Raw genomic sequence first — 138,258 nt, forward strand, 5'->3', positions numbered from 1 at the left:
AGAAATGAATTATGAGAAGAAAATAATTTCAGCTGAAACAAGAGGAGTTAGATGGACGAAGAAGAAGACTCTTCCAGGCAGATGTATTGGTAAAAGTACTTCAAGTTATGCTGAGAAAACAAAAAAGATCTCCAACACTTACAGGTTTACAACTATGAAGGTTTATTTTGCTTTCATTCTATGTGTCCATCATAGGTTGTTTGGCAGCTTTTGCTCCATGTCTTTTCTCTAGGACACAAGTTGATGAATCATCCTCCAGCTGAGACACTGCCTGTCTGTGGCAGAAGACAGATGTCCTTTTTAAGCACACAATGGCTCTTAGAGTTATCATCCAAAAGTGACACATACCACTTCTGCTTACATTTCACTGGAAAAAGCAAATTGTATGGCCAAATCCACAGGGCAACGATGTGTAATCTCCCAATGGGCAAGGAGGAAAACCACATTGAGAACTAGACTTAATGACAGAAGAATTAAAACATTTACCAATGGTATAAACAAGGTGATAGATCCAATACAGAATTTGGTATAGCTTAAGACTTAAATCAATTTCAATTAGCTTGAGCTTAGATGATGAAAGTGTGGGCCTTAATCCATGTGAAAAATCATGAGACCTGAATAAAGGCAGAAAGGATGGAAAAAGCCACTAAGATTTATGGGGATGTTTGAAAAACTGCCTTAGCAATGGTTGGAGAACACTTGGATATGAGACATTATCAAGGAAAGAAGTAAAGATGCAGTCCAAGTTTTGTTTCATTTGGTGTAGTAGTAACAGTCCTAGCACAGAAAACACAGAGAGGGATCGGGTGTGGGAACAAGATGGGAAAATCTGTTTGGAATATTTTGACTGTGGGTCTCCTAGAAGACATTCCACTGGAAATATCCAGTAGGCAGGTACAATTTAGATCTAAAGTTATACAGGAAGGAAAGCCAAGCCAGAGAGATAAACATGGTAGTCATCAGGACTACCATGTAAGCTAGGGAATGACTGGTGTCATCCAGGCTGATGGTATGAGAAAAGAGAGGATTAAAAGTTAATGCAGCACAACACAAACATTTTTCTTGTGGAGAGATTTTCTATGGCCTTCATTAAAAACATGCTCCCCATCCCTTTATCAGCCTGCCGCTAGAGGAAGGGCCTTCGCTCTTGAAGAAAGGCCATAGGTGCTTCCTTAGGCTCGCCCACAGCACTCAACATACAGTGATCAGAAGAACAATTCAGTAGTGAGTCACACAGTTTGGGTTTTATTTCCCTGCTTTGCTCATGGCAACCATGTGCCCTTGGAAAACCCTTTAATCAGCCCTGTCTTAATTCCCTCATTCGCAACACAGGGGTGCTGACACCTCTACTCCACACTGAGCTACATTGTCAGGACTGGCAAAGCTGAATAATATAGGCAAAAGCTCTTTGGAAGCTGGACTGTATTTTCCAAATGCGAGTTGGTATTCTAATGTGCACTCTCGAAGGGGAAATGCCTAAATCTATTTCGAGGTCTAATAAAATACGAAGAAAATAGAAAGTTCTTTGCCAGTCCTCATAAAAGAAAAATTGACAACATTTCTGACATGACTCATTCTTCCTTTGAAAACCAACTATCAGATAAGGGTCAGCTCCTTTTAAATAGAAACTTAAGGAAAACAAAACTTTCAAGAAGTCTTTTCTGTGTGAAGGCTGTTGTTTTTGACATTGCTCATTTTGGAGGTGCCTATCACTTATATATGAGTTGACCTCTGGCCCTAACCCCAGCTCCAATCTTTGTCTTTTTTCCCCCACCTCAGGCAGATGCATTTGAATGGTAATAAAATAGTTAGATTTTCCAATTATGTTATCAAATCTTCAGCAATCTTTCCTGTGGAGATCTCAGTATTAACCAAAAACTTGGAACATCATGATATTTATAAAAGATTAATTCCAGAAGGCTTGTCTAGAGATAAGAAACCAGAATTTGAGGGTTTGAACCACCAATGGCCCATTGGTGAATGTGTTTTCTAAAACTTACATTTTCAGACAGTAATTACAACTTTTTTTCAACAATTTTTATTTATTTAGATTCGAGCCAGCTTTCACTGTCATTGTTTATGTGTTTTGTTCTTGTAAATACCATTGTAAAAACTCTTTAATACCCACTATCCAAGCAGTTTATAAGAAAGTTTAGAGTCTTGGTTGCATGTCATTATTTTTAAAGCACTATTTTATTAATTTTTAATTTTTAAAGATTTTATTTCTATTTATTTATTTATTTATGTATGTATTTATTTATTTATTTATTTATTTATGGGAGCAGATTCCCTGTGGGGAGCCTGATGCAGGACTCAATACCAGGACCTGAGCTTCGGCTCAGGCAGATGCTCAACCACTGAGTCACCCAAGTGTCCCAAGCATTATTTAAATACTCTGTCAAGAGAAGGACTTACACTTTCAAGCAAAAATTGCCCCAAACATGAAAGCAAATGAAAGTCAGTATATACCTCATAAAATACTGATTTAGAGAAAGAAATAGACACTATACATCTCATTAAATTTGAGTTTTGTGGAATAAAATGTTATCTATCTGTCTATGTATCTATCTATCTATCTATTCAGGGATATATTGATAGAAATTTTGGTCTTTGCAGTTAATTTCTTTTTTTTTTTTAAGTTTTTGTTTACTTGACAGAGAGGATGAGAGGAAGAGCAGCGGGGTGGGGCAGAGGGTGAGGGAGGGGCAGAGGTGATGAGCAGGGAGTCAGATGCAGGACCCAATCCCAGGATTCTGGGATCATGGCCTGAGCCAAAGGCAGACACTTACCCGACTGAGCCACCTAGGCACACTTTGCGGTTAATTTCTAAGCTATATTAGCTCTAGAGATAATGCATATTAGGTATATGGGCCATCATTCACCACCCCACCTCCAAAATCACTAACTTGTCATTATATATTTTCTCAATGAGTCCTCAGAATCTTTCTCAACACAATGTCCCAAGCAACCACTTCCAATCACTTAGGACTGGCAAAGAAGGTAGAAATTATTTCCCATTCTGAGAACAACAGTCTAGAAAGGTGATAAATACCAATACCCAAATGTTTTTCATCCTACTTTAGAGTAGATATATCTTGTATGTAGATATGATCTTTGGTGTAAAAAAAAATTGCTATAAACATGAAACTTTTCTATGACTATTTTTTACATGTATTAACAGTATCTATGGTATAATCAATTACTACTCTTTTACCAGTATCCCCTCTGTCACCCTCATACCATCCAAAAATAATAAAGTGTTTGCTAATTGTTAATCCCTAAATGCTCGTGTAGCAATTATCACTACACTCATTTCAAATAAACTGTTAATTTAGGAAAGAGAGAACATGTTGATTTTAAATCTTATGCAGACTTTTGTCACTTCCATGACTACAGACTATTTTTCATATTTCAGCTAATCTTTTCATTACCATTTGTAAAGCAATAACAAAATGGACATTTATTATACACTAATGTGGAAAGTTATCATTATTCTTCTGGAATACATCCTTTTGCCTCTTACTAAAAGGCGTTTCCCTCTTTTTTACATTCTTTTGGATGCTTCCAAATGAAACTCCACTAATTGCATTGTAAAGTCGTACTAGGTAGCTTTGGAGATCATGCAGATGTGTGTTGAGAAAATAGCTATTTCAAACTATGTACATTGCCTGAAAAAATGTTTTAATGATGGGAAAAACACTTGTTAAAGAAAATGAGTTGACTGAAGGTAAACAGCTGTTTCTGTTTTAAATATCCCACCTGTTGGACTACATTTTATATCTGTCCCCCTTTCAATTCAAATCTTCAACAGATTCATCTTTTAGTTATTATTTATTTAACAACAGATGTCTGATATTTGTAGTTTTGATATATGCAACAAGCCGTTTGGTGTTATATTGCTCTTGGCCAAAGCCTTTGGGAACTTTATTATAATGCACAGTTCTTGGTTGACAGCATGAAACACATTTCCAACTGGTATGAAAAAAAAATACAATAATGTCTCATTGTCTACAGCATTATGATGTGAAATCTTAGAAATGTAGTTCACATCTTAATATATCAGCTTTGTACCAAGACTTGATATATCTCTTCGTAGAGAGTCCTCATTTAAAATTCACTTTGAATCAACTTAATAAATCCTGTTATAAAAATCTTTTATGGCTGCTTATCAAAGAATAGTTATATAAAAATTATTATTATATAATTATCATAAATTGATACTTGATTTTTTATCATGCATATGGTATAATTGTGGTAGTATAGTCATTAAAGTACATTTAGATTATTTATATAAATCATGACTTAAGTATCTTGAATAGTTGGACTGATATATCAACTCACTCAATATTAAGTAATTTTTATTAGCAATATTTCTTGAAAATATGTATGCCTATTCTCACATATACTCAAAACTTCAAACACCTAACACATATCTCTTCTTCCACCAGATTTAGAGATACAAAGATAGTAAGATACAGTTCCTGTTTTCAAGGAGCAAACAGTTTTGTGGAACTGCAAGTCAAATAATCAGACTGTTCAAAAAAAAACTTGAGCAGGATTGATCCATCCACTTGTTTGTTGACAAAATTAGTTGAATAAGTCACCTGTTATAAAGCAATTGAGTAGAAAGAATCTTATAGATTCTATTAGAGAAAAGATTTTGCCATCCTAGAAAATTCACAATTCATGGGCTGGATCATAGCATTTTCAATGTCTCTTGAATAACCACATACCTCAAATGAGAATTAAAATGACATACGCTAAACTTGTGTGACATTGATAAGCCCAGAAAACCTAACAGGTCCAATTTCCATGATTCAAACATACTGGCCAGAGAAAATGTATATTCCCTCTCTCAGAACCAGAAAACAATAATTTGAGATATTCTAAACTAACCATGACATGCTGTAAAGATTTTATTAGATAACAATAGAACTAGCAAAATGTCAGTATATGGCAATCATTTGAACAAAGAACTATTTGAAATTTAAGTCAAGAGTTTAATATGTTCACAGATATATTTGAGTAGATCATAGTCAATAATCTGATTTCTTCTCAAATGATATTCTTATCGATAAATTATAGGAAACTAATCTAATAAATGGGCTTGGAACCTTCTGGAATCCAATATTGGCAAATCAGGAATTTGGGAATGACATATCACATAACACCCTGGGAAGGCCTACAGAAACTATATGAGTTAAACTGCACATTTGAATGGTATGTGTGACTGGTGCTCCCAAAGCTCTGCAGTATACAACTTAGACAGTCTTCGGCAGCCCTGTGAGCCTGCAAATGTCTTGATAGTAATGTTTTGATTAATGGTTTTGTTGTTATGATTCTCACCTTTATGTCAAGATTAGTCCTAAGTTTGCTAAGAGGAAATTCACTCTGTTCCATTCAAAGCATCTGAATTAAATGAATTAGAAGTTCTAAATTATGGTTTGTTAAGATCAGTAGGGAATTGTATTCAAAATTCTACTAATTTCAGCAAAATCCTCAAGTTATGTGCAAGATTTGCTTGAAAAATAAAGTAGATTCAAGTTTATCCCTACAACAATGGCACTGTCATTTGCATCTCAAAGTGTTTTCTGGAGTAGCAGGTGAGGAATGACATCATAGTAAGCACCCCTACACTCCATCTAACCAGTGCCCCCCTCCTGTCTGTAAAATAGTCCTTAAGAGAGGCTGACCAATGGGAATGTGGGGCACGGTGCATGTCATTGTTTGTGTTGGGGAGACTAAGAGGAGGTCCACTCTGAAAAATGAATTGGACTCACAAATACAGACTAGTCAAGGGAAGTTCGGACTTTTGTTTGAGAATAAGAAAGTTAAAAAAAGAAAGAAAAAAAAAAACCCCACAGAACAAAACCTAAAAAAAAAAAAAAAAAAAAAAAAAAAGTTAAGATCCAGAGTCAAGAGCATCAGATTTGCATTGGCAGCTGTTTCTGATCTGACCCAATGCCCCTTTTGACCACCTTTCCATGATTATTGCAAGGGAAGACTCCCTGCTAACTAGGCCATTCATCCTAAGTAGAGCTTTAAAGCGAATGAATTCAAAGTCAAAATTCTAATTCTTTAGTAACTACATAAGCTTTATTTTACTCATCTCTTGAATTAATAGATATTAGTTTTGGGGGATCCCTGGGTGGCGCAGCGGTTTGGCGCCTGCCTTTGGCCCAGGGTGCGATCCTGGAGACCCGGGATCGAGTCCCACATCGGGCTCCCGGTGCATGGAGCCTGCTTCTCCCTCTGCCTATGTCTCTGCCTCTCTCTCTCTCTCTCTCTGTGTGACTATCATAAATAAATAAAAATTTAAAAATATATATATATTAGTTTTTAATAAATATGACATAGTCCTCTTTCAAACAGTTCATAGTCAAGTAATGCAGTCAAATGTAAACAAAATACTGCACTATGGTATCCTGAATCCTAAATACATAAATGAGCAAAACAGAAAAGAAGCATGCTCAACTTTTATTTATAGTTTGGACGTAGAAAGGGAGACTTCACACATGAGAGGAAGTTAGAACAGCAAAGAGGGGCAGAGTAAAGACCCATAAGATTGCCAATACCACTCTTGGCTTCTCTCATCTCTGGAATATAAGGAGAAATCTCCGTGGAACAGTCTACAAGGGGCTGAGGTTGGGGCTTCCTTGCAACAGAGTCAAATTTACCTGCATCCTGCAGGTGGTGATACTTTCTGGGAAGAAATACAAATTTATAAAAGACTAGAGAGCAGCATGGGTCCAAAGTGGATATGGAGATAAGGGAATGTGATCTCTAACTCCTCCCTGGAACACCACATTTTTATTTATATATTTTTATTTTATATTTATATTTTTTTAAAGATTTGTTTCTTTATGTGTAAAAGAGAGAGTGATGGGGAGGGGGAGAGAGAGAATTTCCAGCAGACGCCCTGCTGAGCACAGAGCCTGACAAGGGCTTGATGTCTTGACCCTGAGATCATGACCTGAGCCAAAACCAATGTCAGACCCTTAACCCACTGAGCCACCCAGGCACCCCTGGACCACTGTGCTTTTAAACTCAAATCAAAGTCAGAAGTTGTTTTTACACATAGCCAAAGCCATGATTTCTTTCTTCTGCTGTTTCCACGCCAGCTACACTCATCTCCCTTTCATTCTTCCAACGAGTTACATTTCCTATCCTAAGGGCTCTTGCATATCCTGCTCCTTCTGCCGGGAACACTATTCCTTCGCCAACACTTGACTATATTCCCAAACACACTTTATATCTCATCTTCAACTACACTCCCTCTGGGAGGTTCCCTGACCGTATCTCTACTTCCCATCTGAGAAAATCAGATTCCCCCTTCCCTGTTCTTTTTTTTTTTTTTTTTTTCATAGCTTTTAGGTTGTTTTTAATGATATATTTGGCTATTGTTTCCCATCTCACTAAGTATGGAGCAGTAGAAAAATATTAAACTGCTTTGCTCACCACTGTACTTTGTTAATGTGCATTTAGTCTAGGCTTTATTTAATAAATAAGAATATATCCTTAAACCAATTTGAAAATGTTATCTTTGATACACTCCTTTGTTGTGGCTGCTTCTGTGGTATCCTTCATTTCTGGATGTCAACATAGACTACTCAAATCAGATGTTTTAGTTATATTCTATAGTACTTCTAGCATAGTTTTGAATATCGAAAGGAAAATTATCTTTGCTTTTTCAGGAGTAAGGCTTAAGGGAAAAATCTTTAGTGTCCACTTTTTCATCTTTGCTTTTCTTTTGATGCATCTAACTTGGCAGTTATAAAAATTTTCTTCTGAGAAAGAGAAAAACCTCTGAGCCACAGGCTTTTCTAATGTGAGGCATAGGAAATTTCTGTTATAAACAGAGGAAGTCGGATGTTTCCTTTTCCATAACTTCTAAGAAAGTTATTATTGCTAACATCTATTCCCACCTCTGAATAAAAGTAACTTAATAACAAGTCCAAGAAAATCCCTCATCACAGAAATAAATTTGCTCCATCTAAAGAAATAGATGTTAAACATTCTTAGCAACTCGATGAGAGTATTTGCTGTTTGTACGTAATGTAGATATTTTAGTTATTGACAAGTCTACACCATGTTCTGCTAATGCAGGGCGATTTTATGTTTACCAAATATTTAAATCTGGTAATGAGTCTTCGTAGACAAAATGAAAGGCATTATAGTCAAACACTTGTACAGGACTTTATAACTGTAGGTGCTCGAACATCCCCACATAATTCATACTCCAAATCAAATATTTTTGAGTGTGCAAGAAGATGCTAAAAGTAATTAACATTATATAACTTTTGAAATGTTTATTCTTTAGCTTTAGGACAGTGTTAGTATATTGTGGATATATATAATTTTAATTATGTCCATTTTCAAAATTATTGATTACTTTGAATATAATATAAGCTAAAATTTCAGTTTCAGCTCTGACATGTAGAGCTAGGAAGTTGTCACCCTCATTTTTACAAAAAAAAAAAACAAAAAAAAACTGAACATCAAGTACTTTTTTAGACCTACCAGAACACTGAGGTGGTAAGTCAAACCACAGTCCCAAAATCTGAAGAGATAGGAAAATCAAGAGGACCACAGCTCAGATCTGCTTACCAACAGCAGAAGACACTAGAGATATAACTGGGAGGAATATCAAAATGATTTTTTGATTAATTACTGAAGGTTGAGAATAGTCTGGCATGAGAATGAGAAAATCCTGGAGGCCACAGTCTTAGAAGGGTCCCTTACTTGTGGATTTTACCTCCATAAATCTCTCTAGGTTCTCATAGTGAAAATTGAAGAAAAATGGTAGAAGGAAAAGACAGCAGTCATTGTGAAATATGCCCACTGCCTTTTCCATTAAAAAAGCCCATTCTCTAAGGAAAAGGTTTTACAAAACCATGTCTTAACTGGGAGAAGAGAATTCTTCACATCCCAACCTTCTGCATTACCTAAGGAAGGAGCACATGCAACCCTCTGGGGAAACTTCCTAAAGACTGGGATTCAATCATAAGATTATAGAGAATTTTCCATTTTCCATATCTCACCACCAAAACGACAGAGCTTTTGTACAATAGTGGTTCATAGCTGAAATTGCGAAGGAGGTATACTTAGGGAAGCCCAGAGTCAAGAGGGAAGATCAAAAACAATTAAACTAAAGGAATTTGAAGTCTCTGGCATCCAGAGCTAAAGCAAACATCAATCAGAGTCCAGTGCCTATCATGACATAAATTTTCACACTAAAGACCTATTTTCTTCAATTACTATTACCCAATATATTATGCACAGATTTTTCCAAGAATTACAAGTCATGTCAAAAGGCAAAGAAAACAACAACAATAAAAGCAAACCAATGAAAAACCCTACAGTCTAAAAAAACAAGTCAAGTATCAGAAGTAGACTTAGATGTGACACCGATGTTGGAATCATTAGAACAGGAATTTAAAATAATCAAAATTAATATGTTAGGGGCCCTAATAGAAAAAGTGGACAATATGCAAGAATAGATGAGTAATATAAACAGAGATGGAAACTCTTAATAAAAAAATCAAAAGAAAATAATACAAATAAAAAATAGGATAACGCAAATGAAGAACGACTTGCACTGATTATAGAATAGGACTGAGACAAGAAAGAATCAGGGAACTTGAAGATAGGTTAATGGAATCTTTACAAACTGAAATGCAAAAATAAAAAGAATGAAAATGTGAACAGACAATTCAGGACAATGGGAAAACTTCCAAAGATACAACATAATTGGAATACTGGAAGGGGAAGAAAGAGAGAACAGGAGAAACATTTGAAATAATAATCGTTGAGAACTTTCTAAAACTAAGGACAGCAAACCATGGATGCAGGAATTTTAGAGAACATCAAGCAGGATAAATACCAAAATACTGACACCAGTGCATACAATATTCAAGCTACAAAACACAAAAACAAAGAGAAAATCTTCAAAGAAACTGGAGAGAGGTTGGGGGGGATATTAACTGTAAAAGAATAAAGATAAGAATCATACTGAACTTCTCATCAGAAACACACAAGAAGAAAGTAGAGTCAAATATTTACAGTATTAAGTGAAAAATATTCACCCACCTGGAATTATATATCCAGCAAAATTATAAGTGAAAGAGAAATAAAGACTTTCTCAAACAAACAAAAACTGAAGACACTTCTTGTCAACAGACCTGTATAAGAAATGTGTAAAGTTCTTCAGAGAGAAAGAGAATGATACAGGTCAGAAACCTGGATGCACACAAATAAAGTGTTGGGAAAAGAATAATGGTATTTTTTTCTTTTTCTTAGTTCAATTTATTTAAAAGATGATGGTTTCTTTAAAGTAACAATTGTAAAAGTATATTGAGTAGTTATAGCATACGGATAAATGCTATGAATGACATCAACGTCATAGGGATGGGAGCAGGAATTGGGAATATCCTGTTATAAATTACCTACACTACATGTGGAGCAGTCTAGTATTAGCTGAAGGATGACTTAGAGTAGTTAAAAAATATATATTGGAAAGTCTAGATCAATCCTTAATTTTTTTTAAATGAGTGTAACTGATATGCTAAGGTAGATAAAACAGAATCATGTAAAATGCTCTTTAAAAACAGAGAACAGGGGATCCCTGGGTGGCTCAGCGGGTTAGTGCCTGCCTTCAGCCCAGGGCGTGATCCTGGAGTCCTGGGATCGAGTCCCACGTCGGCCTCCCTGCATGGAGCCTGCTTCTGCTTCTCCTTCCGCCTGTGTCTCTGCCCCCTCCCCCGTCTCTTTCTATGTCTATCATGAATAAATAAATAAAATCTTAAAAAATAAATAAAATAGATAAAAACAGAGAACACAGAAAGCAGGAAGGGAAGAGAAACAATGAACAAATGTAATGAATAGAAAACAACTGCAGACATGATGGATGGATGGCAACTATACCAATAAACATGTCAAATTGTATAAATACAGTAATTAAAAGACAGTAATTTTATGAATAGATCTCTTAAAAAACTCAATTTTATGTTCTCTACAAAAAACCCACTTTAAATATAAACAGAAAAGCTAAAACTATAGCAATGGAGAAAAATATGGCATTTTAACACTAATCAAAAGGAAGCTATAGTAGCTGTGTGAATGAATCTCAGACCAGGTGGACTTCAGCATAAGAAAAATTATCAGGGATCTAGAGTGATTTTTGACAATAATTCTCCAAGAAAGCATAGCAATCCTAAAGGTGAATGTACAAAAAATCAGAGCATCAAAATAGGTAAAACTGATGGAACCAAAAAGATAAATGGACTAGTCCACTACTATTGTTAGAGAGTTTGACATCTCTCACCTATTAATCAATAGATTAAGCAGGCAGAAAATCAATAAGGTTAAGACTGACCTAAGTAGTACCACTAACTAATTTGATCTTATTTACGTTTGTGAATAATTCATCCAACAATAACAGATGACACATTCTTCTTAAGCCCATGTGGACCATTTGCCAAGATAAGCCACATTCTTGGCCACAGAACACATATTAACAAATTTAAAAGAATACAAGTCATATGATATATTTTCTCAGATCACAAAAAAATTGAACTAAAAATCATTAACGGACAGATAGCTGGAGATTCCCCAATGTTTGGAAATTAAACAACACATTTCTGAACAGGATGGGTCAAAGAAGTCTCAAGTAACATTTGAAAATATTTTGAGTTAAATGAAAGTGAAAATTCAACTATCAAAATTTGTAGAAGCAGTGAAAACATACTTAGAGGGGAATTTAAAGTACAAGATTCATGTATTAGAAAAGAAGAATGATGTAAAATAACTAACTCTCTACCTTAGAAACTAGTGAAAGAAGGGCAATTTTAGTCTAAAATCAAGTTGTGGAAAAAAGATATCAAAAATTAGTGTAAATAACAATGAACTTGAAAGTAGGAAACAGGGCAGCCCAGGTGGCCCAGTGGTTTAGCACCTCCTTCAGCCCAGGGCATGATCCTGGAGAGCCCGGATTGAGTCCCAACTCGGGCTCCCTGCATGGAGCCTGCTTCTCCCTCTGCCTGTGTCTCTGCCTCTCTCTGTGTCTGAATAAATAAATAAAATCTTAAAAAAAAAAAAGATAAATAAAATGGATATATCTCTCTCTCAGCCAGGCAAATGAAGGAAAAAATAGAGAAGACATAAATGAATAATACCAGAAATAAGAGAAAGGTTATTGTCACCGATCACATGGACATTAAAGAATGAAAAAGGAATATTATGAACAACTCTATGCTCACAGATCTGATAACTTAGATGAAATGGACCAATTCCTTGAAAGACACAAAACACCAAAACTCGCACAAAGAAAAATGAACAGCCCTGTATCTACTAAAGAAATTGAGTAAAAAATTAATAACCTTCCGGAAAAGAATTCACCAGGTCCAGACAGTTTCACTGGTGAATTTGAGCAGACCTTAAAGTAATAAATGATAACAATTTTCAACTATCTCTTTTGGAAAAAAAAAAAAAAAAAGCAGAAGAAATAGCCCCTAACTCATTCTATGAGGCCAGTGTTACCCTAATATCAAAGCCAGATAGAGATGCCAGAGTGGCTCAGCGGCTGAGATTCTGCCTTTGCCTCAGGGTGTGATCCTGGGATTCAGGATCGAGTCCCACATCGGGCTCCCTGCATGGAGCCTGCTTCTCCCTCTGCCTGTGCCTCTGCCTCTCTCTGTGTGTCTCTCATGAATAAATAAATAAATAAAATCTTAAAAAAAAAAGGCTAGATAGATGTTACAAGAGAGAAAAAGACATAGTAGTGTATAATATGGAAACGGAGCATGCTGGAGGGGATTCGGGAAGCGGGGGAGGGGGCAGGGAACAAAAGCAGACTATCACATAAAAACTGATGCATATACTATGAAATTTAGTTAATAATAATTTATCATTGTTGGCTTATTAATTGTACCAAAAGTACCATATTAATGTAAGATGTCAATAATAAAGGACACTGAATGTAGGGTATATGGGAACTAACTTCTGAAGTTTTCTATAAATATGAAACTTTTAAATAAAGTCCATTTAGGAAAATGTTTTTGCTCTTTGAAAAATACTATGAAAAGATGAATCATAAACCAGAAGAAAATTTTTGCAAATCACATATCTGATAAAAGATTATGCCTGAGTCTACAAGAACTCTTAAAACTCAATAGTAAAAAAACAACCAAATTTTTAAATGAGTAAAATGTCCGTATTGACACCTTACCAAAGAAGATATGCAGGAGGCAAATAATAACATGAAAAAGTGCTAAATATTATTTGTTATGAGGGAATTGCAAGTTAAATCAACAGGATACTATGAAACACATTATGATGACTAAAATCCAAAAATCTGACAATACCAGTTGCTGGTGAGAATGAAGAGCTAGCTGGAATTCCTAATGGGACAGCCTCTTTAGAAGGCAGTTGAGCAGTGTCTTACAGAGGTAAGCAGTCTCACCATGGGCTCTAGTAATTGTTTTCCTAGGTTTTTACTCAACTGAAATGAAAACTTATCCTCTCCCAAAGAACTTCATATGAATGTTCATAGCTACTTTTATGATTACTAAAAACTGGAAACAATCAAAATGGACAGACTGTCCATTCACATAATGGAACGTTATTCAGAAATAAAATTGATGATTATCAAGCCAAAAAAGGAATGGATAAATCTTAAGTGCATACAGCTAAATTAAACAAGTCAGTCTGAAAAGGCTACATATTGTACGATTCTAATTACATGACATTCTACACAGAGTAAAATTCTAGAAATGATAAAAACACAGTAGTTTCCAGGGGAGGGTTGAATAGGTAAAGTATAGGGGAATTTTTTAGAGTTATTCTGTATGATATGGTAATGGTAAATACATGACATTATGCATTTTCAAATTTGCATTTCAAATTTTCCCGTGTATTTGGAAATGTACAGCAAAAAAGTGAACCTTAATGCATGAAAAGTATAACAAATTCATTTAGGAGGATGAGGAATCCCAGGATGGACTGCACAAAGTGACTAAATAATTTAACCATGTTACAAATATATGAAAAGACCTCACTGAATGGACTCAAGGAAACAGCCACTGACCTAAGTAAATCTGGAAACGAGTGGAGACTGTAAGAAGAGGCAAAAGAAACTACACACATTATATTCTAGTTGGAAAAGTTGTTTGCTATTGGGATGAAGTTTAAGAATTCTGATTCTGCTATATACCTATAGTGGAACTAAGCAATAAAACAAATGGATGGGCAGATGCAGGAAGCCAGCTTTCTCACTATTAAGTGGAAAGTTACAGCTAAACCAGGGCAAGAGACGAGAACAATCCACATGGTAACTGATGAGTCAGAGATATCAATATGAATTTACATTTAGCTTAATATGGATACAGATGGTTACATATGGAAATATTAATAAATATGACTACAGACAGTGGTTAGTATGCACACACATATTTCCATGCTATGTAAGCTGAGAAGTCTAAAAACAGTTAACACCCTATGATCAATGAGCAGACCTAATACCAGATCTTGGTTCTTAATATCATTAAAATCATATCAGAAATCAAATTTCCTTGGGGATGACCAAATCTAGGACTGGGGCACGAAATATATAGCATTACAGCATTAGCTTGTAGCATCTTGTACTGTCAGAAAATTTAAAAAAGGAACTCAGAAAACAAAACAATAGATGTATGTCAGAAGACAAAGGAGTCTTCTGAAAGAGTTCCCGATGGCCAAAGCCAGAAAAACTTGAGAAATTAAATAAAGCAGCATTGGATTACAACTCTAAATATAACTTAGATATCTGAGTCCACATTGATATTCACAATCGACTGAATGAATGAATACATGGAGAAGAGATAAATCTGTCCTATAGAAAAATTTCAAGTAACCTATGTGGACACTCCAGCCTCAAAAATTTCAGCATAATTCTCCACTACCTTAAGTGTGAGCAGCAATGTTCCTTCCACACTCTCTGGCAAGAGAGGGTGTAAAATGAGTAACTTCAAATGGAGAAACCTGACAAACTCTACCTCAACCAGGTGATCAAGATTATTATCAACAGTGACATCATGTTGACAGTATGTACACTTGGTATAATGTGATGACAAAGGCACTCTGCCCCTGGGATTTTTCCTTCCAAAAACATATAACCCCAATCTAACCATGAGAAACACATCAGACAAATCCCACCTGAGGAGCATCCTACAAATTACCCAGCCAGTACTTGTCAAAACTGTCAAGGTCATTAAAAAAAAAAAAAAAAGAAAGAAAGTGAGAAATGGTCACAGCCAAGAAGAACCTAAGGAGACATTATTAAATATAATGTAGTATGCTGGAACAGTAAAAAAAAAGACAGCTAAAAGCCAAGAAATGTTTAATAATTTACAAGTCTTAGATAAGAATCTATGAATCATAGATGATAGATGATATATATGATAGATGTATATATATATACCTTTTTAAGAGGGACGGAGGAGGTGGATGGAGGCAGAGGGAGAGGGAGAGAATCTTAAGCAGGCTCCATGCCCCTTACAGAGTCCCACACAGGACTCCATCTGACAACCCTGAGATCATGACTGAGTCCAAATCAAGAGTTGGATATTTTACTTATTGAACCACCCAGATGTCCCAAGAATGTATCAATATTAATCAACTATATCAAATGTATCATATTGATATGGGATTTAATAATAGGGAAAATTTGATGTGAGTGTACCAGGACTCTATACTATTTTTGCTATTTTTCTTATAAATCTAAAACTGCCCTCAAATAAAAAGTTTACATAAGGAAAAGCATAATCAATATAAGATATAAGTATGATTGTTATATTTTATATTTATATATATATAATTGTTATATATTCACAAAGTTTAGTCAATTTCGTGTCCAACTCTGCTTCTATTATCGTGTTCCTGGGTAATTTTTAAAGAATTTAGCTATTCAATATATTGAATACTACATTCAGTTCCTTACAAAATTACTATATTTAGTTCCTTATAAAATTACCTTCAATCCTTTTCAAAGTAGCAATTTCTAGTCTGGGCATGAGTCTTTACCAGCTGGTGCCCTTTATGTGTTCTTTAATACAAAAATGCCAGTTATATTGCATCTGAAAAGGAAGATGGATTATCACTGTCTTTTTGATTACCACCTGTTAAAGTGAAAAGTCTTTCTATTGCAGCAGAGCACTCAATACTATATAGGGCGCATAGCAGGAGTTGTAAGCCCAAAAGAAAGTCTGTAAAATCTATTCCTGATTATTGTAATGCAACTATTAATAATAGTACTGCACTTTTAAAAATGAGAAATCTATACTGATGCTAATCCAGTTGTGACAAAGGGATTATAAGTATAAACAAAATCAGCCACAAGTCAAGTGGGACACTCCTGAATAAACTTGTACTTGTGGTCTTCCTACTTCCTAGGTCCTGCTTTTCAGGTAGGAAGTAATGCTAGAAATGGATTTTCATTGTCAAAGTCAGTAATATGCAAGATAAGTGAACTGCCTGAAATATTATATAGACATTTTCCACTCTTGTCTGAGCAAACCCTGGATTCTCCTAGGCTTGATTTCTAAATAACTTTATGTCTATTATGAGTAGTGTTCTGGTTGCCTGATGCCAACTATAAGAGTAAGAGAATTCTACGTATAGAATATTTCTACAAATGCCCCTAGGGAAGCATTTGTGAAACTAATGAAACTATCATGCAAGGTAGTATATCCTAGGAAAAAAGAATATTGGGATCAATCAAGCTTATATGCCAGTTGATGATATTGTTTTTGTGCTTGTTAGCTAATAAATGTTTTTTTGCTGTTGTTTTTTTGTTTTTGTTTGTTTGTTTTTTATGATAGTCACAGAGAGAGAGAGAGAGAGGCAGAGACACAGGCAGAGGGAGAAGCGGCTCCATGCACCGGGAGCCCGATGTGGGATTCGATCCCGGGTCTCCAGGATCGCGCCCTGGGCCAAAGGCAGGCGCCAAACCGCTGCGCCACCCAGGGATCCCTAATAAATGTTTTTAAATAAATATTTGTGTAGCAGAATTTTTATGATATTTCTTTAAAGATTTGTTATTTATTTATTCATGAGAGACACAGAGAGAGAGAGGTGGAAACATAGGCAGAAGGAGAAGTAGATTTCCTGTGGGGAGCCTGATGGGGGTGGTGGCGATAGATCCCAGGACCCCAGGGGATCACAACCTAGGCAGAAGGCAGATGGTCAACCACTGAGCCACCCAGGTGGCCTGAGATTTGTTTTCATTATGACCTGTGATATGGTCGTGAAAAAATGGCTAATCTCCACCTACTGCAAAAAAAAAAAGAGTCTGCAAGTTGTGCATGATCAAGATACCTTGTACCGTTTGCAACAATGATGTTTAATTACATTTCCCATTCGAATAAATAACATGACAATAAATTTGAATATAGGATTTATTCATCCAGTTTAACCTTAGAGATTGTGCTGTTAAAATGCCTCATACAGAGTTTCAGGAATAGAATTTAAAAGATCATTGGAATAAAATCTCACCTACGCATAATGCAGTGCCTCAAATCTTGTGTATAATTAAGCTCAGTAAAATCCTTATGATCTATTTACAACATATGTGCGCAACTTATTTTTTACATTAACCTAGTAGAATACACTTGGATATTCTTGGATTTTTAGTGAGAGCTGTTATGAACCAATTTTTACACTTTCCAAATATGAACAGGTATATGAAAAGTGCAAAAGGGTATAGAATTTTTAAGTGCTTAAAATTTTAGTTCTTCTTGCTTCAAAACTCTATTATTCCATTCTCAACAATAGCTGTTGGAAACTGACATGATGCATTTTCAGATGTCAAACAAAAGAATGGTACTGATGGGCTTTTTTTTTTTTTTTTTTTTTTTTAGAAATAGAGAGGGAAGGAGAGGCAGAAGAAGAAAGAGAGAGACTCTCAAACAGGTTCCACACCCAGCCTGATACCGGGCACAAACTCAGGACCCCAAGATTATGACCTGAGCTGAAATCAGTAATCTGACACCCAACTGACTGAGTCACCCAGGCATCCCTGATGTATCTCTTTAAAATAACTGTCCAATAATTTAAATTATCTATCAAGGCATAGCAAAGAGGCAGTGAAAATACCCTGTATGATACTATAATAACAAAAACATGTCATTACATATGTGTCCAAATCCATGGAATATGCAACACCAAGAGTGAACCCCAGTAAAACTGTGGACTTTGCAGATTGTGTGTCAGTATTGGTTGATCAGTTATAACAAATGTACCACCGTGGTGGAGGATGCTGATAATGGGGAGGCTATGCATCTGTAGGCCCAAAGGGTATATGAAAATCTCTGGGGGTGCCCGGGCGCTTCAGTCAGCTAAGCATTGGACTCTTGATTTTGGCTCAGGTCATGATCCCAGGGTCCTGAATCAAGCCCCAGGTCAGGTTCTGCACACAGTGGGGAGTATGCTTGAGATTCTCTTCCTCCTACTCTGTCCCTTCCCCTGCTTGCTCACTCTCTCAGATAAATAAATAAATCATTTTTTTAAAAAAAGATAAAATCTCTGTACCTTCTTTTCAACTTTTCTGTGAGCCTAAACCTGTTCTGAAAAAATTCTTTAAAAAATTATCACATTCAAATTCTAAAATGTTAAAATTTTCATAAAAGATCACAATGCTTAGCTGAACAAGTATGGATTAGATAATGTTGCTAAACATAAATGTCTTCTTTGTTTAAGTCTTCAGTAAAAATTAAATATATGAGATAAAGGCATTTATTACTCTGAAAACAAAATTACTTACTTTTTAAAAACTGAATTTGAGAGGGTCTGTGGAAGACACTATTTGGATCTAGTAATATATATAATCTCTGAAGTTATTCTTTTGCAATAGTGATATTCCCTTTACATAAAAAATGCCAGCTTTCATATATCAATATGACTACCAATTTGTCATAAATCCAATTCAAAATTCTTCCAATAGCATAAAACCGGTCAACTTTAGATTGCTTAAGCCAACTGAGGACAACCTATTTGGAACAAAGCTATTCTTGGAAAATAAGGTTTTTATGGGATTCATTTTTTTTCCATTTAAAATTAAAATAATATTTTTGAATCTCATGGGAAAAATTACATTTTAATGGTACAGATTACTTGTACTCGATTATACAATAGCATGTCAGTGTGGAAATGTGTACTGCAATTTAGCCAGACTAATAAAATGTTAAGTTACTCTCTTTTTTGAGAAGTGGCCCCACTGGAAGCTGTTTTCTAATACATTCCTTATTCAGAGTTCTAAAGTTCACAAAAATATCTTTACCAGCATTATTTGATTTTATCCTTGAGGCAATCTTTTGAATCATGTTCTCTAGTTTATATATGGAGAAACAGAGGCTCGGTTCATGGAAACTGCAGAATTAAGTTATCTGACAGTTTATTGTCCTCTGCACCAGATTTACTGAGTTCTGATGGTGCACCCTTGCTGTGCCCCAGCCCTAGGGATAAACAAGACATGCTACTTGACCTTTTCACAGATCATGTCTCTCCATCCCATAATTAAGGATATTCTTTATACTGGGCTGGGACAAGCACAGGGGCAAGCCATTGTGCAAGTAGAAATAATACCAGTTCCTTTGGTGAAAATCAGGCCAGGCTTCCAGAGCCTGCTTGCTCCCTACTCACCCTCCCCTCGATGTATGGCATCCAGCAGTGCTGACATCGTGACCTCATCATCTCCATGTGGCCATGCTGTTCTAGTGCCTTAGTCCTGTGCTTGGATCACGCAGGCACTCGAATCTCGTAGGACAGCCTTTCCTCACCAGTATTCCGTGTAAGTAAGCCCAATTCTCCAATGAATGTTATATAACTAGTATCATTCTAGATGCCTAGGAGAGATCATCCATTACATACAATGGAAAATTTAAGGCCTTACAGCTTAATTCTGTCCTAGCTCCAACTGACAAAAGCCAGTGTAGATTCACTATTTTTTAGGCAAAATGGTGTCAAGACAACCCTGGGCTTATCTTTTACTTTTTTTTTTTTTTTTTTTTGATTTGTACATGTCAGGAAAGTCAAAACGAAATAAAGATTACAAATTTTTAGAAAACTAGACATGGTTTTAAAATGGCACGATTCAGATTAAGGAAATGAGTATGTCCAGAGAGTTTTCCAAATCTGCTTTATTTCTTTTTTAGTTATCATATGTCATCTTATAAGTGTTCCAAGAGCATTGCACAGACTATATTTTGTTCCAAGAATACTGAAACCCCATAGGCCTTGAACTTGTTCCATTCCCTGTGCCTTCTGATGGCATACGCAGAAACATATTGTGGCACTTTACACAGCATGGGTCCTGAACAAGAGTTGTCCAGAGACTTCTTGCTTTGGTTTTATTCCAAAATTTTGCCTCAATAATAAATTATATACTTATAATGGCAACATTAAGTATACATAATAATTGTGCTTCAAATGCCCTATGAAGACTATTGCTGATGCTACAAAAAAAATCGTTCTTTCAAAATGTGTAAGTTGTTTAAAAAACAACTGTGGCTAAAAACAGTAACAATCTTTGATCTAACAGTTATATTTCTGGGAATTTATCCACAGGAATTACTCATGAATGTTTAGAAATATTTAGAGAAATTAATAGTAAGAAGAATATAATCTCATTTTAAGAAGGAAAATATGGTTTGATTTCCACATTATTTGAAGTTTTATGGTAGGCATATGAATGAATAACATAGTGAGAATATATCTGCCAAAATATTACACAGGTTTGTTCTGAATGGTGAATGTTACATGAGATTTTAATTTTTAAGTTTCTCTATATTGATCGTTTTTTCTCCAATAAATTTATGTTGCATTATTATTAAATAATAAATAAATGAATGTTCTATTGAATCTCAAGGTGATATTGAAACGCTGACATAGCCAAAATATATTATCACAGCTACAGAATCTCAGAGATGGATGGGGTACAATTAGATGTCACCTTTCCTAAGTACCTTTCCAGCACAACCCAGCACCCCTGACAGAGGGCGAGCCAGCATCTATTGGTATTACTTCCAATAAAAAAGTTCACAGGCTCTGTGCTCTTGGATGATGATTTTGGATTATGGTTTACTGCATGAGAGAATTTTCGCTTTAGTAGAAAGCGCTCTTGTCTAGAGACGCCCTTGAAAACTAATTATCCCTATAAAGATAATTAGAATTTAAGTTGAAATGCTTTCATATATAACAAAAGATATTAAAACAATCAAAAGCAATGTGTAGCCAGCTTTTGACTTTTTCATCAAATTTAATGTTTCATTAGCATATAAAGTTGCCCAATATTTAAAAGGGTTAATATAAGTACTTAAAAGTTGAACAAGAGAAGGTTCAAAAATTCACTTTCACACAAATGACCACTTTACCACAACTCAGATTATAAAATCAACTATTCTGACCATGACTGCTATTTAAGTGCACAGAAAAATGCTAGCAGCCTAAGAAAAAACAATGTGAAAGAAATAAATCATTAATCTGACTCTCTGGTAATACATTAAGGGAATATGCTTTTAAACAAGAACGATTAAGAAAACTACTGTAACCGGGGAAAAAATTAAAAGGTTACTTCAAAGATAATTGCAGAAATACACTTTAAGAAAAAAGTGGCTAAAAACCGTTCTGGCAAAGCTTTAGTGAAGTTTAATATTTTATTGGAGAAAATGTTAATTAGTCACACAAACATATATATGTATATGTATGTACATAGTTAATGGAGTTATATTAGCATAGAAAGTCATCTATATCAACATACTGAATTACATAATTACATGCAATAAGTTTTATATATAGTGTATGGAGATGATTAGGGGTGGGAAGCCAGCGAGAGACAGACAGGCAGAGACACACACACAAGAGTGAGCTGTGAGTCCAGAAAGGAGATTTATAACAAGTGTTTTTTCTGTTTTTGTTTTTGGTTTTTTTTTTTGTATAACAAGTGGTTCGAATAAGAAATATCAATCAGTCTATGGTGAGCACAGCATCAGTAGTTGATTTGTTTATACTATTTAAAGATCAGCAAATGTGGCAAAAATATATATTAATACATATTATAAATAGAGATAGATATGGACCTCTGTTGACACATGAGGAAACATATCAATATAAATGGAAGCTTTAGAATAAACTCAACTTTGCTCCAGATAAATTCCTTTGCCAAGATTTCCCTGGCTAATTAGAATTTTAGGGATTTTTAAAGTAATAATTTTATTCCCAAAAGAAATCTATAAGAAAATTATCTATTTTTAAATAATCCAAAAACCAAAATGTGCTGCAAAATAAAGCTCAGGCCTGAGATTTGACATCACCATAATTATTTTTTACAGTTTAATATAATTTCTTTAAAGTTATTACCCGTTTTTCACTTTGAGTATATATTTTATATGAAATATATTGTAATAATTAGTATATTGATTTTTGGTAAATATTGGTCTTTCCTCATTTTAAATGTTATGACCCTTGTTTATTCGAAGCTGATTAATTTCTTTAAAATTATGGTATTCTGTGAGAGTATCTCTTAGAATGACATTGATCTTTCCATTAGAATAATAAACTAAATCCACCGAAAAGGAAAAGATAAAGAGTAGATTTTATTTCTATTGTTTGTATACAGCACAAAATGAAGTGATAATTTTATAAGACCATCAATACTGCAAATGGCATAATGTAACTATTACCACAATTACAGAATCTTAGAGATGAATGGGGTACAGTTAGATGTCACATTTTTTTAATTCCTGGTTTCTTGTATTTATGACACGACAGTTCCAAAATCCCTCAACCAAAACTTCATGCAAACTAGAGTTTATATGAAAACTGTCCAATTGTTGATAACTCTGGCGTAGTGGGTTGAAGCATAGACCCCCAAAGACAGGTCTACCTGCAACCGCAGAATGTGACCTTATTTGGAATCAGGGTCTTTGCAGATGTAAATAAGATATGGATCTCAATATAAGAACTTCCTGAAGTAAGAAAAAATAAGTGGGAAATATCAGAAAGGGAGACAGAACATGGAAGACTCCTAACTCTGGAAAACGAAGTAGGGGTGGTAGAAGGGGAGGAGGGCGGGGAGTGGGGGTGACTGTGTGGCGGGCACTGAGGGGGGCACTTGATGGGATGAGCACTGGGTGTTATTCTGTATGTTGGCAAATTGAACACCAATAAAAAATAAATTTATTATTAAAAAAAAAAAAAAGAATTTCCTGGAGTAGGATGAGCCCTAGATCCAAAGACAAATATCGTTATCAGTGACGGAAAAGAAGACATGGAGACACAGAGGGAGAAGTCATGAAGATGCAGACGGAGGTTGAAGGGATGCAGCAGCAAGCCAAGGAAAGTCAAGCATTGCTCCTTCTCAGTAAGGAGAAACTCAGAGGCATGAAAGGGGTTTTCCCTCAGAGCCTCCCCACCAACACTTTGACTTCAAACTCTTGGCCTCTTGAACAGTGGGAGAAGAAATTTCTGTTGTTATAAGCTTCCAGGTTTGTGATCCTGTGTTATAGTAGCTCAAGAAACTAATTCATGTGGTGATTCTCAGAAGATGGATGCAGGAAAAGATGGTCTACAGATTTAGGATTCTATAGCCCCATCTTTAGGTTGCAGGAATATGAATGTAGTTGAATAATAATAAAATGAATAATAAAAGAACTAACATCAATGATAGTTACCTTGTTCTCTTTTTAATATCTAAAACGGGAGTAAGTTCTTTAATAAATTTATTTTTTATTGGTGTTCAATTTGCCAACATATGGAATAACACCCAGTGCTCATCCCGTCAGTCAAGTGCCCACCTCAGTGCCCGCCACCCAGTCACCCCCACCCCCCGCCCACCTCCCCTTCCACCACCCCTAGTTCGTTTCCCAGAGTTAGGAGTCTTTCATGTTCTGTCTCCCTTTCTGACATTTCCCACTCATTTTTTCTCCTTTCCACTTTATTCCCTTTCACTATTTTTTATATTCCCCAAATGAATAAGACCATATAATGTTTGTCTTTCTCTGATTGACTTATTTCACTCAGCATAATACCCTCCAGTTCTAAAGGAGATTTCAAATTATCTTCAGGCGAATGCTCATTTGATGAAATTTATTTATTTTCACTTTTAAAATTTTTTAAGAATTTTAATTCTGGTATAGTTAATATGGAGTGTTATATTAGTTTTGTGTGTACAATATAGTGATTCAACACTGCTTAGTTGATTAAGATTAATGTTGGGGATTGGAGTGAATTAATTTTGTTTTCTAGATAGTCAAAGCTTCTGGATAATTGTGATATCTTCCTTCTTGTGTTATGATGAATAAACTTTGCCTCTCAATATGGTGAAATTCATGGCTTATGACCTAAGAAAAGAGTTAAAGCATCCCGATAATTGTTTTATTGTCACAAAAATACACTCTGCCAAGCACTCACTCAAAATGCCCACAATAAAAATAGACATTTATACAAATACTTTTATTTTTTTCACTGAATTTCTGTTAAGACAGGGGAAGGGGGCACCTTAGTGCTTTGTACAACTATTCAATTTACCAGGAAATTTAAATAATTTTTTAGAGAATCAGGTTTAGGAAATTGTATTGCCTTAGAATGTTTCATTCCACTTAGTTATGGAATAAAACCAAGATTAAATAAAGCAAGTTCTAAAAATAAAGTTTATAGTGGAAGACAGATGAGAAAATTTAGACTAAGAATCTGATGTTAATGTTTTACTAATTCAGGGTGATGTTTACTGCAGTTTTGCATTGTTATAGAAAGTTTAAAACATGCCTCTTCTTGAATTATCTAATGGTCATAATAATCACTGTTATTTGAACTGCTCCTTCCTCTCTGAAAGAGAATAGAGAAGGTGTACAAAGTGTTATCCTGGGGTGCCAGTTGGTTAAGCGTCTGCCTTCAGCTCCGGTCAGGTGCCCAGAGTCCTGAGATCAAGCCCCACATTGATTAGGAAAAAGGCTCAGCAGGCAGCCTGCTTCTCCAGTCTCCCTCTGCTGCTCCCGCTGCTTGTGCTCTCTGTCAAATAAATAAATGAAATCTTAAAGACAACCACAGAAAAACTCCCCGCCAAAACCTCAAAGTGTTATCCTGCCCTATTGAAAGAAAACCTGGTGGAGGAAGAATTATCTACACTTGAAAAAAAGATTGAATTACAAAGCAAGTTTTATTCCATCACCCTTAACTGTCCCCAAATCATGGTTCCAAAGTGTCATGGGAATTTGAGATCCCATACTCTGTTATAATATTCATCAAATAGCATCACATTTATTTTCTTCCAAAACTCACTTTTCACAAGGAGAATTACTGTTAAGTATTTCCTATTTGTAAAGGACACTGCACCACCTTTTATGTTGGTTGAGTTAATTAAAAGGAGTGATGAGTTAATAATCAGTATATAATTGTCATAGAGTTGGTGAGCGAAATGCCCTTCTTAAGACAAACATAGTTTACAGCTAAGTGAACAAGTAAAGTTTTCTACAGAAAAAATTCATATTCTCAAAATTATTTCTCAATTTTCTTGAAAGTATTAAAACAGATAGTTCATATAATAGCACTATTCTTCGCCTCTTTTAGGGAATACAATTAAAATAAAACAGCTTTCGGACATAAAATTCAGATAGACATAAATTATACTTGCTATATGAACACAGGTATATAAATATTTTCTAGCCAAAAAAAGGCCAAAACACAGGTATACAAATATTTTCTAGCCAAAAATATTTTCTAGACAATATTCATCCAGCACTTTGCTTTACATGTTCTCATAGAATTAGCATCAGTTACTATTTTACTTCTGTTAAAGATGTCTGTTTTTGAAGCTTTACCCTCTCTTGCCAACCTAATTTTACCCATGATTAAATTACATGCACTTGAAGTTCTGATGTTTATTTTCTGCTTAATGGAAGATGTCTTCTTTAGATTTTTGCACGCCTATTTCTAACACATATGAGAGAAATGAGAAAGAATGTAGTTTTTCTGATTTTTATCCCAACTCTTCAAATGTCTTCACAATACTCATACGACAAAAACCTTGTAACCAGAAGAAGCTACAGAGATGGCTCAACCACACCCTCATCTCACCCTGAAGGAAAATGAAAAACACTATGTGCTGAAAAGCTTATACTTTGCTAATAGTCTCATGAAAAAAATTGATGTTCCTGCCCTATGTCAAGTCGCTAACCATGAAATAGTTATAAATAAGAGCTCACAAGGATAATTTTAAATTTTTGAAAAGTTAACTGAGTGGCTCAATGTAAAACACCAATAACTTACTGGAAATTAATGAAAGTCGGAGACCAGCAGCATTCCAAATTACAGTATTCTTTTTACTGAAGTAACAGAAGATAAAAGTTACAATCAAATTAGTAAAATAATAATATTAATAATATGTCAACAGTTAATCTACTGCATTGTGATTTACCAAAACTGAAAGGAAGTCCTGGCATCAGATTAAATTACCTGTTTCATTTGCATAACCACAAAGCCATATTAGTTTTCACTTTCTCCTTTATTGTTTTTCTGGTATCTATAAAAGTAACTAATATTGATACCTTTTCTTCCTTAATATTACAAAAAATATTCCAAACTCCTTTCAATTTTTCTCACTCTCCCTGACCCACAACTGTGGGTCACAGAAAATCTCATTCTCCAGAGACCATTGTTCCTCTGTCTTCCTTTTCCTCAGATCCATTTACCACAATGCCCCAAATCTCTATGAGCCACATTTATGCAGTACATGTAGCTGCTGCTAATTTCCTTACTTCATCTGACGGCTAAAACCATAGGCAAGAATAATATGGCTAACTGGTACATGATGTTTGACATTGTCGAGATGGAGGAAGACATCTGAGTGGGATGGGAGATGAGAGAACCCTCCATAATAAGACCGGAGAGATGGAAAATGTTCCAAATTTCCAACATCTGTTGGAAAATGTTCCAAATTTGCAACATCTGAAAGTCTAGAAGAGCATATGAGTTGACATGAGCAGAGGGTTTGTGTTCAGTAAAATGTATCCTTGGATAATCCCATCATGTTGAAGGGGATGGGGGGGGCACATCAATAGGACACATCCTATTGATGGAGGAAGGAGATAGGGATAATTGGCCCAGGAAAATTCTTGTTTTGTGTCTACCATCTCAACATAATAATTGTTAGTACTCTTTTCATTCTCATAAATGCCTCTATTTAGACAAGTCATCCTGGCAACCTAAGGCCCATCACCAGTTCTGATTTTTGAATAATTTAATATAGCCAAGATTTTTTATTTGCTAATTATAACTGCCTATTTTACTCATTTTCCATACAGAAATGTCAGTCGAAGTTTATTACCAAATATGTCAAATTATCTTGCATTATAAGTTATTTCCACATTCCAGCTGATGGTTTTAATGATCTTAAAAATAATTCTATTGAATGCATCAATTTCACTTTACATTAAGAAGGGAAAATTAAGACATAACAATTTTACTACTACTATTATGTTTTTCTATCTAGCAACAATTGTTCTTTAACATATAAAATTTCTAGTTACTTTAACTTACCCATTTTTAACACCAAAAAGAAAATAGCCATTATTGGGACACTTAGGTAGCTCAGCAGTTGAGCGTCTGCCTTTGGCTCAGGGCATGATCCCAGGTCTGGGGATGGAGCCCCACATCGGGCTCCCCTCGAGGGACCTGCTTTTCCCTCTGCCTATGTCTCTGCCTCTTTCTCTCTCATGAATAAATAAATAAATCTTTTTAAAAAAGAAAATAGTCATTATTTGTAGAAGAAAAAGATATAGGCAATAGGATAAAAAATGCTCTTGCTGTTCCACTATGATTAAAATAATTAATTTTACTTGATAACTCATCAAAGTGCCCAGGCACCAGCTATCTCCTTTCCATGGCCAATAGGCTAAAATAATGATTCTGTAAAAGCAATAGTCTAAGTTGGTTCCTACCTATTCGATCTCTATCTTAGATTACAAATTTATGGGGAAAGTAGATAGAATGCATCTGGGATTATTAATAGTATTTGTTGAATTATATAAAACCATAATTAAATGTATATGAATATGGTTGTGAATTTTCTTAAAAGATTTTCCCTTGACCTCTTGATTTCCTTTGTTATGATCATTTAACATAATTACATATGCCCTTTAAGCAAGTTCAATTTCTTTGTTCTTTATCTTATTGTTGGTATCATTTGCTAGGTTATTGTCACATTAAGAATTTTGTCTTTTTTAAAAAAAAATACATCATGAATCTTTTGTTTTAAAGATTGTATTTATTTATTCATGAGCAACACGGAGAAAGAGGCAGAGACACAGGCAGAGGGAGAAGCAGGCTCCTCACAGGCAGAGGGATGTGGGACTTGATCCCAGGACCTAAGGATCAGGACTTGAGCCAAAGGCAGATGGGCAACCGCTGAGCCACCCAGGCATCCCCATCATGAATCTTTAAAAAAGAAACTGAATCAAGCTCTAAGCATTTTCTGAAATTTGAAAATATAAACCCTAGAAATCTTCAGTAAATACAATAATATCTGCATCCTCATTTTGCTGGACACTAAATCACCCTTCATCCTTCCATCCATTCAATGAATATTGATATTAGGAGTCCCTATTCTGTGTCAGACACTATGTTAGATACCGTATGACTTTACAAAGTTACTTAATCTCTCTGAGCTTCAATTTCTAGTCTGTATAATTAGAATAATAATTTACACTTCCACTAATCCTCTTAGAAAATTACTGGACAGCCCCAAATTCTAATTCAAACATAATCGACTCTTTGAAATGGTTCATGACCCTTCATGGGTTCTTAAAGTACCCTCTAAGCATTTCTATAATAGCATTTGTATTCCTGTAGTGCAATTATTTTTTAATTTTCCTTTATTTTTAAACTGTGAACTCCTGGAGGGCCACAATTAGATCCCTTTAAAAAATAATAATAATAATTCCCGGGGCAGATCAGGTTGCTCAGTGGTTTAGAGCCTGCCTTCGGCCCAGGGCGTGATCCTGGAGACCCGGGATCGAGTCCCACCTTGGTTCTCCCTCTGCCTGTGTCTCTGCCTCTCTCTCTCTCTCTCTCTCATGAATAAATAAATAGAATCTTTAAAAAAATGATAATTCCCAAGTTAGGTTAATAAACAACTATTGACATATTGTTGAATCAAGTGAAAGACTTAATTAATTAATTAATTATCTTTAATGGCATTAGTTTATCTCCTGAAATGGTAGAATGTTTCAATATGTGAAATTAATGAATATTGCCCTTGATGCTTTAAACTTTCTTGATACACCAAACATCTCATAAAGGACATGGCAATACAGTCATCTTTCCTCTCAGCCTCAACTCCACATCTCTACAATGTTCTCTGAGCTGCTCGCTCTTTCTTTCTTTCTTTCTTTCTTTCTTTCTTTCTTTCTTTCTTTCTTTTTCTTTCTTTCTTTCTTTCTTCTTCTTCTTCTTCTTCTTTCTTTCTTTTTCTTTCTTTCTTTCTTTCTTCTTTCTTTCTTTCTTTCTTTCTTTCTTTCTTTCTTTCTTTCTTCTGCTTTCTTTCTTCTTTCTTTCTTCTGCTTTCTTTCTTCTTTCTTTCTTTTTCTTCTTTCTTTCTTTCTTTCTTTCTTTCTTTCTTTCTTCTTTCTTTTTCTTCTTCTTCTTCTTCTTCTTCTTCTTCTTCTTCTTCTTCTTCTTCTTCTCGTTTTTCTTCTCTTCTTCTCTTTCCTCCCTTCCTCCCTCCCTCCCTTCCTTCCTTCCTTCCTTCCTTCCTTCCTGCCTTCCTTCCTTCCTGCCTTCCATGGTTGTACTGAGTCTATTACTTTTACTAAGCCATTTTATCTTCCTTACATTCAATACAGAGAGAGAAAACAATATAAAGAAAAATATGCCCTCATTATTGTTATTTGCAATAAGAAGGGTCTGCTTCCATTCCGCACTCCAGGGGATATTATATAATAAGGAGCATTTAAAGGCTCAAGTGGATCAAAGCACTATTTTGATTCTGACCCACTGAATAGAGTCTCATGCATATTTTGGCTAACTTCATGGTATCCGTAATGTACCATTTCTGTGGTATCCTCAGCTCTCTAAATAAGGAAAGACTCTATACAAGAAAAAATAACAATCTGTCTGTAAATTATATCTATAGATTCTTTAGTGTAAGGTGGAAAAGGGGCCCATTCTTGAATACATGGATACAAATATTATTGTGATCTAAAGATTATTGGATTGATATTGTGTCTGTTATACTGACAATAGGGTGTACATCAAAATCACTGTCAGATTAAGAAATTTCCACAACTTGTCTCAATTCTTCAAATAATGGAGCAAGTTCCTTTTCTAGACTGACAGTCCTGTACTGGCATTGCCGTTAGCTATGAAACTCCCCACCAAAGGTAAACAATCGAACTGAATCACCTGATAGGTGTTATAGTAGCAGATATTACTTTTATTTTTTTGAAAATTCAAGTTTGCTCCCCTGGTCTGATGCAAACGCAAAACTGATAAGAAACCAGGTTGCAAGGTGTGCTCTGGAGCATTATCATTGACCACTTTAATACTAGGCACTCTGCCTTTATCTGACACAATAGTGTGGCGCCCTTCAACCCCTGGCAACATTTTATGCAGGAATCAATTTAGGTCATTTGCCATGATGATCCCCTTTCTCCCCAGGTTCAGTTTCCACACCTGGTTTTCTGAGCTGTCATGTTCTCTAACCTGTAAATCCAGGGACATTTTCAAAGATAGTCTCCTCCGAAAGCCAACCTCACATGATTTGCATCTCCTCTGTGCTCCAGGAAGCACTTCCTATGCCTCTCAGGCCCAGTGACATGAGTCAGAGACTCTTTTTCTAATACTATCTCTGTGCTCTGAAATTCTGGCTAATTAACTCAAAATTGGTGGGCTTATTTACACCTTAGCATAGTAGATTCAATATCCTACAGCAAATATATTGTATGGGCTAATTGGACAAAAATACACTTATACAATATTTGCAAGAATTTATTTCAAACTCTGTTGTTATACCAGAGTCTTATCAATTGAGCATCAGCCCTGCCCCTTCATGTATTCTTGGAAAGCAAGTGGGAGCATGGAAACTATAGTTCCCAGAGTCCCTCACCAATAGGATTTAGTTTGAATTTGTGAGCTTTAGATAGCAGAGAAAAAGAGAAGTGCTATTTCCCTCTGGCAACAGCTGGCACCTGAACTGACAAAGTGACTCATGAGATTTGGCTCAGCCACCCGCACACTAAAGGCAGTTAACATCATCAGTGGTATCTTCCTCTGATCTGTACATTTCTCCTTGAGATATTCCAATATTTCTCTTAGCACCTCTCTGCTCGAAATGCAAAAAGTGATTTCTGTCTTCCTGAAGACAAAGATTTGGATATAGTGGTCATAATAGAACTTAAATATCTGATAGCTGAGATATAAAAGGAAAAAAAATCTTAGTGGTTGAATAAACAGTTGAACCTCCTCCTCACCACCTCACCTCCATCATCCTTCTCTGCTTAATTATACAAATCACCATCTGACACCCTAAATATATTTTTTTCTTTTCCTCTCTCCCTTTCTTGGGTGGGGAGGGGCAGTGGGAGAGGGAGAGAGAGAGAATCTTAAGCAGGCTCCATCCCCAGTGAGGAGCCCACTCCGTCTCACGACCCTGAGATCATGGCCTAAGCTGAAATCAAGAATTGGGCACTTAACCAACTGAGCCACCCCAATGCCTTAGTTAATCTTTTTAAATTGCCCATCATGGTAAAAGTGCCATGACAACAAGGATCCTTCTTTATCACACTGTCGAGTCTCCAGTTTTTAGAGCGGTACCTGTTGTGTGATTGCTACTCAATAAAAATATTTTAGTGAATGAATGAATCTGAGAAAATGTTTTTCATTTTTCCTGAGTGTCAGTAAACAGAGAAAAAAAGGCTGGCTCTAATTACAGTAAGAAGAAACAGAGCATGCATATTTAATTTTAAATAAGTCCTTGTCCTTTTTGACTAGTTTTCCAGCTGTGTTCTTCCTTCATTGTCCTACTATAGTCACCAGAAGTTTTATAACTAAGTTGAAAGGGGTAAAAAAAATCAGCCCAGTCCTGGACAACATTCTGTCTCTTGACTTATCATTAAATCCCCCATAGTTGCCTGTAATTTTAATCAAGAAGAATTCAATTTAAGGGTTGGTAATTCTGATATTTCAGAAGAATATTTTAATTTTTAAAGATTTTATTTATTTATTCATAAGAGACACAGAGAGAGGCAGAGACACGTGCAGAGGGAGAAGCAGGCTCCATGCAGGGAGTCCGATGTGAGACTCCATCCGGGATCTCCAGGATCACACCCTGGGCCGAAGGTGGTGCTAAACCACTGAGCCACCAAGGTATCCCTCAGATGAATATTTTAAATATATAAGCAACTCCTTCAAGTGAATTAGGGGAAAAAAAAGCACTAATACTTTAACCAAGGGCAAAGAGTATAAACTGACATTTCAAAAAATAAGAGATAGTGGTAGTGATAATGACCAAATAGGATAGATATTTAATATTAGATAGATAGGTAAGATATTTAAAAATAATTTATAAAGCTAATATAATTTGAAATTCGCTTTTCATGAAAATGTTTAACATAAATCTCTAATTAAAATAATAGCAAAACAATTTAAAATATTAAAATAAAATTAAAGCAAGCAGAGGAATATCCTTTATACAAATTTCATATTATAAATTTATTAAAACTTATGAAATGATCTGGCAAGTGACATTGCTAAGTATAAAGTAACTCATTTTCTAGGACCCAAATTCCTGAGAATGAATACAGAAAGATATAAGATATGTGAACAAATCCATCTATTTATAAAATTATTCATCCATTTTTAAGTATGTGTTGCAAATAACTTCAGTTTCTTTATATCTTGTCTCTTTACTCTCTTTATAGTGTCTTTGATAAAAGGAAGTTCTTAAAATAGAATTTAGCAATCAATTCCTTTGTTCATATACCTTAAACATATTTCATGTTTACTATTTTTCTTTTGCCCTTTCTTCTGTCTTCCTTTCAGATCATCTGACTGGAAATACTGTGTTTTCAAAAAAAAAAAATTCTATTAAAAACGGGGTATAACTGGGGCACCTGGGTGACAGTCAATTATAGTCTAGACCTCAGCTCAGGTCTTGATCTCAGGGTGGTGATTTCAAGCCCCCTGTTGGGTTCCATGCCTACCATAAAGCCTATTTAAAAGCAAACAAATAAATAAAGTTTTTAAATGGAGTACACCTTTAGAAATTCTTTCATTTATAAGACGATGGTTGTAAAATCACCCTCTTCTCACCCTGCCTGCCAGTTCTCCCAAGACAATTTTATTGAATATACAGTTCTAGTGCCTTGAAAGTAAGAGTCTATTTTCTTCTACCTTCAATTGTTTCTATTAAGAAGCTAGCACAATTGAGAGTCAAACTAATTGTCATTCCATTGTAGGTGATCTGAATTTTTCTTGTCACTTTGGAGATCTCTTTACCTTTGGTTTGGTTATTTCATCAATGTTTTATGAGCAGATTTTTTAAAAATTGCATTTATCCTTTTTGAATTGTACTAAGAAGAGTGTGGGTGATTGGATTACATTCTGGAAAACCTTAGCAGGTGTCCCTTTTAATATCCCCTTCCGGATCCCTGAGTGGTTCAGTGGTTTGGCGCCTGCCTTTGGCCCAGGGCGTGGTCCTGGGGTCCCAGAATCGAGTTCCACATCCGGCTCCCTGCGTGGAGCCTGCTTCTCCCTCTGCCTGTGTCTCTGCCTCTCTCTCTCTCTCTCTTTCTCTCTGTGTCTCTCATGAATAAATAAATAAAATCTTTAAAAAAAAAATCCCCTTCCTACTAATTCTCGACTCCTTCTTGGTAATATCCTTCATAAATCTTCACCTGTCTTTCATATTTTCATCCAACTCCCTTTCTAAATTGTGGTTATTTCTTTAGATCTATTTTTTAGCTTATTAATATTCTCTTCATTTTTATCTAATGTGCTATTTAACTCTTCCAACAGAACAGTTATTTTCAATCATTAGAGTTTTATTTCTGGAAGTTCCTTTTGGTTCTAATTTCAAACTGGTCAAGTTTTATATTCTGGTTCCTTTCTTATGCAATGAATGTCTTTTATTTTACAAAATATATTAAACATACTTATTTTATATTCTTTTTGAATAATTTCTATTGTTGTAGTCCTTGTAGGTCTGTCTGACTTCTAAGTTTTTGAGTTTTTTCTGTCATTTGTGGTTGCATTCTTCACGTATTTGGGGACTTCCTTATTATGTGCTCATTTTTCCTGGGACTTTATCTGTAGAAATTATCCGAAGACTCTCTTTAAGGGAATTCCACCAGTGAGGATAGACACTTGCTCCTGCCAGGCTCCTGCAGCATTCCCAATGTACGTCCACTTTAAAATAAATGGTCTGCCTGGAGATTTTCAAGCCATTTAGTTTGTATTAATTTCCAATCCCAAACTATAGAAGTTTCTGACACCAGGAATACTTAGGGGAGACCTGGTTTCTACCCCGTACTCCAATCTGAGTCAGTATCTAATGAGAGAATTTACCCTGTGAAAACACCGCCTCCAAGATTTCTATTTCCTGTGTTATCATTTCCTAGTTGTGTTTCATTTTGGGGTCTAGGTCCCCCAAACATGTTGCCCAATAACCCAAGCTCTGGCCCCACCGTGAGTAGGCACATGACCTCAAAGCAATTGCCAACTACTGTGCTTGCCTACTAGGGAAGTCTTTCTTTCTCACTGCGTCTGGTTTCAGCTTGTGTTACCCTTTCCAGACATCCAGCCTAGTTAAGCCTTAAAATCATGTTTAACTTTTTCGTGGGCATCGTCAAGTGTGCTGTCACGGGAAGGGTTTCTCTGTACATCTGCTATGGTGTAGGAAAGGGGAGGCCTCTTTTATTACTTGCATTACTTGTATAATCAGACCAAAATAGAATATTTTAAAAAGTGAGAAGAAAGAGATTTGGTAAGGCACGATTGCCCTTCGGTAATATCACCAACCATTTAAACAAATTATTTTATAATCATAAAAGCTGCCATAACTGTCACGTTCACAAAACGAGACTTTAACCAGTCTGCCTATGCATAGTTTGCCTATTTTTTAAATGTCAAAACAGAATTCTCTTTACTTTGAAACTTAAATCAGTTTCTTTTTTTTAACGCATGGCACAGGATATACCTTTTGGCCCTGTCTGGAGAGATTATCATTTGAGAGCAACTCAGTCTCTCTGGCTGCTTTTCCCAGTTTTGAAATCTATGTGCTTCAGTTCTCCCAGAAGGAGAAGCATACGTGAAACACTCTTAAAAGCAGAGCTTAAAGAAAATATCTTGGCTTCGGAAATAAATCGAAAATGAAAAGCAAAATTGATACCCATTCATTAGATGTTTCTGCTGCACACTCATTAGCTCATTAGTAGGCACACATCACCAGTTGGTGAGTGTCCTGTGTTAGACTAGGGAAAACCACCAGGCCATGCTCCCGCTGGGCTGCTTAGTGAGAGGCACATGATTATTCTCACACCATATTTTGCACCTTTAAGTTATGAAAGAGTAACAGAGGAAGCAGACAAGGTTTTCTGTGTTATGATATTTAAAGGGAGAGAGGATGCTTTACTGACTAAAGAATCCTCTTCATTTCATTGACCATTATTTGAAAAATTACAAACATGTCTTTGCGTGCAGAAGGCTCTCTTCTCTACAGATGAGTAGGTCATGTTGCCTGGGAATGCTCCTCTTAAAATGTAAGGGTAGCTAGATATTTTTATATTTATATTTGCATATAAAAATTATCATTTTGACTAAATGCTTTCCTTTACACGTAATATTCTGTTTAAACTGTGATACTTGCACACTCTTATTTTAACCCAGCTCTACAGGAACCCCCTGAAATAGTATTGTCCTCCTGTGGTGGAAGCTCCCAAGGAGGGAGCCCTGGGGTCTCTTATACATTTGATACCTAGAGATAAAAAGTGTTAAAGAATTTCCAACCCTTTGTATAAGGCATTTGTTTAATCAGTGGTTACTTTTCAACATGACCTGCCATGAAAGGAAGCAGGAACAACTCAACCTTTATGACGTTTGAAGAATTGGTAGAAAATGACTTGAGTGTATCTTCCTTAATAGTTTCTTCTGTAAATTGCTTTATTGAATATACTTCCAATGTTTTGCCTACCTCTTCAGTAATCTGCCTAGCTTTGTCCTTCCTTTCCTTCCTTCCTTCCTTCCTTCCTTCCTTCCTTCCTTCCTTCCTTCCTTCCCTCTCATCTCTCTTTTCCTTTCTATAAATACATAATTACATACTACTATTTAGTTAACCATTCTATTAAAAATAAAGCTATCCAAACTCATGCTCTCCGTTCCTTACTTGGCAGCTTAAACTAATGTCAAGCAAAGAATTTAAGAGAATATATAAACAGCTCGAAGGGCAAGTGTTGAAAACCCAAACCTATTACATAATTGTGTCAGGAATAGGTACCCGTCCAAGGAATTCACAGTAAGACAACTTTACTACCTTGAAATATTTGGTCTTCATAGTCAACCATCAGAATGGACTACAGGTACTTGTTAAAATGCAGGTTTCTGGGACCTACCAGTACTCAAACAGTCTGATTTAATGTGTCTGAACTAGGACTCTTTATTTCACATAATTAAGAAGCTCTTTTCAGGATAACCAGAGTGATTCATACCTCAGGCTTATGAGCCAGATGGCCCGAGTCTGAAACCTGCTTTTGCAACTTGTTAACTCTGTGCTTTTAGGAAAGTTATTTAATCTTTCTATGCCTCAATTTTTTCCTGTGTTAAGTAAATATAATAATAATGCTTACCTCAAAGGATTACTGGAAGGAAAGGATGACCTAATGCACGTAGTGGTTAGAACTGTGTTTGGCACATATTTAACATCCTACCATGCCAACTATTATGATTCTTCTTGACAATTAAAATGTTAGAATCCTGGAAGTCATTCATCCTTGTTTCAATGACTTTGGTTGTGGCCGATGTTGTTTTCAAATCAACTTCATTGAGATAAATTTAGATAGAATAAAAAACACTAATTTTAAGTGTGTAGTTCGATGAGTTTTGATACTTGTATATACCCTCATAACCACCACCACAATCACGATATAGAACATTTTTATCACCAAAACTTTACTTGAGCCCCTTTTGCTGGCGTGCTTCCACCCTGGCTCCAGGCAACTGCAAAGCTTCTCTCAGTCATTACAGACGAGCTTTGCCCTTTCTTGAATTGCATATAAATGGAATCATGCAATATGTACAATTTTATGTCTTCTTTCTCCCCCCCCAGCACAATGTTTTTGAGATTCGTCCTTGTGATTTCATGTATTAGCAGCTTCTTCTTTTCTATTGCTGAGTGGTATTCCATTATACAAATATACCATGATTTGCTCATCCACCCATCTGTTGCTGGATATTTGAGTTGTTTCCAATTTGGGGCTATTACAAACTCCAAATAACCTTTGTTGGAAGCTGGCATTAGTTTTCCTATTTAAAAAAAATAGAAAGATAAAATACTCAGAAAACAGAATCTGGCTTTATATGGTCAATTATTTTGGAAGGTCTTTAAAAATCTTGTAAAAGCAGGGTAGAGGGTAGGGACTAAGCTACAGTGGAAGTAGCAATATTGAAAACTAAGTGTGTTTTGAACTAAGTTGGAATGAGAGATTAACCTTAGCTGTGGACTTTTCCTGTTGTTTTTATAGACATCATATCTTTGTGTGGCTGAGCTGTTCCTTTTCAATGTGTCAGTTTTTACTCATAGGAAATATTTTTTTATTGGGTAGAGTTACACTCAATAAATATCTTTGAGTAAGTTTTGCAAGTCTCTTTTTTGCAGTATCCAGTAACCCATTCATCTTAGGGACTTCCACGTCAATGTCTCCACCCTATGTTTTCTTTTCAATTTTCTGAAGTCGACAGCAGTAAACATATCGAGGTCTACCACTACCGCTCTGGCCTCCTTTTGAAACACAATTCATGGAATACTACTGGTATTGTGTAATGATATAGAGGTAAAAGAGTCAATACGACTAGGACTTTAGGACATGAAATTAAAATAGGGGGATCTCCCCTATCGGTATGTTCAGCAGATTTTTCAAATATGAGAATCAATAAAGAAAACCTCTCTCCATGTCATCCAAGTATAGGGACATTACGTCTACCTGGAAAAGGGTGGCACAGCATCTTTCAAAGTCTTGATAAACTGAAGATTTCCTAAATCGCCAATCCTGGTTCCACTTTGTTTAATGGTTCTTTCTTTCCATTTCTCTTTCCTCTCACATTTTATAATAAGCAGCAAGGAAAACCCAAGCCATGCCTTCCAACACTTTGCTTAGAAATCTCCTCCACTAACCATCCAAATTCCTCCTTTCTGGTACCTGCAGACTGTAATTCAGCCAAATTCCCTTCCACATAGCTTTTCCTCCAGTTTCCTGTAACATATTCCTCATTTCCAGCTATGTCCTCACTGGCAGCATCTTCAACTTCCTAATTCAACCAGCAGTCAGATTATGATGTGTTCCGTATTCTCTAGAATGATACAGGATCTGTCTACCATGCTTCCACTTCTCTATCACATTGTGGAGTTCTCGCCTGCTGAGTTAACATACATCTGTTCACTAACAGCACATTCAAAGCAACCTAGGCTTTTGAAAAATCATGCCCCACAAAATTCTTCCAGGCTTTGCCACTGCCCCATTTCAAAGCTACTTTCACATTTCTAGGTATTTATTACACTAGCACCTCACGCTCCAGTACCAAAATCTGCATTCCTTTCCCATTGCTGCTGTTACAAACAACCACAAACCTAGCTACTTAACACAAATTGAGACTCTGAAGTGAGTCTCACCGGATTAAAATCAAAGCCTTGGCAGAGCTGCTTCTTTTCTGGAGGCTCTCAGGGAGCCTAGGTTTTGTAGCCTTACCCAGTTTCTAGAGGCTGCACTCATGCCTTGGTAATAACCCCTTTGCATCGTCCAAGCCAGCAACTGCTGGTCAAGGCTTTCTCACGTTGCATCACTCTGACCCTGACCCTGACTCTCTTGCCTCCAGTTTTCATTTATAACCAACCACCCTTGGGATTACAGTGCGCCCACGTGTATTATCGGGGATAACCTCCCTATCTCTAAGTCAGTTGATTACCAATCTTCATTCTCGGTGCAACCTTAATTTCCCCTAGCCATGTGCCTCGGAGCATAACAGTCATATTTTTTCAGGGCATCTGAAGGCAGGGAGGGCACATTATTCTGTATACTGCTCTATTTACTGATAACAAACACCACTGGTTTGAGAAAACAGAGTGAACATTTCTGTCATCATTAGAATCCTTAGAGTCCAAGCTGCTACCTGAAATTTAAGGACTCTAACCTTACATGGTCGGTCCTTCCTAACTGAAATTTCACACTCTAAAAGAGACAGTTTGGACCACGAAACACGGTCCCAGCAAGGACAAGTTAGCAATGTAAAGTTTATCTAACCAGCTGTATTTAAAACAAATTGAAAGTAAATCATCTTAAGAAGGAAAGGAGGGAAAAGGAGTCATAAAGAGGAAAAAGATAATGAAGTTATCTTTCTTGTGTTTGACAAGTTACCCTGCTTTGATAAACAGTAGAGTCAAGTGGTTTGTCCATTTGCTAAAAAATAAAGTGACGTTCTGTCCCCAACATATCAAGAGAGTACACAATAATGGTCAATGTTTCTCATGTCTTTCCTCCTGCTGCATTGCCCCCATCCGTATTTCTCTCTCCATTTCCTTCGGTTTATGAATTCATGTTTGGTTTATGAACTAGACCAAGAAGCCAGGAGAAATGAATCAGTTAGTCCCATGACTTTATATAAACTGATTTGGTGGTAATATCACAGAAAAAAAAAAAAGGATATGCTGGTTCTAAAAATCCCTAGGTTTAGACAGATTCATACAACCCGTTTCCACATCTAGTATACTTAATGCATTGATATTAGATCAGGGCTTCTCAAACTTTAACATACCTAGGAACCAACTGAAGATTTAATTAAAGGAATATTCTGATTGTGTAGGTTTGGAGTGAGGTTCATAACTCTTTATTTCCAGCAGGAAGACAGGTCACGATGATCCTGCTGATAAGCGGACCACACTCTGAGTAGCTAAGAGTCAGATCACTTCTCTGGTTGCCATTGTCATTTCTGAACGTGAGAAGAATACACATTTGAATGCTTTTGTGCTATTGCCAGTTGTAGACGCAGAAGAAGACAAGCATTTTGAGAAGAAAAATTTAAGCTTTTCTGCCAAAGTTGACAAGATCACCAAGGATCGCCTTAAACCAAATACTAGTCCATGTTAACATTTTTATTGAGTTGTCATGACAACTTTCCTGTTCTCAATAAAGTGGAGGCAAGTAGGTTTTAACATACACATTATCTATAAGACAGGATATGGATCCAGCAGATGACGAAATACTCATCTACTCATTAATCCACTCAACAGTAATTTTACTGAATCCCACTTAGGCTGCAAAGATTACTTCCCTAACATCAGGAACTCTTAGCACTTTTTCAGGGTGCAACAAACATCCACGTGCTTCAGAACACGTGTTTCACGATCACTAGTACCTGAGATTGGTTGCTTTGCCCACATACCGCATTGCCTGACCAACACAAAGGATGGGAGAAGGAGATTACACACACTCCTTAGCTGGGAGTTTACCCAGTAGCCCCTGGCAGAGATTCCTGAGGTTAAATGTAGTACTTGTGAAGGATTTGGGTGTGATATGGGCTATGAGGATGGTGAAGGCAGAAAGGAATGGGTTAAGCAAGTCATGTTCCAGGATGAAAGGAATACCGAGAGTAACGCTAGTAAACAAACAAACAAACAAACAAACAAACAAAAAAACACAACAAAACCACAGTTTTCATATAAGCCTACAGTGCATGCAACTGGAAGACAGGCCAATGGGGCCACTTGGCCCCAACTAATCTTTCCACTTTATCTTCCTAGACTTTCTTTGTTTCTCATTTAGTTCATATTTCTAATTCATGGCATCAGTCTGTTTCTTGAATATTGGTCTTCATGCCTTCTCAACGCCATGCCCTTGCTCACACATTTCCCTCTGCCTGAAAACAAAACCAAAGAAAAATCTCCTCTATTTCATCTTTTCATAATGACCACATTTTTAAGGCCTAACTCTAATGCTGCTCCATTATGAAGTATTTCCCCTATCAGAATGTATCTCTTCTTCCTCTGAGCTTTCATATCATTGAATTTATTTAAAAAAAAATAGTAGGAGATCCTCTCCTCTTTCAATTGTGATGTCCACTGAAAGAAGGCCAACCTCCTGGTAGGTTAGTCAACGCCTTATTCATGATCTCCCTGAGGACTGGGACATAGTATTTCACATTGCTCCACAGAACTGTTTCGAAGCTTGTGAGCTACAGGGGATTATAGATACAAAAGGGAAAGAGTACCTACATATGTGCTTACAAGTATTTCCCTAAATACTTGCCATCATATATATATATATATATATATATATATATATATATACAGGTGTAAAATGTAATATAGTTGTAAATATAGTACGTTGTAAAAATTATGGTTTTCTGCTTCCTACAGAAACACAAGAAAGGCCCTTAGGTCATCTTAACACATTATGTTCCTATCATATCTGATTGTTTAAAAATATTGCTTGCATGACTCTACTCACCTGGTTTTCCAGTGTTTCCTGTTCTTGATTCCTCCTCGAGGTCACTTGAGACAATCACACAAGGCTGACATAGTCACCTACTGCAATTTGACTGCACAGTGCAACACTGGGTAAGTATTTTTATTTTTTATTCTGTGTCTTAAGTTCTTTGAGCTCTGAGGACAAAAGCCCTCCTGATTAAGACATTATCATGGACTGGGAGTAGAGGAGAAGGTTTCAGAGAAGGTGGAACCAAAAAAAATGCATATGTATAGCTCTGAACTTTTGCCTGATAACTAAGGCCAAGTTCACTTAAATATACCTTTTTACATTTAAATGTATCCAACCCCCACCCCCACCCCCACCCCGTCCTTTGCTTATTTGCACAATGTTTGTCAAGAGGAGAACGCAGTAGGCAAGACTGGGAGAAAATTCTGCATATGTGGTGAGTCTAACATGGGACCAAATTATATGCTGGGTTGGGGAGAAATACAAGAACTGCAGATAATCATGAATGCTTGGCTTCAGAGTTCCCGGGTTTGAAGAAGGGTCACAGAATAATCAGGATTAATTATGAATTCAAAATGAAATAGCCTAATGGGTTTTTTTTTAAAATCGGAAAACTGACTCAAAATCAGAACTTATTTTTCTGTCCTAGAATACTCTCTCTCTCTCTCTCTCACACACACACACACACACACACACACACACACACATAACCAATATAATTAAATGCATTGAACCAAGCAGAGTGGGGACTTTACTGGGAAGACGGTATAAGCTCTGCAACCGAAGAATTGCATTTGCAAAGCCTTAGATTGGTTTTAAACCTATAAACCAGGACAAAAAAAACGGCTGTGCGGTATTAACTTCTTAGCAGAAATGTTGGAGGTTTTAACTACTGAAAACGACAGTTTTTCTGGACCAGTGCATAGCGGAGATTTTTTTTTTTTTTTTTTTTTAAGTGAGCCAAATTTTCCCTGAGTTCCCTCCCTTTTTTTTTTTTTTTTTTTGGTTTCTCTTCCTTTGTCCCTGTCCCTTCGTCTCGGTCTCCGCACAGTAACTGCTGGGCTGGCGACGGGGCGGCTGGGGAGGCCCGGACTCCGTCCCCTGCCCTAGTCTGGGCGTAGTGGGTGGGACTCCAACCCTGAGCTGATTTTCCGAAGCTGATTTTGCGGTTTTCCGACACTTGGGCTGCGCCAAACCGGAGGCAAAAGGCCGAGGAGCAGAGCGGGAGCCGCCGCCGGCCGCCGCCACCTGCGGGGGGCCCGGGGGCGGGGAGCGCGGCCAGCGTCGGCGGGACCGGAGCCGCGGGACCTCACCATGGTGCGTTCTGGTCTCCACTTTGTTTCTCCGTCCTTCGGTGCAGGGCAGGGGAGGGGCTCCGGGGCCTCGGGGGCCTCGGGGAGGGAGCCGCAGAGGGGCCGGGGCGCCGGCTCTCGGGGCGCGCGAGCCGAGCGGGGAGCCCGCTGCCCTGGGCACGTCGCGGCCGGGGCCGCCTGTGGAGCGTGGACGCGAGCGAGCCCGGGGCGGTGCCGCGGCGCCGGGGCCCGACAGGTGCGCCCCCCCCCCCCCCCCGCCTCGCGTCCCCCGCGCCCGCTCTCCCGCGTTCCCAGCGGGGGGTCGGGGGCGCCCCCAGGCCCGGAAACGCCGCCGCGGGGTGCGGGAGGCCGGCGAGGGAGCGGATCCTGCGCGCCCCGAGGGGCCGCCCCTGTCCCCGGGCGCCCGGCCTGGGCTCGTCCCCTTCCCCTCGCCGGGGCCTGCGGCGCTGCGGCTGCTCTGCCCCCGGGGCCCGGCCCGGTGCCCACGCGCGGAGGGACGGCGGAGCGCAGGACACGGCGCCCGGGGCCGACTCAGGGCGCAGGGGAGCGCGGGGCCCGAGGGGGGCGCCGACGGGGGGCGCTGCTCTCACGGCCCGGCGCCGGGGCCTCGGGGTGCACTCGGGGGGGCGCTGCTCTCCCACTGCCGGGCGCCGGGGCCTCGGGGCGCACGCGGGGGGGCACGGGGGGGCGCTGCTCTCCCACTGCGGGGCGCCGGGGCCTCGGGGTGCACTCGGGGGGCGCACGCGGGGGGGCGTTGCTCTCCCACGGCCCGGGCGCCGGGGCCTCCGGGTGCACGCGGGGGGGGGGGGGGCGCTGCTCTCCCACGGCCCGGGCGCCGGGGCCTCGGGGCGCACGCGGGGGGGTCGACACGCGGGGGGGGCTGCTCTCCCACGGCCGGGACCTCGGGGTGCACGGGGTGGGGCTGCTCTCCCCGGCCGGGACCTCGGGGTGCTCGGGGTGGGGCTGTTCTCCCCGGCCGGGACCTCGGGGTGCTCGGGGGGGGGCTGCTCTCCCCGGCCGGGGCCTCGGGGCGCAGGGGGGGCGCTGCTCTCCCACGGCCGGGGCGGCGGGGCGGCGGGGGCTCCAGGCCGCGCGGCGGCGTTGCGGCCGCTTCCCCCGCGGGCTGGTGCGCGGGGAGCCGCTCGGCTGGGAGGGAGCGCACAGCCGGGGCGGCGGCGGGGGCGGCGGCGGGGGCGGCGGGGGCAGCCAGCTAACTTCCAGCGGGGCTGCTCGGCGCTGGGGCGAAGAGTAAGTGTGCGCGCGTGTGCGTGTGCGTGTGCGTGTGCGTGTGCGTGTGCGCGCCTGGTCTGATCTGGCCGCCGAATTTCTGCCCGGGATGCCGGGGCACCGGGATCCGGGGGTCCGGGGAGACCGGGGGGGTGCAGAGGGGCGGCCGGGATGCGGGGGGCCCGGGATGCCGGGGGGGGGGGGGGATGCCGGGGGGGTTCGGGGGGACCGGGGGCGGTGATCGGGGGCCAGGGGAGACCGGGAGGGCGGGGAGCCGGGGGGTCCCGGGGAGGGGTCTGGGGCCCGGGAGGCCGGGGAGGGTGTCGGGGTCCGGGGTCACCCCGGTGGCCGCCGCGGCCTCGTGCCCCCGCGACCGCAGGCTGTGCGCGTCTGGCTGCTGCTCACGCAGCTTCCCCGAGGCTGCATTTGCATTGGCTGCAGCGGGTGCAGTTTGCACCGTTGAAGGAGGCCAGGCTGACCCTCTCCCTCAGTGGTAACCGGCCAGAGGCACCTGGTTATTGAAAACCCGTCTGAGTTTTAAATACAACAGGCCACACACAGATGTATTTTCAGTATTTGTCAGGAGCGGTGCCCCCCGCCGGTGGCCCCGGGTGCGCACCTCCTTGGCGACCTGGTCTTGGGGCCTCGCTCACCCTCCGGTAAGGGACACAAGGGTTGAGGGAGGCGCTTGGTGGTGGAGAGTTTTAGATCCCAGTCCACAGTGTGGAGGAAATCTGTTACTCTTCCTAAAACGGCTCTATTTTCTCCTCGGGAGTGGTCACTTCAGGTGTTAGGAAGAGTGTTAAAAATCAGTGACAGTAAAAATAGCACAACATGAAAATCTAAAATTCCAACGCAGGTTTTAAGTTGTCGAAAAGCTGACTAAGCTTTATTACTCTTAGCGTGAGATTGTCTGTGTTCTGCTCAGTTACTGGACAAGTGAGTGTGAATCTGCTGCAAGGGGCCATGAAGCCCCTGATGCTGTATTTAAACATTTGAGTCACTGCATTTTTGGGGCAATGGTCCAGAGTCCTCAGCTATCCAAAGGGACGTTTGACCCGAAAGAAGAATAACCACAGTTAAAATACTCAAGCTTTACTTTTTCTGGTCAAAACAATTTTTCTGGTCAAAACAATAGGCTTTCCACCTAAAGCCTGCAGACTTAAAATAGTAGGCAAGATTCTAGAGTAACTCATGTTACAATAATTAAACATTTCCTATAAAATAGGTCCACTTGAATGGTTTTAAATGTATCAGGAAACTTAGGTAGGTGAACTTTAGTTAGTAAAAATTTGTCATGAATAGGTAGGTATATTCTGTTTCTTCTAGTACTGTGAGATCTCTTTCTGGCATGACACAGAAAATTAAAAAAAAAAATCGTATTTTTCTCTACTTGAAACCTGATAGAAATATAAAGTACTTATACTTGTGGTGGTGTTTCAAAGTATATGGATATAAATAATCCCTTAAAAGCTCTCCTTTTAGATGTCCAGGTATAATATATCTAAGATAGTTTTCTGTCATTTAAAGAATATAGAAGAAAAAAATTAAAAATTAAAAAAAAATAAAGAATGTAGAAGATGTAAATGTATTTGACTTACATCTGGCAACACTGAAGGGGGAAAAAGTAGTAAACCTCAAAAACTTTATTCCTTGTATCTCTTATAACTATGGTTTATAAAACAATCTTATTTTAAGGCATTTCTTTTGTAAAACTTTTAAGATCGCACTAAAAACTAAAGGAGTCATAACTAAAATTAAGTTATTTCTATTATGAATATGCCAATAAAATACTCTTGTGCCTAAATGTCAACTGTTTTTGTCTAGATATTTTTCAAACAAAAAGACTTAAATCTTCAGTTAATATTACTTTTTTTTTTTTTTTAATAAATTAAGCCTGGATAACCTTGAATTTTGTCAGGAACCGTATCAGGGAAATTAAATCCCGCATTTACATTTGTAGATTACATTTGCTAAGAATTAATAAAAATTGTAAGAGGGAGAATATGGATTTTCTAAATAATAATATTGATACCCCCCAAAATTTCTAGCTAGAAATCAAATTAGCCTTAAGAATTAATTTCTCCAGGTAAAGAGAAGTAGAAAGCTAAAGCAGTATTTGAATAAACCAAAATGTATGTTTCTGATGGGGACGTTTTTTAGAGGAAATTAATCAGAATATTTTCTATTTGTCAAATTTGCCAGCAAGTTGCTTAGTTTTTCTTTGCTGTGATACATAACTTTTATGGCATTGATTTGTATACCATTTAGTTATAGGTATTCACTGAAGCTGCTTGTCTTACATACTACTAGTTACTTTTCTGCATATTTGTAGAAAGAGATACTATTCTTTGTAAAATATCAATAATTACAGTTTTAGTGTCTAGACCATCTGGATTTATTCAGTAAGTATTTACTAGGTGCCTATGGAATACTTTTGAGTATCTCTACCTTGACCCGATACAGGAAGCGCTTTTGACAATTTTTAGGTCTATATACGAACAAATTTGGTTGTCCATAGACTAGTGGACTTACTCGGGGCCAGAATAATATTTTGGCTGTCCTGAATCACATTTGCTTATTTTATTTCTCTCAAACAGTTTAGAAGTGTCTGACCTATTTCATATTTTTTTTTTTTTTCTCTCTCTCTCCTGGGTTCAGGACAACAGGTTTTGTCTTCCTATAGTCATGAGGGCTCTAGAGCATGAACAGAATTATTTGCAAGGAGTGAAGAGCTGTAGGTAAACTCCCTCCTCAGCCCAGACTAAGAAAGAATGATTACCATTTAAAACTTAAGGGAACTTATGGGTCTCTGGGGCATGATACCCCTTGCCACAAAAATGTGATTTTCACTGCTTGTAGTGACTCATATCACACCCGAAATGCTTTCTGGCAATTAATGCTTGTTTTATAAAATGAACCCTCCCTTTCAGAAAATCAAAGGCAACTCAGTTTAATTAACTCACATACCATCTCCTCCTACTCACCACAGTAGGAATTAGCAAAAAGCCAACCAAAGACAATAGCTTTGAGAGTGAACACCCTGGGGAAAGGAAGTTGGGCAGACCAAAAAAACAAAAAAACAAACCAAGACCTTCTTAATCTTGAATTATTTTCCAGGTCTGACCTATCTACATATCTCCTTTCTCTGTGTGGCATCACATTAAAAATACCCGTACAGCTGTCTGTGTTGTCTACTAAACTCAGATCTGTTTCAGGATAGTTGTCACTGGAATCACAGTGCCTGGCACATAGTAGGTGTCTAATAAGGTTAATTGTGCTGTCTTTGTAATTATTGAATTATGGGTTTTTTTAATGCTTTGATGCTGTAAATTGGTCTGTTCAAGAATACAATTTTTTAAAAAATATTTGTTTTGTACTGATGCTTTATGGAATATTACGATCTGGATCACCCAGAGACACTGCTGTGCTCTTCTCTCATGTGCCGTTCAGAACTGCTTGTAAACTGTTATTTCTTTCACCGTTGTCCAATTTCCCTTTGTCTTTTAAAATTTACAACCTTCACTTGTGTTACCCTGTCCCTGTTATCAGTGCTTTTTGACCTCCTGGACATTCTACTTTCCTTGGGAATCTAAAATAATGGAGGTTTTTCATTAGCTGTCACTGTTCAGGGCTTCATTCAACATCTGTGGGTTTGGCGGTCACAGGACCCTAACCTGCTTGACCTCCCTTTGGGAATCTGCTGGTATTTACCCACTTGGGCCTTCTCATCCCTCAGGATTGCCCCAGCAGAACAAAACGCTGTGAATTTTATACTCTTTCTTTCCACAGCCTCTTATCCCTCTGCTAGTTCCACTCACTACCCAACATCCTTCTTTCTCATTATTGTTCATTGGCCACCCTCAATTTTCTCATTTTTTCCTCTCTTTACTTACCACACTCATCTTGAACAGCAATGTCAGCTCTGCTCTAGACTTTGGATCTCTTGCCATTAGACCTACCAGAATCAGATTCATTCTGAGTTCAGCTTAAGAGATGGTTAATAGCACTAGGAAGTTATTTTATCCTCTCTTGGATAATTCCATATCAAATTCTCCATAGCCCTTGTTCCAGATTTATCCAGGTTTTTCAGCCCGTCCATATTATCTCTACTCTTTTCGTTCTTAGCAGATGACCTTACTTCCATATTCACAGAGAATATTAAGATCAGTTTAGGCAAACCATTTATCAAGATTCATCTGGAACTTAGGAGGCGTTTCTTTATTTGACCCATCCTGAGCATAAGTATTCTTTTCTTAGATTGAACGGTATTATTTACCTCTGTAATGTTCGTACCCTGATTATTACCTCTTGGGGTACTTATACAAAATGCTTTTATATATGACAACTCTGTGTCTCTATTGGTACTATCCAGTTCCTTCAACTCATCCTTAATTGGCATGCCTTGGAAGTCCCATTATCATGAGGGAATTTCTCTTTTGGATGCACTCCTGTTTTTCTTAAGGTGTGCTGCATAGAGCATAGATGAGTGGACTGATGCCATTGGTTATCTCCTCTGGATACTGTATAGTAAATCATCCTAAAATCTAACCCGGCTTTCCCCCACCTTTTCTGTGCAGCCACACTATACTGTTTAATCATGCATCCTTTTATCCATACTCTTCTGCAGGTATGCTTCTCCCCAGTTGTACATTTGACTGCTTAAGTTGGGGTTTTTAAAAATACTGCAGTTAAATTTAATCTTTACCTTTAGTTAGCCTATTGTTCCAGAAGGTCAAGGTATTTTTGGATTCTGATTCCTTGATAAAGATTAGCCATTCTTCCCGATTTGGCAGCATTAATAAATTTGGTTAGGATACAATTAATATCTTTATCCAAGTAACTGTAAAATGCTGAACTGGAAAGACGTCTGGCATGATCCTAGACACCTTCCTCTTGCTTTACATGACTCTACGAATTACTAGTCCTCTTTATTGGGGATGTCCAATCGGTTATAAATAACATCAAGTAACTCTCTTTCTTTGGAGTTTACATCCCCTTGTGTGGCCCAGGGGTATACTGTGACAGACTGCTCAGATTCCTTGCTAAAATGCATTTCCACTTTCTGCAGAATAGATACCAAGTTATTACTTTTAGATAATGATATGCTCCTTGACACCCTTCACTAGCTTATAGGTAACGCCTCACATTTTTGAATACTCACTTACCATAGTTTTAAGAATCTCTTGGGAATCATGCCTGGAATGACTATCATCACGCTCTTTGTTCTCTATCAACCCTTCTCTTCATTATAATATTTTAAAAGATGATTTTAACTATTCCCTTTTTTCATCTACAATTGCTTCCAGTACTTTGTAATGCAGTTTCTTTATATGAATGGATTAAAACTCATTTAGAATATTTAACACCATTTTATACCTTGGGCCTTAAATTTGTTACTTTGACTTTTGTCTTACTTGTGGCAGTGTGAATATTATTTTCTTGAGGAACGGATGTGAAACAAAACAAAAATAGAATAATTCTGCTTGACCAGTCCCGTGCCATCATCTGCATTTCGTCACCTCCCCTGCAAGTTCCTATACCCAATATAAATGCCATTGTCTCCACTTTATCTCAAAGATAAACTAGAAGAATTAAAAGAACTTTTTTTTTTAATTTGTAATTTTTGAAAGCTTCTGCTTGTTTTATATTTTACGGCACTCTTCTCAGAGGCTCAACTTTTTGTACTTCTCCCAGTAAGCTTTATTATGGATTATGCTTTATTATGGATTATGCTTGTCGCCGAGTGACATACAAGCAAAGTTTATGACACAGTCCCTGACTCGAGGGAATTTACAGTCTGCGTGTAGAGATAACAGAGCCCAGAAATAGTCTCAGCATTACACACATCAGCACTTAACAATGAGCTTAACATGAGTGGTGCCTTTCTAGTAAGGGCTGAAGAACCTAAAGGAGAGAGTTTTGCAGGATGGACATCCTGAAGGCTCTCTGGGGAAGACCTGACTCTTCGTTGAGATTTTAAAAGAGGACTGATGTGGGACTTTGCAGGACCTGTAGGATTTAAATATAGAGAAGAGTGGGAAGAGTGTTCTGGGCAGAAGATAGGAAAGGCACAGAGCAGGAAGCGGCTGAGTGGGGTAAGCGTGGGGGGTGCGTGTGTGGGTCCATGTGTTTGCATGCCCATGTGGAACTGGGCTGTGGAGGGAGAAGGAGTGACACCAGGTCTTCTCAAGCACAACCTTGAAGTATTCCTTTGTGGAAAATACTATGACCTCTCCCTCCATTTCCACATTTCTTTTCCATTTGCTCAATTTTTGAGAGACCAATAACTCCTCAACATTTAAATCTCAAACTAGGCTCTCCTTTTCAGAAACTTCTGGCCTTCCCAGTCTGCGTTGAGTGCTTTGTTATGATTCCATTCAATGCCCTGTGCTTCCCCGTCATATTCTTATATTACCCTATCATTGCTTGCTCAATTGTCTGTTTTCAGCATTCACTACACTCCTGTTCGGTGGCAGGAGGTACCATATCTGTCCAGCGCTCATTCCATTCACTGACACCTAATAGAAGTGTCCCATGGATCCCAAGCACTCAGTAAAAATGTGTGCTATGATACGGGCCTGCTTGGAGTGATGAGGCTATAATGGGGCATATTTATAAAAAGATTTAAGGTAAAGTGAGATTGGATTACAAAGGACTGGGATGCCAGGCTGAGTTTTGGCTTTATTAGGTAATGAAGAACCATCTTGATGTTTGAGTTTGGGGACAAGATACGGCACATGCGTGACTTTTACTTAGACCTTCGTAAATCAATTCAAACTATTCAAAACTTGATACGCATTTCTAAATTTAATGAGGGAGTGATTTGGCTCCTTACCGTGGATCAGGTGCTTCCCTCTGTGAGCTTGAGAAGTTCCTGTAACTTTAATGCTGTGTGTTTTATTAGAGAAGTTTTGTTATTTTACTAGCCTAATTTTATATGTAGGATATTGAGGTACTGTTCTCAAGTTTCAGTCATTTTGCAATTTCAGATACTCTCTTTTATAAGTATTTAAATGTTCCATGGTTTATATAATTAAGTTAATAACACATGGGGCAAGTGATTTCAATGTTCCATTGGTATCATATAAACTTTTATGTCGTATATTTGTGAGTATACAGTTTAATCAAGATAGCACAAAGAGGGGATCCCTGGGTGGCTCAGCGGTTTAGAGCCTGCCTTTGGCCCAGGGCGTGATCCTGGAGACCCGGGGATCAAGTCCCACATCGGGGTCCCTGCATGGAGCCTGCTTCTCCCTCTGCCTGTGTCTCTGCCTCTCTCTCTCTCTCTCTCTCTCTCTGTCGCTCATGAATAAAATCTTAAAAAAAAAAAAAACACAAAGAGTGGAGTATGTAGAGGATGACAACTGTAACATGGAAGAGGTTTGGATAAACACATTAACATTGTCAATACTTGATGTGTCAGTATTTAAAACAAGATATTCTTACAGTGGATTAGCATTCATTTGTAAATGTGATTAGTAACAGGCCCCTTTCCCAGTGAAGATTCTTCGGGTAAAATTCCTTTTTTTAAATGTTTTAAAATATTCACAGTCACTGATTGTAATTAACATTCCTCTTTGTCCATCTCTACCCCAAATAACAATTTAATCCGCCATGCATCTATCTTTGGTTCTCTTCTGTAGGGACTGGCTTCGAGTAATTCTTAAGCTCTTGTTGTGCTGTCTTAAACTTAAAAAAAAAATCAGCAGTGGAATATAGGAGAGCTGTGATATTTCTTGAGAGAATCTGTTCCTTGGGTAGCTAGCAAATTAGCCTAAGTGAATTTGCTATCTTTCTTCATTTTTTCTTTCTTTGCCACCCTTTGAAGCTATACGAATTTATCCCGATTTAGACTTGCAACTCATCTGATGGCTTAGCCAAGGGCAAGAAGGTTATATATGAAAGGTATCATAGGCCATCTACCACAAAAGTTTATTTTTTTCCCCCCACTGGTCCTATCCTGGGGATTGATGCAGTCCTTTGGATTTTATCTCTAGCGGGCCCTGGAATAACTGTTTAACTGAGAAGAGTAGTATAATCTTGTTCGCCCAGTAGCAAAAGTCACATTGATTATATTGACTTCTACCTTCAGGCAAGAGCATGGTTTCCTGGACTGCAGACTTTTAAAAGTTAAGAGAAAAAGAAAACTGAAAGACCTAGTGTGTGGACCATAAATGGGAAAGGTAGATACAAGTAGGGTACGTTGGGTGACACAATGGTGCTCACACAGGAAGAAGAAGGTTAAACACAGTAAAGAAGGCCTGAAAAAAAGTTGTTTCTTCATACTTTTGTTCCCTATCTTCACTGGGGGTGGTTAGAACATTTTCCTCACCAGCCTGTTGTGGCCTTGATGATCTATCTAAATCAAACCAGAGTAACACTGGCTTAATTATTTTTATCTTCGTGTTGGAACTGTTTCAGTAGGTAGTGGAAATTGATAGCTGTATGTTGTCATAGTCTATTTTACATGCTGTAAAATGGTGTTTGGCTATGTTTCTTTACATTGACTGTCCTTGATAAATAATCACTGGTCATTGTATGAATACAAGAATGTGCTGCATGCCATGTGCTAAAAACCAGTGTAAGTGGTGTAGAGATCATGCAATGTTGGTAATTTCAAGCGGGTGTTCTGCTGGCCTTACTGTCTACCTCTGCAGTTCAAGGTCTTGATCATGCTCCTACGTGGATTCCTGTGTTGTGGACATATTGTCTTTACTGTATAGTCTTTACTGTAATGGATCACCAGGCTCTTTTTTTGTTTCTATCATTGTCTTTTGCACATATTTTTCTGCTCCTTGGAATACCTTTCTTGTTTTCTATGCCTTGTGATTTCTTACTTATTCGAGAAGATGCAGCTTAAAGTCTGTTTTTGAGGAAGCTTTTGCCAATGTACCATGTCAGGTTTGGATGCAGATTTCCTGTGTTCCCATCAGATGTGTAAGAAACCACACTTTAACTGAATTTTTGTGCTTCGAGTCTGTCCACACCCCATTCCCTACATGAAGCATTCCCTAAGGGTCTAGTGCTGGTTTGTTTTCATTTCTTTTGGGTTTTAGGTTCCTGAATCCTCATCTCTTAGAAAGTGGTAATAGGTGATTAATAAATATCTCTAGGATGTATGAACAAATGAATGAATGAATGACTGGTTAAATGGATAAATTGAGGAATTCAGGTAGAAGAAAGGGGGAAGATTTTAAGGCAAGGTTAGGTAGAGTAATTATAAAGAAAGGTCCTGGAAAAAGCATGTTGTGACGGGGTCTAGAGCAGTATACAGACTCTGAAAAGGAAATACATAGTCTTGCCCAGTATCAGAGACAAGGATACATTGGTGGATACAGAATTAGTGTGACATTAAGGTAAATGCTGTGGAAGAGCAAAGTGGCACTACCCAAATGATTTGTGAGATACAAACCTAAAGCATATTATTTATAGTACTACCCATGCATTTGGTAAAAGAACCCACAATCATTATGTAATTGTTTGAAATAAAAAGTGATATTTTTATCTTTCTTTTAAAGATTTTATTTATTTTAGAGAGAGGGGAAGAATGCAAGTGAGGGAAGGGGCAGAAGGATAGGGAGAGAGAGAATCTTAAGCAGGTTCTTCCTTGAGTGTGAGACCAACACAGGGATCCATTCCTGCAGATCATGACCTGAGTGGAAAGCAAGAGTCAGAAACTTAACCAACTGAGCCACCCAGGTGCCTCAAAAGTAATATATTTTTTTTAAATTTAACATATTCAGGTTGTTTTAGTAGAAATATATGAAAAATATTCGAGCCTTACTCTGATATGCAGTTGAAAAGGGAGGAGTGATTTAATAGTGTTTTCAGATAATGGTAAATTTTGTTGATACAAAAATTTGCAAATTTGGAACATGATCATAACTTAAAGGTTACTTGCAATATGGGACGTGAAACCATTACAATCTATATTCAATCAATGGATGGATCCTTTATTAATGCATGATTTTGTAACATCATGGTCTTTAGAAAATACTGGTTCACTGAGCTTTGCCGGGTCTAACAAGCATTGACACACTTTACAATTTATCATCACCATAAATCTCATCTGGAAAGATTTGCAAGTATTGGGAAGCTGTCGAGTTCACCACGGCAGATGTAGATGGTCCAGCTGTAGGCTGAGAAAGTCTTCCAGTCTCATCTTTTCAAGCCAAGAATACATCCTTAAATATATGAAAAATACAAATAAATTTTTCTTTAAATTGGAATAAATATTTTAGAATTTACTAAAATAGCAGCTTAGGTAAAAATTTACAATTTAGAAAACATACACTAATACTACTGCAAAATAAAACAGCGAAGTGTAGTTGCTTTTTGTATTTACATAGAGGTGTAAGAAGAACTGGGGAATTTCAAAATTATCATTTATTGAACAATGATGGGGGTACAGAGATGCTAGCAAGTAAAACCAATGATTTCTGGGAAAAGCTCAGAAGTTCTGAACTGAATTAATCCCTGAACATGCATATGTTTTTACACAAATCTCCGACCTTAGGAAGTTCTATGCAAGCACACATCCCATTAGCTGATAAAATGATGACATTGTTAGGTGTCGTGTCTATACCTTTGAGAGACTGGGAATGGAAAGGGCACACCGTAGCTCAGTAGTGTTATGAAAATTGTGAAGTTACATATCCTTTAAAGGGCCCCGGGGCATCCCCCAGAAATTGCAGATGACACTTTGAGTATTACAACTTTTAGTTCAACCAAGCCATGAGCGATGTAGCATACAGGTGCTAGAATGACTTTATATCTGATTTCAGAAACTAGGAGTCAGCATTTATTAAGCACATATTATATTCCAGGCATTGTTAAAACAATTAAAATTAAAGCTTTCTTGAGCCCCTTGAGAAATGTTCTAGTCTATCACTTATTGTATAGATGAGGAAATGGAGTCAAGACCATTAAAGTTCTTTGCCTTAGAATCATATCTTCATTCAGTGGTGGACCCAGTGTTCGTAGCTAGGCAACATCCATCCTCTTAAATACTATGTCTTAGCACCTTTCCTGGCCATATAAAAGTTTTTCTTGTGGTTCGCAAGTGATTTTGCATACATCCATATCATACTTGCTTACACATTAGTCAGCTTAAACTCAGGGGTTAGGTTTCAAAGACCTGTGAACTTCCAAATAGAATGCATGAAACAGGAGATAATTAATGTCATTGAAAGAATTATGATAGAAATTCAGTTAAATTAAAACAAAATATCTTTAAATTTTCCACCAGTCTAAAGTTGTTATGATTGTTATGGGTAGGCACCTCTTTTCTTCATATGTACTAACTCTTGAAGAATATTTTGTTGGATATATAACTTATGGGAAACATTTATTTGTTTCTTCGGTCCTTAATTTTTTTTAAAATTTCATTATTTTCTAGTTTCCATGACTCCCTGGCTATTCTTTTTCTTTTTATCTTTGAATTCCAGAAATTTGGTAACAAAAAGCTTAGGTGTGATTTTCTTTGGGTTTATCATACATGAGGATTTGCTGAACTTCATGGATCTGTGAGTTAATGCTACTGTCAAATATGGACTATTCCCAGACATTTCAAATATTTCTTCTTCTTGTATCCTCTCTCTCTTATTTTTCTTTCTGGGACTCTAAGTACATGTATGTTAGACCTTTCAATATTGTTCTATAGATTTCAGGTGCCCTTCTACATCTTTGCTGTTTATTCTCTTTGTGATTCTCTTGGAGTTATTTCTATTAACCTGACTTGAAGTTCATCGATCCTTTCCTCTGATGTTAGGTCAACTAAATGGAATTCTTTATTGGTGGCACTGTGTTTTTCATTTTTAGGATTTCCAATTGTTGCATTTTCTTTGCTTTCCATTTCTCAATGGATACTCTCTGTTTACACATCCACACATACATACTAAGTTGCAAGTGTGGAAGACTGAGTCAATATAAATTGTGAGGCATCTCTGGATTCTAATCTATCTTGCAGCAGTTAAAAGCTTGATAAAGATTTACCCAGTTTTCTTAATACCTACCTGGGGGAGACTCTAACCTTCCACCACTTCATCTGGGATGAAAAGAGCCATGACTCTCATCTCTCCTAAAGTCTGTTTTTTTTGTTTGTTTGTTTGTTTTTTTCCTTTTGGAATCTATTTAAGTTTCTTTGAGTTATCCACTGAGTTTTGTTTTGTTTTTAAGAACAACTTAGTGTGCAACTTATGTACAATAAATCTCACATATATAAAATACACAGCTGGATATGATTTGACACATGTATATACCTGTGAAACCACCACCACCATAACCAACGTAAAAAAGATTCCCATCACCCCTTAAAAGTTTTCTTGTGTCTTTTGCTGATCAATTCCTCCCTCTTCCTTTGTCCCCCAGACAATCATGATCTGCTTTCTTTCTCTACTTACAGATTTATTTGCAATATCTAGATTTTATGTGGAAGTAATGTAATCCTGTATGTGGAGTCTCATTCACACGGTTTGAGATTTATCTTCCTTGTTGCATGTATCAGCTGAGTGATAGTCCTTTACATGTGTGGCTCTGCAACATCTTTTTTTTATTTGTTCACATGATCAGAGACATTTGAATTGTTTCCAGGTGTTGACTATTATGAAAAAAACCCTGCTGTGAACATTTGCATTCAAGTCTTTATTTGAATACATGTTTACCTTTCTTTTTGGGTAAATACTTAGAATTGGAATCACTGGGTGGTATGAAAAGGCATGTTTAACATTTTAAGAAATGACCAAACTGTTTTACAAAGTGCTTGTTCCTTTTTGGATTCCCACCAGCTGCATATAAAAAATTCCAGTTATCCCACATTATTGCTAAGTCTTGGCGCTGTCAAACTTAAATCTTAGACTTTCCAGTGGGTTTTTGCCTCATAATTAATATTATTGACTATAGGAAGAGCTATTAATGGAGTATTTATATATCTTTTTTAGTGAAGCATCTGTTCAGATCTCTTGCCCATTTTTTAATTAAATTGTTTGCTTTCTTATTTAGCAGTAAAACATCATATATTCTGGATTTAATTACTTTTGCTGATATATGTGTGGCAAATGTTTTCTCCCAGTGTGTGACTTATCTTTCTGTTTATTTAATGGCATCTTTTGAAGAGTAAAAGATTTGGAATTTTAATGAAGTCTAATTTGTCATTTTCTTTGATGTTTCATGATTTGTTTTTTCTATTTAAACATCTTTGCTTCATACAAGATCATAAGGATTTTCTCCTGTTTTCTTCTACAAGTATTATCATTTTAACATCTACATTTATGGCTGTGATCCATATAGAATTAACTTTTGTATATAGTGGTGAGATATGGATCAATGTTCATTTTTTTCCATATGCATATCCAGTGGTTCCAACATCATGTATTGAAAAAACTTTTTTTTTCCTCACTGAATTACCTTGATAATGTTGTTTGTATAATTGAACACACAACTCTGGATCTGTTTTGGGACTCGCTAGTCCATTGATCCCTGTGTTACTCCTTTCAGACCAATATCAAACTCTTTCGATTGCTTTATCTTTGCAATAACTTTTAAAATAAGGTGTATAAATCTTTTGGTGTTGTTTTTCCTCTTTAGTATTGATATTCTCTCTTCCCCTAAATCTTAGTATCATTTTATCAATATCTACTAACGTGACAGCTGGGATTTTAATTAGAATTGCTTTGAATCTATAGATTATTTAGGAAAAAATTGGTACATTAACAGTATTAAGTATGATATACCTCTGCATTTCTTTGGCCTTCCTTATTTTATTTTATCTTACCAGTGTTTGTAGTTTTCAGTACAGAGGTCTTACAAACCCTTGGTTAGATTTATTCCTAAGTATTTCATATTTATTGATGTTATTAAATATGGATTTTTAAAAATATTATTTCCCAGGAGTTTACTATTAGTACAGAAATTACAATAGATTTTTGTAGATTGGCATACATACATACGTCCATGGTTGTATCTGCAACCTTGCTTAATTCACTTCTAGTTGTTACTGGCACCATTCATTTTATTGTGCTTCACAGATACTGTGTTTTTACAAATTGAAAGTTTGTCACAACTCTGAATCCAGCAAGTCTCCCAGTGTCATTTTTCCAACAGCATTTGCTCACTTTGTGTCTCTGTGTCACATTTTGGTAATGATCACCATATTTCAAGTTTTTCATTATTAAATTTGTTATGGTGATCTGTGATTAGTGATTTTAAGTCACTGAAAGCTCAGATGATGGTTAGCATTTTTTAGCAAAAAGTACTTTTCAGGGGCACCTTTGATTTCGCCTCAGGCTATGACCCTCATGGTGGTGGGATGGGGCGCTGGATCTGGCTCTGCACTCAGCAGGCAGTCTGTTCCGGATTCTCTTTCTCCCTCTCCTTCTGCCCCTTCTCATCCTTGCCCTCCCCCTTCCTTTAAAATAAATAAATAAATCTTTTTGAAAAATAAAGTACTTTTCATTAAGGTATGTACATATTTTTGGACATAATGCTATCGTACACTAATAGATTATAGTAATGGTGTAAACATAACTTTTATGTGCACTGGGAAGCCAAAAAATTCACTTGACTCACTTTGTTGCAATTTTGCTTTATTGCCATTGTCTGGAACTAGACTTGCAATATGCTTATTTGGTAGATCCCTTGGGAATTTCTACATGAACAATTATGTATACATACAACACATAGGCATGGTCTCATTTCTTATTCTAATATGTGTTTTATTTCTCTTTCTTATCGCAATGACTAGGATAACTTCAGTACCATTGATTAGATGTGTTGAGGAAAGGCATCTTTGCTTTGTTTCTGACCATAGTAGGAAGTGTTAAGTCTTTAATTTTGGGTGTGACTTGAACTGTGTTTTTTTATAAACACCCCCTGATAGGTTTTTTTTAAACTTAATTATGTAGTTTATTTAGCTAGTTCTCATTATTGGGGCTGGAGTAGGAGTCTCTTGTGATTTTCTACCACCTAATTAGAAGTGAAGACTCTGTACTTTTACTTTAAGCTAACTTGATATAGATGTGGCTAAGCATTTCTATTTACAGAAAACTACCACTGTAAATAAAGAAAGAACAAGAGATTTCTCATTCTCAAAATCCTTTTTTCAAACTTGCTGTTTCTCAATGTAATCCATAATCAATCACATTGTAGTATTTTCTCACCATAGTTCCTTATTTTTCACTTTTGCTCTACTATTCTTATTGAAATGTGTCTCATTAAAGTTATACATTTTTTTAAAAATTTTATTTATTTATTCATGAGAGACACACAGAGAGACACACACATAGGCAGAAGGAAAAGCAGGCTCCTCTACAGGGAGCCTGATGTGGAACTCTATCCTAGGACTCCAAGATCATGACCTGAGCTGAAGGCAGACACTCAACCACTGAGCCACCCAGGTGCTCCAATAAATGTCTTTTTAATCTAAAAGTCAGATGATATTTTCTCAGCCCTCCTCCTATGGACTGAGTTGTGTCCCCACCAAAATTCACATGTTGAAGCTCTAAATATCCCCAACATATTCGGAGGTGAGGGCCCTTGGGATATAATTGGGTATAGATGAGGTCATAAAGGTGAGACCCTCATGATGCTATTAGTGCCCTTAAAAGAAGAGACAGCAGAGAACTTCCGCTGTCTCTTTCTCTTTACACCATGTTAGGATATGGTGAGAAAGTAGCCATCTAGAAACCAGGAAGAGAGCTTTTACCAAACCCAACCATGCTGGCACCTGCTCTTGGACTTTCAGCTTCTACAACTGTGAAAAAAAATGAATGTTTATAGTCTAAGCTACCCAGTCTATGGTATTTTGTTATGTCAGATTGAGCTGACTAATAGACCCCCTTACCCTCTACAGACTTGTAAAATACACTTCTTTTTGAACATGTGTCCTCTTCTGTTTCCATTCTCATTATAGTTTTCTGATTGCTGCTTCTCCATTTGAGTCATTAAAAATCCTTCTCTAACCCTTAAATATGAATATTCACCCAGAGTAATGATTTTGGCTATTTTCTCTCTTCACTTGCGGCCCTTTGCCATGAAACAGTTTGAATTAAAGTCAATTTTCAGAGCTTCTTCAGTGTGAGGACCACACACTCATGTCTCTTATCCTTAATTAAAAATTCCAATTTTCAAGTACATCTCTACCTAGACTCTTGGCTAACAGTTCAAGATCCATGTGTATAAAATTAAATTCAACATCCCTTCTCTCAAGCTGACTTCTGTTACCTCTTTCTATTAATGGCACCATTATCTTTCCAGACAAAAAACCTCAATGTCATCTTGTTCCTCAGATCTAGTCATTTGCCATGTGATGCCAACTTTAATTTTATAATATCTCTAGCACCCATGCTTTCCTGCTCCTTCCCACAACTTCCTTCAGTCCTCATGTTCACTAACTGCTCTCCTTCTCTGGCAGGAGTTTTTGCTAATGACTTTATGGCCAAACCCTAGTCATTTTCAAATGCAAGATCCAATTCCATGCATTCCAAGAAGCTTTCCCTGATTATCTTTGTGCTGCCACTGCCTAAAAGCAATGTTTCTTATAAACATCATTAATTTTCTATCTCTACCTGTTCTCCACTTTCTATTAGCCATTTAAGAAAAAATATATCACCCATACTAGACTTTGAAGAAAATTAAAGAAAATTTTATCTTTATTCAGAAACTTAGTATTGATTGAATTATGTTGATTTATTAATACTTCATTATAAAACTTGTTTTCAAGAAGCAATAAATTTTATAGACTTCATTTTACTTCTATTTTATACTTTTTTTTTGCCTGAGTTTTGTCTTTTATGTTATTTATAAGAATGGCCCTATATTAGTATGTTTTATTGACATTAGTTCGTATTTATTGAATACCAAATAATATATGATGTTTTGTACTCAGTGCTTCTGATAAAGCAATGAACTACAGGAAACATGTATATTTTTTTGTTTAGCTAATTTAACAGAGAAGTAGAAAAGAGCATAAGTAATTACCTAAGCATTATTGGGTTCTTTCTCGCAATTCAGTAAACTTCATAAATTTCCATCTATAACAAGACTTCTCCCTTTCAAAAAAGGTAAACAATAAATAAAAAAAGAAAAGTAATAAAAATAAATCAGATGGTAAATACAGAATAATGAAATAGAAAAGGCAAACATATAGGAAAACTTTTTGAAACATTTTCTCAAGTTGTAAGCCATTTATATGTATATAATATATACATAATATACATATAATATATGTATATATGTATTTGTGTCTGTGCATACACAGGATCCAGTGAAAATAAAAAGAAAAAAAATGAGTGAATTTGATAATAAAGATTTAAGCTATCTAACTCCTTCCATGTTTATAAAGATGACTCCTACTCAGTTACTCTGTCATTTAATTACAGCATAAAATAACTCATTGGAAGTCCAAAGTTGAATATATTGTGATCTACATTGGCTGGTTAGATTAAGTCTGGAAAGATACTGACTTTTTTTAAGATTTTATTTATTTATTTATTTATTTATTTATTTATTTATTTATTTATTTTAGAGAGCAAGAAAGCAGTGGGGGGAGGAGGGAGCCTCAAGCAGGCTCTGTGCTGAGTGAGGAGCTGATGTGGGGCTCGATATCACAACCCAGAGATTAGGACCTGAGCTGAAAACAAAAGTCGGATGCTCAACCCACTGAGCCACCCAGGTGCCCCCATACCTACTTTCAATTAAGTGGCAAAGATTGGATCATAAGTAAGGTTATTCAGAAAATATTTTTAGAGAATTGAAAAAGGACTTAAGATAGCTTCCTGACAAACTTCAAATGGTGATAAGAAAATCATGAAAAAGAGTCTGGGGAGATATTGTAGAAACTAAGACAGCCAAAGCAATCTTATGATACGTATTAATATTAATCAACTAATATTATTAATAATAATATGATGTATAGATGAAATGCAAACTCCTGATTGGACTGAGCTGAAGTATTTTTAACTCTCAAATTATTAAGGGTGGAATTTGAATTAAAATTACTGTTAAAAATAAATTTAAAAAATTGAAAACTAATATTACTAAGTGTTAAATTTTTCTCAAAGCAGTCCTTGCAATTCCTGGGGATTCACAAAAGGGGAGCTTTTCTGCATTTCACTTGAGGGGGCGATAAAAGTATAGTTGATACTTGAACAATGTGGGGCTAGGGACACTGACCCCTGCACAGTTGAAAATCCACATGATTTTTGACCTTAAACTTAGGTACTCGTAGCCTACTGTTGACTGGAAGCCTTACCAATAGCATCAAGCCAATTAACATATATTCTGTGCGGCATATGTATTATATAGCGCATTTTTACAATAGCATAAGTTACAGAAAAGAAAATCTTATTAAGGAAATCATAAGGAAAATATATGGACAATACTGTACTGTATTTATTGGGGGGGGGGGGGAATCAGTGTGTAAGTGGACCAGTGCAGTTCGAATTCATGTTTTTCAAAGGTCAGCTGGATAGTGGAGTAAATTCTGGGCTTGTAGTCCATCTGTCTGAGTTCCCAACTGACCTCTACACCTTAATAACTTTGAGATTTGGGCCAAGTCATTGAAATCTGACCTCTGTTCTGTCATCTGTAAGCAGGAAGGGTTACAATACATGGTCTCTAACATCTTTTCTAGTTCTAAGCCTCTATTATGTAAATGCCATCTTTATGTTCACTTTCATGTAAGAGATACTGAAATGGAGAAGAAAAATTGCCTGGAGTTTAGTACGATCAGGAAAGTTTCTTTTAACTTTTCCCATTTTGAATCAATTAGATATAAAAAGGCATTAAAATAATATGGTTGTGGTTTGGAATTTAATGGGAATGAACTCAGCCTTTCTCAACATGTAGCTTTGTGCGTATCCAAATATATACCTGCAAAGGACGTGTTCAGAAGCCAAAATTTACTTCTGGTAATGATTTCTTTTAATTTAATCATTATGTAAAAGTTCAGAAGGAATGGAAATTGTGCTGGACTCTGCTGTGTTTCTTTTGCTGGCCCAGTTCCAGCATGACCATCGGGGATCTGGATCCCACTGTTGGTGACAAAAGGTCATTTTCTGTCTCACGAGTCAGAAAAGCTCTGCTGTTGAACTGAAAACTCAAGAAGGCCCCTGACTGCCCATCATATCCCCAGGAACTCTCAGAGAAACATCATTCCTAGAGTGTCCAGGGGGGGATCTCAGGGTGAATTGTAGAAGAGGAAGGTCTTTTTCAAAATACAACCTTCACTTGCCTTCCCCAGGTGTGTTACCCATCTAGCACCTCCATGTGTTCACCATACCAAAAGCTCGCCAAAACCCCTTTGGTTAGGATTTTTTATGGAGGCTTCATTAGGTAGGCATGATTGATGAAATCGTTGACCATTAGTGAATTATTTAAAAGATTTTATTTATTTATTCATGGGAGACACTGAGAGAGAGGCAGAAACATAGGCAGAAGGAGAAGCAGGCTCTCTGTGGGAAGCCTGATGCGAACCTAGATCACGACCTGAGCTGAAGGTAGATAGACACTCAACCACTGAGCCACCCAGGTGCCCTGAAGTGGCCTCAACTTTGATGGGAAGGAAAGGGTGATCTGACTGGAACAAAACTCACCCGGTGGTAGAGGAAAATAGAATTATCTGGGCTTTAACCTGTCATATTTGAAAGAAGATTCTGGAAGAAGACACAATAGTGACCTTCATGAGTCTTCTAACCCAGCCCTTGAAACTTTTCTCAAGATGTTGAGAAAATGGGCTCCAAACTTTAAAGCCATGAAAACTTAAGACTTGTAAATACTTTCTGTCAACAAAGATCAAAAAAGAGAACAGAAACAAATATACCAATAGTAGAGGTGCAGGCAGTGAAGGAGATGCCTAGACTGGGCCAGGAATGGGAAGGTCAGATAAAGCTAAACTACCACTCAGGAAAACAATGGACTCTCAGGAACCCTCCCCACTCTGCTTTCTTCAGAGAAAGAGAGTGTGCATGAGTGGGTCGGGGCAGGGTGGACAGAGAAAACTTTAAGCAGGCTCCATGCCACTCGGAGCCTGATGGGGGCTCAGTCTCATAACCCTGAGATCATGACCTGAGCTGAAATCAAGAGTCAGATGCTCAACTGACTGAGCCACCCAGGTGCCCGTCTTAGGACCTTTTAAAACAGGGGTTGACGAACGGTGGTGAAATCCAACCTGATGCCTGTTCTTGTTCTGCCCTAGAGCTAAGAATGGTCTTTATCTTAATAAATGGTTGACTAAATCCAAAGAAGAAAACTTCACAATACATGTACACTCTATGAGATTCAAATTTCAGTGTCCATAAATAAAGTTTCATTGGAACACAGCCATACTGTGACAGAATAAGAAATATATATTTGGCGTCTGCCTGTTGTTTCCTGGCACACAACTGCTAAAACCTAAGGAATCTCCAAAGTGATAAGGCTCCTGGGTAGCTTTGGGATGGGGCCTGGTTGCCAGGGGAACCAACCACATGAGGAGAGGATTAGAATTCTGTGTCCCAGCCTGACCTCTAGAGAGAGGAGAGAGTTTGAAGGTTGAGTTAGTTAATCACTAATGGTCGGGAGGCCTGGGTGGCTCAGTGGTTGAGTGTCTGCTTTCAGCTCAGGTTGTGATCCTGGGGTCCTGGGATCGAGTCCCACGTCAGGCTCCCCACGGGGAGCCTGCTTCTCCCTCTGTCTATTCCTCTGCCTCTCTCTGTGTCTCTCATGAGTAAATAAATAAAATCTTAAAATTAAAAGATGAGGCCACTTTGATATCTCCTCATTATTAAAATGTTAATTCAAGTTCTCCACAGGTGTGACAATCTAAACCAGAATCCATTTTACTCTTCTTAGAAACCATGGTATCTCCTATTTTAATAAGACTCTGGCTGACTTCACTTGATTTCACAAATACCCTAAAATTAACATCCTACCCATCTCTTAAACCTTTCTACAAAATAAGTACACATTGAGAAGGTAAGCACATAAAAGAGTTAGCCCTGAATCAATATTGAGATAGTTAGTTTATGAAAGCAGTGATTGGAGGCAAGATTGTTTGTATAACAATACTAATCATTTGTCAACCTAGCATTCTAGGAAAAGAAAATCAAATACCGCAGAATTTCTATGTCAGTTTGGTCATTACAGGTTTATTTTGTTTAAAACGTTTTCCGCATTGGGAATAATGTGGGTTTGTAGAATATAGTATGTACTTCAGCGATGTAAGATTTGCTTGATTTATATCACAGGTTTGGTTTCATGAGTGGAAAAATGGGTTTAAAATCTAGCACAGTCCAATTTTTATTCTAATATTTTATTAAAGAAATTTGGCATGCAACTTATTAGCTAGTGGAATTATATAAAATAAAACCATATTAGAATATTACTCTTCTGGGCCATGCTGTAAACTCTATTATTTTGTAATTCAATAAAATAAACACTAATTTTTGACAAAGACACTATTTTCTTGGTATGCATTAATGTTCTTCAGGTAGAGAATGTTTTCCAAATTTGGAGAGTATATCAATCTTTAGGTATAAAAATTGAGAATTACAAGTTCCCTTAAACTGGTTTTGAGCGCTAATAGGAAAGGTGTCATAGGTATAAAATGTTAGTGGATCTTTCGGAGGAAATGGAATAAATTTGTCAATCTTTGATTTTGTGACTTCATTGAGCATGATTCTCTTGCACAATACCTTTGCATAGATTTTTCTCTAATCCTTCATACATCCCTGTTCCATCACCATTTTACCATTTCACAGTTGAGATAACAGGAACTCAGTGACATTAACAAACTTGTGTAGCATTGTGCTCCTGCCAAGTAGGAATTGTGATAGTCAACATTAATCATTACATCTTGGGCGCCAGGTACTTTTGTAAGTGCTTTGCATTTGTCAATTTGTTTACTTTCATAAATTTGTTTACTTTCACAACACATTTATGAGATAGTTGCTGTCAGCATCCCTATTTTCCAGATGGAGAATGTGGCGGTGAAGTTCAGAACTTAAGGTCACAGAACTGGTCCATGGTAGAGGCAAGAAGCAGACACAGACCACCTGGTCCTAGAGCCTGAACTCAGTCGCTTCTTCACTCAGTCTACCACTTTAGGGCACAACTGTGCATGGCACTGACATCTGTGTGAACTTACCTCTCCAATCATGAAGTCTCTCTCATGATCATCATCTTCAGGTATATGGATATTAATATATAATCTCAGACACTTAAAGTCATCATTGCACAAGAGACAAGAGGGGAAGTTAAGTGTGTATGTGTATGTATGCATGAATGTGAAATCAAAGATGTGTTTCCAGGTCTTCCTGACTGGCCAAAACTAAAAAAAAAAGAGAGAGAGAGAGAAAATGGAGAAGTCTAGATGTTGGATGGTCAGTAATTTTATTGTGCCACTTAAATTAAATTTGTCAATCAGCCCAATTGTTTAATCCTCATGGACCTGTTTTCATTTTAAAAGTTTCATCAGGCTATACTACCTGTATCATATCATAATGGAATCTGTAGACTCTTCAAGAATGTGAACTTATTGAGTGTTTTTTTCTAGGTAATTAACTTAGCTTTTCATCTTCCTTGCAAAGTTAAATCAAACATTGTTGAGCATACAGGCATTTCTAGAATAATACGATATATGTGTTCCTGAAAAACCTCATATGCTGCAAAACTGCACTAAAAATAAAAGGGCTTGTGGGAAGAAAATGTGTTAGAGTGAAACCAGTAAACCCTATGAGCACCAACAAAAGCAACAACAATCATAAAAATTATACAAATTTAGGTAAAAAGACTGATTGCATTCTAAGGAATACTGCAATTAATGATAGGCCTGATATTAGGGGGAAAGCTGAATAAATTATAAGAAAGTGCTGAGCCTGCTGAGTTATGGAGACAAGGGGAAAAATAGAGGAAAGGTCTAATAAGTACTTCCAAGATGGGACAGTGGTCAGACTGAGGTAGGAGGAAGACCACGAGGTGGTTGGAAATCCAGCATGGCTGCTACTTTATACGGACATTATGCCCTCTTTAGGACTACGTATGAGCCAGTTCACATCACAGAAATACACAGTATTTATATGAAAATTGATAGAAACAAAAAGAATTTTTATGATGTAAAAGGGAACTCCATTTCTCATTTAGCTTCTTCCATAATAATTGTTATATTTTCAGTAAATAGATTTTTAAATGACTAAGTCTCTAAGGAGCTATTTTAGTCATAGAACAATGATGGGAATTACAGAAATAGCTGCAGGAAATTGTTTTATGTATTTCAGGGACAAAATATTGAAATATTTATCTGGTTTCCACATGACCTACATGACCTACCGTAAGTGGTAATGGTATTTAACTTGAAGACATACTAAGTGCATGTATTCAAATTTCAGTGATAATCACACTAGAAAGTCCTGAACATAGAGATTTAGGATTTATCCTCCCAAAAGTTTTGCTCTTTAGGTATAAAACATTTGGATGTAAACATTTGGATATAAAAATTGAGAATCACATAATGCTAATTGTTAGAGTTAAAATCTCCCTACTATAGACTATACTAAACTCTGGTGTTACTTTACAGATATTAGAGAATGCTCCCAATTCCAGTGAAAACAGATTGTGAGTCACACCCACCTTATTTTTAATAAAGCAGTAATACAATTTGGGGCACCTGGGTGGCTCAGTCAATTGAGTGTCGACTGTTGATTTTGGCTCAGGTTGTAATCTCGGGGTCCTGGAATCAAGCCCCATGTGGGACTCCATGCTCAGTAGAGTATACTTCTCTCTCTCTCTGACTCACCCTCACATATACACACACACACTCTCTCTCTCTCTCAAATAAGTAAATTGTAAAGAGAGAGAATACAGTTTATTAAATTATAATTATCAGTACTAGATATAACTATTATTATAATTATTATAAAACATAAGTTGCATGGCTACTGTAGCTTTGGTGAGGCAGTTGACATCAGGTGAGGGGGAATTTCTAGTATTTTGGTCACACAACTGAGGTTGCTGTTGCCCTTAGAGCTCACTTCTTTGTTTCGGAAAGGTTGACAGTATGGGCTCTCCGGTAACAAAAATTCAAGGTAAGTAGCCTTCACTCTCACAGATCGCTGGAGACACCTTATGCGTACATGCACATGCAGTGTTGGAAGGTGAATGCTCTGTTTTGTAACATAAACTGGAGTCCGCTTTCCCACGTCTGGGCTTTTGAAGGAGAAATTACTTTCCAAAAGGAGATTTTAGCAGGAAATTTGGAGCACTCTGACTCCCACAAGGTGTTATGTAATAGTGAAAACCCAAAATCTGGGCTCAGTTATGATTGAATAACCAAAGTCATGGGGAATGGATTATGGACTCTTGGTTGCTCTCCACGGGCCCTGGACTCCTTTCTTGGCTATGGTATCGAGAAGTACAGTTGGAGGAATATGTCCTTGCTCTCCTTCAGCCCTCATATCCAGTCAGTAGCCAAGGGCTATAGATTCTCTAGCTGAAATACTTCTGGAATTGATCCACTTTTTCATCCTAAGGTCATTATTTTAGTCCAACCCAGATCAGCCTCCTGTCCAACTCTGACACATTCCTCATTCTCCACTCCAAATAATCTTTTTAAAATACAATCCAATCTATTCACATTCTTCCTTCTTAGTCTTTTAGGTGGTTGCTCTTAGAATAGTTTTCTTTGTTTAACAAGGTTTGGAGAGCCCTCCACAATCCTGGCCTCTGCCTGTCTCAGCTCCCTTCCCTACCACCTTGCTCTCCCTGACCCCATGCTCTAGCCATGCTGGAATTATCTTGGTTCCTAGAACATGACCAGATCTGTCTTGGCCTCCAAGCAATGCTGTTCTGTTTGGAACTTTCTTGACCCAGTTCAGGGTCACATCTCAGCTCAGATGTCTCTTCCTCCTGGGACAGGGTCTGGATCCCTGGTTTGCACACTCAGAGCACTTGCTGTGCACTTCCCCTTTCTGTAGCATGCATCACATATAGCACTGAAGTGTCTGAAATAGTTCCCCTGCCAGATGTAAACTCCAAGAGGCCAGGCAATGTCCTTTATTCTGCATCTAAAAGAATGCCTAACACAAAGTAGACCATCCACAAATACCTATTGAGCAGAATGAGGAGTAAATGCAGTAGAAGTATCAAAGAATCAGTGGCAGTGGAGATTATGAAAAAGAAAATGCAAATGGCATGGTGAATTCATCAAGTATGTTAAAACCCAAAAGGTTCATGAGCTTTAACTTTTCAGAAATTGTCACTGAATTGAGCAAGGAAAGTGTCAGTAACACAGTGGAAGCAAAAGCCAGGGAGTTGTAGACTTAGGAATAAATATTTCTTAAGGAAATGAACACAGCACCCAAGGCTTGATCTTTCAAGATGTATGATTCATAAATTACATATCACAGATTTGGGGTAGGACTATAAGTAACAGAGAGTAGTGGCAGGTTCTACTGGCCTGTCCGCATCCATAATCATCCCCCATACCTAGCAGAGATAATGCTAAAGCTAGGGAAGCATGAGGAGATAAAAGAATCTGATATTTGCTTGCTTTTATTTTTTAACTTAGTACTGGAGTGACTTGGACATTCATACCAGCTTTTCTAGTACTTTGTCCTGCTTTCCTGATATATCACAGAGGAAAGTTCTATAAATATTTCCCACTGCAAAAGGAAAAGAAACACACCGTAAAAGGCTGGTTTATGGAGTTTTATTTGATTTTTTTTTCAATTTTTGAAGAATAAAAGCTTTAGATTTCTGGTCTGCCTGAAAATTAAGCTTGACACCAGTTTATGAAAATGGTGATGAGTTTGTGCTACTGTATGCAAACTTTGTCCTCACTAAGGCATTTTGTGTTTCCAAATTCTCTTCTCCTTTCAGCTACTCTTAAAAATTTAGACTTTGGAATTTGATCTTAAAACACATATATCTCTTTAACCACAGATTTTGGCAGGGCTAGGTCCTAGGCCCAATATTGGACAGTGGATGTAACTGTTTGCTTTTACTATGGAGACTTCGTTCTTAGGCTCCTCCCACACACCCCAATTTCTAATTTGAAATCTGCTCTTTAAGACTTGCTGTTGTAAAAGAGGCTTTCTGTGGCAGAGTCCTTATGGGTTATTTTCTCTCTAGTCTTTTAATTTTTTTTTTAAAGATTTTATTTATTTATTCATGAGAGACACAGAGAGAGAGGCAGAGACACAGGCAGAGGGAGAAGCAGGCTCCCTGCAGGGAGCCTGATGTGGGACTTGATCCCAGGACTCCAGGATCAGGGCCTGGGTCAAAGGCAGACGCTCAACCACTGAGCCACCCAGGCATCCCTCTCTCTGGTCTTTTTATAAGTAGGAAACAAGATTTTTGTGTGTAACTCTAGAGTTTAAATGATGGATAGCCTCTTTACCTGAACAATCATGCATCCTGGTTATTAATATGAGGCCAAAAGCTGGGTCATTATTCCCACCATAACGGAGTTAATCACTTACTACTAAAAGGGAGAGGGCATTCAGTGTATCTGGAAGCTGTTTAATCATCAACCTTGAAGATGGCAAATACCTCTCTGAGTTTCTGAGAACATATATCCCACTGCTTGCCAAGGCCTTGTCACCAAGTTCATTACTTTAATTAATTTGTTTTTCCTTTACTGTGTTACTCTCATTTCTACAACCAGCTATCTACTGTGTTCAGCCACTGACCAAACCATTTCCAGAGTCACTGCTAAGGTTACACCTAAAAATCATCACTGGTTTAGTTGAAGAACATTTTCTGTATTCCTAGCAGGCAAACACAAGGCAAACAGGTTTCCAAGGTATCAGCGTTGAGTACATCTGTTTCGTAATGTAATTTCATCGGTTGAGCAGATGAAGAATGCTAATTAGCTTGTTTATATATATGTGATTTAATGAGATTAAACACTTAACTGATCTTAAACTAAGTACAAGTTGTTTCCTGTTGCTGTTTTTACTTAGTAAAAAACAGTGTTAGACAGATTTTCTGGAAATTACAGTGCTGTGCAACCCAGAGAAGAGAGAATTTCAAGGTTGACTGGTCCGTTTTATCCTTCTGAGATTGCATAGGAGGCAGGGAATCAAAGTATTGGGTTTAGGGACAAGGGTTGAAATCCAACATTAATGAAAAGCCTAAAGTTAATGGGAGACGTTATCATAAACTGTATTTTGTCAAACTCCTAAGTCCCAAACTAAAATTCTAATATGTACCAGAATAATTTATTTCAGGGAGCAGTTCTATACCTTCATCGGATCCAATCTAGAATCTTCTAATTTATTTTTTTGCTTTCCTTTTTTTTTGAATACTTTCTTCTTCTAGTTATTATGGTCATATCTTGATATAATTGAAATCATGGCATTCAGTTAATATAGCTTTTCTTCCTAAAAATTATGTACAATAATGGTATTATAATTTTTATGGTTATTTAATATTATCTACTATGCTGTCTTTTTTTTTTTTTTACTTTCAAGTTGAACAAAACAGATGCACAAAGGCTGCTATATTTTGAGGGTGGGGTGGGTAGAGGAGATGAGGAAGTAGCTCCGGTCCTATAGGCAGAATTATATTTGGCTTAAAATGCTTCAGTTAACCTGCTCAGCTTTCTATAACCAGAGGTCAGCAAGCTATGGCTGGATCCAAATGGATAGGACCCATCTGAGGGCCAAGTCCACAGCCTGTTTTTGCAAATTCAGTTGTATTGGAACACATCCATACCATTCCTTCGTATATCAGCTGTGGTTGCTTTCATGCTGAAATGGCAGGCGTTAAGTCATTGATAGAAACCCACAAAACTGAAATTATCTCTCTCTGGCCCTTTACAGAAAGGCCCACTGTCCACTGATCTAAAGCATGTATGAGGACGGGAGTTAGTGCATAGTAATAGCTACATTCGAATGTAGTAAAGAATGAGAAACATATATTTTCTCAGAATTGAATCTTTTTTCTTTTTAAATATTTATTCATGAGAGACACAGAGAGAGAGAGAGAGAGAGAGAGGCAGAGACACAGGCAGAGGGGGAAGCAGGCTCCATGCAGGGAGCCCAACGCGGGACTTGATCCCGGGACTCCAGGATCACGCCCTGGGCTGAAGGCAGGCGCTCAACCCCTGAGCCAACCAGGGATCCCCCCCACCCCAGAATTGAATCTTAAAGGTGGTTGAGTACCTTGGATTTTTAGGTCTTTCAGACTCCAAGTAACCATTTTCTCTATCACCAGATTACTTTGGGTCACTCAGTAGCCTGCTGAGAGAGCTCCCTATTCTATTCTGGCAGAAAGTGTTTTCTGTTCGTGAATAGATAGGCTCTTCCTTGTATCTTCTTGCAGATTCATAAATTACATATGATCACAGATTTGGGGTAGGGCTTTCACAGAGAGTACTGGCAGCTTCTATTGGCCTGTCAGCATCCATAATCTTTCCCCCATACCTAATAACCTACGACACACCCAAGGGCCATCAGATGACAAATGTAGCTTCCTTATTTGTTCCAGTTCAGCAAATGAATTGTCCATTGTCCTAAACTTATTAGAGAACTTATCTGCGACAAATTACAAGCTGTTACTTACACACATTAAGAACATATTAAGAGTATTGAGGCACACAGAAAAGAAAAGGAATAATTGATCTCCAGTTCTAAAGACTGAAGTATAAGGCTTTATCCTGGATGATTCAGCTGCTACCAGCCTGTGAGCAGGAGAATTATGTTATTGTTTGTTTTTTAATATAAATATGTAAACCATATCTTTAAATGAATCCTAGTTTATGACCTAAGCCTGATTACGTAGAAACTGGTCTAGGAGTTTAGGTTCATAGAAAATACATTGGCCCTGATGTGACATGGACCTAGATTTGAAGCCTAGCTGTCACTTTCTGGCATGTCAAATGAAAGAAAATAACCTCAACTGTTGAGCCTCTGGCGCCGTGAGAATAACAATAATGTGTCATATGGTTTGTGTGAGGCTTAACTGTAAACACAGACTCCCCAGCACCTTACATCATAGGAAGTAAGTAACCTTGGGCTCTTTTTGCACTCCTTTTCACTCTGTGTGTGTGTATGTGTGTGTGTGTGTGTTTCAAAGAATGGAAGCAGTTGGTGAACCCAGTTAATCAAGACCATTAGTATGGCTGACAAGCTGCATTACTAACCAGACGGTTTCAGTGACAGATAACTAGTTATCTGGTTGTGGATTGTGAGTGGAGATTCACAGTCACAACATCAATACAAACAAAATTATAAGGGAAACATGCTGGAATAGCCGCACATATGTTTTCAGTGGGCCTCTGGGAGAGAGACTTTCTTGGTTTACTCCAGTGTCATCTAGACTCAGATCCAGAGACCCCTGCAAATCCAATGGCATGATCTTAGGGATCAGTTCTTTGAAAAAAATATTATTTGTTTTTCATTTTGATGATATTTCAAAATTCCTTTGCTATTTATAGAAACAAGCATCTTCTTTTTGAATTAACATTTCAATTAATCTTTTTTTTTCATCTAAAATTCAGCATTTTAGATCCATAAACATATACTTGAGTAGCACTAAATATATATTTTTTTCCATATTGGGAGACACTGGTTTCTGCTATCCTGATTTTTTGGAAAGAGGAGCATAATGAGAATGTAGTAAGACTAGCACTAAGACATAGATTTATACTTGGCTTTTATTTTTTTTTAAAGATTTTTTTTATTTTATTTATTCATAGAGACACAGAAAGAGAGAGGCAGAGACACAGGCAGAGGGAGAAGCAGGCTCCATGCAGGGAGCCCGACGTGGGACTCGATCCCGGGTTTCCAGGATCACGCCCTGGGCAGCAGGCGGCACTAAACCGCTGCGCCACCCGGGCTGCCCTAATACTTGGCTTTTATCATAAAACCATAAAGTTTCACTCTTTTGGAATCAAAGTAGTCCAAGTGGGCTATAAAAATGGAAATCAGTAGTTTGTGGTAGGGACATGTGGAATACAGCTCTGTTCCATTTGAAAAATACTAAAACCAAGTATTTTACTAATATACACACATTAAAGATCTTTACCAAATATTTCATCCATTCTATAACTGACATGTCCACCAGAATTTTCTGTCTACTTGGAAATGATATATGAATATGAGGTCTTTGCCTTTTGACACCTGTCTTTTTCTGTTTTCGTAAGTATACAAAATCACTTCTCTTTCTGTTCTGACTTCCTACTACCCATAGACACTCCAGTCACCCGTATTCTTGATCTGCTAGTGGCTTCCATTTGTCACTCCGCATAAGAAGAACAGCTTTCCCAGAGGTGATCCACAGCAGGGTGAGAGGCCACTAACACCATGTTCTGCACAAAGCTGAAGGATCTCAAGATCACAGGGGAGTGCCCTTTGTCCTTACTGGCACCTGGGCAGGTTCCCAAAGAGCCAGGAGAAGAGGTAGCGGGAACCTCAGAAAGTGGCAAAGCAACTCTGCCCATCTGTCAGGATGTCCCTGAGAAGAATGTACAAAGAAGTCTTCCTCAAAGAAAGACCAGTAGGAGCCGAGTCTATCTTCACACTTTAGCAGAGAGTATTTGCAAACTGATCTTTCCTGAGGTGAGTGCTTGCCCTTTTGAGATTTTACTGATATTTTGAAAATTGTAAACGAGTATTTTTAAAGGAAAATGTAAACGCGTGCTTTCTCACTTTCAAGGCTATAATAGATGTAGACTGTTTCCTGGAAACATATAAACACACTCCTTGAAAATGATCATGTTCTTAAATTATGTTTAATCTTAAAACGTTTAAGATCTTGAATTCTTTTAAAGGGTCCTGCACTCTGATGAACTTTATGACTTTGAGCAACTGCTTAGCCCCTCTTATCCTCAACTTCCTTATTGTAAAATGGTAGTAATAACAGTACCTACTCCCTAGAGTTTTAATGAGTATGGTCTGAAATAATCCATGGCCCTTGCCATCCCTTAAGTGCCTTAGGTAGTTGTTAGCTATTATCTTAAAATTAAATTCCTTGAAGAATGACTTCTTTTCTATCCATTTTCTTCTAATTCCAAAGAGCGTTATATGTTCCCTGCCCATTTGTGGAGGTGGGAAAATCTCCGTTTCCACCTCCAGCTCTGTGTCTGAAGTCTCTGCACAAGCCAGGCTTGACCTGCTTCCTTGAGTCAAGGTCATGGCCCAGTGCTTGCAAATTAGCTCCCGACACTTCTTCTTCTTCATTTTTTTTTAAAAGATTTTATTTATTTATTCATGAGAGACAGAGAGAGGCAGAGACTTAGGCAGATGAAGAAGCAGGCTCCCTGCTGGGAGCCTAATGTGAGACTCGATCCCAGGACCCCGGGATCACGACCTAAGCCAAAGGCAGACACTCAACCACTTAGCCACCGAGGTGCCCCTAGCTTGGGCACTTCTTGATACAGCTCTGTGAACTGCCTAGCCTCGTGCCACTTCAAAATCTGGAGCACCTTCTGTTAATCCACCTATAAGACATCCCTGGGGACAGGACACGTCCCTAATGAGGTCACATATCTTAGGAATGCAGGGATATGTGGAGAGTTCCTCTCCTCCTGCAGGGCTAAAGAGAAGAGCAACTGAAAAGTCTTCATGATGTCTTCCACCCTCTGGCAGTGTTCACAGTTTTATATGAACTCACTTAATCTGGGAGATAGCACATTGATCTAATCCGACTCCAGCTATAATCACTGAAAATTTTCTGTTAACCCAATACCACCCCTCTGCTTTGGGTGGAGCGCTGAAGAACCACAGGCTACTGAGTTTTGAAACTTAAAGGAACTTCAGAGGTCATCTTGTTTCATTCCCAGGAAGGACCTGGGAGGTTAAACGACTTGACTTTTACAGTCGCACAACTTTCGAAGGGAAGAACAAGTACTGCTGTCAACAGAATGACTAGAGCGACTGAGAAAGAAGAGACTAGCATTGAATCTTGAAGATGGAGAAATTAGAATCAGCAGAAAGTTGGAGGAACTTACTTCAAATACAGTATTAGCACAATAGTACTTTGGTTAATGGTCTTTGAAATGGAAATATTTCCTTATTCTCACCCCACCCAAGTTACTAGACAGCCAGCTTTGGCTAGGATGAGCGATGTCATCCTTCTCAGGGAGTTGGTTGGCATCATCGTCTGGGAAGTGGTTGAGACTCATTTCCAAGAACAGAGTGAGATGCACAGAGATGAACAGATGGTGAGGATGGGAAGGCTGGAGAGCTTCCATATTTTCCCTGGGTCCTGTCATTACCATGTTGGCTTCATTATTTTGTTTGATAAATTTTGAATTCCTGCCATTGAAGTCAGACACGTGTTGGAATCTCTTTTTAAAACACTCTGAATACCAACTCTAAATGACATTTTACCTTTTCTCTGGTTCTTTATTTAGAATAATCTGTGTTGTTTGTGAACTCACAGGAATAACCATCAAAATTTGACTACAGCGTCACGTAGCAGGGAAGGCAAAGCTATAGGACCTCTAGGGATAAAAGGTAGAACTCTGACAACTGAGGCCATTTGCCTCATGACAGTAAATGTCCCACTACCAGATGTTTTTGGACTGTATGGTATTCAGTGTAGATTATTTCATCAACTGTCCAAACATCAGCGTGTCTTTGATCAAATACAGCTTTTTTTTAATTGATTCTTTTTTATGTAGACAGATTTAATGCTTAGCCTACTGTTTAGTTTTAATCCTATCAGCAACCTAAAGGAGAGGCTCAAAACAGCATTTGACAACATTATAGTTCTTGTTTTAGATAATTAAATTTAACTATGCAATCGTGGTGTTTTGGGTTTGTTTGGGTTTTTTCTGGCAGAGGAGGGGGTAAATATCCTTAGCAGATTTAGAATAGGGAGCTGTCATTCCAAAGTAGCAGAATAGAAGGGCCTGAAAAGGTGTTATGTTATTGCTCATCCGATGCAAACTTTTCATTTCTGTTTTTTTTTTTCAATAAATTCTAGATTTTTCCCCCTGAGCTCTATATGCACTTTAAAACTGAAAGTCCTTCCCATAACTCATTTTATTAAAACAGAAGCTTGTTCTATTTTGCTTAACTCTGCTGCCTCACTTGACCAGTGGAAACTGTAAGAGGGATATAAATAGTTGTTAGGGAAAAAGGAATTTCCCAACTTGGAGCATAACCAGAAAATTCTTCACTTTCCTCTGGACAAACTACAGAAAGAATCAACAATTACATAAATACACGTATAGATACATATGGTTTTTATATGGAATGCAAAACATTGGCAGCACTGCTAACCAACGCTCTACATCCCACTTACCAACTAGAGAAAACACGCGATTAAGAGAGATTAATAGATAATCAAGTATTTCTGAAGCATCAAGGATTACATACAAATAACTTAGAATGTGGAAAAACTCATGAAATACTCAGAAATCAATAGAAGAGAGTAAAAGTGTAAGTATTTGATGAAAACAATTGGTTTAAAGAAAGGAAATTAGTACAAGTTAAGGTAAATGCAAGATTTGTTTGAAATCAGTGATCAACGGACATTGGTGAAAGCTTGGATTTAAGGGATTAGGGAAAAGGGAAAGACAGATAGCTCCAGACTTTTCTAGGCCAGGACATGTAAATGAAATATGAAACATAAATCCGCATTTGTAGTTGAGAAAGTCAGTGGGGGGCTGGGTGTGAGAACAGGAATTTGCTTGGCTTGAGCCCCGCTCACACTGAAGTATTGGCAACACATCCAAGAGGATTTCCTGACCCAGAGGAAGTGGTGCCCACCATTCCTTCGTGGAAGACCTGGCACTACCAAACTGGAGTCTTCTATTTGGACCTCAACTCAGCTTGTTTTGTGGCTGTCAGCAAGACCACCCACAAAGGGCAAAAAGCCTGTGAGCCACAGCCCACATCCAAACTCAAATTAGCCAAAGCTCATTGTTTCTTCCCAGATTGGAGAAACGTCTAGAAAATCAGTCTCCGTTTCCGAAGCATAAATTCACCACGCTCACTATTAAAGTAATCATGTTTCTGCTCGATAGAAACTTTCAGGACAAATCTTAAAAATATGTATCTTCAAATGAATTATGATTTAAGGGAATGCTTAAAACATTTCTTTTCATTTTTTAGTTGGAGCGGCTGAACCTTGCACTTCAGAGAACATTGGCAAAACACAAAATAAAAGAAAGCAGGTAAATTGAACCACTTTAGTTGTGTGAACCTCCCATTACACTTACTGACACCCCTGCAAATAGCCACCACTTAGTGTCTGCATCGACACGTTTCGAATCACTGTGGTATGTGAGAACTGGACTGAGTGCTTTAACTGCTACTAATCTGAAAGTAGGTGCATTTATTTTTCACATTGAATACATCACTAAGCCCAGGTTCATGTAAAATATTTAGGATTTGACAGCTGTTTATGCAAAGGCACAACTGAGTTTCAAGCCTGGGTTTCTTGGAGCCCATGATTTTAACCATGTCGCCGTGTACTGCTGCTTTTTAACAAGCCATCAGGCCTAGTCTTTCCAACTAAGAGGTACTGTCAATACTTAACAGGTAAGGCAGGGACCCCAGATGATAGGCACAGGCTCCCTGCCTACAGGATACTTCCTAAAGGTGAAGCAGGGTCCCAGTGCCCACCCCCACCCCCGCCTCCCACAGCTTAAACTTCCAGTTGCTGCATCGGGAGGAAATTGAAGAATCAAAGTTGGGGGGTGGCTAAAAGGAAGGGGTTGACTCAGGAACCTTGAGGCAACAGCTGTTTATCAATCCCAAGGGAAGTGTTTCCGTATTTTCATAACCAGTTTGGTTATATTTGTGGGCACTAGCTGAGTATCTGTTCTTAGACTTTTGTTCTTGCACCCTGTCTTTTGAACATTTTTTAAAGAAAGCTTTTTGTAAAGGGTTAATATAGAAGTTTTTGTTTAAAAATCTGCTTTATATAGTTTTTCAAATATATCTTGGCACATTTACTGCTGGCAGATAATGTGATTGGCCTTGGTTTTGATTCCTTGAAGTTGCAAGGATTATTTCATGTGTAAATAATAGGATAAATACTTGTGTTCAAATTTGCAGAAATGAACATTGTAGCTTTGCAAACCAGTACCATTGCGGGAATATTTTATAAATCCATTCATCAGTCTATTTCTCAGGAGCTGATTATCTGTCCTTAATTTTCCCAGTTGACTAACTGGTCCCAGACTCCAGGCAGCAGGCAAGCCAAGAAGGGATCAGCAGGGGTCCAGAAGGAGAAAGTGTGAATCTATGCGTCTGACAGAAGCTTTATTTACATGAGTGATACAGAAAGCATTCCAGAATGCCTCTGACCTTAATTCTCAGTGAAGCTGATAAGATAGCCACAAGTCACCCTAGCTACGCTACTGTGTCTGTCTGCTCAAGTCCTTGGCAGCCAGTTGGCTCCAAATTTATTCTCAGGGCTTTGTGTTCTGAAATGTTCCTAAACTAGTTGCACGGGTTCAGTTAGGATGTATTCCCAGTGGGGTATCTCTTTAAAAATACCTCAAACTAAAAAAATAAAAAAAATAAAAATCATTTTATTTGGAAATCTAAAACTTTTTTTACCACTTCCTTGATATCTTAAAGAGCTGATCATACTTTTAAATTGTCTTAATGATAATTATTCAGTTGTTGAAATAAGATGACAAACCTTCTCATGACTGCCTGCTGATATGCTAAATGGCTTCCCTCTGCTTTGCTTTTTTAGTTTCTTGGATATAATTTTTTGTTTCCTTTTTTCCCCATCTCATTTTGGAAGGTCAGCTGCCATTTCTACTGCTCTCAGCTTACCAACCACTGACCATAACTCTTTTTTTTTTTTTTTGGACTGTTTATTATCTTATATTTGAGAAGCAAAAAATCCATGTATTAAAACAATAAACTGTCCTTAACTGAAGACTGGAGCCCCTTGCTCCCCACCTTTTAAGTGAATGAATTTTAATGCAGCCATTGTGATATCTCTCTGGGTTGGCTTCACAGAGAGCTTTTGCTTTGTTTCTTTTCCTGGGATCTTTGGATCATATCATCATATTTGTGCATGGCTGATGTGTGTGTGTACAAGCACACACACATTTGCTGGCATATATGCAAGCTTAGTCCTTTTAAAAAAAAAGATAAAGATAGGAGACTTATTTTTAATTGTTTTATGTGCTGTTTGTTATTTTTTCTTTTTAAAATAACATCTTTAATTAAAGTTTTTGCAAAGGTAAAATATTAAACTTAAAATGGGTCTTAGTACATCAAAATACTAAACTCTCTAATTGTATTCCAAGAAGGTCTTTAAAACATAATATCTTGTATATCACAGAAGAGCAACCTTGATCTGCAATTGTACAGGATGAATTTTACAAACATAATAAATATATTTACACCCTTATACATAACAGTATGTACAACAGCAGTTGACAGTAGTAGTATTATGTGCTGTTGGGACTAAGTTTTGTTCACATCTCATATCATGGGTGCAAAAAATTGGCAGAACTGGGTTCTCTGAGCAGAAATTCTCTCATTCTTTAGGAAAAAAAAAGAAAAAACAGAAATTGCTTAAAAAATAAGCAAATCTGAAGATGATTCATATAAAGTAATATATTACAAGAGGTATGGGGATATCTAGATTCATCTAGATTCAAACTAGATATAAAATTATGTAGTGATCCTCAACCAATTTAGATAAGAAAGTATTTCTACCTAGCACTTTGTACAATTATAAGCAGCATGCCTTTATGTGATAAAATAGTGGACTGAGCAGTTTTCCTTCTTAAAAATACTTACTTTGAAACTTTTCTATATGTATTGTGTTTTACTGAAATTTGTTTAAAATTTAGATTTTTGCCTGTTTGTAAAATTGGTTTATCTAATGACAAACTGACCTACAAATAGAAGCTTAGGTGTCTTTTCACGTGGATTAGTGATTTGGCCAGTTTGGTCATAAGAAGTCGTCACTATCCGAAACCATCAAAAAACAATTAGGTAAATGTAAATCAATAAATGAGTCATCCAGTCGAAATTACTAAGACTTTTCATTAATCAAAATGTATGCTATTATATTATCAACTTCTGTTCTGTAAAAACCAATGCAGTGTGATTGAATAAAGAATAGATTTCTTTAGTTACTAATTTTTATAAACATAGTTCAATGTAATAGTGCCTGAGAGTTAAATATATAGAGCCTTAAACTCAGAAGCAAGATATACTACATATTTGCTTTAGGAAAGAAGATAGTGAAACTTAAAACGTGAAATCCATCAGTATGTAAAATTTTCTTCTTGATTGTGTTATCAGAAAAATCCGGGGCAGATTTCTTCCCATCCCCCTAGTTGGCCATTTCATACTTCTGGTTCTCTGCCAGTGTAAACCTCTATATTACTAGCCTAGGAAAAGTTAACTGAAAAGGTAAATATGCTTCAAAAAATGATGAAACACTACAAATCAGGTATGTTTTGAGGTTTTCCAACATTGTTTTGGGTTGCATGTGTCCTTGTTCCTCTCCTCTAAACTTGATAAATCAAGGTTTGTCTCCACAGAAAAGGTAGGTCAAATTATTTTGTCATCATGTCTATATGTTCTGATCTGAAGTTGTAGCATTCATTTGTCAGTTTATAATTTAAGATGTTGACATGTTTTCAGGAAATCTTTGGAAAGAGAAGACTTGGAAAAAATAATTACAGACCAAGCAATTGCAGCAGGTAATAGAATTGTTTTAAGAATATCTAATTAGGGAGTAATTATATTTACAGAACTAATATTTTACCTGTAAACTAATACTTTCTACTAATAGAAAAGTAAAAATTAATTTTCTACTAATAGAACAGTAAATATTTTCTACTAATAGAAAATAGCAGAACTAATAGAACTAATATTTTCAGTAGAACTAATCTTTTCTCCTAAAATATTCATATTTATTTTTTGGTGACTTCCAGTGTGAAGTATTCAGCATTATGTATTGTGTTAACATAAAGAATAATTCTTTTCATTGCTGTGTATTTTTGTTTGACCGAAAACATTTCCTCTTCTTTATAATGTTTATTTGCTGACACATAGATAAGGCCGCATGGGAAGCTGACTCATAGACATTTACATGCTTTGGTCTTGAACATAACTAATTATTCCTCATTTATGCATGAAAAATTTTATTTAACAATGTAAAATAAAGAATTTTTTTAAAGATTGGAAACAATCCTGGGAAAAAGGACTAACAGTGTTCTCATATTAATAATTTGAGAAAAAAATAATAATTTGAGAGAGGCAAGTGGATGGGTAACTTTGTCGTACTATCCTTTTCAATGTTGGAGGACATGGCCCAATGGGTTAAATCTTTCTAAAAGTACACAATATTAAGAATTTGATGATGATGATGATGGCGATGGCTGACATGCTGAGCCTTTCCTTGGAGCCAGGCACTGTTCTAAATATAGTCTCTACACATCACCACAGTGCTATGAAAAGGGCACTATTGTTTTTCCAAATTACAGATGAGGAAAAAAGAGATGATACACAGAATTTAAAGAATAAAGGAGATTAGGGAAGGAGAAGTTACAGGAAGTAAATATATTCCAAACAAATATTCATTTAGGTAACATTAAACAACAAGAATGCTGTGTTGCTTTAAAAAAATTATAAATCACTTTACATCAACTCTAGAGAAAATGACAAAATGGAGTTTCATAATCAGTGACTTTAAATTCATTCCTAAAAATAAATAAATAAATAAATAAATAAATAAATAAATAAATAAATAAATTCTTGTCTGATATTCCTACTGATGGAGGACCTCCAAGTGAGACAGTACTCCTTTATCAAGATGTACTGGTTTGTCATTAGCAGAATGATGGGAGAGCTTTTTTCTGAAATTAACTTGATTCTGTAATACTGATTGTTCTTTTGTAAGAAGAATCTCCTAAGGAAGATTAAAAATTGTGTGCTATGCTTAATGTATCATTCTTTCGTGATTAAGTGATTGGGAATTTTTATTTGGAGTTACAAGAATTGTAGAAACTAGTCTGTGTAGATAATTTGAACGTAGATGGTCTGTTGTAGTTGGAACTCTTGTTACCAGACGTAAAGGGAACTAAATCATCAACTCAGTGTTAAAAATAGTAGTAACAGTACAGCCCTCCAGGACGATGTATTTGATAATGTGGAAAATGTATTATTTGCTTTCAGGAGTTCCAGTGGAAATCGTCAAAGAATCTCTCGGTGAAGAACTTTTTAAAATATGTTATGAGGAAGATGAACACATCTTGGGTGCGGTTGGAGGAACCCTCAAAGATTTTTTAAATAGCTTCAGCACCCTTTTGAAACAGAGCAGCCACTGCCAAGAAGCAGAAAAGAGAGGCCGGTTTGAAGATGCTTCCATTCTGTGCCTGGATAAAGATCATGATTTCTTAAATGTTTACTATTTTTTCCCTAAGAGAATCACGTCCCTGATTCTTCCGGGCATCATTAAGGCAGCTGCTCACATATTGTACGAAACCGAAGTGGAAGTGTCACTACTGCCCCCCTGCTTCCGAAACGATTGCAGCGAGTTCGTCAATCAACCCTATTTGTTGTACTCCCTTCATGTCAAAAGCACCAAACCATCCCTGTCCCCAGGCAAACCCCAGTCCTCGCTGGTGATTCCGGCTTCCCTCTTCTGTAAGACTTTTCCTTTTCATTTCATGTTTGACAAAGACATGACCATTCTGCAGTTTGGCAATGGCATTCGAAGGCTGATGAACAGGAGAGACTTTCAAGGAAAGCCTCATTTTGAAGAGTACTTTGAAGTTCTGACTCCGAAGATCAACCAAACGTTTAGTGGAATCATGACTATGCTGAACATGCAGTTTGTTGTCCGAGTGAGGAGATGGGACAACTCTGTGAAGAAATCTTCCAGGGTAAGGAAAATGTCATGGCACTTTGAACAGGAAATAAATCATTTCTTGGTTAAGGACTAGAAATGAAAAGGTAAAAATACATGCATCTCTTGAGACATTTTGATAAAACATGTTTAAAACAAGTCTGACACCATTTTAAGGCAAAAATCAATTTAAAGCAAAATCCTTTCTGCATTCCTTTGCTTGCTTACTTGATTCATTACTTCCCAAATATTTACTGAGTGCGATCTACCTTTTAAAATTCTTTCAGAGCATTTTTATAAATGGAATTAGGTAAATATTTATATAAAAATATGTTTTCAGTCATCATCAAATAGCTGGCAGTTGGGAGTAACAAGAGGCATTATCTTGCAACAAACATACAAAAACTACTTGTTTCTTATAGGAGACCACTAGATGGATTTTTAAATCAATATATTTAGTAGACATGGAAAATCAGTAACTTTGTTAACTGTTAGAGAATGTTGGGGAGTGGGGTTGTCCTCATGGTAGAGAATCTGGGTAATCTTTTAGTCCAAGGAAAGAGTTTGCAAAATCATAGTTGATGGTATGAGCAAAGCTAACGTTGAAGCTTATGATGCATATAACTTTGGAACATGCATGATTCCAGGAGATTTGCAGGTTGTTCCCACAATGAAAACAGTTTTGCCACTTTTTATCATAAAAGCAGTGGAGCTAAAGGTTCAAAATAGGTACTATGGAAAGATGTTCATTACAGCCAAAAAAATAAAAAAACAGTGAGATACATTTTTCTGTGTGAAACAAAACAAAATGCTACTTGCAACTCCCTTTTTTTCACTAAACAACACGTTTTGGGCATTCTTGCATGTCATGAGGTGTAGGTTGATTTCCCTTTTACAATGACTGCATAGAATCCTAATGTTTTGTTGTCCTCTATTTCGCCAGTCCCCTGTTGAAGGACATTTGGGTTGATTTCTACTCTTTGCTGCAGGGAACACACGTACACATATTTGCTCACACTCGTTCAGTAAAGCAGGATGATCACCTACCGCCTCACGTCTCTTGAGGCATCCTTGGCACGATCCTTTACACTGCCTGCTACTATTGAAAGAATACAATAGCAGAAGCGTCAGCGTTCCCCTTAGTGAGAAAGCCTTGAAGCAAGGATTTTTTGCATTGTTTACTGAAAATCGTGATCTCTATGTAGAGTTACTCCTATCTATCCGCTCTTCAAACGTCCACGTGCATCTTAGAACGCACAAGGAATTCAAACCACAAGAAAGCGTCCTCTTCCTTTTCAGCAAGTAAGAATAAAATAGAATTTAAATACAAAGGGATTGTCACTGTCTGCCTTTCTGTTTGTCTCAAAAAGGTATCGGAAACTTACAGTTGATTTGCCTTTGCTTCACAGGTCATGGACCTCAAAGGCCAAATGATCTACATTGTTGAATCCAGTGCAATCTTGTTCTTGGGGTCACCCTGTGTGGACAGATTAGAAGATTTTACGGGACGAGGGCTCTACCTCTCAGATATCCCGATTCACAATGCACTGAGGGATGTAGTCTTGATAGGGGAACAGGCCAGAGCACAAGATGGCCTGAAGAAGAGGCTGGGCAAGCTGAAGGCCACCCTTGAGCAAGCCCATCAAGCCCTGGAAGAGGAGAAGAAGAAGACGGTGGATCTCCTGTGCTCCATATTTCCCTCCGAGGTTGCCCAGCAGCTGTGGCAAGGGCAGGTTGTGCAAGCCAAGAAGTTCAGTAATGTCACCATGCTTTTCTCAGACATCGTGGGGTTCACTGCCATCTGCTCGCAGTGCTCGCCGCTGCAGGTCATCACCATGCTCAATGCACTCTACACTCGCTTTGACCAGCAGTGTGGGGAGCTGGATGTCTACAAGGTAGGGGAGAGGAGGGCAAGGCCCATTTTACAGGCAAGAGTTGCTGGGAAAAAGCATCATCACTAGGACCCGAGTTACAATGCCGATGAAAGGCTTTCTCTGCAAGCCGCATCCTGGGAGCAGGCATTGTGCATTAATCATGTGGGTGTTCTCTAGCCAGAAATAGCTCTGAATCTGCTCAGAAAGAGAGATAATCATTCTATGAGAGGACTGCCCCATTGTCTTCTCAAAGAATAAGCCTATAATGCGGGGATGCTAGCCTGAGTGGAGGATAGGGTGTAGGACCCATGAACTGGTTCAATTTAAAAGTCAGTGAACAGGACCCTTGGCTGTGGCAACCGAGTTGAATTATTAATCATGAGATAATTTTAAGTATGACCTGCGTGGGGTAAAGTTATCCTTTGTAAAAGTAAAAGTACAGAAGAAACATGGTGTTATACAAACTGTCTTCAAATAGGTTAACTCAGTACAGAGGTAACGAGATACTTTGCATGCTGATTAAGAGGAAAAAAAAAACACTGACTTAAGGCAGTATTGAAGAAAGGCCAAGGACAGAGACATCTGTGCAAAGAGAGACCTGTCTTCAAATCTTGTTCTCTGCTTGGCTTTGGAAGCTGAGAAAGTGAAGTAGCCTTTCTCATTTCTAAAACAGAGAAAGTAATATCCACCTACAGAGTTTATATGCACGAATAACATACATTATGTCCCATAAGCTTCATGAACATGACTGTTCCAAAGATTATGGCAAATAATATCTGTTATTCAAGATACCGCAGGATTTATTGAGTGCCTCCCATGTACCAAGCATCATTCCAGGCATGAGGAGGCACAGTAATTATCCCTAACATGTACTAGCCTTATTTTAATGGAATTTTATTAGCCATGAGAGAACAATGAGGTGGTTTTGTGTTCTGTGTTCCTAGAATTAAAACATTTTTTTTTTTTTTTTTTTTACTAACTTAAAGTCTTTTGCATTATTTTAGCCATTGGCATTAAGAATAGAGCACCCTTCTCATTTATGTGGCTTGAATCACCTTTTAGTTTGCCATGTGCAATCTGGCATTTTAAAGTTTCACTCAACATGAAATAAATACCTTATTGAGGAGGAAACAAATATTTTGTATGGGAATACATAAGCTTCTGCTTTGTTCCAATCTAGATTCTAGAAATAAAACCTTCCTTTAAAAAATTTCCAGCAGGAAATTCCAGACAGAGTCATAATTCCCTTGGGAAAAAAAAAAAAGAGGTCCATGTATACTTACTGATAAAATAATTGGCTTCATTTAGGTTAAGCTTGATGGCCTCTTCTGGAATTTATTATATTTATTAGTAGATAGTTTCTATCTTGACACTGTCTCCTCTCAGAATTGTACGAAGAAAGGCTCGCTCTCCTTTGCTGCTGCTGCTGCTGTCACTGCTAACAGGGGCAGTAGCCCTATTCTACAAATTTCAACTTGTTGAAACTAAAACAATTCAGTTTTTCCAATCAAGTATTCAGAATCCGTGCTGTTTACCACGTGGTTAGTAGCCAGAGAGTTCCGTGGTTAATCCAACCACAACCCAAGCTAGCTAGTGAATCATCTGCTCTGTCTGTATTTCCATCCTTCCCTTCCCTTCTGATTTTGCATGAAAATACCTGGAGACAAATCAAGAAGCTTCTTAACCATGAGATAAATGTAAGATATATGGATTGTGAAATCATAAGCTCGCCTGTGAGTGTGGTGGCTTCCAAGAAACAGTCTAGCTTTTTTGTTTTCCCCAGGACCTGTTTGTACCAGGACTTTATTTAACTTCATTTTCTTGTTGTCTTTAGTCTTTGGTTCATTTTTCAATTCATTCAGTACTCGTTTTTTGATTGTTTTAGCAGATATTTACTGTCATCCAGGATTGGCCAGCATGAGTGAAAAGATCTCATGTCGGGGGAGAGAAGGGCGGGCTGACCAATGCCAGATTTCCATATGACATGGTGAATGCTCGATTCTGAACACATGCCCACGAGGTGCTATGACAGCATAGAGAATAGTCATCTAACACCAAGTAGGAGTGAGGCATCACTTCTGATTCAGTAACACTTATTGGGTACCTGAGACATGTTAGCCATTATTTTAGGTACTTCGTATATCGCTGGGGAAAGTCTTATAGAGAGGCACTGCTGCCTGGTTCACTCCTTAGCAAATATATTGGGCACTTGTAATTTAGGAGTTAATAAAACAGACAAACTGAGATGGCTAACATTTTACTGGGGGAAAGAGGGAAAATGAACAAATGAGCAAGTATATAGTATTCCAGTTAGTGTGATATTCCGGATAGAGCTAAACAGGAGAAGTGCAGAAGATAAGGAGTGATTGCTATTTATAGAGGACAGTTGCGGCAGGCATTTCTCATGTGGTGATGTTTTAGGAAAGGAGGGACATACCAAGTGGCTGTCTGTAGGAGACTGTTCCAGGCAAAGGAATAGCAAAGTGGGAACATGCTACATACATTTCGTATGTTTGAGGGATAACAGGAGGCCAGTGGCACTGGGACAAGGTAAGCAAGAGAGAGGATGAAGAAATAAAATCTGAGATTAGCAGAAAGGTCAGAATTCTAGGGGCATTGTAAGAGTTTCAAAATTTATTCTGAGGGAAATGGAGAATCACTGAAGGTTTGTCTGCCTTTCTTTTTTCCTTTCTCATCTCCATCCCTCCAGACTAGAAGGTTTGGGCAAAAGGAGTGATATGATTTAATAAGTTACAGTAAATATTTAGTGGAGAAGAGAAATGCAGTGGTTACTATTTGGTGGATGATTTGTGGATTTAAATTAACCAGTAGCTTTGTCATCAGCATCACAGACGGATAAAAATCCTCTGTTACAACAACAGTAATGACAATGATGACACTTGGAATTTATAGAACAGCTTGATTTTCAATAGCCTTCCAATAGGACCATTGTTTGACATCTTCATTTGTGTCCTTTATTATTGATATTCATGTAGACCCACTTATAGTTCCTCTGAGAATCCTCAAATCCTTTTGAAAAACTATGCCTTAGTTTTGTATCACACATTCTTAGTAAATTCGTATGACATTGATTGACCAGTGACTGTTCAAAACACTGTATGCGGGCAGCCCGGGTGGCTCAGCAGTTTAGCACCTGCCTTCAGCCCAGGGTGTGATCCTGGAGACCCGGGATCGAGTCCCACGTCAGGCTCCCTGCATGGAGCCTGCTTCTTCCTCTGCCTGTGTCTCTGCCCCTCTGTCTCTTTCATTAATAAATAAATAAAATCTTAAAAAAAAAAACTTTGTATGCTAAGAGGATATAACATCGGCAGGTGATTCCAAAAGCTTTAAGCAATTTGTTATAAACACAAAATATCATTTGCATTACATCATTTGCCTCTACAGAGCCATTTAGATGATGGGAGAAGGAAAAAAAAAAGGTAAAATGATGTGTTGAGTCAGCAGCAAGTCTGGGAGTAGAAGCCACTCCCTGATGTTGTGCTCACAGAACCACACTGCCCTCCAGAGCAGGTGCCTGATGCAAGGCTCCCAAACCTTATGACTTTTGCCATTTCTGAGAGTATCTGATTGACTCTGATTTGCCACAGGGCCCAAACACTGAGACTTCTGCTATATGATGTTGTACTATATTTTTTCCGAACTTGTATTTGTAATATGGAAAATATCTGTTATGTGTAGGTGGAGACCATTGGTGATGCATATTGTGTGGCTGGGGGATTGCACAAAGAAAGTGACACCCATGCCGCCCAGATAGCACTGATGGCCCTCAAGATGATGGAGCTCTCTGATGAAGTCATGTCTCCCCATGGAGAACCTATCAAGGTGAGGCAGACCGTGTATTGTCCAGCAAATGTCATGGGAAGAGAGTAAATGCTTATTAATTAGTTATCCAAAGAATAGAGCATCAGTTGGGGTTTAGTTGTGGAGAGCAAAATCTGTAAGTTACTGAGGCTGGGAGAAATTTTTGATAGAGTATCCAGTGGCTTACAGAATCGCTGAGAGGACAAAAGAAGCCATCTATAAGTGAAACCTTCAAAGAAGGGCTCCACTGGGTGTTATGCTAAATGTTGGCAAATTGAACTCCAATTAAAAAAGGGGGGGGCTCCCAAAGCTCTTGAGAGCCATTGCTTTTTCCAAGATCAAGAAGCTGGTTCTGGAATTCTATCACCCCAGCTGCAGTCGGCAAACTTCTGTGTTCAGAAACCTGCTGCCTCTGTTATTGGCACTTCTTATAATTTGAATCAGGTTCGTGGAAATCCTGCATCGTGACCCTCACAAAATCAGGGACTGGAAACTAGGCCCTCTGCTAAGCATGCCATAGGACACCCAAAGGCTTCCACAGTTGTGCTTGTACTTGGAAGCAGCAGAAGTGCGGTCCCGGCAAAAATCCCGGCATCCAGATCGCTTGCGAGTGTATCTGATTCACCAAACCAGAATGCATCTGGAAAATGCAAGCGAGTTTGGAAAATGTAATTTTTAGTTTTCCAACCCCTGCAGTGGATGTCATGACACTATAATGAAAATTGACTGCTAATCCAACCCAGTATTTTCCAAAGCACATAACACTCTAACATTTCTAGATTATCTCAGAATAATGTCTTACTGCAGCCGAGAAGATAAAATTACCATGCCAGGCATTAGTTTACTAGAATACAAGAAGATCACTGTGACTCGTCCTACACATAGTGAATCTGCTGCTTCATTTTTATAGGACAGTCCTCTATTGATGATTTTCAGAAATGGGACTTTGAAGTCCCAGAGAATCCTATATGGCATGCTCTAAAATCATAGAAAAAAGAAAAAAAAATGTAAAATACAAAACTATACTACTCAGAAGTGTAGGCTTGGCTCTCTTCGTAATGGAAGCCATATGTTGAGCCCAGTCTTTTCCTCCTTACCCTGCTACCCGATGGAATGAAATCAGAGTGAAAGAATAAAAACTATTTCCCCCCCTCCCCAAACTCTACGTGTTTTTCCAACATGCCATATGTATAAATCATCTACCACTGCTGATTTCCTTACTGACATCTACCCACTTCGGCTTAGAAAGCTGCAGGTGGAGTATTGATAGAAACCAGAGGGCCGAATGTGGCAGGGAGAGTAAGTGCAAAGTGAATTTGAAATCAGATTCCTGTTACTCTCCTTCCTCTTCCCAAGATGTCCCTGACGAGACATGTGCTGCGTCAAACGGGGTCCCCAAAGGGAAGACTCCCCCAGCAGGTTTCCACTCAGGACGCATTGTGCATCTTAAACTTTGGATCATTGTCTTGTGAATTGGAAATGAAATCTGTGAATTTGCATGTGAATTTGAAAAATTCCCTGGAAAGAAAGCTGTGGCTGTTGAGAGCGAAATTCAGAACCGGAGAAGGGGACGGAGGGAGGGAGAGCAGCATGGGAGGAACCAAGGGGCATTTTCATTGTCTGGGCTGTTTGGATTGAGTGATTAACTGATGATTGATTATGAAATAGAGAAAAGTTTTATGATAAGTTTATCATGGACAAAGCTAAAATAACTAAGTACAGAGAGAGAACCTGGTTTAACCAGAAGAGGGCCCAAAAGGAGCAGAAACTTTCTGATGTAAATTATGTGCTAAAACTGTGTTTCATATTTAGACACAGAAGATAGCTTTTTGTTCATACTGATTGGTTGGTACATGGGCAAAACTGTATTGTCCTAAAGAAGAAAATACCAGATGTAACAGGTACCTAAGCTTTGCTGATTAAAATGAAATTGTGACAAAAAAGAAAATGAAATTGTGACAAAGAAAGGACTCTAAAACTAATCCAATCCTGTGTTTTATAGATGAAGAAAGAACGAGCGGGACATAAAGAGACTCACAGAAAGTCAGACTGTCCATTGTTAGTAGAGTTTGGTTGGGGATGCAGGGCTCCTGATTCTTACTCGTGTGTTTTTGTTTGTGCAGAATTCATGATTTCACATCTTACAAGCAAATGATTCCAGAACGTTGTTAGCAAATATTTAAAATTAGTTGTAAAACTAGGCAAAACTAGAGTCTTCTGAATTGTGAATAACATTAAATCGTTGAGTAGTTGGCCTTTGTTTAAAATGCATATATCTAATGAAACTTTTTTTTTTTAATGGTCCACTGAACAGAGGACATGAAAAGAATGCATGCGATGTCCGATCGTCATATAAAATATCCCCACTTTAACTTACTGTATTGTAGCGGCAATTTAAGAATTTGGGCATCCCATAAGAACATCAAGAATTCAGACCTTATAGAAGATGCCTGTTCAAAATATTGTTTTAATTGTTCTCCAAATCACTGACAATCTTCAGAATTCCCTTTTTTTTTTTGAATCTTCAGAATTCCTAAACTTTCACCCCAGCATATCAGAGGCCGCACATTATATCTAGATGTGGCCCAGCTCTGGTTTTTCCATACATCCAGGAGTGTTTAACAAAAGTATATTATGGGGATCCCTGGGTGGCCCAGCGGTTGAGCACCTGCCTTCCGCCCAGGACGTAATCCTGGGGTCCCGGGATCGAGTCCCACGTCAGGCTCCCTGCAGGAGCCTGCTTCTCCCTCTGCCTGTGTCTCTGCCTCTCTTTCTGTGTGTGTCTCTCGTGAATAAATAAATAAAATCTTTACAAATTAAAAAAAAAGTGTATTACGTAATGACAAAAGTCATCACGATGTAGCTCCAAGCAGCTCCATCTCTGCTTCCTCTGTCACCGTCCGCTTAAACCTTACAATTCCTTTCTCCTTTCACGTTAGTCATTGAGCAGTGACAAAGTGTTTGCCGTAGATCTTTTTATTCTGTATATTCTAAGAACTGGCTTCTCTCGCCCCTGCCTGACAGTGCATTGGGAAACCCCACCTGGGAGCCAGGAATTTCCGTCTGTCTGTCTGACTTGATGGACAGAGCAGGTCCACGTCCACAGCCATCCACCCTTTGTCGTGTCCCCCTGGTGACCGTGCGAGGTGTGCCCGGAAGGGGGTGCCCCGAAGGGGGCTGAAACAAAGATGCTCTGTTTTCCAGACCCAAGTGCATGCAGAGTGGAGAGGAGCTGAGGGGGGACTGACCTTGTATTAGGAATTTTCAGCCGGATGCGAGTGAAGGGAGGTTGGCAGGAGGTTTTGCAGAAGAGGGGAACAAAGGGTAAAAGCATTTAAAGGGCGTCTGTATAGTCCTGCTGAGCAGGAAGCGTTTTATCCCTGACGGGGACCTTGTGTCACCTTTGGCTTCCAGATGAGGATTGGACTGCATTCCGGGTCAGTGTTTGCTGGAGTCGTTGGCGTTAAAATGCCTCGCTACTGTCTTTTTGGAAACAATGTCACCTTGGCCAACAAATTCGAGTCCTGCAGCATACCACGGAAGATTAACGTCAGCCCAACGACGTACAGGTACGGTTTGCATTGCATGCCTGAAATCTATTACTCTTGTTTATCTGTAGTTGGCATTTTCTCCCATGGATTTTTTCTCCCTAACAGTCTCTGGCTTAGATAACCCTACCAAGAAGAAAGCAAGAACTTCATGGCCCTCGCCTTTTTAAACATGACTCTGCTTCATAAGAACAGCTCTCCAGGGACACTTGGGGCCCCGGCGTGATCCCTGACATGTCCTGTCTTCCCCCACGCTGATTCTTGTCAAAGCACCTATAATGCTCTCCTGCTTCGATGGCTCTTCTGACAGCAGTACAGTCCAGGCACTAGTCACCCGGACTTGGTACGGCCCCCACGGGCTATAGGGCCCGGTCCCCAGGATGCCCTTACCTCAGATGCCAGACAGGAATACATTGGATCTCATTTTAAGAATCCAATTATAATGGAAACTCTTGAATAACAAAAGGTTTTCCAGATATGTGGGGTAGCTCACTTACCAAGCTAACTATCCCCAGCAGGTTATCTTTCCTATTCTCCGAGACCAGTGTTTTATAGCATCTTCTTTCCCCTTGAAGCTCCACAACCTCTCCTTTCCAGCCCTGAGTCTAAATTGATAACCTCACTTCATGTTTCACAGAAGAAGAATAAAAAAAATGCAACCAGATAAGCACTACACCACCTTCCGGGGGCAGATCCCATCAGCCTAGCCACCCCAGGGCCCTTGTCTTAGGCACTTATTCCGGGGCAAAGCCCCAGATGCCCCGCTCCCCTTCCAGGCGATCCGATCCCTCCAGGTTTGCTCGGAGGGCTGCTGCTTCTTGCTTTCTCAAAAACTTGTCTCCTGAAAATACTTGCTTGCTCTCTACGATTAATTTCTCTAGTGAAACGATTACTCCCATCAAAATACAGACATATCTTTTACTATCAAACCTCTTAAAATAGGATCGTCCTTGTTGCCAAGTGTATCTCAGCTACCCCCCGTGTTTCTGTTCCTTTTTCCAGCAAAACTCCTTGCAGGAGTTGCTTATGCTGACCGTCTCTACCTTTTTTTTTTTTTTCTTTTTCTTTAACCTCCAATTGGCCATTTGACTCACACCGATCGACATGTGTCCTTTGCAGTCCACCAAAATGGTTCTTATTAGGGTCATCGGTGTCTCTTGCTAAACTCATGGGTCAGTTTTCTCATCTTCCTCAACATTTCGATGGCACCTCAGTAGCTTGAGCACACCCTCCTTGGAGCATTTTATTCCTTAGACATTTGTGACACCCCCTAACCTGCTTTTCTCATTACCCCAGGGCTTCACCTTCTTAGTTCTTGTGTTTTTACTCTTTCCCTATCAAACTTTCCAAGTCCCCAGAGCTCTGTCCCTATGGTCTTCTGAGTCTGAACTCACTTTCTTTTTTAATCTCTAGCCCATCCCACAATTCTCCTCTGAGCTAATGACCCATGTATCCTATTCTGTATTTTTACTCAGATGACTAATTGTCAAATTAAAATTAACGTGATCGTCTTAGAACAAGTGATTTCCCACATACCGCAGCTTGAGGAAATCCACTCCCCCCAAACCTAAGTTCATCAATCTCCTTGAAATGGCACCACCGTCTACGGAGTGACTTAGACTATAAACCTCAGAATGATCATTGCCTCTTTCTCCCTTCACAGCTTACCACATCCACCTACAAATTATATCCCGAATACATCTTTTTTTACTTCCTTCAGTGTTACACTCCAAGGCAAGCCTCCTACCTCTGTCCCACCTGAGCCAACCCAGGATCACCCTCACCCTTCTGCTTGCTGTCTTGCGCACCTCCTCCCCACAGTCCATCCACCACACTGTAGACAGATTGTCTCTCTAAATTATGAATCTGGGGCTTCTGATGGCTCAGGTGGTTTAGCATCCGCCTTCAGCTCAGGTCATGATCCGAGGGTCCTGGGATGAAACCCATCAGGCTCCCTGCTCAACGGAGAACCTGCTTCTCCCTCTGCCTGTCACTTCCCCTGCTTTTTTTTTTTTTTCTCTCTCTCTCTCTGTGTCTCAAGTAAATAAATAAAGTCTTTAAAAAAATAAAGTATGGGGATCCCTGGGTGGCGCAGCGGTTTGGCCCCTGCCTTTGGCCCAGGGCGTGATCCTGGAGACCCGGGATCGAGTCCCACGTCGGGCTCCCGGTGCATGGGCCTGCTTCTCCTTCTGCCTATGTCTCTGTCTCTGTCTCTCTGTCTCTCTCTCTCTCTGTGTGACTATCATAAATAAATAAAAATTTAAAAAAATAAAGTATGAATCTGATCTCATCACTCCTACATTAAAACCCCTCCAATGGCTTCCCAATACAGCCAGAACAAAATTTAAATACGTTACCACAGACTAAAATGTCCTCTTTGATCCATGTCCTGCCAGCCTGTGTCACTATATTTTCTTCTACTTTCTCCTTCACTCACTGACACTCTGCCACCTTGGACTTACTTTTTTTCATTTGACTTGCTAAACCCACTCTTGGATCAAGGATATTGGCCCTTCTGCTTTCCACTTCTTTCCTGGATCATCCTACGTCTTCCTCTTTCTCATCATTACACCTTAAGTCAAGGTCACCTCTTCAAAGAGACACCGTTAGCCCCCATAGCTAGAGGAACAACAACTGCCACCTCTCACAGCTCACATTATTTTATTTTTTCATCTTCTTAGCTTGTACCTGTATCTGAAATGGTGTTTTCTTTAAGTGTTTATTGCCTGCCTCCCCTTGTAGAGTGTCAGCCTCCTGTGGTATACATTTTATATCCTCAGTTCCCAGATCAGTGCCCAGAACACAGTAAGAAAGCTATAAGTATTTATTGATTGACAGTCCACTCTTTGATATAAAAATGAGTCACGATAGCATGAGAATTGGAAAAGTCCTCGGTGACTCTTAATAGACCTAGAGTCTTCGTAGATGCACCAGGGAGGGATAAGAACTCACATCCTTAGAGGATATGACTCTCTTCTCTGGAGGATTTGAGTAATGATCCTGTGATAACAGAAGAGTGGTTCTTGTTAAGTGTTCAATGTATACGCATGGGCACTTTCAGGAATCCTTGGGTGTATGTCTATCCTTAACACCAAAACTTTTCATTGAAAAAGTGCATTTTCTGTTTCTTCTATTTTGTTTTTAACCAGTATAACACAAAACTCTTTCAAAATCTTCCTTTGGGGCAGCCTGGGTGGCTAACCCTAAAGCACCGCCTTCAGCCCAGGGCATGATCCTGGAGTCCCAGGATCAGGATCGAGTCCCACGTCAGGCTCTCCTGTATGGAGCCTGCTTCTCCCTCTGCCTGTGTCTCTGCTTCTCTCTCCTTATCTCTCATGAATAAATAAATAAAATCTTAAAAAAAAAAAATCTTCCTTTGTTTCACATCTCAAAGCCTGGTTGTCTTGAATCTTAATAGAAGACATTGATAACAGCTACTCATTTTACTCTCAAAATGTAATTGATGATCTCAATCGTGCAGAATTGCAGAAAGCTGAGACGAGACTAAATATGGTCCAAGTCTTCCAGCAGAGGAAATCTTTAATACAGATTTTCAGCAACAGGAGAAGGCTCATAGCTTAAATCCTTAGAGTTGCCATATTGGCAATGCTATGAGACATACACATACAGGATTTTACACCATGCAATATGGTGTCACCACCAATTATCAAAAAGATAATTTGTGATTATAATAGTTCTATATGCTCATTGATCGATGTTGAAGATCAGTGCTCTGGCTAAATTTATTTCAATCTTTTGTAGACAAATATGGTATGGTTTATTTTTTTCCTTTTTCAATTTACTTACCTCTTACTTTCATATAGGAAATATTTATGTCTTATCTAAAGGGCAAGTGGTAGTTAAAATACTTTATTTAGGTAAGAAATAAGCACTTAATATGAAATACATTTAACCACATTTTAAAATGCTTTCTTTTAAAAAACTATTTTTTTCCAAAGGATAGGGAAATTTAAAGTAGAATAGATAATTTAAATTTCAATCAAAAATCCATGCTTTGTGAAATTTAATAATTGGGTTGTAAAATAAAGACATAATTTCAGCTCTATCAAAGTTTGGGACAAACAATAGACTCCATTAGACCTTGTACCAATATAAAACTGAATTATTTCCTTGAAGAATTTTATTGCTAATACATTGAATTCTGGGGTGACATTTCTCAAAAAGTAAAATAACATCAATTGTAGCTTCCTTGATATATTTATGAAATAGTTGTAAATTTAGGGCACAGAATACATACCCAACATGCACAAAAAAATCCTTAACTTCAGATCTTACCTTTCACTTCCAATTTTAATCAGTAATTTAGAATGCTTCTATGTCATGACAGTTATACATTCCTTTATTCTCAATGTCATGAGGAGTTTTATTTTGGGGGACAATTTTCTTCATTCTTGTTTGATCGTACTGAATTGCAGAAAGCTGAGACAAGACTAAATATTGTCCAAGTTTCAGGTCAGTGGATTAATAAGTCAAGTTTATGTGGTGATTCAGGGATCATTAAAGACAAACATGGCAGGTGGGAGATAAAAATGGATTCTATGCAGAGTGGGTGGGGAAGTAGACCCAGGAACCCCTGGTTGCAAGAGAGATCTGAGAATCTAATAATAACAGAGAAGAAGGACTTGAATTTTATAAGGGGAAGGACAAAGAGAAGAAAGAGAATAGGAGAAAGATGACAGAAAATAGGAAAGTTGTTGCAGCAATCTGGGGAGAAAGCTGTCTGGTCGAGGGACAGTAAAGAAAAACCCCACCATGTGTGGACATCTGCCTGAGACTATTGCAGCTTTTCTTGGGTCTTATCTCCTTCAGCCTCTCATCTAAATGGTTTTATTTTTGCAACCTGTTTTCCTTAAAGATTCTGATCTTTTGGGAGCACCTGGGTGGTGCATAAGTGTCTGACTCTTGCTTTCGGTTCAGGTTATGCTCTCCAGGTGGTGATCTCAGGGTCATGAGATTGAGCCCGGAGTTGGGCTCCTTGCTCAGCACAGATCCTGCTTAAGATTCTCTTCTCCCTCTGCCCCTCCCCTCTGCTCGTGCTCTCTCTCTTTCTCTCTCTCTCTCAAATTAAGTAAATAAATCTTTAAAAAAGCATTCTGATCTTTCCTTAAAGATGATATCATGAACATTTCTAACTCCATGACACTCTAATTGTGTTTATCTGTAAGTTTCTTTAAAAAGCATAGAATTTGTATTCAGAAAGCGTGCCGTACAGTCCTAAACATAGAGCTTTCTGGATGTGTCATCCTGAGTAAACCCCTTAATAAAATCAAATGGTATCCTTTAAGGCCACTTCTAGGTACTGATTATTTTATATAAATTTAAATATAAGGTTATGATTGTAAATACCGTATTTAAATAGGAAATGTTGGGTTGATGTGAACAGAAAAAAGACCTTAATTACCTATCATTTTATGTGTAGCCATTTATCAAACCTTTATTATTTTTATGCATTTTACAAATGCATTTTATAAATTAATTTTTTATAAATTAATTTAAATGATTAAAGAACATAAAAGAAAACATGACATCCATACGGCCAATACTAGTATTTAATAAATGTCAGCATTTTGTCATTTTTGTTTCAGATCCCTATTTTAAAACACAAAAATAAAATATTCTAGTCCTCCCACCCCGTTGTCTGACATGCTGGACTCTGTGCCCTATAGGGTTTGTGGGGGCAGCTGACAACATACATTTCCTGCAGACAGGCAGGCTCCCAAAGAGAGAGGCAGAAAGGCACTGAGAAGAGAAAAGCACGCCCAGCAGCTTCTCCCAAACTCACCAATAAGATTTGCTGCTTCGTTTTACCGGGAAAGAAAGTGGGCAGAAAGAGGCCAAGAGTGTAACTCTCATTTAGGTTCCTCCAGGTAGTAAAACAAAACCAGAGAAAAATAGATTCTCATTCAACCTGCCCCTGTCCTTTCATGATTTGCCTTAAATCTGCTGAATATTGTTTTTCAGATTTTTTTTTTTTTATGAAATGTAAACCCAGTTCATTTATTTAAACTATTCCTGGGATGCCTGTGTGGTTCAGCAGTTAAGCATCTGCCTTAGGCCCAGGGCATGATCCTGGAGTCCCAGGATCAAGTCCCACGTTGGGTTCCCTGCATGGAGCCTGCTTCTCCCTCTGCCTGTGTCTCTCCCCCCCACCTCTCTCTCTCTATGTCTCTCATGAATAAATAAAATCCTTAAAAAAAAAAAAAAAAAAAACTATTCCTAACGCAGCGGTGTGCTGATAAACCAACATTGGGAGTAAGGTGGAGAATCTTTGATTTTTAGCATCTACCAGTTTCAATGGTGTATGTCTTCCCACCACAGTCGATTTCAGGCTACAGATGGTTTTAATTGGCTCATAAAATTTCTGAATGTTTGGCTCTCATAAGCCAGTCAAAAGCCAGGTCTAGCATGTCACTATATGTGCATGTCATATAATATGTATTCTAGAGTATGAATAAGCATGTATCTCTATAATATACCTACAAATCGTATTCCCAGATCATAGGCTCTATCCAGTTCAGCTTTACCTAAGCATCAATCAGATGTCCAAATTGGTCTTACCAACTTATATCCCACCAATAGTAGATGAAGGCTTCTGCTCCCTAAATGTTACCGATACGCTGAGTGTTAACTAATAGCTAATTGATGCTTAACCAGTCATGTTTAATCTATTTATTTAATCTTTACAAGTGTCCTAAGGGACCTGAACTGTTATGACTCCATCTTAAAGGCTAGAAAACTGACATCCTTGCTGCTATTCCAACCTAGATCTACCAGACTTTGAAGTTTATACTTTTAATACTATGGCATTCTGTAACTTTTCATTATATATTAACAAATGGTATGCTTTGTAAATAAGAGGCTCCAAATATTTACGGATCATGACTAAAGCATTATTTCATAAATTATTTTGCAGATTACATATTTATTGATGAGTTTTTAAAAATTAGCTCATTGAATGCTCACCTGTTCTTTTCTACTGAAGGCCTCCCATTTTTGAGACCTAGATTTCTATTCAGTTGGTTTCTTGAGTACATAGAAGGATGTCATGGTACCAAATCTAATGTGACACCATCAGTCTATTACATTTAGACATGATATCACAAACTGATGAGTAGGTGGCCATGATCTGGTTGGGCAAATACAATAAGTGGTTTTCTGTGGAACTTGGTTTAGGGCCCAGAACTGTCAACATTTTCCATTTTGAATGCATGTGCCTGAATAATAAGTTAGAAAGATGCTTATTAAGTATGCATTTGACAGAAAGCTAGGGAAGCAAATAGAAAGAGGAGCCAGTAACTTCATCAGTAGGATTGGAATTTAAAATGAATTTAACTCATATGTGGAATTTAAGATACAAAACAAACAAGCAAAGGGGAGAAAAAATAGAGAGACAGTCAAACCAAGACATAGACCCTTAATCACAGAGGACACACTGATGGTCACCAGAGGGGAGGTGGGTGGAGGATGGGTGAAACAGGTGATGGGGATTAAGGAGGGCCCCAGATGTTATATGGAAGTGTTGAATCACCATATTATCCTGAACCTAATATAACACTGTATGTTAACTAGCTGGGATATAAACAAAAACTTTTTTAAAAATAAAAAATAAACAAGCACAAAGAAATGAGTTTACCATAATGGACAAGTAGTTAGTAGCAAATAGTAAAATATGGTAAACAGATAAATTTAGAAGAAATATTTCCAATACCAGATAGTAAGAAAAGTGTCAATTTGTACAATTAAATCTTCTTTTACTCTTACCTACTTGGAATTCATAAAAATTCTATTGAGAGATTCAAATGTTATTCTCATTATTAATTATTTATTTCTATATCTATATCTATCTTATATAGAACTTTTCTTTCACAACTTCTTGCCCTTGATTACTTTTTCAAAATATTTACAAAATAAATGAATCAATAAATGGACAATGTCTTCTTTTTCAACATAGGAAGCCTTATTCTATAACACTATGTTTATTCATGGGTTTGGGGTTTTTTTTTGCTATAATTAGACTTTTAGATTATTTTCCATTTTTCCCACTACTGTGAATTTACTGTTATATGAGTTATTGATTATATCTATGATTACTTTTCCTAATATGAGTGAAATACATTATTTGGTAGAGTTTTTTTGTTATTGTGAATTGATTTTTCATTGTTCTTCTGTGAAGATGCTTATTAAAATAATTAGGATCTTTCTGTCAATCACCCTGAAAATGGTTGGTTTATTACAGATGGTCTCCAGCTTTTGATAGTTCAACTTAATGATTTTTCAACTTTAAAATGGTGCAAAAACTATATGCATTTGGTAGAAACCATAGTTTGAATTTTGATCTTTCTTCGAATATTGATCTTTTCCCTGGCTAGTGTTATGCCACATGACATTCCTATTCCCAGTTAGGGGCTAAACAACTGATACATTTACAACCATTCTGTACCCATACAACCATTCTTTCACTTTCAATAAAACATTGAAGAAATCACATGAAATATTAAATATTTTATTATAAATGTGTTATAATAAAAATGTGTAGGCTACAGGATTTTGCCAACTGCAGGCTACTGTAATTGTTCTGAGCACATTAGGGCACGCTAGGCCAACGTTCTGTAGGTTAGGTGTATTGAATGCATTTTCAACTTACAGTATGTTCAATTTATGATATTTTCAACATATTAAGATGTAACCCCATCATAGGTCAAGGAAGATCTGTACTCTCCGGAATATTCATTTAGTTGGGTTGTTTTATCTTGTGTAGACAGTTATATCACTATTAGATTTTAATATTAATGTTTTGATTTTAATCATTTCAGATTACTCAAAGACTGCCCTGGCTTTGTGTTTACCCCTCGTTCAAGGGAGGAACTTCCACCAAACTTCCCCAGTGAAATTCCTGGAATCTGTCATTTTCTGGAAGCTTATGAACCAGCAACAAATTCAAAACCGTGGTTCCAGAAGAAAGATGTTGAAGATGGCAATGCCAATTTTTTAGGCAAAGCCTCAGGAATAGATTAACAAAATATGTATCTGATTATTAGTCTTTGGGTTTTGACTCCTATGAGCATGTGTGGAATCTCTGAAAGCACTTTAAGATTGAAATGACTAAGAATAGTATTAAAATTTCAGGAACTAAGTCACGATCTACTTTTCTTCCACTTAACATGACAAAAATGTATTCACTTCAAACCTTCAGAGGAAAAAAAAGGAAAGAAAAGTCAAATTAGGGGGATATTTCTCTTACTGTAACTATCACTTATTACCTGTACTCGAAATTCAACACATTGTACATATATCAGGTAATTGTAGTGACCTGACCTGTGCAACCTGATGGAGTAACCTGCAGTCTTGTGTCCTGGTGGAATGCTATGGTTGTCAAAGTGTATTTGTGATTGTGTTGCCTTAAAAAATTTCCAAATAGAAATGATAGTCTTTGATACCATAAGCTCTTTGCATCTTTCAGCTCTGCATTTTATTACATTTCTTCATTTAACTGGTGGCATATGTAATGAAATAGGTTGAGTATTTTTTTTCTGTTGCACTTTTCCTTTTTTTTAAGAAAATGAGCAATTATGGGTTAGATGCAATATGAATATAAAATAGTTCTTCTATAAATATCAAGATTGTTTTATAAAAATATCTGCCATAACATGATGTGTCATATCAATAAATGCTGCCTTTTCTTTGACATTTTTCTATTCTGCACTTTTAAAGGCTATTTTAATTCATATTAGCAATTTAATTCATATTCATTTGCTTCTGTATCATAACATTTGGGATAAAAGAGACTTATAGCCTGTATTAAAATGCAATAACATCATTCTAATTTAATTAGAAGCAACATGAGAGTAAAGTAAGAGTCCAGGGGATATACCGTAAAGCACAGAAATAAGACATTAAAACACACGCAAACATACAGAAATTTGGATCTATTTCAGCAGACACCCTGCATTGCCTTGCTGAGCTGTACAAAGTTCCAATGAGAAAATCTAAGTTCAGAAGTGGGAAATGAGATTTGTTCTTTTTGCTAGTAGCTTATTTTTAAATATTTGTGTTGGACACTTTGGTGTGTATATATGTCCTAAGAATCATCAAGTTTTTTTTGTCTAATTAAGTACACATCTGTGAATTTTTTTTATTCTAGTTGAATTATCTCAATGATCTTTTTAAAAAAGAATGTTAATATCAGTGAAGAAAACGATGCTGTGATTTCATTATGGAAATTCTTAAACATTTTTCTGGAGCTGGAACTTTTATTTTTAATGATATTAGTCTAAGCTCTCTGAAGACCTAAATAACATACAGAGTTTGGTTTGGGATAAGGATCTGATTTTAAAAAGAGTTCAATTTCAAGGCAGGAGAAAGATGAACATTATAATTTTTAAATCAGTATTAGCAGAGCCATAGACACACTAGCCTGGTGATCTCAGGAATGAAAAGTCATTACTGATTGACCTCTAGTATCCAAAATTTACTACAACAGGTACAACGACAATTTATTTACTAAATGATATCCCAACATCTTGAAGCACTGACTGAATCTTGTTAAATACCAATCCTATTATCGAAAAGTATTATAGGCCTTGGGAAAATAGAATTATAGTCTCACAATTATATGAAGTTAATAAAAGCATTTTAAAGAAAAATAAAGACTTCTACACATATTTCTTTCTAGAACTGAGCCCTTATTACAACAAAAATGAAACGAATTAAAGGAAATTGGAAAGCATAAAATGAAATGTGTTTATCAAATTTTTAAACAGACCCCAACTGGGTACGAATTTGTGTTCCAAGTTTGTAAGTTAATTAAATGTTGGCAACTTGAACTCCAATAAAAAAATATATTAAAAAATAAATAAATAAAATAAAATTCAAAGAATATTTTCTCTGTATACACACACACCCCCAATGGAAGAAAATGTAAACAATGTGAGTAAAAGGTCTACAGGAATTCCTTGTGCTTTTCTTAAAACTATTCCATAAGTTTGACAATTTATTTAAATAATAAGTTACCAAAAATGTAATTTCACAAAGAAATTAAATTTTCTGTGATAGATGCCCCGGGCCAGCCTACAAAGGGTCACTAATTATGGAATACTTTATGGATCTTAAGTAAGATGAACATACATTTCCATGATAGAATATATTCAAAATTCACAGCATGGATCCTAAAAACAATTAAGGAGCACTTTTTTTCTCTTATCCATGATGCCGGGTAGCAATTATGGAGACATTTTTAAATCCAGACCACTGATAGTAGCCAGGGACAGAAACCCTAAAGGGTAAGATTTCAAGAAAAGTAAGGGATCAAACTAGCAGCTCTGAAGTTAGGAGTAGAATTAAGGATGGTGGGTAGAATGGACAGAGGGTCTATGACAGGTTTGGGGGCTGAGAATTTTGAATATTGTTGCCAGTTTAACTATTCTAAGAAGTAATGTGGGTCCCAAGAGTGCTTCCCAATCAGCCTGTGTCTCCGAATTCCAGGAACTGTTCTTTTTGTTATAGTCTTTTTTTTTTTTTTTAAGATTTTATTTAATTTATTCATGAGAGACACACAGAGAGAGAGGCAGAGACACAGGCAGAGGGAGAAGCAGGCCCCGTGCAGGGAGCCCGATGCGGGACTCAATCCTGGGACCCCAGGATCACACCCTAGGCTGAAGGCGGCACTAAACCGCTGAGCCACCTGGGCTGCCCTTGTTCTAGTCTTATTGTTTCCATCTGTGGCTTCTTGTTCCTTTTATATCTCAAAAGAAAATGATTCATGCTATTCCCTGAGTATGAACACACAGCTGTGAACATAAAGATGGCACGTCTGGTACTGGAATTTCATATACTCTAAATGTCATTAGTCCTTCAGATCCTTTGGTCAGAAGGAAAGAAAAATTGCTTTAACATTTCACCAACCTCTCTGCCAAATGACTTCTCGCTCATATTGCCAATCATGCCAAGACAGACCCTTCCAAGCATGTCCTTTGGTTATGTTAGAAGCAGTCATAGGATGGAACAGGGTGTTCTGTGGTGGGTCTAGCAAGTGAAAGAAGTGAACAAAGGGGAGAGTCTACTCCACATAGTGTCTGGGAGATAGACATGGCTCCCTGAGATTCCCCGGCTGGAAAATGCCCAACTGGAGCTTTTCATGCAAAGCCCCAATGAAGTCTAGGGCTATATAATGCTCTTAAGCAACTTGCAAATCCCTGTTAAAACGACAGTCAATGGTCCCAAAAAGAATGGGTTAATGAATTCTTATAGTAGTTTCAAGTGCATGGATTTTTTTTTTCCTGGATAAATCATTATTAAAGAGTGAAAAGGAATCTCTCACACACACTCATCGGGATGGCTGGATAGATCATTAACCTTTACTGAACAATAAAACTTAAAGTACATTTTGCCTGATTGTGCACGTCAGTGCACTCTTTAGATGGTTGTCCCTGGAAAGTTAAATGAAGGCAGATTTGAAGGGTGGAAGGATTGGGAATATGATGGGTGAGAGAGATGGGAGGGCAGATCCTGGAAAGAGCTAGGCCGGGGTGTTAACAATTCCTGTGTTGAAGGACTTGCCATCCTCTACAAAGCAAGAACTCAGTGCTGCAGAGACCATAGAGAAGTGCAACCTCCTTGTCTAAATACAAGCTAAAAGCAAGGACTGCCTGCTTTACTAAGCAGAGAACACCAAAATGTACTTTAATCAAAGTTTATAGTTTTAAAATGTACCTTTGTGGTTAGGATTCTTCTCAAAGCCTGGGACATCTTTGTGTTCTCTCGCGAGCAGAGGAAGAATCACTCCTGTCCTGAAAAGCCTAAGCTTATGGAAGTAATTAGTCCTTCATAGTTTTTGTTGCACTCAGTTTCCTTCTGCTGTTAGCACGTTTGCTTCCAGATTCTAGACAAAGTGCAGCTTCCTTTTAAGTGCTTCTGTTAGTAGGTTGATGATGTGCACTCATTTGGTGTTCTTACTTTCAGTCACTTCAAACGTTTTACATTTTGTTGCCATCTATATATTTCCTGTTGAAGCAGCTTTGCTCTTAATCTTTCGTACCTGCATCTGTTTTAACTGGCTCACAAAATCGACATACTTTTTCATCCAAAGCCATTATTCCTCTACCTATGCCCACTTCTTCTATTCAAATGGTATCTGCAAAAATAAATAAATAGATAAATAAATAAAACAATTTTTTAAAAAAATAGCAGAGGCTTCATAAATGCATAGATTCCCATTTTAAAAAAATAGAAATAAACTAAACAAAAAGAAAAAAAAGTGATATTCTGAAAGCCAGGCTTCTTTTATCAATATCAGTACACACTCCTCTCCATCATAATGAACTTTATTTCAGGAAAATGTTAATATTTTAGATTTAAACACTGGGACAGAAATCAGGACAAAATTTAAATGGCAGATTTGGATTTCTCAGATATTCTGGTAAAAGATTTTGGATAAGGTTGTGCTTCCTTTCAATTTTTTTAGTATTTAATGTCAAAATATTACATTGCAAATAAACTTTACAGATTGTGATGAAATGTGCTTGGCAGAAAAAAGTGACTATGCATAGTGTCCAAACCTTAAGTGAGGTATCTGCTAAGATGGTTGTTTAGTCTGAAATGTTGCCAAAGCCATTTGTATTGAGGAGAGAACTCTGAGGCAGGCTCAGAGAAAATTAAAACAAAGCGAAACAAAAAAATGTTGCTACAGAAGTTGGACAATCCAAGGTATTACACAGTGGGAATAAGAGGGGTAAAATTGAAGCCTTCTGGAAAGCTATAGTGATAGTGGTCATGGAATTCTATGCCCTCAGGAGTACTGCTGCCCAGTGGAGCAGGGATATGCAGCATCTCGGCAGCGTTCAGTCACAGTAGGCTGCCTTCTTCCCCAAATAAATTGTCTTGGAAAGTTGAAGTGAATAAAAATATATTAGTATTTGAGAATGTGCTGTTCTTTCACCTCCTCCCACATGTTAATTAAAGATGCCTTGCAAAATCTTATGACAACCTGATATTCACTCATCTTTGGATTCCTGCACACTACTAGCAAAATATTTTAGTACATTGACAATATATTATAAACACATAAGCATAAATATAATATTACTAAGATTTATGATTTAAAAATGTAATATGCTGTCCCCAATCTGATATACTATGATATAGTGGTAAAGCTTATTTTATTTTTTAAATGAGCATGAATACAATTTAAAATTCTAGGGGTTTTTTTTGTTTGTTTGTTTGTTTTGTTTTGTTTTGTTTTGTTTTACTTAGCCCCAGTGGAAACTGCTGCAATAGCCTAGTGGGTCTTCATTTTCACCGAGTCACATACCACTATGAAAAAGAGGAGAGACACAGACCATCACCCTTCCTAAAATGTGCGTATGACCTGTACCCTAAGACTTATCTGATCTCCAGAGGTTTGGAGGTTCCCAGCATTCTACTCCTAGAACACCCCAGGAAGGTAACATAACCCTCAAACTTAAGAGCTTTTTATCAAGAGAGGAAAAAATGTAAATAATATTTGAAATAAATGTATAACTAGGAGAAATTGGTGACTTTTGCTTTAGGTGAAACCACTTTTGATTTTTGAGGAATAAAGAGAATTAGTTTATTTCGTTCTATCTGTGGAATGATTCATGAAGCTTCACATATAGGCAACTAAAATTTTCTTTTCAGCATATCAACCTATTTTCCTCCAGTTTTTGGTAAACATACATTTTTTTTTTCTAATTTAAGTACTACTTTTCATTTTTCTTCTATGTAAAATAGAACCCCCGTTGGACCTGGCATTGAAAACCTTCTTGATACTAACAACACTCCTTTTATTATTACTTTCACAGTCTTTTTAAATAACACATTTATTTTGAGTTCTGCTTTTGGCCGAGTTGCAAAGTCTTTCAAAAAGTTATCCTGTATCTCAAAAGCTTGTTAGATATTGCTGCCACGTAACTATTGTAATGAAAGTGTTAAATAAAAAAAAAAAACTTTTTAAAATTTAAAATGAGTGCTGTTTAAAAAGAAAAGTGAACTGTCGAGTCACATAAAAGCAATGTTGTTCCAAGCCATGCAAACACATTTGTTCTGATGTAGGTCTTGTTGCTACAGATGTAAGAAACTTCCAACACAACAGTGTGGAAAAACAGGACCAACAACTATTATCCCTTTTCAAAAAGTTACTGTCAAATATGGCACTAACATAACCAAAATGAATTTCCTTAGATATGTAAAGTTCCTATTTTCAACAAGACTCCTATCCAAGTTTTTCAAATAACTATAAAATCAAATAAAAAAAATAAACTGAAGAATAAAACTGTACTCTGGCTATCCAAGTGTAATGGTTAGTGGCACAAGCTCTGGGGGGCAATTTGTCTCAGCTACATTCTGCTGAAAAACAACTTTCCATCACTGCCTTTTATTTGGTAGGGAAACAAGCACAGATTGCCTTTGGTCTACATTATCTTTTCAGGATGTTTGTCTAGGAAACCGCCTTTGAAAATCAAGATGATGTCTCCCTTGAGCAAAAGGGCAGGCATATTTAGTGACCATTATAAAAAAATTTGTGTTCCTAAGCTCAGGGCTTCTTTCCTATAATGCAACCCATTGTGTGTGCAGGGTCGCTTGGTTCTCTTCACAGTGTCCTGTGGAATTGGGGCCCAGGGAACCAGTGCAAATTACAGCTGAGGCTCTCTGTCTGCTTTCATAGTTGTGAGAAATGAAGTCTTTAATCTCTGACCCAGGAACCTGCTGCCAGCCTCCATGAAACTATGGCAGTTAAAATTGTTAATTTGCAATTGAACTAAAAGCTCACTCCTCATAGTTTTTGACAGTTTTAGCAATGAGGATGAGATGCTGACAGAGAGATGGTTTCCTGGAAGAGGGAGTATAAAGATGCTGCGGGCTGATGAACAGGTTTTGAGGGAAGAGTCTATGGGAACCGGTGACAAGTATGGTGACCAGATCATATGGAGGATTATACATGGTCCGCAGGATTATACATGCTCCTCCATTTTGTTGCCTGCTAGTGAGGAAGAATTTGGGAGGAATTTGCATGTCAAGCATCAGAAAGGAGGTTCAAAACCAGTTGCCTAAACTGTGGCTTGGTTGTTGGTTGTAGTCCTCCAAGTGAGAAGACTTCCTCCCCAGCCAGGGGGCCAGCCTCTAGTCTACCTCATTATCATAACTGAGGCAAAGATCAGTCCTGGCTTAAAAGATGTTTCCAGTCCTCTTTAGACAATGGTTACTGGGAGGTACATTTATATTCAGAGCAAAGGAAGAAAATCTGCATGCCCAATGAGCATAAACCAGGTGAATTATTAAAATTTCAGCTAGTTCACTTGGGGAATGAGCATGCTAGATGCACCATGCTTTGTTAAGAAAGGATGGCAGCAGCCGGGAAGTCTTTGTTTCCTAAATTCCAGAAGAATTCCCCATCAGTAAGAGCAGCATGTAGGTAAATGTTAGTAACTTGGGTGCCCCGCAACTTTAACCACATCTCGGAGCTACAAGGCTCTCCTCTGATAGTTCTGGTGATTACAGGCCTTCCTCAGAAGCCCTCCTTGAGGTTTAGACTTGTCCCCTCCCCAGAAGAGCTACTAAATGACTCTTACTATCAAGCCCCTATTAGTTTGCCACTAGGCTCTTGTCAAAACCGGAAGCCTTAGCCCTCAGGATCTTGAGAGTGTCCAGCCTGATATTCCACTTCAGAGTAGGTTGACTCAGACTCAATCATTAACGAGGTGGGAATAGCTCACAAGCTTCCCCTGGTAAGTACAAACAGGATGATCAAGCACGCAGCTGGCCTGACCCCAGCGCCATCTCAGCCTCACATGGAAAAGTGGCAGCTGTCACTGTGGGGGGAGCTATTCGGCTGCCACACAGCAAAGCTACTGGTTCAATGGATCCCTTGATTCACAGAGGTTTCCTATATGTCTGGGCCTGGTTCACTGATGGTTCAGCTAAACTAAAACCCACTGGTGCCCTAGTATATTTTTTACTTATTCTTGGATAGTTGCTAACGTCCTAGCTCTTTGGACTGCTACGTATCAGCAGACTAAAGATACCCCTCCCTGGGGCCATGAACAGTCAAAACAAATTATAATTGCTGAATCATTCATGTAATTGCCTGTGATAAGGACCTGTTCTCTAAAGATATGGAATAGAACCCAGAGACTAACTGAAACTGCACCATTCAGATTTCTCCCATCCCTACCCTGGATCCACCACTGTAGTGAACATAGCAACGCGTTCACCATCATAGGTCAGGCACAACAATATGCGTCAGCCCTTTGACCCCTTCTTGAAGCTATCAGTGGTGCATCACCAATGTCGACACCTTTTTTGGATCACAGTGCAGCATTCCAGCTGGATCAGCTTGCTGCAGTTATATTATTACAGCCCTTGAAAATAAGCTCTGTATTGTTTTGACATTCTTGGAACATTTATAGTCTAACAATGGTGTACTTTTTATTGCCAGAGCTACTCAACAATGTGCTGATACTCAAATTATTCAACTCCATGCTTCCTACCACCCTCTGGTACTTGTATCATTGATCACTAGAACGAATTTCTCAAAAATTGCCTAAAACTTTTTTGACTCTACTCTCGTCACCTCCCCTTGATTTACACACCTTAATAAGGAAGCTTGATTACTGAATGCAGTAGGCTAAAGGAAAGAATCATCTCTTCTAGGCTGCTTCTTGGGTAATGAACAGAAAGAAAGGTACAAGGAGCTGCTAAATAGACCTTATTTAAAAATTCAAGACTTTGGGGGGGGAGGAGCAAGATGGCGGAAGAGTAGGGTCTCCAAATCACCTGTCTCCACCAAACTACCTAGAAAACCTTCAAATTATCCTGAAAATCTATGAATTCGGCCTGAGATTTAAAGAGAGACCAGCTGGAATGCAACAGTGAGAAGAGTTCGCGCTTCTATCAAGGTAGGAAGACGGGGAAAAAGAAATAAAGGAACAAAGGCCTCCAAGGGGGAGGGGCCCCGCGAGGAGCCGGGCTGAGGCCGGGGCGAGTGTCCCCAGGACAGGAGAGCCCCGTCCCGGAGGAGCAGGAGCTGCACGACCTTCCCGGGCGGAAAGGGGCTCGCGGGGAGGTGGAGCAGGACCCCGGAGGGCGGGGATGCCCTCGGGCTCCCGGGGACAGTAACAGCAACTGCGCACCCAGGAGAGTGCGCCGAGCTCCCTAAGGGCTGCAGCGCGCACGGCACCGGCGGGACCCGGAGCAGCTCGGAGGGGCTCGGGCGGCGGCTCCGCGGAGGGGGCTGCGCGGCCCCGGGAGCAGCTCGGAGGGGCTCGGGCAGAGGAAGAGGCTCCGTGCGGAGGGGGCTGCGCGGTTCCAGGAGCAGCTCGGAGGGGCTCGGGCGGCGGCTCCGCGGAGGGGGCTGCGCGGCCCGGGAGCGCGAATCCACCAGCGCAGGCTCCGGAGCACAGGGCGCCGGGACACAGCCCAGGATCCCGCCTCCCCCGGGACAGGCAGAGGCCGGGAGGGCCCAGGACAGCGAGGACGCTCCTGCCCCAGCTGAGCAGAGCAGCGGCCCCGCCCGGAGCCTCCAGGCCCTGCAGACGGAGTTCCTGCCGGAGCTGAATCCAGGTTTCCAGAGCTGCCCCGCCACTGGGGCTGTTCCTCCTGCGGCCTCACGGGGCAAACAACCCCCACTGAGCCCTGCACCAGGCAGGGGCACAGCAGCTCCCCCAACTGCTAACACCTGAAAATCAGCACAGCAGGCCCCTCCCCCAGAAGATCAGCTAGACGGACAACTTCCAGGAGAAGCCAAGGGACTTAAAGTACACAGAATCAGAAGATACTCCCCGGTGGTTCTTTTTTTGTTTGTTTGTTTTTGTTTTTGTTTTTGTTTTGTTTTGCTTTTTGATTTGTTTCCTTCCCCCACCCCCTTTTTTTCTCCTTTCTTTTTCTTTCTCTTTTTCTTCTTTTTTTTTTTTTTCGTTTTTTTTTTTCTTTTTCTTCCCTTTTTTTTTCTCTTTCTCTTTTCTTTCCTTCTTTCTCTCCTCTCTTTTTCTCTTTTTCCCAATACAACTTGCTTTTGGCCACTCTGCACTGAGCAAAATGACTAGAAGGAAAACCTCACCTCAAAAGAAAGAATCAGAAACAGTCCTCTCTCCCACAGAGTTACAAAATCTGGATTACAATTCAATGTCAGAAAGCCAATTCAGAAGCCCTATTATACAGCTACTGGTGGCTCTAGAAAAAAGTATAAAGGACTCAAGAGACTTCATGACTGCAGAATTTAGAGCTAATCAGGCAGAAATTAAAAATCAATTGAATGAGATGCAATCCAAACTAGAAGTCCTAACGACGAGGGTTAACGAGGTGGAAGAACGAGTGAGTGACCTAGAAGACAAGTTGATAGCAAAGAGGGAAACTGAGGAAAAAAGAGACAAACAATTAAAAGACCATGAAGATAGATTAAGGGAAATAAACGACAGCCTGAGGAAGAAAAACCTACGTTTAATTGGGGTTCCCGAGGGCGCCGAAAGGGACAGAGGGCCAGAATATGTATTTGAACAAATTCTAGCTGAAAACTTTCCTAATCTGGGAAGGGAAACAGGCATTCAGATCCAGGAAATAGAGAGATCCCCCCCTAAAATCAATAAAAACCGTTCAACACCTCGACATTTAATTGTGAAGCTTGCAAATTCCAAAGATAAGGAGAAGATCCTTAAAGCAGCAAGAGACAAGAAATCCCTGACTTTTATGGGGAGGAGTATTAGGGTAACAGCAGACCTCTCCACAGAGACCTGGCAGGCCAGAAAGGGCTGGCAGGATATATTCAGGGTCCTAAATGAGAAGAACATGCAACCAAGAATACTTTATCCAGCAAGGCTCTCATTCAAAATGGAAGGAGAGATAAAGAGCTTCCAAGACAGGCAGCAACTAAAAGAATATGTGACCTCCAAACCAGCTCTGCAAGAAATTTTAAGGGGGACTCTTAAAATTCCCCTTTAAGAAGAAGTTCAGTGGAACAGTCCACAAAAACAAAGACTGAATAGATATCATGATGACACTAAACTCATATCTCTCAATAGTAACTCTGAATGTGAACGGGCTTAATGACCCCATCAAAAGGCGCAGGGTTTCAGACTGGATAAAAAAGCAGGACCCATCTATTTGCTGTCTACAAGAGACTCATTTTAGACAGAAGGACACCTACAGCCTGAAAATAAAAGGTTGGAGAACCATTTACCATTCGAATGGTCCTCAAAAGAAAGCAGGGGTAGCCATCCTTATATCAGATAAACTAAAATTTACCCCAAAGACTGTAGTGAGAGATGAAGAGGGACACTATATCATACTTAAAGGATCTATTCAACAAGAGGACTTAACAATCCTCAATATATATGCTCCGAATGTGGGAGCTGCCAAATATATAAATCAATTATTAACCAAAGTGAAGAAATACTTAGATAATAATACACTTATACTTGGTGACTTCAATCTAGCTCTTTCTATACTCGATAGGTCTTCTAAGCAAAACATCTCCAAAGAAACGAGAGCTTTAAATGATACACTGGACCAGATGGATTTCACAGATATCTACAGAACATCCAAACTCAACTGAATACACATTCTTCTCAAGCGCACATGGAACTTTCTCCAGAATAGACCACATATTGGGTCACAAATCGGGTCTGAACCGATACCAAAAGACTGGGATTGTCCCCTGCATATTCTCGGACCATAATGCCCTGAAATTAGAACTAAATCACAACAAGAAGTTTGGAAGGACCTCAAACACATGGAGGTTAAGGACCATCCTGCTAAAAGATAAAAGGGTCAACCAGGAAATTAAGGAAGAATTAAAAAGATTCATGGAAACTAATGAGAATGAAGATACAACCGTTCAAAATCTTTGGGATGCAGCAAAAGCAGTCCTAAGGGGGAAATACATCGCAATACAAGCATCCATTCAAAAACTGGAAAGAACTCAAATACAAAAGCTAACCTTACACATAAAGGAGCTAGAGAAAAAACAGCAAATAGATCCTACACCCAAGAGAAGAAGGGAGTTAATAAAGATTCGAGCAGAACTCAACGAAATCGAGACCAGAAGAACTGTGGAACAGATCAACAGAACCAGGAGTTGGTTCTTTGAAAGAATTAATAAGATAGATAAACCATTAGCCAGCCTTATTAAAAAGAAGAGAGAGAAGACTCAAATTAATAAAATCATGAATGAGAAAGGAGAGATCACTACCAACACCAAGGAAATACAAACGATTTTAAAAACATATTATGAACAGCTATACGCCAATAAATTAGGCAATCTAGAAGAAATGGATGCATTCCTGGAAAGCCACAAACTACCAAAACTGGAACAGGAAGAAATAGAAAACCCGAACAGGCCAATAACCAGGGAGGAAATTGAAGCAGTCATCAAAAACCTCCCAAGACACAAGAGTCCAGGGCCAGATGGCTTCCCAGGAGAATTTTATCAAACGTTTAAAGAAGAAATCATACCTATTCTCCTAAAGCTGTTTGGAAAGATAGAAAGAGATGGAGTACTTCCAAATTCGTTCTATGAAGCCAGCGTCACCTTAATTCCAAAGCCAGACAAAGACCCCGCCAAAAAGGAGAATTACAGACCAATATCCCTGATGAACATGGATGCAAAAATTCTCAACAAGATACTGGCCAATAGGATCCAACAGTACATTAAGAAAATTATTCACCATGACCAAGTAGGATTTATCCCTGGGACACAAGGCTGGTTCAACACCCGTAAAACAATCAATGTGATTCATCATATCAGCAAGAGAAAAACCAAGAACCATATGATCCTCTCATTGGATGCAGAGAAAGCATTTGACAAAATACAGCATCCATTCCTGATTAAAACTCTTCAGAGTGTAGGCATAGAGGGAACATTCCTCGACATCTTAAAAGCCATCTATGAAAAGCCCACAGCAAATATCATTCTCAATGGGGAAGCACTGGGAGCCTTTCCCCTAAGATCAGGAACAAGACAGGGATGTCCACTCTCACCACTGCTATTCAACATAGTACTGGAAGTCCTAGCCTCAACAATCAGACAACAAAAAGACATTAAAGGCATTCAAATTGGCAAAGAAGAAGTCAAACTCTCTCTCTTCGCCGATGACATGATACTCTACATAGAAAACCCAAAAGTCTCCACCCCAAGATTGCTAGAACTCATACAGCAATTCGGTAGCGTGGCAGGATACAAAATCAATGCCCAGAAGTCAGTGGCATTTCTATACACTAACAATGAGACTGAAGAAAGAGAAATTAAGGAGTCAATCCCATTTACAATTGCACCCAAAAGCATAAGATACCTAGGAATAAACCTCACCAAAGATGTAAAGGATCTATACCCTCAAAACTATAGAACACTTCTGAAAGAAATTGAGGAAGACACAAAGAGATGGAAAAATATTCCATGCTCATGGATTGGCAGAATTAATATTGTGAAAATGTCAATGTTACCCAGGGCAATATACACGTTTAATGCAATCCCTATCAAAATACCATGGACTTTCTTCAGAGAGTTAGAACAAATTATTTTAAGATTTGTGTGGAATCAGAAAAGACCCCGAATAGCCAGGGGAATTTTAAAAAAGAAAACCATATCTGGGGGCATCACAATGCCAGATTTCAGGTTGTACTACAAAGCTGTGGTCATCAAGACAGTGTGGTACTGGCACAAAAACAGACACATAGATCAGTGGAACAGAATAGAGAATCCAGAAGTGGACCCTGAACTTTATGGGCAACTAATATTCGATAAAGGAGGAAAGACTATGCATTGGAAGAAAGACAGTCTCTTCAATAAATGGTGCTGGAAAATTGGACATCCACATGCAGAAGAATGAAACTAGACCACTCTCTTTCACCATACACAAAGATAAACTCAAAATGGATGAAAGATCTAAATGTGAGACAAGATTCCATCAAAATCCTAGAGAAGAACACAGGCAACACCCTTTTTGAACTCGGCCATAGTAACTTCTTGCAAGATACATCCACAAAGGCAAAAGAAACAAAAGCAAAAATGAACTATTGGGACTTCATCAAGATAAGAAGCTTTTGCACAGCAAAGGATACAGTCAACAAAACTCAAAGACAACCTACAGAATGGGAGAAGATATTTGCAAATGACATATCAGATAAAGGGCTAGTTTCCAAGATCTATAAAGAACTTATTAAACTCAACACCAAAGAAACAAACAATCCAATCATGAAATGGGCAAAAGACATGAACAGAAATCTCACAGAGGAAGACATAGACATGGCCAACATGCATATGAGAAAATGCTCTGCATCACTTGCCATCAGGGAAATACAAATCAAAACTACAATGAGATACCACCTCACACCAGTGAGAATGGGGAAAATTAACAAGGCAGGAAACAACAAATGTTGGAGAGGATGCGGAGAAAAGGGAACCCTCCTACACTGTTGGTGGGAATGTGAACTGGTGCAGCCACTCTGGAAAACTGTGTGGAGGTTCCTCAAACAGTTAAAAATATACCTGCCCTACGACCCAGCAATTGCACTGTTGGGGATTTACCCCAAAGATACAAATGCAATGAAACGCCGGGACACCTGCACCCCGATGTTTCTAGCAGCAATGGCCACGATAGCCAAACTGTGGAAGGAGCCTCGGTGTCCAACGAAAGATGAATGGATAAAGAAGATGTGGTTTATGTATACAATGGAATATTACTCAGCTATTAGAAATGACAAATACCCACCATTTGCTTCAACGTGGATGGAACTGGAGGGTATTATGCTGAGTGAAGTAAGTCAGTCGGAGAAGGACAAACATTATATGTTCTCATTCATTTGGGGAATATAAATAATAGTGAAAGGGAAAATAAGGGAAGGGAGAAGAAATGTGTGGGAAATATCAGAAAGGGAGACAGAATGTAAAGACTGCTAACTCTGGGAAACGAACTGGGGGTGGTGGAAGGGGAGGAGGGCGGGGGGTGGGAGTGAATGGGTGACGGGCACTGGGTGTTATTCTGTATGTTAGTAAATTGAACACCAATAAAAAAAAAAAAAAAAAAGAATGCTATATTACCTCAAGGGTAGTGTCAGTACCTTACAATAATAGATAATCTTAACTTCTATTTTTTGAGTCATTGCTTCATTCATTTCACTTATATATAGCACACAGAAGCATATAAAAATAACAACAATGTATTTGATTATATATGCTTATATATGTAAGGTATATATAAGAAAAATAAAAAAAATTTATCTTACCTTCAAAAAAAAAAAAAAAAAAATTCAAGACTTTGCTCTGGCTTTTCTTGGGCATGATTTTCTTTCTGTTCCTAAAAGAAATTCGAGGCCAGCATGGCTATCCAGCCTCTGGGTTGGCAGCCCAGACACCATGGGACCTAGAAATTCAGACTTAATTTGGGTTTAGCCACTTGGATTCCCCTGTTGGGTTAGCATAGTTCTAAATCATAGGATGACTTCTTGATTAAGCATAATTTTTACTGAGTTCTCGCTTAGGCCAGAGAGGGGGGAACTCAATCAATTTCTCTAAATTTTATTTTAAAATGCCCTTGTTGGGGCAGCCCAGGTGGCAGAGCAGTTTAGCACCACCTTCAGCCCAGGGCCTGATCCTGGAAACCCAGGATCAAGTCCCACGTCAGGCTCCCTGCATGGAGCCTGCTTCTCCCTCTGCCTGTGTCTATGCCACCCTCTTTCACTCTCTCTCTCTGTGTCTCTCACATGAATAAATAAATAAAATATTTTTAAAAATGAAAATAAAATAAAAACGCTCTTGTCATTCACCATCTAGCCTTTCCAAATGAATGGTCCGGGTGAAATTAGGGGAAGATTTTTAAAAGGTGAAGTTATAGCTACTAAAATAGGACCCAGATTCATGATGGTGAAGGAGAAGCTATAACCCTGGCCCCTGGTGAGTGAACACATTGACCCCCAGGAAATGTGGCAGAGGGAGGAATATTAATGATCTTTATCATCCACAGCCATCCCTGGATCCTTTCTCATAAAAGAAAATGCTTTCATTTGGTTCCAAGTTGTTTTAAATGCCTTAAATTGTGCTGACTAATGGCTTGCCATTTCCTATGAGACAACTCTAAACATGAATTAATTACCATCCCCTTAACCTTACTGAATCTATCAGACACAGCAGGGGATGGCTCCAGCACATGTATATCCTACATAAACCATCTTTTCCACTCCATTCCTGTAGCTGCTGCTCAGTTATTTAGTGGATCGAATGAATACCACTGGCTGGCGGCATGGATCCATGGGACAGGTTGGGCCAACTGCACTCAGTGCTTCCATTAACAAAGACTAGACTTATGTATTCAAACTGAACTGGGAACCCCACTGTCTACTAGCTTTCTGGGAAGCAACAGAGGAGGCATTATCAACCTGCGCCCCCTGACTAAAGTAGGTTCCACTTGAGAGATCTCGAGAATGGTAAACACCACTATCTTCTTTCCAGGGCCACCACATGTGACTTGGGACTGTCCTCCTCATGCATTAATTCTGAAAGCACAGTGAATTGTACTGTAGGGGTAGGGGTATGGAGTAATAAGGAAGGAATATGACACTTTCAAACGTTCAATGCAATGCCAAGAGTAGGCACCTGCAGAGGACTACAGAGGTCTCCCCAGAGTAGGACCACTCTTGATTACTCAGGGAAACTTCCTGGAGGGATAAAGGACTGACTATTCACGCATATGCTGCAAGCAGTTGTCCCTGTGATGCAAGTCATAAGGGTAGAATGGTGCAATAAAATTTCCCCCAGCTTTAGCTGAAGTCAAAGTTGCCACGTAGGCCCTCGAAGGCTTCACACCCAGACCAGTAAGCTGAGGATTATGGATGATGATAAAATTGTCCTAGCCTTTCCTCCTGTAGGTCAAGGTGGAGTCTATGCAATCTCTAACATGAACAAGAAACTTAAGGAGAAAGCCACCCGGCCTTCTAAATTAGACCTGGTGGTTAATGGGGCTTTTTCAGCTGTTTGGGTCTAGGATTCCAGGGCAAGATTGAGGTCAGTACTTCAGCGTGGCCTCATTCTGCTGCACGGTATTGTTGATACTAGCTATAATTAAATGTTATATGAGCCAAATTGAACATATTTGGACTCAGTTCTTTCAATCAAAAAAAAAAAAAAATCAGAGTGCTATACTTACAAAATTCACCGAAAGCCAAGATGGCATAGAAACTAGGAATGAATAATGTTGGGAGATAATTTTCCATGGGCCCTTCATATTTATGCATGTTTTATGACCAGAGGCTCTGACTACCTTTTTCAAGGATGTTTGTATAGCTAACTCCCTTGTAAGCTACAGATAGTATCTCCCTCTGGAACAAAGGGAGGCATGCCTACAGTCCAGGATAAAAGACTCAGGGTTCCCTAAGGTCAAGGTTCCTATGTTATAATATAACCCAGGTGCCTCCTGGCCCATTTTGCATCATCCTGTGGGAACTGGGACTCTAGAAACTGGCTATTGCTTTGCTGTGAGTAATACAGTCCTTAGTCACTGTCCCAGGAGTCTGATGTTTTCTGCCAGTAACCTTGGAACTGCCTCAGGCTAACTGGTTAGCTCGCAAGTAGGAAAAGGTTAGGACAGAGTGCCAAAATTTAAAAATTAGATGATTCTCCATAGAAATCTAGATCATAGATCTCACTAAGGAATTTCAGTGTAGTTAACATTATTGGCTCACAATTTATCCTTTCGATGAAAGGCTGTCCCTGAGTGGAAGCTGCCTCATTTGGGCTGGAAAAATATCTAGCTCACTGCAGTCCCCAATATCACCTTTTGTCTTAAATGTACCCAAACGGTCTCATCACTTTATATTACTTATCCAATCCAGTGGGCTTTAGAGATTATGGCTCTTGCATATTTTACTAGAAGAGCAAACCTGCTTTATGAAAATGATGATAAAATGGAATATTCATCGTGTCAAAAGAGTCTTTCCTTTATAACTCATAACTCATATTAGGATTTCATTAAATAGCTACCCTTGATACATTTAAACGCTATTTGATTTATGGTCTTCAGAACTATGTACTTGTCACAAATACAGTTTCTATAACGTGAGATTTACATTAGTGCTGCTCTCTCACAGTTCTGATAGGAGAGAGCTGTGTGTATTTATTCAAATTGTAGGTGGCACAGGGTGGTGAGTTTGCACTCTGGAGCTGGTCCAGTAGTACAGACATATTTTTGGGTTCAGTCCCCAGAGAGTTGTTGTGTCAATAACTTGAATATTATGACTCATGTCAAACTTGCCTGATGATTTTGAGACCAGATAAAGTCCCAGATTACACCTTTGCTTCCCGTTTACAGAAGAAGTAGTCTTATTAACTGGAGTCTGGATTCTTAACAAAGGGCAAGGCATAGGCCCACACCCTTTAGGATGGACAGAGTATAGGGGAAAGAATTTCCTCAGCTTCCTGTCCTGTAAAGGCTGTATGTGGTACAGGAGGCAGAAATATTACAAGGGTGAGCAATCCAGTCTGCAAGCCCTCAGCTAGTCCTGTGTTATTTAAGGTAGGCTAACCCACAAATAAACAAAACCCAGAAGGTTAGTAGCCCACATGAACCCGTTATCTCTTACATAATGGGGGGTGATGCTTCACTAGTCATCCAGGATCCAAACGGACCCTCTAATCTTCAGCTATACCCTGAGCATAGCTACCCATTGGGCAAATGGGAAAAGGAAATGGGAATGTTTGTGTGGCGAGTTGTTATGTTCAGGCTTGGGGGTAACACATGCCCCTTCTGCTCACAGTGTGAGTTTAAGCTAAGTGACCTGGCCAGCCTCACTGCAAGGAAGGGGAAGAAATTGATCACTTGGTGATGGGCACAGTTCCTGGCACAAGGATTTATTGAGGATGTACTCAGTACCAGGCAGTGTTCTGTACTTTGCGCCACACGTCATCTGGCAGTTCCACATAGTCAGGGAAGTGAATGTTTTTGGACAAATCATACCCAACTTCAGGTCTGGGAGCAATGCAGGACTGAGAGTAGGTGATAATGAAGGTAGAACCTTAATGTGGCAGTGCATCTAAGCCTCCAAGGGAAGACTGTGATGTCCTCTCTTCCCTCTCCCAGAACAGGACAATCGTTGATGATGCTCTCTGGATTTTGTCCATCATCTGCTGATCCCACTGGACCAGGGCCCAGAACCCTTTATCCCTAGGGAAAGATGAAACACATTCGAGTGAAGAGCAAACAAACAAACAAACAAAAAACCCTCCCTATTATATACTTGGGTGGTTCCCAAGTGAGGGAGGTAGGACACCTCTAAAAAGAAAGCCAAATAACGGGTCTTGTTATAATCTGGCAAATGCAAGGAAATGTCTCTTCCTCACAGACTGTTTATGTAAATAGTGGGTGTCACTACACTTTGGCTACTGTTTGGGCTATGAAGGGATTTGGGACGGGCTCAGTCTCCTTTAATCAGATGCTCTGGCCAATCAGTCCTTGCATGCTGGTTCCCTCCCACCCAACAAATTGCACACTGAGGGCAATTTTTTTTTTTTTTTCAGGACAAGTTTTACCCTAAGAGCAGGAATCTTGCAGAACAACTGCTAACGGGAGCTCATCACTACCAGAGCTGGAAATAGTCTGTACAGAACCTTCTTGCAACTGACACAACCCGCATAAGAATCTCTTGTAGTTTTTTTGGAGGTGTTCCCTGCACCTTGGGTGTCATTCATTTTTCAACCCTGATACCAAGTTGGAGGAGACCAAAAGTGCCACACATCAGGCTTTACCTGGGATCCAGACAGCGGATCTCTAAATGTGGACCATTTGCTTTAGAATCGTTGGATTCCATGTGGATTTCTTGGTAAGCATTTCAATCCACAGTTCCCCTATTTCCTGGACCATAATGATATTCCTAGAGGCAAGGAACATGCAGCTTCTTTGGATTCCTTCTACCTTGCTTGTTCCTAGCTCTCCAAGTCTCAAGGTTAGGGATATGATGAGAGACTCTAAAATGCCAGATGATACACCATCGGGTTACATCTGGGACCAAGACTAAATGACAGTTACTAAGAATCTGTGCCAAGGAGTAATAAGGATGCCATGAACCAGAAGATAAAATGGTAGAATTAGACCAAGAAAAGCCAGTCAATTGGTTTACAGGGGTTTCAGTGCATTTATTCTTAAATGCATAATCAGTATCTTTAGTGTAATCCATGATAAATAATCTTTTGATTTTTATGCACATACTCATCCCTGAAATGTGACTCATCTTCTCCTCCAGAATTTCTCCCTACCCTCAAGATAATTAGTTTCATATGTTGCTCCCCTTTTTCCTTTCCCAGCCTTCTAGTTTCACTGCTGGTTTTTTCTCAAATCCCATTCTCAACTCTCAGGATGAACTATCTCCCTCTATATATTCCTGATATTCAAATACAAGTTAAAAAATAGAAAAATTAACTAGTGTTGGGAAACAGACCACATATTTTGGTAATGGTGGAAGGAAGGTTTCTGGCTCTGAGAAGACTGGTGGGGAAAGAAACTGTAGATTCTGTAAGGCACCTACCAGCACAAAGAGCAAAGATAAATTTTAGTTCCCCAAGTCCAAAACTATTAAATAATGCTATCTATCTTGTAAAAAGGAAACTTCCCAAAATCTACCTACTTATGTCATATGTACACTCAAATCAATATCTTTTGGATCACTTTTCATGCAGGAAATGAATAGAATTCCATGTAATTTATGTTTTTCCCACACTTTTTCCAGTCTTCTTTGTGATTCTGTGAATTTCTCAGGGGTCATATGTTTCCTCTTGTGTTTAAGTCAGCCACAGCTAGTTTCTTTTGCTTGCAGTGCAGAACTTTGATGGACAAGCCAACAATTCCTGTGTCAATTATTTCTGGGGAAATATTGTTCCTTCTAAGAAGACTGCAGCTAACCATGGGAGGGGCACCCAGGTCCTATATTATATATAAGCTACATCAGTATGGTCCTTTTCTCGGTGAAACACAACATAGCCAACAAGATAAGAGATTAATACACATAGTAATAGGATATGCATAGAATAAAGTGGGAAATTTACTACAATTACTGACACCTCTGAAGGATTAGCATAGAAATATAACTTATAAAAAAAGATAGAGGGAAACAAACTCCTATGAGACTCTTAACAACAGAGAACAAACTGAGAGTTGATGGAGGGAGATGAGTGGGGGATGGGTTAGATGGGTGATGGTATTAAGGAGGGCTCTTGTTATGATGACCACTGGGTGTTGTATAGAAATGATAAATCACTAAATTCTACCCCTGAAACCAATATTACACCATATGTTAACTAGCTGGAATTTAAATAAAAATTTAAAAAGAAAGAAAAAAAATATAACTTATAGGTCTGCCTTAGTCAGCTTGAGCTATTGTAACAAATACCATAAACTGGTGACTTCAATATCAGATGCTTAATTCTCACAGCTCTAGAGGCTAGGAAGTCTAAGCTTAAGTTGCTGACATACTGAGTTCCTGAAAAGGGCCCTCTTCTTGACTAGCAGATGATTGTTTCCTTGTTGTGTCCTCACATGGCTGGCCACTTCCTCTTTTTATAAGGACATTAATCCCCTTTTAGGACCCTCACCCTTATGACCTCCTCTAAACTTAATCACCTATCAAGAGCCCTAACACTGTCACATTAAGAATTAGAAAAGGCTTCAACATATGGATTTTAGAGACATAAATATTCGGTCCTTAACAAAGTCTTCAAGAGATCTCAGAATTTGGTTCAGAAAAGATACTGAGAAAACTGTATTAGTATCTTATTGCTGCTATAACAAATGACCAAAAATTTAGTGGCTTAAAACAAAAGGTTGTTACCTAGCAGTTCTGTAGGTCAGAAGTCCTAAAGTCAAGGTGTCAGCAAGGCAGCATTCCTTCTAGTGGTTCTAAAGAAAACCCATTTTCTTGTCTATTCCAGTATCTAGAGGCCACCTGCATTCCTTGGCTCATGGCAACTTCTTCAAATCACTCTCACCTCTGCCTCTATCACCACATCTTCTCTGACTTTGATACTTTTGTCTCTCTTATAAGAACCTTTATGACTATATTAGGTTCATTCAGAGAATCCAAGATACTCTCCACATATCAAGATCCTTAATTATGTGTACAAAGTCCCTTTTGTCATATAGGGTAACATATTCACAGGTTTTGGGGATTAGGACATGGACATTTTATGGAGAGGGGAAGGGGAGGGTATGATTCTGCCCACTACACATATCAAATATTACATATGTGGGAAGGGCCACATCACAGCTCAGGACTCCCTTTTCAGTTCACAGTTCTCTCTATGGTACCATGTCTTTTCATATGGGACAACTCTTGACTTCACTAAAATCACCTTTACCCAAGTTACTCTGGAGAAACCACAGATTTCCATAGCAGGCCAAGAAAGTAGGTCTGAGTGGTCTTGGAAATGATAGGTATTTATTAGTGGTCTATTTTTGTGTGTGTGTGAGACTTTTGGCAGAGTTGAAAATGAAAACGATGAAAAAAGAAAGAAAGAAGAAAGAAAGAAAGAAAGAAAGAAAGAAAGAAAGAAAGAAAGAAAGAAAAGAAAAAAGAAAAGAAAAGAAAAGAAAAAAGGAAAGAGAGAGAAGGAGAGAGGGAGGAAGGGAGAGAGGAAGGAAGGAAGGAAGGAAGGAAGGAAGGAAGGAAGGAAGGAAGGAAGGAAGGAAGGAAGGAAGGAAGAAAGAAAGGGTTCAGTTAAGTGAATATACATTATTTCGGCAGATAAAATTTAAACACAGAGCCCTGGGTGGTTTGATTTTCATTCCCTTAGGATAACAAAATGGAATGACTCTAGACTGCTTTATTCTGCTGACTTTGGCTTCCGTCTGTAGGGCTGGAGTGATAGAGGCAGGGATCAGGAAATCCTGGCTTCTAGTCTCTATATAATGTCATTTAAGATTCAAGTGTTATCTTACCTCATGTTAAAATGGACTATTTACATTTTAATGAATACATTTCTTAAATGAATTGTAAATTCACATTTGGTGGGTATTTACTGTGTGTCAAGCGCTGTAGTATTTCCTTTACATACATTATCATATTTCATCTCCACAACTGCCTTACTTCACAGGTTTAGACAGTTCAGTAGCTTGTCCTTAGTAGGGCTAAAGGCCAGAAGTCCTATGTAGCCCATTCTCATATCTTCTTTGTGGTATTTTCTCACAAGAATATTCATAATTCACATAATTCAGACAGAAAATCATATAATAAGAATAGCAAATCCAGTGTGCATTAAGTTGTACTATATATAAAAAGCATTCATATGTATCTATTCATTTGATTCTTGCCAAAATGCTATAGAAGATATAAAAGTTACTATCTGTAATATCTTTGTTTTAAAGATAAGAAAAGTGAGGTTTATGTCAATTCCCTCTAATTTACATAGCTCATTGCAGATAGTTTGTCTTTTGATTTCTCTTTACTCTATCAAGCATTATAATAAACAAACACAAACTGTTGATTTCTCCAGATAGCAAAGGGAAAAGAATGATGTCATAAGGAAAGAGCTATAGGTTTGGAGTCTAATGATCTACCATGGGGTCAATGAGTAGATCCATGGTCTTTATCATTGTACGAGTCCCTTACTCCTCTGTGCCTTGGTCCCAACATCTAAAATGATCAAAACCATCTCCTTCATGGACAAGGGCAAAATATGTGTGAAAGTACTTGGTAAACTGCAAAGGTTATTTAGAGGCAAGATTTTTTTTTTTTAACTAAACAGCTTTAAAATCATTCTAGTAGAGCAAATGTTGTTTCACACTCTAATCTTTTCAATAGGGTATAGATGCTTCTCAAGTGAAACATCATTACCAGCTTTATGAATCTCGTTAAACCAGTTTAGAACTTTTTGTTTCTGTATTCCAGTTTGATGTTCTTTGTCATGCAGGGAGCCATCATATAGGTACACCAGAAACCATAAAGATCCTTCAAAATGCATTCTAAATGACATTTTATTAAATACTTCTGTTTTGTGAACGTACTCATGATTACATTCAATGAAACTGTTTTACTATAAATGTCAATGGAAATGAGTAATATTTTATCATAATGTCATGGGCTAATTTTCTTTTTGTATATTTTTTATTGGAGTTTGATTTCCCAACATATAGTATAACACCCAGTGCTGTCATGGGCTATTTTAGCTTCGTATGATACTGATAAAGTTCCCATTTAGAAAAAAAAGTTCATGCTGCACATAAGTGGATCAATGGACAATCTACTTCCTTTTCATTATTTTTATTCATGTTGTATTTGTTAGAAAATGCATAACATTATTGTATCTTTTAGTTATATTTCCATTTCATTTTCAACAAAAAAGAAAAGAATGTCAATATGAATGTCAACAGACACAACTGTTGGGAAGAAAGAATTTCCTATGCCCTCAAGATCCTTCTAGCTAGACAAGAATCAAATTGACATGAGACAGATTAACAGGAGAAAATCAAATTGAGTTTCATACACATAGGGAATCCACATAGACATGAAATTCCAAGACTGTGAGGCAACATGAGGCTTATAAGAGCTAAGGAAAGGGGTAGGAATCTGAGGATACAGAGGAGAAAGATCATAAGGAGAAAGGTGAAAGGAGATGTTTGGAAGACAAAACAAATAGTTTGCCTACTATGATACAGATAAGTAGTTTATTTAAACAAGAAATCTCTGTTAATAGTTCTCCTCCTGGTACCTGCAGGCAGTTGGTGGGGGGTATGTGGGGTGAAGCTAAAAAGTTTTTTTCTGAATCTGCTGGGTTTTATTTGCTTTTAACTCAAAACAAGATTTACATCCAGGTGGCCCATCTTGAGGCAGCCTCCCTTGGCCCCTACACAGACAAGGGATTGTCTAGTTGTCACTTGTCACTCAGTTCTTCTTATGTGAGTCTTTGGTTTATTCAATTACTAATGCCATATAATCAGTAGCAGAGCAGTGTTGCTCTTTAAGGTTTATGAGAAGCCTTCAAACATGTCGCATTTGATTCTCCTAGTACCCTAGTTTAGGAAAGTGGGCCAAGCAATATTATCACCATTGTAAAACGGAGAAATTAGGGCTCAGGTTAACTTGCCAAGTAGTAACTGACAAGGCTGATCTAGATCTTCTAATTGCCATGTTTCAGCTCTTTTTGCTATGCATTCATTGCCAGGCGATGCCAGTTAACTCCAGGGCTCGTTAAGCCTACATTTCCATAGGGGGGCTTAAGGGGTTTAGACACGTTAATGGTTGATTGCAAAAACAGCAATAACAGCAACAACCTCAAAAATAATATTTGCTGATAGTTTCTCAGTGCATAATGGTTGCCACTCTTGTTTTAAGCATCACATTTGTATTAACAATTTGCTATTCACAATAAACTTGTGAAGTAGGTACTATTTTTAATCTTCTCAACACTGGAGTGTATTGACCTACTATTTTTCCCATTTTATAAGTGATGAAACTGTATTTAAAGAACTAAAGTGACTTGTCCAATGTTAATACCACTACTAAATCACGGGGAGGGGGCAGTCTGACTAAAGAATCTAGTTAACTACTACACCATGTTGTCCTCAGAGCTGACTCTGTTCTTTGTTGATTTTTTTCAATAAAGATAAAAAAAGAAGTATTCAAACAAATGAATCAGCGGTTCTTTCTCTCCTATTTCCTTTTGTATCAGTAATACTCAGTCATGTAGCTGAACATAGACTAGAAAAGATCAACACTTTAATGTAATATCTAGAGGTGTTTAAGAATTGTGAACTGTTTTGGAATAGACATATATAGCTCAAGTACCAAAGGCTCCACAAAGAAATATTAATTGGGCTCTGAACCACGCAGGTTAAGGAGGATACAAATATAAATCAAATCAGAATTGTTGAAATTAAGGAACATGTTGCTCCATGAAATGATCCAAAAATAGAAGCCCCGATTCCATGGTAGAAAAAACTGGCAAAACATCAAAACCTTGAAAAACACATGCACAGACCCGAAAACACCCTCCAAAAATGTGTTCCTTTTTGCCACTAACCTAAGGTTTATTATTTTTGTATCTCTGGAAAAGCCTTGAAAACAACAGTTACAATACATTTAATATTTAACTTATGTGACTAATTTATTGTTATTAGCTGAAAATGAAAGTCATGTTAGCTGATATTTCTGAAGGCCATATATTGCCTTTTTATTTATTCATCTTTTACGAATTGAACTAAGCTTCAAATAGTGTTGTCTTAAGGGCTGGCTAAGAGATTCCTTAAGCTCCTCCTATTCTTACAGCACTAATTCTTCTTCTCAGCATGGGGTATACAGAGAGGAGGGTATCATGAAGCAAGAATTCCTGTCCCCTTCCAGAATCCTTCTAGCTGGACCAAGAGTCAAATTGACATGAGACAGATTAACAGGAGATGATCAAATTTAATAGCTTACATATAGGGAATTTACACAGACATAGGAATCCCAAATATAGTGGGGAAGATGAGGCATATTTGTCATCCTGAACTAAGGAGAGGGGGGTATTGGTCTGGAACTTGAAAGGAAAGGAATGTGATTGACAGGGTAACAAGAAGAGCAGATGTTTCATAATTAGACGTTTGCCCTGGCATACAGATGTATCACACAGATAACATTTATGTCTGCTATTAACCCTTAATCTGGGAAAAAAAATCCCCAATTTAGATTCTTCTATGTAGTTAAGGAAAGGGTAAAAATTTCTCAGGTATCTCTAGAGTCTCAATTGCCTTCAGCTCGAATAGTCTGCTTGCCAAGTGGCTCATCTGGAGGCAGCCTGCCTTGGTCCCTATGGTTCCCTCTTCTGAAACTTTAGGAAAGATGACCTGGTATACTGTTTCATGTCCTTGAACTAGTCCTTTATTCTTGACAATAGGTCAGTTCAGGTAAGTTCATTTCAGGAGGCAGTGATGCAGTTGTGTTCTCAAAGTTAGGCCTGTGGTTCAAATAGTCAGATATTAAATGAGAGGTATTTCAGTGGAAAGAAAGGAAAACAACAGTTAATGATTAGATCAAATTACAAACCAGTTTCTGAGTTCTCAAAGGTAGCCAGTCAGGATTTCTAGATGTCAGGCTCCAAGCATCTTCAGATAGAGTAAGGGCAGGCAGTGGCAATCTGACCAATTATCCCAATTTGTAGTTTAAATATCTTTGGGGATCTTGTTGCATGGCCCACAGAGCAACAGACACAAAGATTGTCTATACATGTATTATGGTAGCAATTTCTCTGAAATTTACATTTAGTTGTTTATACTCAGTTTGCAGAGCTTTAGGAAAAAGGGTAGTTTTAGCTCTCAAATGATTTCAAGTCAAAAAGAGGGGGGGAAATCAAATATTAGTTTAGAGAGGTGTAGCCAGGTATTGGAGGACACTAGAATAAATCAGGAGTTAGTTCAGTTTATAATGAATAGTATCAAAATCTAATATCTACAAAAATGGGCTACTGAAACAAATTTTTGCTCTATAATCACTCTCATTTCTATCAAAGATAGCCACATTAACACTAATTGGCAAGATAAGTCTAGTTTCAAAAAATAAAAACAAAAACAAAATTTGGCCTATTTCCATAAGTCCTGCAAGAACCATATAGATTCTTTAAAAACTTCTTTACTGGAACTTTTCATTAGGATCCTCTAGATTGAACTCTTAACAGCCTCTTGAGGCCAGAAGCCAAGCCAAATACTTGCCATCAGACTATGTCTGCAATACCTGTGGATTTGGGTGAATTCTTTTCTTCTCAAGGTCCTCAAAGTATTGTTTCTTACACTTGCCAGGAACTGACCTTCTTACTCACTTGCAAGGCTCTGGGAACTCGAAAAGACCAGGCTGATATTTCTGAAGGGCTTTATTGGTTCCATAAAGCTAAATCTGATCGTATCTGATTATACTAATCACTCTCTCAAATATCACATTCCAGTCCAAGCTTTGGTAGCAAAACTAATGCGTTCAGTTGTATCCTAAGAGATACAGATTCCTATTGAACTTATGCAAATAAATATTTTGCTGTTAAAATTTTAAGAATATTAACAGTTTTTGAGTTCTGGAGGGGGCAGATAGGAAGCAACATAAATGTTTCAATTTGTTCACAAAAGTATATTTTAGCAAATCACTGTCAGTTTGCTTAAGACAAAAAGTTTTCTTAAATCAAGAAAACTAAAGCATTTTTGAAAAGTCAACAATGTTACAAACAAAAAGTTATAAAATTTATAATTATCTTCCTTAGTTTATTCAAGTCCCATGATAATAATTCTTATTCCGCTTGAATTCAGTTTTTCTAGTAAAATGAGAAATGTAACCTAGTTCAATTTTATGATCTTAAGGCTATCAGAAACGTGTACTCAGAGTTCTTCCCATGAGTCTCACTGAAGATGAAACAGGTCCATAGGAAGCTTTTAATAAGAACATCTGAGTAACAGTTTAACTGTCCATAAATGAGAAAAGACTTAAAAATAGCTATCCTTAAAGAGCTGATTCGAGTTCATTACAATGCAATTGATAAGAAAATCTGATTATTTTGTGACACACACATATCATTTCAAGATAATAACATACCTGGTTATTATCATCAGCTTTCTAGGTTTTTTTTTTTTTTTTTTTAAGGATTTTATTTATTCATTTGAGAGAGAGAGAGCAGGCAAGAGAACTAGTGGAAGAGAGAGGGGGAAAGGGTGAGGGAGAAGTAGATTCCAGTAGGGAGCCAGGTATGAAGCTCCGTCCCAGGACCCTGAACTCATGACCTCAGCCGGAGGACACGTTTAACCAACTGAACCACCCGGGCGCCCCTGCTTTCTAGGAGTTTTACACAATTTTTAGAACACTTATTTTATTTTATTTTATTATTTTTTTTTATTTTTATTTTTATTTTTATTTTTTTTATTTATGATAGTCACAGAGAGAGAGAGAGAGAGAGAGGCAGAGACATAGGCAGAGGGAGAAGCAGGCTCCATGCACCGGGAGCCCGACGTGGGATTCGATCCCGGGTCTCCAGGATCGCGCCCCGGGCCAAAGGCAGGCACCAAACCGCTGCGCCACCCAGGGATCCCTTTTATTTTATTTTTTAAAAAGATTTTATTTATTTATTCATGAGAGACACAGAGAGAGAGAGAGACAGAGACGTAGGCAGAGGGAGAAGCAGGCTACAGGCAGGGAGCCTGATGTGGGACTCGATCCTGGGTCTCCAGGATCATGCCAGGGGCAGGTACTCAACTGCTGAGCTACCCAGGAGTCCCAAAACACTTATTTTAATTACATATCTCTAGAAATAGAATCTAAGGGCAGCCCAGGCGGCTCAGTGGTTTAGCACCACCTTCAGCCCGGGGCCTTCCATTGTTTGGAAATGTTTCCAGGGGCCCACTGGAAAATATCGGTTAGATTGTGATCTAAAGTCTTCATTTTAGAATTTCATTTTGGCAAGTATGTCAAAAAATATCAAAAGGATTGAATATTTGATTAGATATGAACATGAAACATTATAAAACAATATTGAATTATACATTTAATCAAAGTGACAATAAAAGATATCAAAGGCAAATACAGAAGGTTACATAATTGTGAGCAAAATTTAGCTCTTTTATTTATTTATTTTTTAATTTTTAAATTTTTTAGCTCTTTTAATATTAACACAGTTTTTGTATGTAATCAAGGGCATACAAATAATAAATTATATATAATAAACACAGCAAATTATTTCGGCAAAACATGGATTTTTTTTTAAGGTAGGTAGATAACTTAAAAGGTAAAGAAAAACTTTTATTTTTTTTATTAAGGGCAAGCCGATATTCAAGAAATGTTTGTCCTTTTAACAAAGAAAATACAAATATTTTGCACTAATGTCCTTTTTTTTTTTTTTAAGCAATGTATTTATTTATATTACAGAGGTGGGGGCAGAGGGAGAGGGAGAGAGAAACCCAAGCAGACGCAGGGCTGAAGGCGGAGCCCAATGTGAGGCTCGAGCTTGCACCCTGAGATCATGACTGGGCCAAAACCAAGAGTGAGATGCTTAAATGACTGTGTCACCCAGGTGCCCCTGCACTAGTGTACTTTTGATATTAAAACTCATTTGCTTACTTAAATTTATCTTAATCTTAGCAAGCATTGACCACACATGTAACTCCTCTCTAGAGATTCCCTCTTGAAAAAACCAAAACAAGACGAAATCACAGAGGGACACGAAGGATGAGACTCTTAACCATAGGAAACAAAGTGAGGGTTACTGGAGAGCAAGTAGGTGGGGGGAAGAGGTAACAGAGTAGATGGGCAGTAAGGAGGGCACTTGATGTACTGAGCACTGGGTATTAAGAAGACTGATGAATCACTGACCTCTACCTCTGAAACCAATACTACATTACATGTTAATTAATTGAATTTAAATTAAAAAATTAAAAAAAAAGATTCCCTTTCTACAAACCTGCAACCCGTTTACATTCAGACTTTGTCCTCACTCCTCCCTGCCCAAATAACCAGCTTCACTTTGAGACAAAACCACTTTCTTTTCTCCAAACAAAACCATGCTCTTATTCTTCATACTTTCTCTTACTGAAATCACAAATCATATTTTCCTTGCATAGAAAGTTGTTTCCCTTATTATTTCCAGTAGTCTTCATTACATTGAGTAGGTTTTGTAATACTTAGAAACCTCAATTTCTTGTGAGAGTTAAGTAGTGAGCAACTGTGAACTGTTACACAGAGTTCTTTAGCCTGGCAAATCTATTAATATATTTCAAAATTTTTAGAAACTTTTCACAGTACAATCTGTCAATAAAGCATAAAGCCTGCTTATGAAAAGATCCAAATTTAACTTTAGTTTTCCTGTAATAAGACAAAATTAGATAAATGCAGGTTTAGTACTTAATGCATCATTATTTTATCTTATTTGGAAATGACCTAGATATTCAATAAATTTAACTTGACTCATCATTTAACTTATCAGAACTTTAAAGTTTTAGATTACCAAATATTTTGGAAACTATTTCTCACTGGTCAAAGCTTACCCATCTTTTCATTTATTTACATCTATTTAGTTTGTTCTTAACAATTATATTTAGACTACCAATAAGACTTCATGAGGCCCTACACACAGTCAACCATTCTAAGTTTTTCTTCCTAACAAAATTTGCAATAGGAATATCATGGACATATTTGACTTCCAGTCAACACAAGCAGAATAAAAGTTTTATGTTTAGGGATCCCCAGGTGGCTCAGCGGTTTAGCGCCTGCCTTTGGCCCAGGGCACGATCCTGGAGTTGTGGGATCGAGTCCCACATTGGGCTCCCAGCATGGAGCCTGCTTCTCCCTCCTCCTGTGTCTCTGCCACTCTCTCTCTCTCTCTGGGTCTATCATAAATAAATGGATAAATCTTTTAAAAAAATAAAAGTTTTATGTTTAATGCTGATAATGCTAAAGACAGACACATATATCTTAATTAAACCAACAATGTTAAATTAGCTTTAATACCAATGCTTTCTCAGATCATGTGAACCTGAAAACATCTGGGTTACTCTTATCTTTCTGAATTTTGGAATACCAATCCGTACAAGATTTTGCTTTCAAATCCATTAAATAGAGCCCTTTTTCAATTAATTTTAGCAACATCTTCTGGAGGTAGAAAAAATATCTCACGTTTAGTTTACAATATACATGGACATACATTTTAGAAATAACAGGAAGCAAACAAAACCTTACAGCTTTTGTTTTTACTAATACTTGTGGAGAGGATGTTATAGCCTCAATTTTCAAATATTTTTTTTTCCTGATGAAAAATTTCTCCCTTAAGTTTGCATTTCAAAGAATGCCTCTTAGTTCCTAGAGAATGTGGGAGTAGAGAATTCGTATCACAAAGGCACAGGGTGACTATCCAAGATTTTTGCAAGGTGGATATTTGAAACATATCTGCCCATTATTAGAGGTGCTAGACTCCGTAGTTTGTCTTTTTTTTTTTTCTTTCTTCAGAGTCAGGCAACTGTGGGCTATGTTTACATTTCAAAGATACAGTAAGATTTGTCATTTAAAGGGACAGAGAAAGAATGTAATAAAATTTTTTCCCTAGAGTTTTCAAGGTAATTGCTATTTAAAATTTACCTTGTTTACCTTTTAAGTACAGAACAACTTTGTACCAATATCCTGATCTTTTATAATATCTACAAACATTTTGATAGGGATAGGTGAGGTTTAGTGATATATGATCTTAACTTGCCTCTAGAGTTGCATTTCAGGTTTTGCAGAAATTTGTAAGACAGAAACAGTTGTTTCTATCCCAAATAACTGGATTACAGCCTAAATATCAAAGGACAGGCTAGCCTTTTTAACTAAATTATTTTCTTTATATCAGGGATAATTTTTAAATAAGAGAGGAACCAAAAGATCTACGTCTTTGTAAAGTCTGTGTAATGCATTTTAACAAAAGCCTTTTTTTCCCTGGGTACACTATTCAATCTTGGTTTCCATCAGCTCCTGAATATTGGCCTTTCACTGATCATTTGTAGAGGGCCTATGAAAAATTTTGGCCTTCTATCCTCTGTGAAGGAAGGTTATGAATATAGCCAGATAGTCTTTCTAAATTTGGTAGAATCTTTTGAAAGTAGAGGTAAAAGGCCTTTATAATTTAAAAGATCTGCTGCTGTCCAGGGGAGACCAGTTCTTTTGTAGTAGGGGTCTAGGAAACACCTGTAAAGGATATTGCGTACTAATAACGTCTGAAATTGGCAGAGCCTGATTACAAGAGCCCTGGCAGGTCACCACAAAGCAAGCCCTATTGCCAACCTGGGTGCTTTTGTTAAAGTCATTCCTGGCTTTCGGTATTTACATGAGCAACATGTATACTTTGTACCTAGCGATTAGGCCTGAGTGATCTCTGTAAACCTTGTAGGGAAATGAGGCTGGATTTTAAGAAGGGGGTTTTCCATTGGATGTGGACATTTATTTTTGTCTTAAGTCTAATTTCTGCTTTTTATTTTGTCAAGGGAGTCCTTAAAGGCTACTAATAAGACAATTGAGAGTTCTTTTTTTATATATATAAAATATGTAATATTATATATAATATATAAAATTTATATATAAGTATTTCATATATAAAAATACTTATATATTTCATATAAATAAAATATTTTATAATATTTAATAAAATATTATAACCTAACATTAATTAATAATTTAATAATATTTGAATTATTAATTTAATATTTTTAAAATTTTTTTAAATTTTTATTTATTTATGATAGTCACAGAGAGAGAGAGAGAGAGAGGCAGAGACATAGGCAGAGGGAGAAGCAGGCTCCATGCACCGGGACCCTGACGTGGGATTCGATCCCGGGTCTCCAGGATCGCGCCCTGGGCCAAAGGCAGGCGCCAAACCGCTGCGCCACCCAGGGATCCCATAATTTAATATTTTAATTTAATATAATATTAATTGATAATTTAATACTATTTTAATAAAATATTATAATTTTATTTATATAAATATATATGTATGTATTTTATACATATACATATGTATATTATACATATATATTTTATACATAAAATATATATTTTATACATGTACATATATATGTATATATACACATACACTCTTGCTTCATTGGACTCCGCAGATTCCAGGAGGCTGACGTGGTAAGAAATCTCACCTTCTGCTGGCTGTATGTAAATACATATATATATTAATGTAACCGATTTAAAGGATCTGCTATGTGACCGTTTATAAGTAAGATCTAGTAATAGCAACTGAAACCAATAAACTTTTTAGTCTTTTAACAAAAGCCACAAGAAGTGCCCAGAGAGGACCTACATGATGCAACCCCCACGATCCAAAAGTTTACTTTTGAAATTAGTCCAAGAAAGCAAAGGCTTTCATTGCATAGGTAGTAAGGCTGGTGTGTGTCTCTGGTCTCCGGTGGAAACATGAGACGTCTCCAGTCACAGGCCCATTAATCTGTGACATCAGGCTGGAGCTATTGAGGTGAAACTTTCCAGGACAAACAAACAGTGAAGGTTGAGATGACAAAGGTTCCTTTGGGTTTGTATCTCTCACGAAAAACTTCCCGAAAAGCTGGCAAGGCAGGACAGAGACTCAAAACCCCAATCCATTCAACAGGCCATCAAAGTGCACCCTGGTAAGGGCACCCTTGGAATGGTGGAGACCAAAGAGAATATTCTCACTGGTCAAAAAACCAAATTCTTAGGACATAGAACAGGATGAAAGAAAAACTCATATCTGGAATATGCACATTAACAGCTTGATCTAAGACCTGGGTCTCTTGGAGCCACACTAATATCTAGAAGAGATGTGCCATGGGGCTGGGGACTGTTTTAAAGCGTAACTGATGGCATGGAAGTTTTCTTGAAGGTGGTAGATGGCCTAGTGTCCATGGAACCCATCTGTGACCAACATATCCTATCATGGGAATCTCTGAGTTCAGTGGCACTTGCTCTAACAGCTCGATCCTGCCCACCGATTCTGCAGCCTTGGCTTCCATGGTGTCCATTGGCAACAGCCTTTACCTCACATGCATATTCCAGTCTTTTTGACAAACAACATGAAAGACTCAGACAAAAGAAAACAAAGATGATCTCTGGGCGGAAAGGGATCAGTAACCAAAGAGTTGCTAAGCCCAGGGAGGGACTTCCACCCATATGTCCTCCTGCTAATCTAAATGTAGGAAGAGACAAAAAGGATCCTCACCACTCTTGCTCCCCCGGACTCTGCAGATGGATTCTGGGAGGCTGACTTGGTAAGAAATCTCACCCTCTGCCAGCTGACCGTCAGATTTCCCAGGACCTCTCAGCTGCAGCCTATGGTCCAGGGCAAGCAGTGTCTGGTGAGCCCAAGTATCCTCCCCATCATGCCACCTGTCCCAGAGCAAGAATTCCTGTCTCCTTCAAATGTTCTTCTACCTGGATTGACAGATTAACAGGAGATAATACAATTCGATTGTGTATGTACAGGCAATCCACACCGACAGAGAAATTACAAAGACTATCAGGCAAAATGAGGTACATGTGGCATCCTGAGCCAAGGAGAAGGGCGTAGGGGTCTGAGACTTCAGAGGAAAGTCTTAAAAGATGGGCACAGGCCCCAAATGGTGTTACTTACCTGGAGTCCCCAAACTGGTGCTCAAAACATAATGTAATTGCAGCTATAGTATATTCCAGAAATGTAGAATTTTTCCATCTGTACCACTGAAGATGTCACCTGGGTCCTCTCTCTCTCCCAAAGAAAGATGAGGTGATAGACACGAGACATCTTGGTTCCCTCCCCCCAAACCCCCAGAAACCACCCTCACCTGGAACAATTGGTTCTTTCGCTAATGATAACCTTCTTGCCCTCCCCCCCGCCCCACCGTTTTTCTATAAAAACCTTCCATTTTGAACATTTCTCGGACAGCCTCTCTGCTTATTAGATTGGGTGCTGCTTGATTCATGAATTATTTAACAAAGTCAATTAGATCTTCGAATTTACTGGTTTAAGTTTGTTTTTTAACAGAAGAAATGCAATTCGCAGGACAAGAAGAAGGGCAGATATTTCATAACTATGTGTCTGTCCTACCATACAGATGGGTCACTCAGATACAATTTATCTCTGTTGGTGACCCTTATTCTGAAAAAAAGACTCTCAGTTTAGATTCTTCTATGTAGTTAAGGGAAGGGGAAAATTTCTCTTGAGCTTGTAGGGTCTCAACTGCCTTAGGCTCAAAAAAGCCTGCATACCAGGGGCACCGGGCTGGCTCAGTCAGCAAAGCATGAGACTCTTTTTTTTTTTTTTTAAATTAATTAATTAATTTTTTCAAAAGCATGAGACTCTTAATCTCAGGGTTGTGAGTTTGAGCTCATGTTGGGGGTGGAGTTTACTGAAAAAAATGAATAAAATAAAAATTTAAAAGAACACCACTTTAAAATGGGGGGTCATCTGGAGCTGGCCTGCCCCTGGTAGCTACCAGGGTAATACAGTGCTGCTAAGAATCCTGCATAGACTCCTTGTGACTGTGTTCCTATGCGACTTGGT

The 138,258-nt window shown here is 38.2% G+C and overlaps 1 protein-coding gene and 1 pseudogene across 7 annotated transcripts; one reads left to right on the forward strand and one right to left on the reverse strand.

The window, feature by feature from the left end:
* Positions 1–29,786: 29,786 nt before the first annotated feature.
* On the reverse strand, positions 29,787–31,204 carry LOC144281679 (ragulator complex protein LAMTOR3 pseudogene; annotated as a pseudogene).
* A 10,909-nt stretch (positions 31,205–42,113) lies between these two features.
* Positions 42,114–104,163, forward strand: GUCY1A1 (guanylate cyclase 1 soluble subunit alpha 1). Of its 7 annotated transcripts, none has more exons than XM_077846479.1 (10): positions 42,726–43,034; positions 66,192–66,421; positions 74,426–74,793; positions 78,298–78,359; positions 81,814–81,872; positions 83,350–84,059; positions 85,432–85,917; positions 89,596–89,739; positions 93,133–93,287; positions 102,101–104,163. In XM_077846479.1, exons 3-10 carry the CDS (start codon positions 74,539–74,541, stop codon positions 102,300–102,302), a joined length of 2,073 nt encoding a protein of 690 aa, XP_077702605.1. In that variant the 5' UTR covers positions 42,726–43,034; positions 66,192–66,421; positions 74,426–74,538; the 3' UTR covers positions 102,303–104,163. The 7 variants fall into 7 exon arrangements, with proteins under 7 accessions (XP_077702609.1, XP_077702605.1, XP_077702604.1 ...); XM_077846478.1 differs by having other exon boundaries at positions 66,208–66,421; XM_077846480.1 differs by lacking the exon at positions 42,726–43,034 and adding an exon at positions 44,255–44,278 and having other exon boundaries at positions 66,208–66,421.
* The last annotated feature ends 34,095 nt before the right edge of the window (positions 104,164–138,258 follow it).

Source organism: Canis aureus, chromosome 13, assembly GCF_053574225.1.
Source record: "Canis aureus isolate CA01 chromosome 13, VMU_Caureus_v.1.0, whole genome shotgun sequence".
Taxonomy (NCBI): Eukaryota; Metazoa; Chordata; class Mammalia; order Carnivora; family Canidae; genus Canis; species Canis aureus.

What these genes read in the sequence shown, in the direction of transcription:
- GUCY1A1 (XM_077846483.1), top strand. Translation starts at nt 74,539, where the DNA reads ATGTTCTGCACAAAGCTGAAGGATCTCAAGATCACAGGGGAGTGCCCT. An exon ending in CTGTGAAGAAATCTTCCAGG is followed by an intron (nt 84,060 to 85,431) that starts GTAAGGAAAATG and finishes TTTGCTTCACAG; the next exon opens with GTCATGGACCTCAAAGGCCA. An exon ending in GGGAGCTGGATGTCTACAAG is followed by an intron (nt 85,918 to 89,595) that starts GTAGGGGAGAGG and finishes TGTTATGTGTAG; the next exon opens with GTGGAGACCATTGGTGATGC.